Source organism: Gobius niger, assembly GCF_951799975.1.
Source record: "Gobius niger genome assembly, chromosome: 2".
In the NCBI taxonomy this organism is placed as follows: Eukaryota; Metazoa; Chordata; class Actinopteri; order Gobiiformes; family Gobiidae; genus Gobius; species Gobius niger.
The window spans coordinates 1,097,358-1,241,536 of NC_136853.1; the positions used below are offsets into that span (position 1 = coordinate 1,097,358).

Here is a 144,179-nt window from a genome sequence, read left to right on the forward strand (position 1 = left end):
CTAAGGTCAACTTTTTAAAACTTGCAAAAGTGGTGGAAAAGAGGCTGTACCACTCTCATCCATGCCAAAAGTGGGCTGCTCAGACCTTTTTAGATGCTGCTCGGTGCTCTCGTTAAACAACACATTACCATTCTCATCTGGCTATTGTTCTTTTAACATTTCTTTCAACCCATCATCCTCCTGCACTCCACTTCTGTCTTTTTCTACATGACCACACTATCACTCAATCTCTAAGCTTGCCTGCCTCTGAAACATTTTTAGGCTTGTAGTTATTAACACTTTTCCCACTACCAGCAATGTAACTTTTGTTAATTCATTTCAGGTACTCCTAGGCCTGATCATTTGGCCAACTGCAAATGCAGATGACGAAGGGTCAAGTGATGACCAATGCCCAAGTGAAGACCAAATCCGTGTCTGTGGTTTTCTTCAACACTTCATTGCAGATGGTAATTAATAATCCTTTATCATTGTTTTGAACAATGTAATAGCACAACTATCTTCTAATTTCTACTCCACAGCAACACCTGGAGAGCTGTGCGAACTGTTAAAGTTCTGGACTGGGTGGGAAGTTCTTCCAGAAGAGCTGCAAGTTGAAGTAATATCTGGAAAGTTTCCCACATCCTCCACTTGCTTTGCAACCATCCGCATTCCAGGGCATTATACGGAGTATTCTGTCTTCAAGTCTGCTTTGATTAATGCGATTAGTAGTTGCGACACTGGCTTTGGTCTGGCCTGAGTTTGTATGTCGATATGCGTCAAGTTTACTGTTTTTTGGATTCATGTTCAATTGCTAACAAAAAGGAAAGTTCACCTTTTTAGAAATGTTTACTTTATCAAAGTAACAAAGCAACAAATCTCTTGGCTTTGGTCTGGCCTGAGTTTGTATGTGAATATGCGTCAAGTATGTTTTTTGGATTAATGTTCAATTGCAAACAAAAAGGAAAGTTCACCTTTTAGAAATGTTTATTGTATGAAGGTAACAAAGCAACAAATCTTTCATTACAATTTTAATCTGATACTTAGGTAAAAGTATGCACTGTCAAATGTAATAAAAAAGAAAGCAAACGACATTGTGTAACATCCTTACGCTATTGCAAGAGCTATATGCACTGCAAGAATATTGCTGGATGGTGGTGTTTGGCTTTGTTTCTGAAGTGAAGGGCTGCAGCTTCAGATTCACTGAGGTCACAAAGAGGTCATTATGAAAATACATGGGTACACTATTCTAAAACACGTTTAATCAAAGTCACAAGTAGAAAGAGCAGATACTCCTAAAATGTAGTGAAATAAGTTTTTTTTTTAATTCATTATAAAATTTACTTAAAAGTACAGACTTACATTTTGATAGCAAACCAACCCATCTGTACATATGAATGTAGGGATGCACGCTAATGAAAACTTGGACCGATAACTGCTACAGACACTTGAAATGTATGTACATAATAACAGTTGTGCTCAAAAGGTTCCATACCCTGGCAGAATTTGACTCTTATTCATAGAATATGAAAGTACTTTTTCACCACTCAGTTGTTTTGCCATAAATGGCTTTATACAAACAGTTTACTATTTTTAAATCATAAAGAAGAAAAAAACAAATGACCCTGATGATGGCCTGACAATATGCACACAAGTTGACACAATTGGGTTTGAATGGCTATGAAAGGTAAAGCATCCTCATCTGTGACCTGTGTTTGTAATTATTGTGTGTATAAAAGGTTTTTGGGCTACTGACAGACCCTTGCATCTTTCATCCAGTGCTGCACTAACGTTTCTGGTTCTTGAGTCATGAGGAAAGCAAAAGAATGGCTAAAGGATCTTAAAGTAAAAGTAGTTGAACTGTAAAAAATGGGTAAGGGTTATAAAAAAGATATCCAAAGGTACTGAGAGTATCAATCAGCCGTGTTAATTGAGTGGAAAATGCAGGATTCTGTTGAAACTAAACCACGGTCAGGTCGACCAACAAACATTTCAGCAACAACTGGCAGGAAAAAAAGTAGATGAAAAACCAAGAGATAACGTCAGCTGAAAGACAGGACTACACGGAAATAAAAAGTTGTTTAATAAGTAGCCTCTTGATGAACAATGGGCTGCATGGCCAAGTTGCCATAAGAAAGCCATTACTTTGCTAATGCCACAAAGTATCCGCTTACAAAATGCCAAATAGCATAGAGACATTTCTGAAAAAATGTCATTTGGAAAAACCAATAACCATTAGTGTTACATTTGAAGGTGTCAACAAGGCCTGTGATGAAGGTGCCCCACTCCTACAGTGAAACACGGAAGTGGATCACTGATGTTTCGGGGATGTGTGAGCTTCAGGGAACTTGGTCAAAATTGAATTCAGAATGAATGCAGCATGTTAATAAAATATTACTGAAGGACAGGTGTCAATCATCAGCCTGGAAGCTGCACATGGGATGCTCTTAGATGTTCCTACATGACATCATTCCAAAGCACAAGGCCATGTCTGGCTACAGCAGAATACATTTTTCATCAAAAATACCACATTTTCATGTCATTTTTGCTCTATTTGAGTCTGTGTGAACCAGAAAATGATTAATCGATTACTAAAATAGTTGTCGACTATTTCAATAATTGATTAGTCGTCGATTAATTGATTAGTCGTTTCAGCCCTAAAAAAAATGCATTATCGCCTTATTGGTGATAACATCAAAAAGTCAGTTATTGGCTGTCAATATTGTCGGTCATCCCTACATGGATATAAATAAATTTACAACAATTAATGCTATATTTAAGTCTGAAACATCTTTTCCTGACTATTGAACATTTTGAACCACTTGAAGGACCTGTAAGTAGATGTCACGTCCAAAACACGAAGATTCTCCCAAGGGGTTAACCTGCTGAACTGCAGCAAGACCCTCTGTTGTCAGAGGGCATGGAACTTCTTCCACTGTCACACCATAATGGACAGTTCTGTCTAGTTGAGCATCTTCCGTTTGTTGCATCTATGAAAAAAAGAAAGACACCATTTTGTGTCAGTATTTAGGGAAATTTGACATTTATGTAAGCAGGAGACATAGTCAATAGTCAAAAAAAGGTTTTATTATTTCTGTTTCCCAAATTATCTGTAGTGATGTAAATAATAAATGTGGAAAAAAAGATAACTTGGATACAGAGAAGTTTCAAAGAAGGAATTCTATAGGGATGCACCAATACGGATACCAGTATCATTACCACACTCTTGTACTCATACTCGCCCCGATAACAGAAACCGATACCACTTGACGTGTGGCTGGCGCTCCTACAGGACGCACCTCTCCACTGAGGAGAGAAAATAGCAACAAACTGGACAATACTTAAGTGGAAATACAACATTTCACTTCACTCCCTAAATCTGCGTCTGTGCTGGATTTAACCAGAGCTAAATGTTGCTAGTGCTAACAGCTCTGGAGATTCTTAAGCCACTTTATGCACAGGGGCTCTATTCATCTGTCAAACGAACCCAGCAACTAAAAAGAACTCAGAAAATGCAAATAAAGAGACACAGCATGTCCATAAACAATGAAAATGCTGGAGGCTACTTGCTAAGTTGCTATGAACACACGGGAAAATCTACACGGTGCCGTAGTAATAATGCACAGGCATTTAAGAGCTTTTGGACATAAGCTGTTCTGTAAGAATGTGATATAACGTCTCTTAAAAGTGTAGCCTTCTTTACTCAAGGAAATGTAAATGAGTAAATAAATTAATCAATCTTCTGTGAAAATGTCAGTCTATAAACCGTCTATTCACTTGAAGAAAACCCTGTACTCGAATTGGTATTCGGTATTGGCAAGTACTGAAAGCAAAGTACTCATACTTATATCGGTTTCAGAAAAAGTATTGGCGCATCTCTAGAATTCAACTATTGAATGAACCTAGAATATGGACAATAAAATGTCTGTATGTATTGCAATGGGTATAAGAGGGAATACTGGCCCCAAACATCCTACTTGATGAAAATGCCTACAGTGTCTGCCATTTTGTGTTGTTGCCATTAATAAATAAATACAAAACATGACATGGATTAAAACCCACTAGTGAAAAATCTGGTTCTGCCACTGGAACTTGGAGCTTTCCAATTGTCCAAAGTTGGTAGGGAGTCATATTCCCCTCACTGCTGAGTGGGTGGCAGTCCCATGTATGGGCAAAATGCTGGAGGTCAACTCGTAGACGTGGGATGTACACATAATGCATGCAGAACACATGAAGATCCCATGTCAGATCCAGAAGGCCTTCTTCCTCTAGAATGTGGAGTTCATTATAGTACCGGGAGGTGACCCCCGTCCAGACATCTCTCCAAAGACGCTCCACTCTAAAAAGAAAGTTCCGTATGTAACTACGGCTCTATGAATTCCAAATGACCGCCTAGAAGTTACATGTGTTCTATTTCATCTCCTCTGACTGTCAGAGGTTCCATCTAAGTACCCAATAAGAATGGGGTACTGAAATGATGACGCTATTGATGAGTCGAACAAGACACAGATCAGAGCTGGGGCAAAAAACAGGTGGCGCCACAGCAAACCTGAACATGAAAGGACCACAGAGCAGCCAGTCGTCAAGACATGACCGGGGCGATAATCCCCAGCATAAAAAATGTGCAGAGGTAAAATCCCACCCCAGTAATACACTGGAGGGAAAAATATTGTTGACTGGCGCATGCATGAAGGCGATCATACAGTGCTTAAAGGAACAGGCCGTTTTTACATTCTGACATATGTTTTTACCTTAGCTTAGTCGAGCTCATGTGTACCGGTCTGGTCTTTGTGTGTGCTTTGTGTGTAGTTGGATCGTGTAAAGGCTCACGTAAATGTATTTAAATAGGGAAAATGTGGAACAGCATGGAAGCTTCTGCTATATACATATCTCGGTATGTAAAAACGGTGGCCTGTTCCTTTAAAGAACCGCCTCTGGTGGTCAGAAGGGATGAAATAGAACAATTTATCATAATGCTAATGACACTATAACAAGTGTGAAACATGTGGCTCTTACCGTTGATTGTGGACGCTTCTCCCCTGCCACGGCCAGTCCCACGTACTTCAAACATGTATCTGGCAATGTCCACATTTTCTACTCCTCTATCTGCCCGGACTCTGAAAAGAAGAGCAGTATATATTTCTTGGATATTGAAACTATGAACAAATTTAAAAAATAATATGGCCTGGTAGCAGTGCTGGGCAACTTACTTTAAAATTGTAATATGTTCTATATTAGTAGTTGCAGTTTTAAAGATGTAGTATATTTGTATTACATATTGCTGTTTAGAAAATGGAAACCACAGTTACCTGACGTAACTATAGTTCTGTAAATGCATACAAAGCCCTTTAGGTATTTCGCTGATGCATAATGCCTTGAGAGATAAATTGATCTAACTGCTCCAATCACCATGGGGGAAACATCCACCCTGTGGCACTACAAAAGGGGTATCTTCAGAATGCTTGTCTCCCTTGAACTCAGCCCTTGGAGGTAGAGCCCTGCACTCCCGCGGGACTCGCGGGACCCAACGCAAAACAGTGCGGCGCGGGACACATTTTTAAAGCTCATTGCGGGCGCGGGAGGGGGGCGGGACGGCAGAGTGCGGGAGCGGGCGGGTGGGACGATAAACTCCTGTCCCGCAAACTAAATAATTTTTCATTTCATTTGTTCATTCTATTTGATAACGAGAGCATGAGTGCCGCAGAATCACTGTGTTCATGCTCAACATTGATACAGTTATTGGCTCCAGTCACTGCGTAACTCGGACAAACACAGGCTGGATCTATCAAGTCACATAACAACAAACGCACGTGCAATGAGTCAGTGCAACATGGCATTCAGCCAGACTTTACTGCACAGAATAAGCATAAAACACTCACTGTGCACTCCATCTTCTGGGATCCGTCGTAGAACTCGCTGCTCTTAAACCTCTTTATCCAATGATTCTCTGTCGTCGTGTCGTCATTAGGGCCATTTGGAAAAACTTCTTTTGCATAATCCACAACAACAGGCCTGTGTTCACCTGCCCCGCGCCCATCACCGCCTGTTTTACATGTTAAAAGTTGTAAATAAGCCTTATTATCCATGGTGTGGCTGCTGTAACCACGCGTTGTTGTTGTTGTTGTTGTTGTTGTTGTTGTTGTTGTTGTTGTTGTTGTGGTGCGAGGCAGCGTGAGAGATGCATTCATGGACCGTAAGAAGTGCGCACTTCTGCCGCCCTCCTCAGGTGCTGAAGTTGCTCCGCCGGCTTTTCCTCCTCCTGCGCTCGTTCCTCCTGATGTTTGGGAGCCAGTTCCTGCCACCCCTATTGCCCCCCCCGCTGGAGAACCCCACTGTTATATATTTGTCCACATTTTCCACACGTTTGTGGATAAAAGGGACAGTAAGAAGTGCGCCTTTCCCGCACTTCTCACGGTCCCTGAATGCATCTCCCACGCTGCCTCCACTGACCAAAACAACAGCGCGTGGCTCCAGCAGCTTCATCATGGATAAGTTAAGGCTTATTACATGTGAAGCAAGCGGCGGTGGGCGCGGGGCAGGTGAAGACAGGCCTTTTTCGTGGATTATAAAGTTTTTCCATCTGGAGCTGAGGACTGACCCAGAAGATCGAGTGCACAGTGAGTGTAGTGTTTTTATGTTTATTCTGTGGAGTAAAGTCGGCCCTTAATGTGAGGCTGTTACACTGACTTATCTGACATGAAGCGCGTGCGTTTGTTGATAGTTTCAGTCTGTGTTTGATGCTACGCAGTGACAGGAGCATAGCTTAGTTTGGGGTTGAACTGGTGTGACTGTCCCAAACACCGTGACAAACCTATGTTATACACAAGGCTATATGGACAGGCCTGAGCTGGTCTATGCTTTTTGTGTAACCGGATTTGGCAAGAGCCCAATGAGTCAGGGGAGAGCAGGGCGGAGCAAGACGTCTCTGCTCTGCCCCGTGTGCGCGGCCCGAGGTCTGTCCACACGTCTTCCTGCACTGGTCATGACTCCTGCAGGGCAAACGTCCCATTTTGCATATTGCGGGATTTTTGCGGGCGGGAGCGGGACAAAACAACACAGATGCGGGCGGGAGCGGGAATAAAAATTACAATCCTTTGCGGGAGCGGTACTGCACCATGCGGGGGCCGGCGGGAGCGGTACTGCACCATGCGGGGGCCGGCGGGAGCGGTACTGCACCATGCGGGGGCCGGCGGGAGCGGTACTGCACCATGCGGGGGCGGGCGCGGGACTGAAAAATCGGTACCGCGCAGACCTCTACTTGGAGGAAAGAATGTGCCTGCTGGGCCCGAAGCTAAAGGGTTTTGCATACATTCACAGAACTATAGTTATATTAGGAAAGTGTGGTTTGTGTGTCATGCATGCTTCAACCCTTTAAGGTGCTCAAAGCCGCCTCTCCCATTCCTCCATAACCTGGCCCCGCCCCTACCTCACCAAGCTCCTGCAACAACATCAACCCACCGACCACCTCCGCTCAGCCAACACTAACCACCTCACTCCCATCACCCTTACTAACCGCCGTACTTTGAAGGCCTTCGCAATCACCACCCTCACTCCCACTGCCCATTAGACTGCCCTCTGACTCACTACCAAACTACATGCATGCATGTATGCATGTGTGTATGTAACCCCAACACTGGTGGTACTTAGAATGTGTTTTTCTTTCATGCATGCGTTTTGCATAGGCCTATGCATGCAAGCCAATTAAAAATGTGATCAACTCTACATTTACATAAGTTCTCCAAATATCAATATAGCCAACTCATTTCATATACAAATGCCATATATATACATTTGATTATGTAAACATTGTTCTCAATGATATGCTGCTCAAAATAAAAATAAATACAGTATTTACCTTGATGGACAACCATGCTTCCTCACACCTTCCATGAAGAAGCCCAATGCCGTCTCGGCTTGATTGTTAGCAGCCGCGTTCAGATACATTATCTTACATGAAATTAAGCAAATCATTAGAGAAACAGTAGATGGCCAATTAGGGTGAAGAAAAATAATAACATACCTTTCTGGAGAAACCATCAATTCCTCCAAATATAACAATAATAATAATAATAATACATTTTATTTGTATAGCGCTTTTCAAGACACTCAAAGACTCTTTACAGAAAACAAGAATAAAATCACACATAAAATTAGCACATTAAAATAGAGGGCATTGTACCTTCATAAAAAGATAAAATAAAATCAGACAAAGTTTGTTAACAGATATTAAGATTGTGTATACCTGATTAATTTGTGACAGGGACACTATATGTCCGCCTGGCCACACATGTAAGCTGCACCATCCTGGAGATGACATCTGCGCTGTCCACCCGCTGCACAGACCCTTTCACTCTGGCCCACGTCAGCCGGTGGCCCATGGCTTGTAAAGCCCCCTTCACAGTTCTGTAGCCTGCGTCTGGCATTCTAGACGTAATCGATCGCACTTCCACATCGAGAGCATCATCGGAGATGTCTGAATATGTCGCTCTAACAGACAGGTCATGTTCCCGCATCCTCTTGCAAAGAGTTGACCTCGAAATACCATGAATCTCGACCATAGCTGCCATCGGCGATCTCAGGGCGAGAATGCTCTCCAAAGTTTCCCTGTTGATCCCGAGTCTTGGTCGGCCAACTCCCCCGTTCAACTCCACAACTCCAACATTCTCAAATAGAGGCGCAAGTCTTTCACTGGACAAGCTAGACTCGAGCATTTCACAAATACGACTCAAGCTATCCAGGACAACTCGTGGGATGTCAACATAGACCGAGGCAGCGCGACAGAACTGTAACTCCTGATTAACTACAGAATGTAAATACACCATATCCACCGGCTCCCGTTCTATCACTGAGGCAATTCTCTCTCTTGTCCTTTCTAAAGATTGGTGTCTTATTGATACCTAAGGGATAACAAAGCAGTTACATTAACATAAAACAGACCGTTTAACTTTAAAACAGGCTAACAACTTACCAGCGAAGGAGTGGACGCTGCCATGTTTGTTGTGTTCTTGCCGCGCTGCACTCTGGCTTCTGAGTGTCACGCGACTAGAAGCAATCTGATTGGGTGTTCGTCAATGAGTTTGAAGCAGCGAAAAAAAATACACAGAATTTTTTTTTTCACTGAATTTTTTTCTATACGGTAGTGAAATACGGATGCAAAAAATTCAGATACATAAATTCAGTGTATAAAAAACACCTTGATAATAAAAACACAAATTAACCTTCATACTATGGGCTCTTTAGAATGTTGTGATGTCACGTGAACGCAGCTTATTAATAATAAATTGTACAATACTTAATGTCATGGTGGCGCAGCGGTTAGCTACTTCACAGCAAGAAGTCCCAGGTTTGATTCCCACCTGGACCAAGCCTTTTTGTGGGGGGTTAACATGTTTTCCATGTGTCACCACCACTAAAGAAACGTACAATCGTTTTCCCTCTGGGGCCCGGACTCCCCTGAAAAAGACGTTTTAATGTCAGTGGGACTGTCCTGTGTAAATAAAGGAAACAAAACATTTGTGCTGATGATGGGTCCCACAACACAGGTTTAGAAACACTTGTTTAGCAAATAACACCTTGAAGAAAGAAGAAGAAGACTGTACTGTGTTAGGTGACATTGGTCGTCATGGAACAGGTCCAGCCTACAGGCATTTTAGTAAAAAGTACAAAAAAGTTAAGTTAAAAATGGTGAAGTATGTTTCATGTATTTTTTCTTTCTTTACGTAAATACAATAATATGTTGGCAGAACTTCACTGAAAACAACAGAACCCAGGGCATTATGGAGAAGTCCCAGTGGGATCTGAAAAACAGAAGATTCCAGCGGAAGCGACTAACCCGTCTGGATGACTTCGTGATGCGTTACAAGAAAATGCACGATGCTCTTCTCAGTGAATACTCTGACTCAAAAGTAACATCAAAGAAGGTATGCTCAATGTACATACTGTATTTGAACTAATACTACATGCATTGCATTTCTTTTTAACTCTGGTCTTGTTGGGACCGTTAGAAAAACTTAAACGTGTTGTGTAAAAATAACATATTTCAGAATGGGTTAATTCTAATAAATAGAAATTGGGTTAGGCTTAAATAATCAAGCTAAAAGTCCACATTTGAACAGAGCATGCTTAGATAAACCGTGAAAGTGCTTTACATAAATGGAACCACCCATACACTAACACTGTAGACAAGGTGGGTAAAGTGTATTGCCTAATGACACAATGTCAGCGGACGTCTGCGGGCCGGGGTTTGCACAAAACCTGCCCCACCTTACTCACCACATCAGGTAAGATTGTTCTAGTTTCCTTACTCAGTTGTCATCATTCATGAACATCTGTTATCTAAGTCAGTGCGTCCTAACATTACTTCCCTGAAGCCCCTCTGTCAGGCCACGCCCCCTGTATTAAAGACTGCCTCTAAAAAGGTTGAGTTCTGCATAGTTTAGTTATCTTCACGTAATATTGGGTTGCGCCACTAGGGGTGCGCTAGCGCGTTATCTAAAGGCAGCAGCACGGTTCAGATGCAGCTAACGCATCGGCTCTGCCACGGACTTCTCTTTTGTGTGTACAATCCCTGTGTGCGTCTATGAACGTGAGTAACCTTGTTTGCATCATATTGTAGTAATGTTTTCTGCCTTAAGTTGTAGTTTCATCGTGTTTTGTGCAGTTTTAGTTGTGTCCAGTGTACTTTTCCTTTGCCTGTAAAACCTGCCACTCGCCTCGTGGTGTCAATTAAGGCTCGTTAAATATGTTCCAAACTTAGAACACAGTTTATACTGCTATCTTTCAGTTTGTATCATTTCCTAATTACATTGTGTATATTAAAGTTGGGTGCATTATTTAGTTCTTAGTTTAACAGGTAAATTACACTGCATGTAGGCCTATCAGCCAGGCGGCAGGCTGGTGCCTTTCATGACTATTATTGTGGTAATTCTCATCTGTATAATTGAGCCCACTTGTAATATATGTTTGTATCTTTTTCTGTGTGTCTTGTAGGAAACCACACACGTACACACACTCTCAAGCCTACCAACTTATACCAAATAATGGAAGTCTAAATAAACGGGACCGTTCAAATACCTTTGCTGTAGACATTGGCCTCTCTCTCTACTCACCTGAACATATAAATTCAAGTTCTAACCCGACCCCTGTATTGATTGCCAACGATCACACGAACCTCCATACAGTCCTTCCTACAATTTTTGGTCCTTCGAGCCGGATATACGCAACCACTGCAGTCAATATGTTCAGGCCATATGAGAGAGAACCCAGAGAGGCGGACCGCCAACAGAGAAGCAGGAAGCCGCCATCATATCTACGTGACTACGAGGTCAGTTACCCCGAGAGGCACCACGTACCCTATGATGACCAGACCAGGCGTCTGTCTTCTCCAGAGATTATCAGGTCCATTCATAGCATGAGAGAGGAAAATCACAAGCTGTCTAGAGAAGTCGAACGCCTTGTTGACATGATCCAAAGTATTCCTGCAGCATCCTCACACCCCCTGTCACTGCCTGAGCGCCAAAGGGAAACGTCTACATCAGCACCCACCAGTAAGCAGATGGCAGCAAGTGGTTTCTGGGACCCACGTCCGCCTACTCAAAGTGCCCTTCCGGTGATCAGAGAAGTTTCTCCTGCTCGATCAGGCAATGGAAATGACATAGTGGATAACTTCAGAAGGAGGTTGCAGGAGTCAGCATTAAAGGATGAGGAAGATGAACAAGATGATGGCAAAGTGAGTCCAAGGCGTTCACCCACACCAGATCAATCACGTCGCCATGGTGACAGAGGCTCCCCATCACCCACTAGAGATAGCCACAAGTACGGTGATAGCCCACCTCGCCGTAAAACTGATTGGGCTGATGTCAAGTCACGGTACAAAGAGGAGGACTACGATCGTTATGACGACCGCGCCTATCGCCGTGATGACAAGTACCGCACTTCTCCACCTCGTCCAAGTTATTCAAAGTACAGTCGCGAGTACAGTTATCCTGCTCCATCCTATCGGCCCAGTAGTCCCAGAGCTCGTCCTGACAGCCGCTATGGATATGAGAGGGGATACTCACCAGGTTATCGAGACCGGCCAGATGACTATTACAGCTCTTCATATGGACATGAAAGGAGATCAAGGGACGACAGATACTTACCTGATCCTCCACCTCGATCACCACGCCGCTCAGGGTCTTATCGCGGGCCCAAGCCAACCATCCCAGACTTTAAGTCAGAAGATCCACGTGAGTTTGCAAGACTGAAACTGGCCCTGGACAACTTACTCCCGTATGATGCCTCGGAGCACTTTAAGTTTCAAATACTAACAGATCATCTCAAATGTGAGGAGGCACTACTTATCGCTGACTCCTACAGCAACAGTCCGTACCCATTCACGGATACCATGAGGGCACTCAACGAGATGTATGGCCAACCTCAGCAGCTAGCTCTGAAGAGGATTTCCAATCTAATGGATGGGCCCAACATAAAGACTGGAGACATTAGAGCTTTCAAGTCATTTGCTCTTCAAGTTCGTGCACTAGTTGGGATGCTACACCAGCTAGGAATTGAAGGTTACTCGGAGCTGAGATGCGGCTCACATGTCTCTCGCCTCTTAGCTAAGTTGCCACACGACCTAAGAGCCAACTTCCACAGATATGTGAATCCCATCAACACTCCTATTCCCACACTTCTTGACCTGGCTGACTGGCTTGAATATGAAGTGAGAGTTCAAGTCAGCGGTGACCAGCACAGCAGTTACCCTCCCAGAGAGAGACAATCTCCACCAAAGAGTCGACGTCCCGACTACAAGTCACAGAAGTCCACCACCATTCTCCTCGGCAGTGAGTCTGTAGAGTCAAAGGAGAAAACAGCTAGAGCTCCATTTCCTGCCAAAGAGGGAACAAATGAAAAGCCCAAGAAATACTGTCCGTTCTGCGATTCAGTGCAACACTATATGAACCAGTGTAGCAACTTCAAACTCATGTCAGTGGAACAAAAGACACAGTGGATTAAAACGCATTATAGATGCTGGAGATGTGGACGTGAGCACCAGGCAGCTAAATGCAATCTTAAAGCTAAGTGCAAACAGTGTGAGAGGAAGCACCTGGACGTTCTCCATGATGTGAACACCAGCCAAAGTTCCACAGCAACTGCTAACAACAAAGCACCAGAGGCAAGCACCTGCCTTGTGAGCTCTGTGTCAGAGACCCTGTACCTTGATCGTCCAGCCAGTAGCCGCCAAGTTTTACTCAAGTTGAGTCGAGTTGTCCTCCATAGCGGCAACAAGGTACTCGAGACCTACGCAATATTGGATGATGGGTCGGAGCGCACAATACTACTGAATGATGCTGCTGTCAGCTTGGGCCTTCATGGTCAACCGGAGGACCTCACGCTCCGCACAGTCCGGCAGGAAGTCTGTACCATCCACGGAGCCACTGTTTCCTTCTCTGTAGCCCCTGCTTCCGAACCAGGGAAGGTTTTCAAGATCAACAAAGCCTTCACTGCCAGAGAATTGAACCTCGCTGGCCACACCTATCCAGTCCAAGCTCTGCAGGAGAAATACCGCCACCTGAGAGACATCCCACTGCCTACTATCAAGGATGCCCAGCCGCTACTGCTGATTGGGTCAGATTATCCGCATTTGATAACACCAGTGGAACCAGTACGTCTTGGCCCCCCCGGTGGACCTGCAGCAGTACATACTAGACTTGGATGGACTTTGCAAGGCCCCACAAGTCTCTTATACCACCAACTGTCCCCACAGCAATGCCTCTTCACCAAATGCAGCACTCCTGAGGCTGAACTCCTCACTAATGTCGAGAAACTTTGGCAGCTGGATATCTTGCCATACAGAAGTGAGCGATTAATCACCAGATCGAGGCAAGATGCAGAGGCAGTCTGTATGCTGGAGGAGAAGACCACACGAGTCCTGGTCGGCAGTGTGAACAGGTATGCCACTCCATTACTTTGGAAGCAGAACCTCCCCCCACTCCAAGCATCCAAGGAAGCAGTTATGCCTCAGTTGCGTGGCACAGAGAGACGGCTTATGAGAGACCTGGAGAAAGCTGCCCTTTACTCTAAGGAGATCCACAAGCTCATTGACGCTGGCTACATCAAAGCCATCACCTCCGCTGAAGCTGAAGAGAGCGACTATTCATGGTTCATCCCCCACCACATTGTGGAGCACAATCATAAATTCCGAATAGTTTTCAACTGCTCCGTCACATTTGATGGACAGAGCCTGAATGACAACCTCCTTCCTGGACCTACGCTCGGAGCCAGCCTCCTGGGAGTCCTGCTCAGGTTCAGAGAACACCCAGTGGCCATCAGCAGTGATGTGAAAGGAATGTTTCACCAGGTGCGCCTGCTGGAGGAGGACAAACCTTTCCTTCGCTTCCTGTGGCGAGATGTCAAAGTGGACCAGGATCCGACCATCTTTGAGTGGCAAGTTCTCCCTTTTGGCACAACATGCAGCCCATGTTGTGCCACCTTCGCCCTGCAGACTCATGTTCAGAGACACACTGAACCAGAGGAGGATGCTCGCCTGTCAGTAGAGCGTTGCTTTTACGTCGATAACTGTTTGCAGAGCCTTCAGTCAGAAGCACAAGCCAAGCAGCTGGTGAATCGACTGCACACTCTACTGATGGAAGGTGGATTTGAGCTTAGAGAATGGGCCAGCAATGTTCCTGCAGTTATTCAACATCTGCCAAGGGAATCCAAGTCAGAGAACAGCACACTCTGGTTCACACAGCAGACAGAAGACCCACAAGAACGCACTCTTGGTCTCCTGTGGCAGTGCAAGTCGGACATCCTACGCTACAAGCAGCACCCAAGTGAGTCCACTGAACTAACTATGCGTAACATTTACCGCCTTCTCGCCCAACAGTACGATCCTCTGGGATACATTGTTCCTTACACAACCAGAGCTAAGGTCATTGTGCAGCGACTATGGGACAAAAAGAGAGGATGGGACGACCCGAATCTCCCTGAAGAGCTCGTCCAGGTTTGGAGACTGTGGGAAGAAGAGCTTCCAATGTTGCCACAAGTTACATTACCCAGATGCTACACCGACCGTCACATGGACTTTAGTAACAGTAACCGGACCATACATGTCTTCACGGATGCATCTGATCGTGCGTATGGCTCAGTGGCATACCTGCGCACAGACAATGGGGAAGGACAAGTTCAAGTGGCATTCCTAGCTGCGAGGTCCAGAGTCGCACCAAAGAAACAACTCTCCATACCCCGTCTTGAGCTCTGTGGAGCCCTTACCGGAGCACAGCTAGCTTCAGTCCTCAAAAAAGAGCTCACAGTTAAGGTCCAAACAGTGACTTATTGGACTGATTCTACCACAGTCCTCAACTGGCTCCAGTCGGACTCGTGCAGATATAAAGTGTTTGTGGGCACGAGGGTTGCGGAGATTCAGGAGCTGACGGATGTTAAGGCCTGGCGCTACGTTGACTCTGCTTCAAACCCCGCCGACGATATCACAAGAGGGAGAACACTTGCTCAGCTTGCTGTTGAGAGCAGATGGAGTAACGGACCCTGCTTTCTCCGACAGCCACCTGCTCAATGGCCAGAGAGTCCAACTATTCCAGTCACAGAAGAAGTAGAAGAGCTAAGAAACACTGTGTTTTGTGGCTTAGCGACCAGCTCCTCAGATCCAACTGTACCTGATGCCCAGCAGTATACAACCTTCCAAGAACTTCTGGAAGCCACCATCCAGAAGTTGCACGGGGCGGCTGACAGTACACCTCCTACTGCTGACGACTACCGGGAGGCGGAGCTGGATCTCCTGAGACAAGCACAAACTGAAAGCTTCCCCGATGAAGTGGCTCTTCTCAAAGCCGGTAAGCCACTTTCCTCTAGTAGTAGATTACTAACTTTGTCTCCTGAGTACGACAGGTCCTCCAGGCTGATCCGAGTTGGGGGAAGACTCCGAAGATGTGACGCTCTGAGCCAGGACGTGCTGCATCCCATTCTCCTGTCCTCCTCCCATCCGGTCTCCAAGCTGCTGATTCAGCATTACGACAGCCAGCTGCACCACCCTGGAGCTGAACGCGTGTTCGCAGAGCTGCGCAGGAAGTACTGGTTACTCAGAGGCCGAGAAGCAGTTAAGAAGTACCAGCACAACTGTGTGGACTGCCAGAAATGGAGAGGCACGCCCCAAGTCCCGAAAATGGCGGATCTACCCCCCTCCAGGCTGAGACTCTTCCGACCTGCCTTCTACTCCACAGGTGTGGACTGCTTCGGCCCCATGCTTGTTAAAGTGGGGCGCCGCACTGAGAAGAGATGGGGCATTCTGTTCAAGTGCCTTACTACTCGAGCCATCCACTTGGATCTACTGCCCAACATGGACAGCGACTCGTTTCTGATGTCACTCAGGCGCTTCATCTCACGTAGAGGCAAGCCCTATGAACTCCTCTCGGACCAGGGCACCAATTTCAAAGGAGGAAGTAAGGAGCTTCATGACGCCTTCCTTGCTTTGGAACCTGCAGTGAAAGAACAGCTTGCAGCCCAGCAGATCCGCTTTCGTTTTAACCCTCCTAACGCTCCACACTTTGGAGGCTCGTGGGAACGTGAAGTGAGATCTGTGAAGACCGCCCTCCGCACCACTCTGGGAGCTCAAACTGTACCAGAGGAAGTGCTGATGACAGTCCTCATCGAAGTAGAGGGCATTCTCAACTCTCGACCCTTGGGTTATGTTTCGTCTGACCTCGCTGACCCTGACCCAGTTACGCCCAACTGCCTGTTGATGGGGCGGCCGGACTGTTCCCTTCCTCAGGTGGTTTACCCGGAGTCAGAGTTACTGAGTCGAAAAAGGTGGCGGCACACACAAGTTTTAGCTGACCACTTCTGGAAACACTTCATTCAGCACTTTCTGCCCACTTTACAAGCCCGGCAGAAATGGCAAACGGAGAAAGAAGATATCACCATGGGAAGCGTTGTGCTCGTTGTGGATCAGCAAACGCCCAGAGCCATGTGGCAGGTAGGGACAGTGAAAACCGTGATACCCGGAGCAGACGGCAGAGTGAGGACAGCGGTCGTCCAAGTCAAGGACCGGACCTACACTCGCCCGGTGGTCCGTCTCATCAGGCTGCCATCATTGCCCCAGGACCATACCGACACCTAGTTGTCAAATTTACATAGTAAATTTGGGGGCGGCTGTATTAAAGACTGCCTCTAAAAAGGTTGAGTTCTGCATAGTTTAGTTATCTGCACGTAATATTGGGTTGCGCCACTAGGGGTGCGCTAGCGCGTTATCTAAAGGCAGCAGCACGGTTCAGATGCAGCTAACGCATCGGCTCTGCCACGGACTTCTCTTTTGTGTGTACAATCCCTGTGTGCGTCTATGAACGTGAGTAACCTTGTTTGCATCATATTGTAGTAATGTTTTCTGCCTTAAGTTGTAGTTTCATCGTGTTTTGTGCAGTTTTAGTTGTGTCCAGTGTACTTTTCCTTTGCCTGTAAAACCTGCCACTCGCCTCGTGGTGTCAATTAAGGCTCGTTAAATATGTTCCAAACTTAGAACACAGTTTATACTGCTATCTTTCAGTTTGTATCATTTCCTAATTACATTGTGTATATTAAAGTTGGGTGCATTATTTAGTTCTTAGTTTAACAGGTAAATTACACTGCATGTAGGCCTATCAGCCAGGCGGCAGGCTGGTGCCTTTCATGACTATTATTGTGGTAATTCTCATCTGTATAATTGAGCCCACTTGTAATATATGTTTGTATCTTTTTCTGTGTGTCTTGTAGGAAACCACACACGTACACACACTCTCAAGCCTACCAACTTATACCAAATAATGGAAGTCTAAATAAACGGGACCGTTCAAATACCTTTGCTGTAGACATTGGCCTCTCTCTCTACTCACCTGAACATATAAATTCAAGTTCTAACCCGACCCCTGTATTGATTGCCAACGATCACACGAACCTCCATACAGTCCTTCCTACACCCCCCAATACCAAACTGTGGCCCCCCAAATGTTTCAAAACATGAAGATAATTGGTAATAAGTATTTAAGACAACTAAATGATAATATTTCATTATTTTAGACCACTTATGTTGCTCAAATAATATCATTTATGACCTGACCCTCTGACCAGGCAAAGCTCTGGATGACATAGATTGGTGGTTCGCAACCTGTGGGACGGGCACCCGAAGGGAAGGCGCCACAGGTTGTGAACCACCAATCTATGTCATCAAGTTATCTATGCACAATCTTTTGATGTATAGTGATATATATATATTTTGTATTTTTATTAGGTCATTTTAGAGCTATTAAAGCCCTCGTTTCTCTTTGTAAATCTACAAAACATACAAAACATAGATAATGCAATATATTCTAAATGAGAAGTCTCAAGTGAACATTTTTTTCATTTTTTATTGAGACTTCTGAATATAATTAATTTATAAAAAATATAGGTATCTTTTTGTTGCTTTATAGTGTGTAGAAGTGTTTTTTATTTAAATGGTACCATTGACTTCCATCCATTGTGATCCTGTGAAATCCAGTCAGATTTCAAAACTTGACATTCATGCTGAGCCTCTTATTAATACTTTTCAGATATTTAGTCATTTCTATTAGTATTTCATTTGAGTAACTTTAAATGTTTGTATTTTAATGTATCACAATCAAAAGTAGTACTGATGCGTTGACATGAAGATCAGCTGCAGATATTTTTAGGTTTATTTGGGGTTTTATAGGAGTTTATTTTGATCCTGTAATTACACAGGTTTATTAAGACTCAATATCTCATTTACAAGCCAGACCTGTGTCCGTGTATCTGTCCACAGCATAAACGGTCAAACTGAGACTGGACGGAGGGAACGAGGCTTCCCCAATACATCGGGAGCTGACAGTCGTACATGCGGCAATTGTACTGCATTTTGGGAGCCACCTCTACGAGGCAGAGGGCGGGGGAGAAAAGAACCAGTAGTGAAAGGATCAAACTAGGATCATGTAGCGCGTGTGAATATTATTGTAATTGACCTTTATTTAACCAAGTCCCTTTGAGATGAAGAATGAGGTAAGAATGACAGGCCTGTTTTCAAAAGTTAAAAACGTGTCAGTGGAACATCGTTAGGAGACATGAACTTACAGAGTCCGCTGTCATTTCCTTATGGAAACAGGAAGAAGTTTTATTTTATAGTCTATGGTCCACATTTAAGTCTACAATTTTACTGGTTGTCTTCCGTGTTCATTTGTGACATCATTATTAATGCCAGAATGTTAAAAAACATCATCCGGAAGTGCTTTCAGTCTCTCTATTGTGACTTCTTTGTAAAAAACTAAAAACAAAACTTATGGTAAGTTATCAAGGTGATGACCTCAATCGTTGTCTTGAAAGCAGGACGTGCCCTTCTGTCTCCATTCATTCAACAGAATAGCTTTATAGAAGAGTGTTGTTATGATTTAAAACCTAAGAACAGGTGATTAACATTAAATTATCACCACATAAAATATTTGAAATATGATGTACTGTTAGGCCTCTATTCATATAAAATCCAAAATAAGCCACACATACACAGGGTGTAACATGCTTTTGGGTTGTGTGTGAGAGGACAATAGGCCAGGATGAATGTTGTGTGTGTGAATGAATGGTAGTGGGCGGGGGGGGGGGGGGGGGGCAGCTACATGCATAAACTGTGTAAAGCCTTCTGTGATTCATGTCATGTGAAAAGAGCTGTACTTTCCTTCATGATATTACTATTTAATGTTTGTATTTTTCCAGCGCTATCGTGTTGACTCTGAGAAATGGAAGAAGAAATCCAAGACTCGCAAAGGGGTTTATGTTGGACCGATACAGCCAGGCATGCTCCTGATAAAAGCAAGACTGCGCTGCATATCGCTCTGTCTGTGCTGCAAGTGTGAAGCTGGTTTAAGATGGTGATGTAGATTTGAATGTTTGTTTCACCAGAGTTACTTTTTAAATACTGCTGGCTATGGAGTTCACTGAGCTTTAGAGGTCACGAGGGATCTGGTCTTCCATGACATCACCAATCTTAGGATGTTTGAGACTTTGTGCTTCTTCAACCTCTGTTTGTGAAGACCCACAGATGCTCCATAGGGTTTAGATCCAGACACATGCTTGGTCGATCCTTTACCTACTAACAGAAAAATGTACACATTTTATGTGACACCGAGAGAAAGTTGTGTGGTCAAAATTAGAACCTCTTGTAAGTGCATTGTGATCTTGACTGCATTGGCCAAGCTTGTACAGGCCCATGATGAAACTCTTCTATTACTGATATAGGCTGCGTTCTCATTATAGGACTGACTATGTTCATAAGTCATGTCAAATGGACTTCAGGGAACAATATATGAATCATTACCTAAACTAGTCTTAAAATAGTGTAAGATTAAAGTCAAACCATTCCAAATATGAATGAAAACAATGAATATAACATTTCCTTTACACATAATTGACATTATTTATATAGTAAGTTGTTATATATACATGAGACTTTACTTGTGCTTTTCATGAAACCTCGAAGACGTCCTTGATGCAAAATGATGAAGTTCCTGAAGCAACATCAGACGCTTCTGCTCAGGACATTCCTGATGTATCACAGGTAAACAGTTTGCCCTATAAAAGTGTGTGTGCACACACTATCGTAGAGTTTAAGTATGAGTCAAAGTTGTAGTACAAATGTTATAAATGGCGACATAAGTTTAAATTGTTTGACTTTTTAAAGGTTAAAAGTTATAGTGCCTGATGTTGTGTTTCTCAATGCAGACTAAAGCCTTTTAGCCTGTCATTGTACGGTTTGTAGGACCAAATAGTGGAGGTGGGTTGGACTGTGTGTGTAGGGCGAGCTCTGAGGGTTTAACGGTTTGGAAGACGGTGCTTCGGTCAGAATGCAGGAGACTGGAGTCAAGGTTCACGTTCCAGCAGGGTTTGTTCTGCTGAAGTGAAGGTGTTTTAAAGCAGTCTGTAACAACAGGACCATGTGGAAATGAGGTTTAACAAGATTACGAGAACAATCACAAAAGTAAATAATAAATATACATCTAGGTGATTATCTGATCTACTTGAAAATACTAATACCCTGAAAAGATAATAATCAGCTGAAATGTGCCCAAACAAGGCCGTTCTCAATGACAGAAACGCACTCACAATGAAGGCAGAATAATACTCATAATACTAATGGTGAAACAGCAATGGCGCCATCGAGTGGCGAACATAAATACAGCAACTGAAGTTACATAAATACTGGCTGGTTTACCTGTAGCAGCCCGTTGGCAACAGTTTAAAAGCCTCTGAGCGCGGCAGTGAAAACGCTAATCAAAGGTAACGGCTGCCAGTATGTGGGGGTGTGAACTATGGTAGAGTTTGTAACAAAGAAACACAGATATGAAAGGACACTCACATATCATCAGTGACTACAAATACTTCATCAGCGGCTGGAGTCGTCTAAAGGGGGCTGTTCAACTCAATAAAATCATTAGACTTATCTGAACAAAACAGTAACTCGCTTCTCTCTTTGCTATTCACCTGATTCCAGAAGTTCGCGTGGGCGTCGCCATGAATTGTGCCCGCCCCTTTTCTCCTATCAGTTAACATGGGACTGGAGGAGTCCAGTTAAAATCAGTTACTACACGAGAGGCCGCACAGAGAAACGCTGCCGAGGTGCAGAAGGTGAATGTGGCTTGCGCAGCTGCGTAAGTGCTATAAGGGGCTGAGCCTTATTAACATTTGTGGTGGAGAAACAACCATGACCCATTGGCGGTGCCATGCACAACAGCCCATCTCCTCCAACCAGACTCCGTGGATGGGAAGGGGGAGGGAGAGGGCTTGTGGGGGAGTGGGAAGTGAACGTGTGCATTTGTTTTGGTGGTTATTATGGCCGCCGATCCGCTTCCCAGCAGGACCGGCACAGGCTATCTCTTTCTCTCTCCAGACACCGTTCAGCTCACGTTGGGGCCAAAAAGTTTCCAACTCGACCTGTGAGAGGTCACAATTCCCAAGGGAGAACACAAGGCAGCGCGATACAAACGGGTACATGAACATCAACACAGCCTCCGCGGACTGACACGAAAGCTCCGCGCTGCTTGGCAGTTTGCCAAAGCCGTCCGCCTGAAAACGGGGCGGAGTTACCAGAACAACTACACACGCTGTTGCTTAGTGTGCGAGTGAGTGTTTGGGCCGCGGAAAAATCTTTTGGGCCGACACGTGGGCCGTTTACATAGAAGATTTTGACCCCCTGCTCACCACGAGTGCTCGGACTCGGCATGAGCGAGGAGGAAGAGGCGGTGTGACCCCCTGCTCACCACGAGTGCTCGGACTCGGCATGAGCGAGGAGGAAGAGGCGGTGTGACCCCCTGGCTCACCACGAGTGCTCGGACTCGGCATGAGCGAGGAGGAAGAGGCGGTGTGACCCCCTGCTCACCACGAGTGCTCGGACTCGGCATGAGCGAGGAGGAAGAGGCGGTGTGACCCCCTGGCTCACCACGAGTGCTCGGACTCGGCATGAGCGAGGAGGAAGAGGCGGTGTGACCCCCTGCTCACCACGAGTGCTCGGACTCGGCATGAGCGAGGAGGAAGAGGCGGTGTGACCCCCTGGCTCACCACGAGTGCTCGGACTCGGCATGAGCGAGGAGGAAGAGGCGGTGTGACCCCCTGGCTCACCACGAGTGCTCGGACTCGGCATGAGCGAGGAGGAAGAGGCGGTGTGACCCCCTGCTCACCACGAGTGCTCGGACTCGGCATGAGCGAGGAGGAAGAGGCGGTGTGACCCCCTGCTCACCACGAGTGCTCGGACTCGGCATGAGCGAGGAGGAAGAGGCGGTGTGACCCCCTGCTCACCACGAGTGCTCGGACTCGGCATGAGCGAGGAGGAAGAGGCGGTGTGACCCCCTGCTCACCACGAGTGCTCGGACTCGGCATGAGCGAGGAGGAAGAGGCGGTGTGACCCCCTGCTCACCACGAGTGCTCGGACTCGGCATGAGCGAGGAGGAAGAGGCGGTGTGACCCCCTGCTCACCACGAGTGCTCGGACTCGGCATGAGCGAGGAGGAAGAGGCGGTGTGACCCCCTGCTCACCACGAGTGCTCGGACTCGGCATGAGCGAGGAGGAAGAGGCGGTGTGACCCCCTGCTCACCACGAGTGCTCGGACTCGGCATGAGCGAGGAGGAAGAGGCGGTGTGACCCCCTGGCTCACCACGAGTGCTCGGACTCGGCATGAGCGAGGAGGAAGAGGCGGTGTGACCCCCTGGCTCACCACGAGTGCTCGGAGAAGCCGTGGTCTCCACGTTGTGTCTGCGCTTCACTCACGCGTGGTAGTGGGCAGCCCAGGTCCGGGAACTCGCTCGAGAGAGGAGGTGGTGATCTGTTCTTGTAGCCAGGAGCTGGGGACCGCGGTAATGTGGTCCGCATTTTGGAGATCCATGGTAATGTGGACTGCACGGGAAAAGATGCTGCGCGTTTTTTCTGTCACTTACGGTAATAGCACAACACAGTATTGAAAACGCTTTCACAAGAACATCTGGGGCTCGAGCGCCCAAGAAAACTTTCCCTAAAAAAAAAATAGAGAAAATAGGTGTAAGATGTAACGCAGGGGTGTCAAACTCAAAGACACAGTGGGCCAAAATGTAAAACTTGAACAAAGTCGCGGGCCAGCATTGAACAAATGAACCTTTTAATATGGACCCAAACAAGATTTGCTTGGGTCAATATTGTACTTATTACTATACAATATATAACTTAATAGTCCAGATATGCAAAATCAAATTTCAAATAAAAAAAACAAACATAAATGACTCATTTATTTAAAAAAAATAATTAATAATAATAAATAATAATAATTAAAAAAAATAAAATAACAATAATAAATCAATCAACCATTCAAGCCCATGTCTTGGAGTAGCAAGAAAAAGTGCAGAAAATGTTTAATTATTGCTCAGTTTGCTACACACTGATCTAATCTGATGTGCCCAAGCCAGACACCTGCATCTCTTCTTGGATGATGGTTCATCAATGTCTGGGCTCAGGCTTTGAGCTGAGGCAATCCTCAGTGAGCAAGGCATTATGGGATTTGTAGTATTAGCGATGAATGAATGCGCTGTATAATACCAGTGGGCCAGCTCGAGTAGTCATTTGGTATAGCCTCGCGGGCCGAATATAATTACATTGCGGGACAAATTTGGCCCACGGGCCAGAGTTTGACACCTATGATATAACGTGTAAAGCACGAAAGCTGTATGAACCAGTACTGGGCCAGAACACAATCTAACTTCATTAGATTTGAAGTGTATGAACCAGTACTGGGCCAGAACACAATCTAACTTCATTAGATTTGAAGTGTATGAACCAGTACTGGGCCAGAACACATTCTAACTTCATTAGATTTGAAGTGTTTGAACCAGTACTGGGCCAGAACACATTCTAACCTCATTAGATTTGAAGTGTATGAACCAGTACTGGGCCAGAACACATTCTAACTTCATTAGATTTGAAGTGTATGAACCAGTACTGGGCCAGAACACATTCTAACTTCATTAGATTTGAAGTGTATGAACCAGTACTGGGCCAGAACACATTCTAACTTCATTAGATTTGAAGTGCATGAACCAGTACTGGGCCAGATTTGAAGTGTATGAACCAGTAACGGGCCAGAAGAGAACTCTCGCTCGTCATGACTTTACGGAGCGTGTGGCCCACTAGTGCGCCGGCAGCTGTGAATCGATAAGACACACAGCCTATGGCCCAGCAAAGGGCCATGGAAAAAGCCAACTGTCAGCCAGAAGAAACGTAAGGTTGTAGGCCGGTTCTGGCCCGAGATAAATTTGCTAGCTGGGAGGTTTGACCAACATGAGATGTTTTTGCTTCTGGTGCCGTGGATCCGAGCTGCTGAGAGCTCCAGCCGGACATGTCTTTACATGATGAGCCATTGCTCCACTCAGGGTCTAAGTTTCCATTGACATACTGTCAACTTTTACATGATGTTTAGGTCTGAAAGTCCTTCATACCGACGTTCAAATGTGCGGACAGAGGAGACGATGAACTTTCACACAGTTTTTGTTTCATGTGGATCAGTTTCCACAGTGACCACAGGTACCACGGTTACCATCTCTTTACATTGTTGCGATGTCACATGAACATGATGTTCCTTTGAGCGAGAAAAGGGAACTTTCTTCTGAAACTCCAGATTCTTCCTGCTCTGAGAAACAAAGGTGTTTAAATAAACAGCCTGTTCACCTGCAGCTCCTTCACCTCCAATGCTTTTATTCGGCGGAATCATAAACGCTCTGCTGTTAATGATTAAACTGGAGTGAAAAGCGTCAGATCCTCCTCATAGATTCCAGATAAGATAAACGGAGGATAAAGCATCGAGCAGACTGGTTCAGCTCTTTGAAGGTCCTGGATCTGAAATGGCCGCTCTCCGTCAGCGGTACGTGGTGTCCAGGCCCGTCTACTCAGAAGACTCTTTTGAAGAAAACTATGAAAGAATCGAGCGAATCCGCAAAAGCACGAAGGATCATGTGAGGGAGTATTTCAGGTGAGTCTGTTCATCGCAACAATGAAAACTCTACCAGGACCAAAGTGACTGTGAGTCTGAGGACACAGAAGTTAGTCTGAGGACACAGAAGTTAGTCTGAGGACACAGAAGTTAGTCTGAGGGACACAGAAGTTAGTCTGAGGGACACAGAAGTTAGTCTGAGGGACACAGAAGTTACTCTGAGGGACACAGAAGTTAGTCATCCTAATGAAGCCTCATCCTGATGAAGCCTCATCCTGATGAAGCCTCATCCTAATGAAGCCTCATTAGATTGACAGTAGATACAGCAGATTGATGTTTCATCATATGATTTGTCAGAAACATCTGGCTCCCTTTTGGTGGATCCCACTCCAGTCGAAGTCGACCAAGTGGACTCAGAGTCCAAATCTGGTTCTTCTGGGGGTCTGACTGAAGGAGGGGAGAGACTCCTGTCTCTGCTCTGGCTCATGTAGAATCCGGAGTTTTGGATTCTCCGATGACTGAAGTGATTATCGGGTTGTCTGATTACTCCACTGATCTGATTATTCAGACCATGTAAACGTAGCCACAGATTTACCACCACGAGGGACTGACAGATGTAAATGTGTGAAACTTTCAGTGTGTGTTTCATTTTATAAAATATCACAGACATTTTCCCATTAATGTCGGCCATTTCTCTGGCAAATATTTATCATTACCTTCGAAATGTTTGACCAGAAATAAGAAGGAAATGTTCCAATGAAGAGAGTAAAGTGTGAATGGTTCTTTTCCAGCTGCAGCTCCGAGCGGCTGAAGAAGACGGCCCTGTCGCTGCTGCCCGTCATTGGCTGGATGAAGAACTATCGGCTGAAGCAGTGGCTTGTGGGAGATGTAGTTTCTGGAGTCAGCACTGGGCTGGTGGCCATTATGCAAGGTACACGCAGTGTGTGGTCAGTGTGTGGTCAGTGTGTGGTCAGTGTGTGGTCAGTGTGTGGTCAGTGTGTGGTCAGTGTGTGGTCAGCGTGTGGTCAGTGTGTGGTCAGCGTGTGGTCTGTGTGTGGTCTGTGTGTGGTCAGCGTGTGGTCAGCGTGTGGTCAGCGTGTGGTCTGTGTGTGGTCAGTGTGTGGTCAGTGTGTGGTCAGTGTGTGGTCAGTGTGTGGTCAGTGTGTGGTCAGCGTGTGGTCAGTGTGTGGTCAGCGTGTGGTCTGTGTGTGGTCTGTGTGTGGTCAGCGTGTGGTCAGTGTGTGGTCAGCGTGTGGTCTGTGTGTGGTCAGTGTGTGGTCAGTGTGTGGTCAGTGTGTGGTCAGCGTGTGGTCAGCGTGTGGTCTGTGTGTGGTCTGTGTGTGGTCAGCGTGTGGTCAGTGTGTGGTCAGCGTGTGGTCTGTGTGTGGTCAGTGTGTGGTCAGTGTGTGGTCAGTGTGTGGTCAGCGTGTGGTCTGTGTGTGGTCAGTGTGTGGTCAGTGTGTGGTCTGTGTGTGGTCAGTGTGTGGTCTGCGTGTGGTCAGTGTGTGGTCTGTGTGTGGTCTGTGTGTGGTCATAACATGTAACATGTAAATGTTTAGTATTGTGATGAACATTGGATTAAATTTGTAAAAAAAAAAAAAAGGGTTTTATGAAGGTTTTATAGTAAAACATTATTCCAGTCGCCTGTTGGCTTTGATGACGGCTTCCTAGCTCAAATCACTGTTATTCGGTTGTATAGTGTGACGTCACAGCTCTACTTCTGGGTCCGTACCAGTCGGCAAATATGCAAGACAAAACTCTTCAAAACCACAAGAAATATTTCTGAAACTCAGCGGAGAGTTACTGAACCTTCTTATTTCTCAGACTCATTAGCCAAAAATGCTACACCTACTGCTACAAAAGTAATATTAAAGTCGCTACTTCTGGGGTTAGCGTAGCTGCTGCGCCACCTCGGACGTTAGCATTTTTCTGTGCTAAACCCGGATGTAGCGATTCCGGTAAATATGACTTTTATAGCAGTAGGTTCAGCATTTTTGGCTCATGGGCCTGAGAAATAGGCCTGTTCAGTAACTCTCTGTTGAGTTTCACAAATATTGATTGTGGTGTTGAAGTTTTTGTGTAGTTTCTCGCACATCTGCCGGTCTATGTGGATCCGGAAGTAGAGCTGGAACGTCACTCCGCTACATCATAACCATAGCAACGCATAACAGCTTCAGCAAAATAAGAAAGGCATAGCTTTGAAGCCAGGTGAATGAGAGAAACACAAGCTTCCTAGCATTCTTGGGATATACTTAGCATTTCACGATTTTATTTCACTACTGTATTATATTTTATTGTTGTTATTATTATTTTTGGTTAAGAAAAGGGCTTCATTGTTACTGAAGAAAATAGGAACTTTGCTGCTGCTTACATGTTCAAATGTGTTTGGCTTTTATTGTGTAAAAAAATGTTTGTTTAAACATTTGATTCTTAATAAATGTTCAACGTTGCAGAAAAAATAACTTTGTTTTTGGTATTACGTTTAAGTTATAGTTAATTAATGGTCAATGATATAAAATGAAGATGCATTAATCACAAAAAAAATGTTTGAACACAAAGATATGAGCCAAATTGATTATCATGAAGTTGTTTGTACTTAATCAGAATATAAAACCGGGTGGTACATTATTACATTTTTAAAGTTGTTTTGCTTTGTGAGAACACAAAAATCTTTAGTAAATCATTCATGTCTAAGTTATAGTTTTGCTTTTGTGAGAACACAAAAATCTTTAGTAAATCATTCAGGTCTAAGTTATAGTTTTGCTTTTGTGAGAACACAAAAATCTTTAGTAAATCATTCAGGTCTAAGTTATAGTTTTGCTTTTGTGAGAACACAAAAATCTTTAGTAAATCATTCAGGTCTAAGTTATAGTTTTGCTTTTGTGAGAACACAAAAATCTTTAGTAAATAAGATAAGATAAGATAAACCTTTATTGATCTCACAAAGGAGAAATTCACTTGTTACAGTCGGCGTTACTTCACAGTCTTATTGCACAGTCTGACAGCAGTGGGGATGAAGGCTTTGCGGTAGCGCTCCGTCCTGCACTGAGGGTGTCTCAGTCTGCCACTGAGAGAGCTGCTCAGCTCTTCTACAGTCCCGTGCAGTGTGTGGGAGGTGAGCTTGGCTAAGACCCTCCTGTCCCTCACCTCCTCCACAGAGTCCAGGGGGCAGCCCAGGACGGAGCTGACCCTCCTGACCAGCTTGTTCAGTCTGTTCTTGTCCCGCTCTGTGCGGCCCGGGGCCCAGCACACGGCAGCGTAGTGGAGAGCAGAGGCCACCACAGAGTCATAAAAAGTCCTGACTCCGAACGACCTCAGTCTCCTCAGAAGGACCTCAGTCTCCTCAGAAGGACCTCAGTCTCCTCAGAAGGACCTCAGTCTCCTCAGAAGGACCTCAGTCTCCTCAGAACGACCTCAGTCTCCTCAGAACGACCTCAGTCTCCTCAGAAGGTGGAGGCGACTTTGGCCCTTCTTGTACAGGGCGTTGGTGTTGTAGGACCAGTCCAGTTTATTGTTGAGGTGAACACCCAGGTACTTGAAACTGTCCACCTCCTCAATGTCCTCCCCCTGGATGTTCAGCGGTGTGTGCGGTAGTGGCTTCCTCGTGAAGTCCATCACCATCTCCTTCGTCTTACTGATGTTCAAGCACAGGTGGTTGCCTCACACCAGTCCACAAAGTCTAGGATGACTGACCGGTTCTCCAGGTCGTTCCCCTTAGACACCCAGCCCCAGTCCGATGTGTAGATGGTGAAGAGAAACGGTGAGAGGACGGTGCCCTGAGGGGCCCCGGTGCTGCAGACGACCACCTCAGACTCACAGCTGCGCAGCCGCACATACTGTGGTCGGTCCGTGAGGTAGTCGATGGTCCATGCGATGAGATGTTCATCCACTCCCGCGTCCTCCAGCTTCCCCCGCAGCCGCGCCGGCCTGATGGTGTTGAAGGCACTGGAGAAGTCAAAGAACATGACCCTCACAGCGTTCCCGGCGAGCTCCAGGTGCGTGAGCGCCCGCTCCCACAGGTAGATGACAGCATCCTCCACTCCGATGTTGGGTCTGTAAGCAAACTGCAGCGGGTCAAGGGTGGGGCTTACCACAGAGCGGAGGTGGGTGAGGATGAGCCGCTCCATCGTCTTCATCAGGTGGGAGGTCAGGGCGACGTCTAAGTTATAGTTTTGCTTTCTGTCAAACTCAATTTAATATCTTTTATTATACGGCTCTTCACAACGTAAGTAGAACGCTCCGTTGATTTGAATGGGATTTCCCAACGTTCTACCGGTCATTATTTTCTGATAAAGGACCTCTGAAAAAAATAATGACCGCTGCCCATGGCAACGGAGTTCGTGCTTTCATATCACTCCGCGCGTACGTAGTAGCGACACTCTCTCTGTCCCCGTCACTGAGAGAGAAGAATCGCTCGTGAAGTTAGCGTGAGTCTGACTTTCAATTTACCCAAAGATTCACCACCATTCCTCCAACTGCGCCTTCAACTAAGTAGCTAGGCTAGCTGCTAGCCTTGCTGCTTCTAGCCTAGCCAAACGCTGCAGCGCAACGCGCAAACTTTTGGGAACTATTTGTCGCGGATGTCATTAAATAAACTTTTCGACCTTCATAAAAGCGTACGAAGTTAATGTTGTGTGTTCAGTTGGCAAATGGCCGTATAATAAGCGGGATAATGTATAGAACGCTGGTCATTATCGGGAAAATAAGCACCTTCAGGGCGAAACAAGACCCCTCCGCTTCGCGTCGGGGTCCGGTTCGCCCTGTCGGTGCTTATTTTCCCGATAATGACCAGCGTTCTATACATTATCCCTTACTTAATACTTAAAGGGGGGGTATTATGCAAAATCAACTTTTTCCAGCTTTACATCATGTTATTAAGTCATTCCCTCATTAAAACCATGGCTGAAGTGTTGCCTTGGCACATTCACTTATTTTCGAGTAGTCTGTAAAAACTCTGATGGCGGCCATTTTAGGGATAAAACGCCTGAGTCCTTCAGGGAACGACTCGACCTCCAGGATACGCCTCCGACCTTTCGTCACCAGCCGAGTAACCAACCACTGCTCCTCAGCAGAACCCCCTCCCCGCAGTGTCTAGCCCTAAGATGTAAACAGAGTCATCATGGAGGATTAGCTTCATGTGTTGTGAACCGGAGCCACAGCAGCTCTGAGACTTTTACAAAGACACACATCAGTGTTTCTGTTACCGAAACACCCAGGATTAAAACCGGTGACAAGAACACTTATTTCAGTGTCTGGTTCTGCGCTGGGCCTTGATGATGCACAGAGCCTCCGGAGAAAGCTAATGCTAAGCTAAACCTCGAGTCATCACGTGAAAACGAGAAATATGCACAAATAAAGTCAATAAAACCACCACACACATAAAGAACCGTTTAACAATGATCACACACGGAGTCTGGCTTGTTGATTTGGAAGTTTATTGCTCACATTTCATCTACAATGGGTCATAGACGAGTGGTTTTCTCCCGGAGCTAACAAGCTAGCCGCGACAAGCTAACGGGAAAATTCACTGAATACAAGCAGCATATTATGCATTGAAAACGTCACTAAAACAGGCAACTGCTTGAAGCAGCCTTTATGATGATCACACACGGAGCCTGGCTTGTTGATTGTGTAGTTTATTGCTCACATTTCATCTACAGTGAGTCGTAGCCGAGTGGTTTTCTCCCGGAGCTAAGGCACTATTAGCCGCGACAAGCTAACAACCTTCACCTTCACAACATTCATTGAAAACAGGCAGCATATTATGCACAAATAACGTCAACAAAGCAGCAACTACTCGAAGCAGCCTTTACGATGATGACACAATGAGCCTGGCTTTACACATTTGTGGTTTATTACAGACTTTTCATCAACAATGAGCTGTAGTCATTATAACAAGCTAACGGGGTAACCTCGAAAAACCATTGTCCACCTGCACAGATAATGTCCGTCTTTTGAATGGTATGGGCTCCTGCAGATCCTGGTGTCGTCCATGGGGGTATAGTTAGAGATCCATAGGGCATGGCAGATGCAAAGAGAAGCCTCCAAACAGCAGTTATTTTTCAGGCAAGAGCCCCTTCCAAGCGTCCGGTGTGGAAGGTTCGTCTCCAAAAAATATCCTGTGTGGCCATTATGGATGGGCGGATCGATACCAAAGTATCGATATATCAATACCAAACGGCTACTTTTTAAGTATCGATATTGGGCAAAAAGTATCGATACTAATTCGCATATGTAAAAAGAAGTTGGGGCAGCAATTGTCAACCCAAAAGGATGATTTATTTCTTTGTTCTGAGCCAAAACAGTTCACAACAGCAAAGGATTGAACTGAACCGGGGCTGATCACTCTGGTTTAGGTTCTGTTTGTCATTTAAGTATTAATTTAAAATTGTGCTTATGTATTTAATTTCACATTAGTATTGTTTAATTAACCAGTTAAAGTAATATAATTTTAATTGACCAGTTAATTATATAAAATAACCAGTTTTAGAAATGTATATTGATTGAAATACATTCACACATATGAAATGACCAGTATCGGTATCGGTATCGGTATCGACAAAAATGACCCCAAAAGTATCGGTGTCGTATCGATTCCAAAAAATGAGGTATCGCCCATCCCTAGTGGCCATTGTTCACAAAGTGATAAACAGTAGCTCCTTTCCAACAATAAAAATTAAAATGCACCGATCGTAGTTTCAATACTGTGGAGAAAGTGTTGTGATGCCACAGACAGCGTGTGGAGGGGGCGTGTCGGAAAGGGTCAGGGAGCGTCTTAAAGAGACAGGGGCCTATTTCAAGACGTTTAGGGCAGCCATTTTAAAAGAGCAATTTTATACAAGGCAGTTATTTTAATTTACTGCATTGACAGACCAACAGAAGGTTTCGTCATCATTGTAGTGTGATATAGACTGGTGCTATGGGACTGAAAAAAGCAGAACACCCCCTCTTTAATAAAGAGCTGAAGCTGACAGTACACAAAATGTCCGATGGAACCGCTCACCATTTTTTTTATTTCTCATGAAAGCAACACTTTTTACAGTGTATGGCGGGAGGTATAGGTCTGAATGGAGCGTATGGCGGGAGGTATAGGTCTGAATGGACCGTATGGTGGGAGGTATAGGTCTGAATGGACCGTATGGCGGGAGGTATAGGTCTGAATGGACCGTATGGCGGGAGGTATAGGTCTGAATGGAGCGTATGGCGGGAGGTATAGGTCTGAATGGACCGTATGGCGGGAGGTATAGGTCTGAATGGACCGTATGGCGGGAGGTATAGGTCTGAATGGAGCGTATGGCGGGAGGTATAGGTCTGAATGGACCGTATGGCGGGAGGTATAGGTCTGAATGGACCGTATGGCGGGAGGTATAGGTCTGAGTGGAGCGTATGGCAGGAGGTATAGGTCTGAATGGACCGTATGGCGGGAGGTATAGGTCTGAATGGACCGTATGGCGGGAGGTATAGGTCTGAATGGAGCGTATGGCGGGAGGTATAGGTCTGAATGGACCATATGGTGGGAGGTATAGGTCTGAATGGACCGTATGGCGGGAGGTATAGGTCTGAATGGACCGTATGGCGGGAGGTATAGGTCTGAATGGACCGTATGGCGGGAGGTATAGGTCTGAATGGACCGTATGGCGGGAGGTATAGGTCTGAATGGACCGTATGGCGGGAGGTATAGGTCTGAATGGACCGTATGGCGGGAGGTATAGGTCTGAATGGAGCGTATGGCGGGAGGTATAGGTCTGAGTGGACCGTGTGGTGGGAGGTATAGGTCTGAATGGACCGTATGGCGGGAGGTATAGGTCTGAGTGGACCGTATGGTGGGAGGTATAGGTCTGAGTGGACCGTGTGGTGGGAGGTATAGGTCTGAATGGACCGTATGGTGGGAGGTATAGGTCTGACTGGACCGTATGGTGGGAGGTATAGGTCTGAGTGGACCGTGTGGTGGGAGGTATAGGTCTGAATGGACCGTATGGTGGGAGGTATAGACTGCACTGCTGTCTCTGTCCTGTAGAGGCAGTCAACAGTCATTACACCAGGATTGGCTGTCCGTTAAAAAGTGATCATGTACACCTACTCCGGCAACAGTTAAATAAAGTACTTTAAATAAAGTAAAGATTTTTTCCATAGTAACGATAAATAATTAAGCTGGAACTAGCTTTAGGGAAAACTGTTGAAAATCGAGGACGTCTCTGTGTTTGAGGCTAACGCTAACATTAGCATGGAAGACGTCTCTGTGTTTGAGGCTAACGCTAACATTAGCATGGAGGACGTCTCTGTGTTTGAGGCTAACGCTAACATTAACATGGAGGATGTCTCTGTGTTTGAGGCTAACGCTAACATTAGCATGGAGGATGTCTCTGTGTTTGAGGCTAACGCTAACATTAGCATGGAGGATGTCTCTGTGTTTGAGGCTAACGCTAACATTAGCATGGAGGATGTCTCTGTGTTTGAGGCTAACGCTAACATTAGCATGGAGGACGTCTCTGTGTTTGAGGCTAACGCTAACATTAGCATGGAGGACGTCTCTGTGTTTGAGGCTAACGCTAACATTAGCATGGAGGATGTCTCTGTGTTTGAGGCTAACGCTAACATTAGCATGGAGGACGTCTCTGTGTTTGAGGCTAACGCTAACATTAGCATGGAGGACGTCTCTGTGTTTGAGGCTAACGCTAACATTAGCATGGAGGATGTCTCTGTGTTTGAGGCTAATGCTAACATTAGCATGGAGGACGTCTCTGTGTTTGAGGCTAACGCTAACATTAGCATGGAGGACGTCTCTGTGTTTGAGGCTAATGCTAACATTAGCATGGAGGACGTCTCTGTGTTTGAGGCTAACGCTAACATTAGCATGGAGGATGTCTCTGTGTTTGAGGCTAATGCTAACATTAGCATGGAGGATGTCTCTGTGTTTGAGGCTAACGCTAACATTAGCATGGAGGACGTCTCTGTGTTTGAGGCTAACGCTAACATTAGCATGGAGGACGTCTCTGTGTTTGAGGCTAACGCTAACATTAGCATGGAGGACGTCTTTGTGTTTGAGGCTAACGCTAACATTAGCATGGAGGACGTCTCTGTGTTTGAGGCTAACGCTAACATTAGCATGGAGGACGTCTCTGTGTTTGAGGCTAATGCTAACATTAGCATGGAGGACGTCTCTGTGTTTGAGGCTAACGCTAACATTATCATGGAGGACGTCTATGTGTTTGAGGCTAACGCTAACATTAGCATGGAGGACGTCTCTGTGTTTGAGGCTAACGCTAATATTAGCATGGAGGACATCTCTGTGTTTGAGGCTAACGCTAACATTAGCATGGAGGACGTCTCTGTGTTTGAGGCTAATGCTAACATTAGCATGGAGGACGTCTGTGTTTGAGGTTAACGATAACATTAGCATGGAGGACGTCTCTGAGTTTGAGGCTAACGCTAACACTAGCATGGAGGACGTCTCTGTGTTTGAGGCTAACGCTAACATTAGCATCGAGGACGTCTCTGTGTTTGAGGCTAACGCTAACATTAGCATGGAGGACGTCTCTGTGTTTGAGGCTAACGCTAACATTAGCATGGAGGACGTCTCTGAGTTTGAGGCTAACGCTAACACTAGCATGGAGGATGTCTGTGTTTGAGGCTAACGCTAACATTAGCATCGAGGACGTCTCTGTGTTTGAGGCTAACGCTAACATTAGCATGGAGGACGTCTCTGAGTTTGAGGCTAACGCTAACATTAACATGGAGGACGTCTCTGTGTTTGAGGCTAACGCTAACATTAGCATGGAGGACGTCTCTGTGTTTGAGGCTAACGCGAACATTAGCATCGAGGACGTCTCTGTGTTTGAGGCTAACGCTAACATTAGCATGGAGGACGTCTCTGTGTTTGAGGCTAACATTAGCATGGAGGACGTCTCTGTGTTTGAGGCTAACGCTAACATTAGCATGGAAGACGTCTCTGTGTTTGAGGCTAACGCTAACATTAGCATGGAGGACGTTATACCCATGGGTGTTTTAAAAAGTGAATCCAATTTTTACCCAAACTAATTTTCATATTGAAATGAGCCCTTTTGTGATGATTTAATTATATAAAATCTATCATCTATAAAATAACTACATATTTTGATGTTTTTTTCAAACTTTAGTTGTTTTTTTGCAGAACGGAAGTGGATTAACAAACAAAAGGGTTCATTTACAATGTTTTTACAGCAGTGGATAAAAGTTAGTGTTTAACTGAACATAAGGGTTAACTTTATGAATGAAAGACTTGTAAAGCTGCCTGTTAGAAAGCCAAGCCGGGCAGTGCTCCCCCTGGTGTTCGGTTTTTATATCTTCATGCTGTGGCACCAGGCATGGAGGAGCCTCGTGCTGGACACCTCTCCTCTGGATTACTTCACCGTACGGTCACCGCGCTCAGCCAGTGAAACGACCATCGAGGGCCAGCCATCGTCTGGTCCTGTCCCTCCCAAACAAACTGATTTGGTTTCATCCATTTTCTAATCTAGATTTTCTCATTTTTTATTTTTTTTGTTAGGGCTGGCGTTGTCTCTCTTGGCGTCTCTTCCTGCCAGTTATGGTCTGTACACGGCCTTCTTCCCGGTGCTCACCTACTTCCTCCTGGGAACCTCCCGCCACATCTCTGTCGGTACGTTCCAGAACTCAAAAGTACAGGATCAGGCTCCTCCCCCTTCTCTCCTGATTGGACCTGACAGAGGTCCCGGGGTCACGTGTCTGAAATCAGTCAAAGAATATTATTGTGTTTTCCTCCTGGTTTCCAGTTGTTGAAAACCTCTCTCCTTTAGGCTCGTTCGCGGTGCTGAGCCTCATGGTGGGGGCGGTGGTGACTCGTCTTGTCCCGGACCAGGGAGATCCGGCCCCGATCCCGGCCTTCAGGAATCTGACCCAGGATCAGCAGAGGGTCCTCGTGGCCTCCTCCGTCACCTTCCTCATGGGAATCCTGCAGGTGTGCACGTCCATCATGTCCTGTGTTTCCTGTATGTTTCACAGATGTGTGTTCGTCTATAATGTCCTGTGTTTCCTGTATGTTTCACAGACGTGTGTTCGTCTATAATGTCCTGTGTTTCCTGTATGTTTCACAGATGTGTGTTCGTCTATAATGTCCTGTGTTTCCTGTATGTTTCACAGATGTGTGTTTGTCTATAATGTCCTGTGTTTCCTGTATGTTTCACAGATGTGTGCTCGTCTATAATGTCCTGTGTTTCCTGTATGTTTCACAGATGTGTGCTCGTCTATAATGTCCTGTGTTTCCTGTATGTTTCACAGATGTGTGTTCGTCTATAATGTCCTGTGTTTCCTGTATGTTTCACAGATGTGTGTTTGTCTATAATGTCCTGTGTTTCCTGTATGTTTCACAGATGTGTGTTCGTCTATAATGTCCTGTGTTTCACAGATGTGTGCTCGTCTATAATGTCCTGTGTTTCCTGTATGTTTCACAGATGTGTGCTCGTCTATAATGTCCTGTGTTTCCTGTATGTTTCACAGATGTGTGTTCGTCTATAATGTCCTGTGTTTCCTGTATGTTTCACAGATGTGTGCTCGTCTATAATGTCCTGTGTTTCCTGTATGTTTCACAGATGTGTGTTTGTCTATAATGTCCTGTGTTTCCTGTATGTTTCACAGATGTGTGTTCGTCTATAATGTCCTGTGTTTCCTGTATGTTTCACAGATGTGTGTTCGTCTGTAGTGACCTGTGTTTCTGGTATGTTTCAGTTGGGGATGGGCCTGCTTCAGTTCGGGTTCATCGTGCTGTACCTGTCGGACACGCTGGTCTCCGGCTTCACCACGGCCGCCGCCGTCCACATCCTGGTCTCTCAGCTCAAGTTCGTCCTGGGTTTAACGGTGCCCGGCATCAACGGCCCCCTGGCCATCATATACGTGAGTCAGGGGGGGTCAGTGGGGGGGTCGGGGGGGTCAGGGGGGGGTCAGTGGGGGGTCAGGGGGGGAGACAGAGCCACTGCAGCCTCTCTCCTCCACTGCCAGGACCACGGGAAGACCCCAGACTGGCCACATTCATTCCATACATTTCACATTCTCTCCACAATGAAACGAGAAATCAATGAATTTCTTTGAATTTGAACAGAAGTAACTTCTTAAACATAGTCCTGGTTTAGACCTGGTTTAGACTTGGTTTAGTCCTGGTTTAGTCCTTGTTTAGTCCTTGTTTAGTGCCGGTTTAGTCCTTGTTTAGTCCTGGTTTAGACTTGGTTTAGACTTGGTTTAGTCCTGGTTTAGTCCTGGTTTAGTCCCGGTTTAGACCTGCTTTAGTCCTGGCTTTGTTCTGGTTTAGTCCTTGTTTAGTCCCGGTTTAGACCTGGTTTAGTCCTGGTTTAGACCTGCTTTAGTCCTGGCTTTGTTCTGGTTTAGACCTGGTTTAGTCCCGGTTTAGTCCTTGTTTAGTCCTGGTTTAGACTTGGTTTAGACTTGGTTTAGACTTGGTTTAGTCCCGGTTTAGACCTGCTTTAGACCTGGTTTAGTCCCGGTTTAGTCCTTGTTTAGTCCTGGTTTAGACTTGGTTTAGACTTGGTTTAGACCTGGTTTAGACCTGGTTTAGACCTGGTTTAGTCCCGGTTTAGTCCTGGTTTAGTCCCGGTTTAGACTTGGTTTAGTCCTGGTTTAGTCCTTGTTTAGTCCTTGTTTAGTGCCGGTTTAGTCCTTGTTTAGTCCTGGTTTAGACTTGGTTTAGACTTGGTTTAGTCCTGGTTTAGTCCTGGTTTAGTCCCGGTTTAGACCTGCTTTAGTCCTGGCTTTGTTCTGGTTTAGTCCTTGTTTAGTCCCGGTTTAGACCTGGTTTAGTCCTGGTTTAGACCTGCTTTAGTCCTGGCTTTGTTCTGGTTTAGACCTGGTTTAGTTCCGGTTTAGACCTGCTTTAGTCCTGGCTTTGTTCTGGTTTAGACCTGGTTTAGTCCCGGTTTAGTCCTTGTTTAGTCCTGGTTTAGACTTGGTTTAGACTTGGTTTAGACTTGGTTTAGTCCCGGTTTAGACCTTGTTTAGTCCTGGTTTAGACCTGGTTTAGACCTGGTTTAGACCTGGTTTAGACCTGGTTTAGTCCCGGTTTAGTCCCGGTTTAGTCCTTGTTTAGTCCTGGTTTAGACCTGGTTTAGACCTTGTTTAGTCCTGGTTTAGACTTGGTTTAGACCTGGTTTAGACCTGGTTTAGACCTGGTTTAGTCCTTGTTTAGTCCCGGTTTAGTCCTTGTTTAGTCCTGGTTTAGACCTGGTTTAGACCTGGTTTAGACCTGGTTTAGTCCCGGTTTAGACCTGCTTTAGTCCTGGTTTAGTCCCGGTTTAGACCTGGTTTATTCTCGGGTAAATAATCCTCTGATAATGTGAGGGAGTCTGCAAAGAGAGGGAACTCGTTTACAGGGGCCCCTCAACCTGCTGGGCCCCTGGGCTGAGCCCCTTAAGCCCCTTCATGAATCCGGCCTTGGCTTAGAGCGTTTTTGGCTCTTCTTTATTGCGTTTTCATAGATTATTGTCACATATTTGTTGCTTTTTGTCATCTTTTCGAGAGTTTTTTACCCGATTTGTTTGAAATGTTAATGTTTTTTTCTTGTGTTGTCGTCATGACTGAGAGTGAATGGGTGACTGGGTCCTCACTGTAAAGCGCTTTGGGCCTGATAAAGGGAGAAAAGTGCTTTATAATTTGAGTCCATTTACCATTTATTTTTTATTTTCATGTTATTGCAGCTTTTTTGCCGCCTTTTTTATCCCTTTTTTTTCACAGTCTTAGTGTTTCGTTCCCAGACCCTGGAGGAGGTGTTTGTCCAGATCACCTCCACCAACATCTGTGACCTGGTGATGTCTCTGATCATCATGGTCATCGTGTTCATCGTGAAGGAGCTCAACGACAGGTTCAAAGCCAAGCTGCCGGTGCCCATCCCTATAGAGGTCATCATGGTGAGTCTGTGCCCGTCCCTATAGAGGTCATCATGGTGAGTCAGTGCCCGTCCCTATAGAGGTCATCATGGTGAGTCAGTGCCCATCCCTATAGAGGTCATCATGGTGAGTCAGTGCCCTATAGAGGTCATCATGGTGAGTCTGTGCCCGTCCCTATAGAGGTCATCATGGTGAGTCAGTGCCCTATAGAGGTCATCATGGTGAGTCTGTGCCCGTCCCTATAGAGGTCATCATGGTGAGTCAGTGCCCGTCCCTATAGAGGTCATCATGTTGAGTCAGTGCCCGTCCCTATAGAGGTCATCATGGTGAGTCTGTGCCCTATAGAGGTCATCATGGTGAGTCTGTGCCCTATAGAGGTCATCATGGTGAGTCTGTGCCCATCCCTATAGAGGTCATCATGGTGAGTCTGTGCCCTATAGAGGTCATCATGGTGAGTCTGTGCCCATCCCTATAGAGGTCATCATGGTGAGTCAGTGCCCGTCCCTATAGAGGTCATCATGGTGAGTCTGTGCCCGTCCCTATAGAGGTCATCATGGTGAGTCAGTGCCCGTCCCTATAGAGGTCATCATGGTGAGTCTGTGCCCGTCCCTATAGAGGTCATCATGGTGAGTCAGTGCCCGTCCCTATAGAGGTCATCATGGTGAGTCTGTGCCCTATAGAGGTCATCATGGTGAGTCTGTGCCCGTCCCTATAGAGGTCATCATGGTGAGTCAGTGCCCTATAGAGGTCATCATGGTGAGTCTGTGCCCTATAGAGGTCATCATGGTGAGTCTGTGCCCGTCCCTATAGAGGTCATCATGGTGAGTCAGTGCCCTATAGAGGTCATCATGGTGAGTCTGTGCCCATCCCTATAGAGGTCATCATGGTGAGTCTGTGCCCTATAGAGGTCATCATGGTGAGTCAGTGCCCGTCCCTATAGAAGTCATCATGGTGAGTCAGTGCCCGTCCCTATAGAGGTCATCATGGTGAGTCTGTGCCCGTCCCTATAGAGGTCATCATGGTGAGTCTGTGCCCGTCCCTATAGAGGTCATCATGGTGAGTCTGTGCCCGTCCCTATAGAAGTCATCATGGTGAGTCTGTGCCCGTCCCTATAGAGGTCATCATGGTGAGTCTGTGCCCGTCCCTATAGAAGTCATCATGGTGAGTCAGTGCCCGTCCCTATAGAGGTCATCATAGTGAGTCAGTGCCCGTCCCTATAGAGGTCATCATGGTGAGTCTGTGCCCGTCCCTATAGAGGTCGTCATGGTGAGTCAGTGCCCGTCCCTATAGAGGTCATCATGGTGAGTCAGTGCCCGTCCCTATAGAGGTCATCATGGTGAGTCTGTGCCCGTCCCTATAGAGGTCGTCATGGTGAGTCAGTGCCCGTCCCTATAGAGGTCATCATGGTGAGTCAGTGCCCTATAGAGGTCATCATGGTGAGTCTGTGCCCGTCCCTATAGAGGTCATCATGGTGAGTCTGTGCCCTATAGAGGTCATCATGGTGAGTCAGTGCCCTATAGAGGTCATCATGGTGAGTCTGTGCCCGTCCCTATAGAGGTCATCATGGTGAGTCAGTGCCCGTCCCTATAGAGGTCATCATGGTGAGTCTGTGACCGTCCCTATAGAGGTCATCATGGTGAGTCAGTGCCCTATAGAGGTCATCATGGTGAGTCTGTGCCCGTCCCTATAGAGGTCATCATGGTGAGTCCGTGACCGTCCCTATAGAGGTCATCATGGTGAGTCAGTGCCCGTCCCTATAGAGGTCATCATGGTGAGTCAGTGCCCTATAGAGGTCATCATGGTGAGTCAGTGCCCGTCCCTATAGAGGTCATCATGGTGAGTCAGTGCACGTCCCTATAGAGGTCATCATGGTGAGTCAGTGCACGTCCCTATAGAGGTCATCATGGTGAGTCAGTGCCCATCCCTATAGAGGTCATCATGGTGAGTCAGTGCCCGTCCCTATAGAGGTCATCATGGTGAGTCAGTGCCCTATAGAGGTCATCATGGTGAGTCTGTGCCCTATAGAGGTCATCATGGTGAGTCTGTGCCCGTCCCTATAGAGGTCGTCATGGTGAGTCTGTGCCCGTCCCTATAGAGGTCATCATGGTGAGTCTGTGCCCGTCCCTATAGAGGTCATCATGGTGAGTCTGTGCCCGTCCCTATAGAGGTCGTCATGGTGAGTCTGTGCCCGTCCCTATAGAGGTCATCATGGTGAGTCTGTGCCCGTCCCTATAGAGGTCATCATGGTGAGTCTGTGCCCGTCCCTATAGAGGTCGTCATGGTGAGTCTGTGCCCGTCCCTATAGAGGTCATCATGGTGAGTCTGTGCCCATCCCTATAGAGGTCATCATGGTGAGTCTGTGCCCGTCCCTATAGAGGTCATCATGGTGAGTCTGTGCCCATCCCTATAGAGGTCATCATGGTGAGTCTGTGCCCGTCCCTATAGAGGTCATCATGGTGAGTCTGTGCCCGTCCCTATAGAGGTCGTCATGGTGATGCTTTTGCACATCCAGACTCTGATTCTGATTCGTTCACAGACGGTCATCGCTTGTGGAATCTCATACGGCTTCAACTTTGAGAAGAAGTTCAAAGTGCAGGTCGTTGGTGAGATGGTCAGTGGGTGAGTCCGAACCCCCCGATAAACTTTAGCACCAGCCTGTGCCATATGCACGAGGTCAGATGAAGTGACTGTTCTCCTCCAGATACGAGTCTCCTGTGGCTCCAGACCTGCAGATCATGAAGGAAGGCGCCGCCGAGGCCTTCCCCATCGCCGTGGTCGGGTTCACCGTGGCCTTCTCTGTGGCCAAGGTTTATTCAATCAAACACGACTACACCATCGACGGCAACCAGGCGAGTCCCCCACACCCCAAAACCCCACAACACCCCCCTCACACTGACCCACTGTTTCACCTCTAACAGGAGCTGATCCTCACACTGACCCACTGTTTGACCTCTAACAGGAGCTGATCCTCACACTGACCCACTGTTTGACCTCTAACAGGAGCTGATCCTCACACTGACCCACTGTTTGACCTCTAACAGGAGCTGATCCTCACACTGACCCACTGTTTGACCTCTAACAGGAGCTGATCCTCACACTGACCACTGTTTGACCTCTAACAGGAGCTGATCCTCACACTGACCACTGTTTGACCTCTAACAGGAGCTGATTCTCACACTTACCCACTGTTTGACCTCTAACAGGAGCTGATCCTCACACTGACCACTGTTTGACCTCTAACAGGAGCTGATCCTCACACTGACCACTGTTTGACCTCTAACAGGAGCTGATCCTCACACTGACCCACTGTTTGACCTCTAACAGGAGCTGATCCTCACACTGACCCACTGTTTGACCTCTAACAGGAGCTGATCCTCACACTGACCCACTGTTTGACCTCTAACAGGAGCTGATCCTCACACTGACCCACTGTTTGACCTCTAACAGGAGCTGATCCTCACGCTGACCCACTGTTTGACCTCTAACAGGAGCTGATCCTCACACTGACCCACTGTTTGACCTCTAACAGGAGCTGATCCTCACACTGACCCACTGTTTGACCTCTAACAGGAGCTGATCCTCACACTGACCCACTGTTTGACCTCTAACAGGAGCTGATCCTCACACTGACCCACTGTTTGACCTCTAACAGGAGCTGATCCTCACACTGACAACTGTTTGACCTCTAACAGGAGCTGATCCTCACACTGACCACTGTTTGACCTCTAACAGGAGCTGATCCTCACACTGACCACTGTTTGACCTCTAACAGGAGCTGATCCTCACACTGACCACTGTTTGACCTCTAACAGGAGCTGATCCTCACACTGACCACTGTTTGACCTCTAACAGGAGCTGATCCTCACACTGACCCACTGTTTCACCTCTAACAGGAGCTGCTGATCCTCACACTGACCCACTGTTTGACCTCTAACAGGAGCTGATCCTTACACTTACCCACTGTTTGACCTCTAACAGGAGCTGATCCTCACACTGACCACTGTTTGACCTCTAACAGGAGCTGATCCTCACACTGACCACTGTTTGACCTCTAACAGGAGCTGATCCTCACACTGACCCACTGTTTGACCTCTAACAGGAGCTGATCCTCACACTGACCCACTGTTTCACCTCTAACAGGAGCTGCTGATCCTCACACTGACCCACTGTTTGACCTCTAACAGGAGCTGATCCTTACACTTACCCACTGTTTGACCTCTAACAGGAGCTGATCCTCACACTGACCACTGTTTCACCTCTAACAGGAGCTGATCCTCACACTGACCCACTGTTTCACCTCTAACAGGAGCTGCTGATCCTCACACTGACCCACTGTTTGACCTCTAACAGGAGCTGATCCTTACACTTACCCACTGTTTGACCTCTAACAGGAGCTGATCCTCACACTGACCCACTGTTTGACCTCTAACAGGAGCTGATCCTCACGCTGACCCACTGTTTGACCTCTAACAGGAGCTGATCCTCACACTGACCCACTGTTTCACCTCTAACAGGAGCTGATCCTCACGCTGACCCACTGTTTGACCTCTAACAGGAGCTGATCCTCACACTGACCCACTGTTTGACCTCTAACAGGAGCTGATCCTCACACTGACCACTGTTTGACCTCTAACAGGAGCTGATCCTCACACTGACCACTGTTTGACCTCTAACAGGAGCTGATCCTCACGCTGATCCACTGTTTGACCTTTAACAGGAGCTGATCCTCACACTGACCCACTGTTTGACCTCTAACAGGAGCTGATCCTCACACTGACCCACTGTTTGACCTCTAACAGGAGCTGATCCTCACGCTGATCCACTGTTTGACCTCTAACAGGAGCTGATCCTCACACTGACCACTGTTTGACCTCTAACAGGAGCTGATCCTCACACTGACCCACTGTTTGACCTCTAACAGTAGCTGATCCTCACGCTGACCCACTGTTTGACCTCTAACAGGAGCTGCTGATCCTCACACTGACCCACTGTTTGACCTCTAACAGGAGCTGATCCTCACACTGACCACTGTTTGACCTCTAACAGTAGCTGATCCTCACGCTGACCCACTGTTTGACCTCTAACAGGAGCTGATCCTCACACTGACCCACTGTTTGACCTCTAACAGGAGCTGATCCTCACGCTGACCCACTGTTTGACCTCTAACAGGAGCTGCTGATCCTCACACTGACCACTGTTTGACCTCTAACAGGAGCTGATCCTCACGCTGACCCACTGTTTGACCTCTAACAGGAGCTGATCCTCACACTGACCACTGTTTGACCTCTAACAGGAGCTGCTGATCCTCACACTGACCCACTGTTTGACCTCTAACAGGAGCTGATCCTCACACTGACCACTGTTTGACCTCTAACAGGAGCTGATCCTCACACTGACCACTGTTTGACCTCTAACAGGAGCTGATCCTCACACTGACCACTGTTTGACCTCTAACAGGAGCTGATCCTCACACTGACCCACTGTTTGACCTCTAACAGGAGCTGATCCTCACACTGACCCACTGTTTGACCTCTAACAGGAGCTGATCCTCACACTGACCACTGTTTGACCTCTAACAGGAGCTGCTGATCCTCACACTGACCACTGTTTGACCTCTAACAGGAGCTGATCCTCACACTGACCACTGTTTGACCTCTAACAGGAGCTGATCGCGTTTGGAGTCAGCAACATGTTTGGCGCCACCTTCAGGTCGTTTGCGGCGAGCACGGCTCTGTCCCGTACGGCTGTGCAGGAGAGCTCTGGAGGAAAGACTCAGGTCAGACGTCCACCATCATTCAGAGGATGTTCGTACAGAGAGAGAGTCGATACAGCCTTAGGGGCGACAAATATACGAGGGGTTTGTTTATAGAACGACTTGGACGATAAAATAAAATCTAAAACATTTTAAACATTTAAAAGGCGGCTTCAATTTTCTATTGCTGAAAATGAACAAGCTTAAGTTTAGTCGACCACAAAGGGCAAGAAATTTAAGTCTCCTGTGTCAATGTTCCATTTCTTACACGTGGTCATGAATGTTCCGTTTCTTACACGTGGTCATGAATGTTCCGTTTCTTACACGTGGTCATGAATGTTCCGTTTCTTACACGTGGTCATGAATGTTCCGTTTCTGACACGTGGTCATGAATGTTCCGTTTCTGACACGTGGTCATGAATGTTCCGTTTCTTACACGTGGTCATGAATGTTCCGTTTCTGACACGTGGTCATGAATGTTCCGTTTCTTACACGTGGTCATGAATGTTCCGTTTCTTGTTCGTGGTCATGAATGTTCCGTTTCTTACACGTGGTCATGAATGTTCCGTTTCTTACACGTGGTCATGAATGTTCCGTTTCTGACACGTGGTCATGAATGTTCCGTTTCTGACACGTGGTCATGAATGTTCCGTTTCTGACACGTGGTCATGAATGTTCCGTTTCTTACACGTGGTCATGAATGTTCCGTTTCTTACACGTGGTCATGAATGTTCCGTTTCTTACACGTGGTCATGAATGTTCCGTCTGGGTCCAGATCGCGGGGCTGATCTCGGCTCTGATGGCGATGATCGTCACTCTGGCTCTGGGCTTCCTGCTCGCGCCTCTGCCCAAGGTAAGATCCCGTCACAAACTGCATTATTACAATGGACTCTGATGTTAGTGCGTGTTTGACCTTTCAGTGACCCTGCAGCTGGTCGGGGGGTTCAGCTTCGCGCCTTTGCTTTCCATCCCGGTGACTCCTGTGCAGCCTCAGGATCAATCTTATGTTCTTTTTTTTGTTATGATTTCTGGTGGCTTTTCGGAATAGAACGCATGCGTAACCATGGATACTAGGGCTGGGATAAAACATCGGATCGGACTTTCAAGTATCTCAATCCTTAAATACTTGTGTTTGGAGGCGTTTTGATCATCACTCCGTTGTGACAGTTACACAGCACTTTGTTACATTTAGGGTTGATGCACTTTTCAAGCTTCAATAATGCCTGTTTTCTTTTTAATGTAAACATTTTTCTTATAATTGTTACTTACCTTATCGCCATATTGGATCAGCCCCTGAGTATCGCGCATTGTTGATTTTGACGACATATTTAGGCCCGAGCAACGGACACGCAGTGTCCCGCGAGGGACTAATTAAAATCGATAACGGGGGACGAAAACGCAAGAATTCACGTAGCAAACGTGAACCGATTCGCAAGTAACAGGGGTCAAAACGTAGTGCTCCGCAAGCTCTAATTTTGGGTGGGGTTCGCGAGAGAAAATAATAAAAGTTGACTCTGTGGCGCCCCCTCAAACAGGCGGTTTACATTGACCCAATGGAGGAGCGGTCGCAAAAAAAATCATCGTACAAACGTGACATTGGCCAGGGACATAGACCACGTCAGGACATGTCAAAAATGATATTATGACCCCGCCCTAAATGCTACAGGAAGTCGGCCATCTTGGCCCGAACCTCAAACCTTCAAAATCGTACCTCTTGAACTTCTGGCCCCTGATCCCCGAGTTTTCAATGCAAAGCCTCCAATTTTGGCCAACATGTCCCCAACCCATGTGGCTTTCTAAATCATCATTTCAATTTTTTTTAAATTATTGGGCGTGGTCATGACAAGGCCGCAACTGAGAGGCCATTTTTAGCAAATTTCAAAGCCTCATATCTTTCACAGACTTGGCCGGATTGGAACGGACCCAATCCGGCGCGCGTGCACATTCCACACCTGGACCTAATGCTGTGCACACGCAGCCGCTATTGCCAAAAATGACTCACTGGCGCCCCCTCAAAGGTTTTGTCTTTAAAAATTCGTATAAAAAAAACGGGATGGTATGGAGGTGTGGAAAAAATCATACAGACCTTGTCAGTGATGGGGAACAACATATCAAAGCCACGTCACTCTGAGTAATGTCTTTGTGGGAGAAAAATAATGGCCGAAAAATCGTTTCCATTATTATTATTATTATTATTATTATTATTATTACGTCTTTGATCTCAATTTTGACCCCCTGAACATTAACGAAAAGTCAATTTTATTTGACCAACGGTTCAAGGTTGGTGTAAAATTAACTATTTTGATATTCGCAAGACAACACTTTGAACAATGCCTCAGTGGCGCCCCCACATGCATGCCCCCCATTCATTTGGAAGCATGCATTTTTTGGCCTAAACCTTTGTCTTTGAGTACAGTGATAGAGCACATCAAGACAAACTTAAAACATCATTATAACTCCGCCCTCTGACAAACAGGAAGTCGGCCATATTGGATTGAAAATTGTAACCTGAATTTCTTCACCTGATATTTTGTCAAGTCACTCGAAGGGTTTTGGACCAAATGACATCCAACTTGGTGAGTGTAATCTAGAGGCGTAGAGCTACAATAATCGAGCTCTTTTGTTCGGATATCTGTTACGGTTTGTCTCTACCGCTCTGCTAAAAAACATGCTTTTTCCCCGCCTCTTTGGTGACAACTCACAGGGGCACGCAAATTCAGATCACACTCATATTTGGATCACATAAGCCCCTCTATGGATCGTACTGATTACCCTTGATAATTGTACAATTTTCCCAAAAATAGCGCCCCCTACCTATACCTTCAAAATTACACTTGCACGAAAGTGAAAACAAAGGTGATATCCTGATTCGGCACGTCGCACTGATCAAAAAAGTCTATTACAACATGCCTCTATCTCGCTTAATTTTCTGTATAATTAGGCCCGAGCAACGGACACGCAGTGTCCCGCGAGGGACTAATTAAAATCGATAACGGGGGACGAAAACGCAAGAATTCACGTAGCAAACGTGAACCGATTCGCAAGTAACAGGGGTCAAAACGTAGTGCTCCGCAAGCTCTAATTTTGGGTGGGGTTCGCGAGAGAAAATAATAAACGTTGACTCTGTGGCGCCCCCTCAAACAGGCGGTTTACATTGACCCAATGGAGGAGCGGTCGCAAAAAAAATCATCGTACAAACGTGACATTGGCCAGGGACATAGACCACGTCAGGACATGTCAAAAATGATATTATGACCCCGCCCTAAATGCTACAGGAAGTCGGCCATCTTGGCCCGAACCTCAAACCTTCAAAATCGTACCTCTTGAACTTCTGGCCCCTGATCCCCGAGTTTTCAATGCAAAGCCTCCAATTTTGGCCAACATGTCCCAAACCCATGTGGCTTTCTAAATCATCATTTCAATTTTTTTTAAATTATTGGGCGTGGTCATGACAAGGCCGCAACTGAGAGGCCATTTTTAGCAAATTTCAAAGCCTCATATCTTTCACAGACTTGGCCGGATTGGAACGGACCCAATCCGGCGCGCGTGCACATTCCACACCTGGACCTAATGCTGTGCACACGCAGCCGCTATTGCCAAAAATGACTCACTGGCGCCCCCTCAAAGGTTTTGTCTTTAAAAATTCGTATAAAAAAAACGGGATGGTATGGAGGTGTGGAAAAAATCATACAGACCTTGTCAGTGATGGGGAACAACATATCAAAGCCACGTCACTCTGAGTAATGTCTTTGTGGGAGAAAAATAATGGCCGAAAAATCGTTTCCATTATTATTATTATTATTATTATTATTATTATTACGTCTTTGATCTCAATTTTGACCCCCTGAACATTAACGAAAAGTCAATTTTATTTGACCAACGGTTCAAGGTTGGTGTAAAATTAACTATTTTGATATTCGCAAGACAACACTTTGAACAATGCCTCAGTGGCGCCCCCACAAGCATGCCCCCCATTCATTTGGAAGCATGCATTTTTTGGCCTAAACCTTTGTCTTTGAGTACAGTGATAGAGCACATCAAGACAAACTTAAAACATCATTATAACTCCGCCCTCTGACAAACAGGAAGTCGGCCATATTGGATTGAAAATTGTAACCTGAATTTCTTCACCTGATATTTTGTCAAGTCACTCGAAGGGTTTTGGACCAAATGACATCCAACTTGGTGAGTGTAATCTAGAGGCGTAGAGCTACAATAATCAAGCTCTTTTGTTCAGATATCTGTTACGGTTTGTCTCTACCGCTCTGCTAAAAAACATGCTTTTTCCCCGCCTCTTTGGTGACAACTCACAGGGGCACGCAAATTCAGATCACACTCATATTTGGATCACATAAGCCCCTCTATGGATCGTACTGATTACCCTTGATAATTGTACAATTTTCCCAAAAATAGCGCCCCCTACCTATACCTTCAAAATTACACTTGCACGAAAGTGAAAACAAAGGTGATATCCTGATTCGGCACGTCGCACTGATCAAAAAAGTCTATTACAACATGCCTCTATCTCGCTTAATTTTCTGTATAATTAGGCCCGAGCAACGGACACGCAGTGTCCCGCGAGGGACTAATTAAAATCGATAACGGGGGACGAAAACGCAAGAATTCACGTAGCAAACGTGAACCGATTCGCAAGTAACAGGGGTCAAAACGTAGTGCTCCGCAAGCTCTAATTTTGGGTGGGGTTCGCGAGAGAAAATAATAAAAGTTGACTCTGTGGCGCCCCCTCAAACAGGCGGTTTACATTGACCCAATGGAGGAGCGGTCGCAAAAAAAATCATCGTACAAACGTGACATTGGCCAGGGACATAGACCACGTCAGGACATGTCAAAAATGATATTATGACCCCGCCCTAAATGCTACAGGAAGTCGGCCATCTTGGCCCGAACCTCAAACCTTCAAAATCGTACCTCTTGAACTTCTGGCCCCTGATCCCCGAGTTTTCAATGCAAAGCCTCCAATTTTGGCCAACATGTCCCAAACCCATGTGGCTTTCTAAATCATCATTTCAATTTTTTTTAAATTATTGGGCGTGGTCATGACAAGGCCGCAACTGAGAGGCCATTTTTAGCAAATTTCAAAGCCTCATATCTTTCACAGACTTGGCCGGATTGGAACGGACCCAATCCGGCGCGCGTGCACATTCCACACCTGGACCTAATGCTGTGCACACGCAGCCGCTATTGCCAAAAATGACTCACTGGCGCCCCCTCAAAGGTTTTGTCTTTAAAAATTCGTATAAAAAAAACGGGATGGTATGGAGGTGTGGAAAAAATCATACAGACCTTGTCAGTGATGGGGAACAACATATCAAAGCCACGTCACTCTGAGTAATGTCTTTGTGGGAGAAAAATAATGGCCGAAAAATCGTTTCCATTATTATTAGGCCCGAGCAACGGACACGCAGTGTCCCGCGAGGGACTAATTAAAACCGTTAACGGGGGACGAAAACGCAAGAATTCACGTAGCAAACGTGAACCGATTCGCAAGTAACAGGGGTCAAAACGTAGTGCTCCGCAAGCTCTAATTTTGGGTGGGGTTCGCGAGAGAAAATAATAAAATATGGCTCAGTGGCGCCCCCTCAAGCACGCAGTTTACATTGAGTCAATGAGAGCCCGGTGGCAAAAAAAATCATCGTACAAAAGTGACATTGGCCAGGGACATAGACCACGTCAAGACATGTCAAAAATGATATTACGACCCCGCCCTAAATGCTACAGGAAGTCGGCCATCTTGGCCCGAACCTCAAACCTTCAAAATCGTACCTCTTGAACTTCTGGTCCCTGATCCTCGAGTTTTCTATGGAAAGCCTCCAATTTTGGCCAACATGTCCCCAACCCATGTGGCTTTCAAAATCATCAATTCAAATTTTGTTCCATTATTGGGCGTGGTCATGACAAGGCCGCAACTGAGAGGCCATTTTCAGCAAATTTCAAAGCCTCATATCTTTCACAGACTCGGCCGGATTGGAAAGGACCCAATCCGGCGCGCGTGCACATTCCCCACCTGGACCTAATGGTGTGCACACGCAGCCGCTATCGCCAAAAATGACCCACTGGCGCCCCCTCAAAGTTTTGACTTTAAAAATTTGTATAAAAAAAACGGGATGGCATGGAGGTGTGGAAAAAATCATACAGACCTTGTCAGTGATGGGGAACAACATATCAAAGCCACGGCTCTCTGAGTAATGTCTTTGTGGGAGAGAAAAAATAGCCGAAAAATCATTTCCATTATTATTATTATTATTATTTTGGTGCGCCTTTGACCCCAATTTTGACCCCCTGAATATTAACGAAAACTCAATTTTATTTGACTAAATGATCAAAGTTGGTGAAAAATTCAATATTTTGAAGTCTGCAAAATCACACTGTGCATAATGCCTCAGTGGCGCCCCCTCAAGTCTGACCCCTATTCAAATGGAGGCATGAGTTTTTGGCCTAAACCTATGTTATTCGGTACAGTGATAGAGCACATCAAGACAAACGTAAAACGTCACTATAGCTACTTCCTCTGACAAACCGGAAGTCGGCCATATTGGATTGAAAATTTTACCCAGCATTTCTTCGCCTGACATTTTTTCAAGTCACTCCCAGGATTTTGGACCAAATGACATTTAACGTGGTGAGTGCAATCTAGAGGCGTAGAGCTACAATAATCAAGCTCTTTTGTTCAAATATCTGTTACGGTGTGTCTCTACCGCTCTGCTAAAAAACATGCTTTTTCCGCGCCTCTTTGACGACAACTCACAAGGGCATGCAAATTCAGATCACACTCATCTTTGGATCACATAAGCCCCTCTGTGGATCGTACTGATTACCCTTGATAATTGTACAATTTTCACAAAAATAGCGCCCCCTACCTATACCTTCAAAATTACACTTGCACGAAAGTGAAAACAAAGGTGATATCCTGATTCAGCACGTCGCACTGATCAAAAAAGTCTATTACAACATGCCTCTATCTCGCTTAATTTTCTGTATAATTAGGCCCGAGCAACGGACACGCAGTGTCCCGCGAGGGACTAATTAAAACCGTTAACGGGGGACGAAAACGCAAGAATTCACGTAGCAAACGTGAACCGATTCGCAAGTAACAGGGGTCAAAACGTAGTGCTCCGCAAGCTCTAATTTTGGGTGGGGTTCGCGAGAGAAAATAATAAAATATGGCTCAGTGGCGCCCCCTCAAGCACGCAGTTTACATTGAGTCAATGAGAGCCCGGTGGCAAAAAAAATCATCGTACAAAAGTGACATTGGCCAGGGACATAGACCACGTCAAGACATGTCAAAAATGATATTACGACCCCGCCCTAAATGCTACAGGAAGTCGGCCATCTTGGCCCGAACCTCAAACCTTCAAAATCGTACCTCTTGAACTTCTGGTCCCTGATCCTCGAGTTTTCTATGGAAAGCCTCCAATTTTGGCCAACATGTCCCCAACCCATGTGGCTTTCAAAATCATCAATTCAAATTTTGTTCCATTATTGGGCGTGGTCATGACAAGGCCGCAACTGAGAGGCCATTTTCAGCAAATTTCAAAGCCTCATATCTTTCACAGACTCGGCCGGATTGGAAAGGACCCAATCCGGCGCGCGTGCACATTCCCCACCTGGACCTAATGGTGTGCACACGCAGCCGCTATCGCCAAAAATGCCTTTAATTGGCTTTTAAGTGGCTTGTAAGTGGCCCGTCCATCCTCCGTGAAAATCGCCAGAGGTCTTAGCCTGGCAGTATGCTGGCTTCTGTCAGAGGTTTCTCCTGAAATTCGCCAGTTTTCCAAAATGTCCCCCTTTCTTCACAAAAACTACACTTTTGGACTCGTATATACTTATACTACCCCTCTGTCACAGACATCAGCTTTAATTTGGACATTTTTGCCTCCAAATTCACGTTTCTCTCAACTGTACAATCACAGGAAGTTCAATTCGACTGTTTCCTGTCCGTCTCTCTGTGTGTTCCTCATACTATATGGGTCTTACCAAATAATTGCTTCAATATCGAGGGTGCTGCAGGGCTGAAACCCCCTCTCAACGATTCTTTGGGCAACCAGGAATGTACCCCAATTACAAAATGATACAATATATTATTTTCTAAACTGTTAATCCGTTTCCTGCAAACACACAAGTGCGGAGTCTCTCATGAAATTTATTTCACATCCGCTGTTTTTTTTTTCAGCCGAAGTAGCTCCGTTGGTAGAGAGCTGGGTTAGTGTACAGGAGGTTGCTGGATCAAATCCTGACTTTGACTCTTTTTCATTTTTTTTTTCTTTTGGACTCAGCACTTTCTGGTTAGAACATGCATCGTCGCCGATGGTTCCACACTCATTAAAAACAGGGAAATGACCCCTCCAGTGTGTTGCTGGGATCAAATTTCAGCCTGTGAATTTAGAAAACCCAAGCAGTCATCAGGCCCATGTTTGCATGGAATTACAGCTCAGTGATAGCATGGTTGTCTCAAGTGAAGGAGGTAGCTAGTCCAAACACAACCTTGACACTTTAACATTGTCTTCACCTTTTCCATTGCCCGCTGCACACATTGTCACAGTTTAAAACACATGATTGCGGGACGTTTCCCAGAAGTTCCTGTGCCTGTGTGGCATTGTAGCTTTAGTGTTGGATTCCCAACCATTAGGTTGCTGGATCAAATCTGACTTAACTGTTTTTTTGTTTTTTTTACCGCGCTTATGGTCCCACCCTCATGAAGAACGCTGTCAAAATATGCGTCACTAAAGAGAAAGAAATGTGGGGATAGTAGGGAGACAATTGAGGCAACACTGGGGAAAATGTCGAAAACAATTGGGGAAGTGTCGGGGGGTGTGAGGTGGGGGGTTGGCGGTGGGGGGGGGGGACATGACCTGAAGAATTCTAAACTGTAAATCCGTTTCTTGCAAGCACTCAAGTACGGGATCTCTCATGACATTAACTTTACATCTGCTGATTTATTCACTCAACCTGAGTAGCTCCATTGGTAGAGTGCTGAGCTAGTGTGCAGGAGGATGCTGGATCAATTCCCAACCTAAACTGTTTTTTATTTCCTTTTTCTTTTGGACTCAGCACCTTCCGGTAAGAACATGAATCATTGCCTATGGTCCCACACTCATTAAAAACGGAAAAAAACCTCTCCTCCAGTGTGTTGCTGGTACAAAATTGCATTCTGGGAATTTAAATAAGCCAAGCTGTCATCAGGCCCATGTTTCAAGTGAAGGAGGTTGCTAGTCCAAACACAGCCTTGACACTTTTCTATTGCTTTCACCTTTTACATGGGCCACTGCACACATTGTCACATGAGTACAGCACGTTTCATAAGATTTGCTGTGCCTGTGTAGCGTTATTGCTTGTGCATTGGGTTTCCAACCATGAGATTGCTGGGTCAATTTTGACCTTTGCTCTTTTTTTTTTTTTTTTTAACCGCACCTACGGTCCCATTCTCATGAAAAACGCTTTCATATGCGTCACTAAAGAGCTAGAAATGGGGGGATCGTAGGAAAACAATTGAGGCAACACTAGGGAAAATGTCGAAAACAATCGAGGAAATGTATGGGGGGGGGGCATGACTTGAAGCTACCTCTCTCCTCCCGTGGGATGCTGGGAACTAACTTCTGCTCGATAACTTAGACAAAAGTAGCCCACATCACAGTCCAAGTACCATGGAGCTGCAGCTCAGTGATAGTGTGCTTGTCTTTGGTGTAGGAGGTTGCTGGTTCAAATATGGCTGTGACACTTTTCTAATGCTTTCTCTTTTCTTGCCGGCATTTTAATAGGATTATGATACAGTGAAGTCTGTCTGTGATTTTAGCAGTTTATACAGTGTTAAGAGTTTCTGCAATTTCAACAGTTCTTACAGTTTCTGCAACAAAATAGGGATTTTTGCAATTACAACACAATTATGCCACTACATAGGGATTTTCACAATAGCACTATAACGCAATTAAAGGGACTTTCGCATATAATGCACTGTAATGCAACTTAAAGGGACTTTGCATATAATGCACTGTAATGCAACTTAAAGGGACTTTCGCATATAATGCACTGTAATGCAACTTAAAGGCACTTTCGCATATAATGCACTGTAATGAAACTTAAAGGGACTTTCGCATATAATAAACTGTAATGAAACTTAAAGGGACTTTCGCATATAATGCACTGTAATGCAACTTAAAGGGACTTTCGCATATAATAAACTGTAATGCAACTTAAAGGCACTTTCGCATATAATGCACTGTAATGCAACTTAAAGGGACTTTCGCATATAATGCACTGTAATGCAACTTAAAGGTACTTTCGCATATAATGCACTGTAATGCAACTTAAAGGGACTTTTGCATATAATGCACTGTAATGAAACTTAATAGGGATTTTCGCGTCAAAATGAGCGAGTTCAATCATGGAGCTCGCAAGGACCTAGTGTGATGAAGAGTGGTCGCAAGGGACGAGAGCGAGCGGGGAGTGCGCCAGGGGCGAGGGCCTTTATCGCCGCGCGCGGCTTTAATTTTATTTGGTTTTAGTCTTAGTTTTTTAACTAAATCTGGACTAAAATTTAATTACATTATCGTCAACAGACTATCTTCAATTTGAGTCTAGTTTTAGTCTACTATAGTTAAGACACATTTAGTGGACTTTACAGTGATAATATTCGTTATTATCATACTTAGTCAGGTCCTCTGCTTCATGGAGCTGCTCCACATGAACACAGCTCTTTCAGACTGACAATAGAAGTTTGGATGATTTTAGTCTCTCCTTTTCATTTTTATTTAATCTTTAATTAAAATATCTGGACATTGTAGTCATAGTTTTAGTCTCATGAAAAACGTTTAATTAAATTTGATGATAAAGGTTCTTTATGCTTCCAGTCGGTGCTCGGAGCTCTGGTCATCGTGAACCTCAAAGGGATGTTGATGCAGTTCAGGGAAGTGCCTTTTCTGCTGAGGCGGGACCGGACTGAGTGTGTGAGTCACTTTATATCACTGTAACACTGACCTGAAGTAAATAAAGGTCATTTACATCACTGTAGCACTGACCTGAAGTAAATACAAGTCATTTACATCACTGTAACACTGACCTGAAGTAAATACAAGTCATTTACATCACTGTAGCACTGACCTGAAGTAAATACATGTCATTTACATCACTGTAACACTGACCTGAAGTAAATACAGGTCATTTACATCACTGTAACACTGACCTGAAGTAAATACAAGTCATTTACATCACTGTAACACTGACCTGAAGTAAATACAAGTCATTTACATCACTGTAGCACTGACCTGAAGTAAATACATGTCATTTACATCACTGTAACACTGACCTGAAGTAAATACATGTCATTTACATCACTGTAGCACTGACCTGAAGTAAATACATGTCATTTACATCACTGTAACACTGACCTGAAGTAAATACAGGTCATTTACATCACTGTAACACTGACCTGAAGTAAATACAGGTCATTTACATCACTGTAGCACTGACCTGAAGTAAATACAAGTCATTTACATCACTGTAACACTGACCTGAAGTAAATACAAGTCATTTACATCACTGTAACACTGACCTGAAGTAAACACAGGTCATTTACATCACTGTAACACTGACCTGAAGTAAATACAAGTCATTTACATCACTGTAACACTGACCTGAAGTAAATACAGGTCATTTACATCACTGTAGCACTGACCTGAAGTGAATACAGGTCATTTTACATCACTGTAACACTGACTTGAAGTAAATACAAGTCATTTACATCACTGTAACACTGACCTGAAGTAAATACAAGTCATTTACATCACTGTAGCACTGACCTGAAGTAAATACAGGTCATTTACATCACTGTAACACTGACCTGAAGTAAATACAAGTCATTTACATCACTGTAACACTGACCTGAAGTAAATACAGGTCATTTACATCACTGTAACACTGACCTGAAGTAAATACAGGTCATTTACATCACTGTAGCACTGACCTGAAGTAAATACAAGTCATTTACATCACTGTAGCACTGACCTGAAGTAAATAAAAAGTCATTTACATCACTGTAACTCTGACCTCCGCTCGGTGCAGGTGGTGTGGGTGGGGACCTGCATCGCGGCCATTTTCCTGGGTCTGGACCTGGGTTTGGCGGTGGGCCTCGGGATCGAGCTGCTCACCGTGGTTTTCCGAGCGCAGTTGTGAGTTTTTGGATGGAGTTTTGTGCTGTTTGTGTTTGCGTTTGTCAAAGTGAAGCGTCTCTTGTTTCTTCAGCCCTCGCTGTGCCGTCCTGGCAAACATCCCCGGCACCGACCTGTACAAGGACCGGAAGGACTACCTGCAGGTCTGTGGACACGCCTCCGTCTGCTCATGAGGGGCGGGGCTCCGCTCACGCGTGTTCCAGACCGATACATGAACGATATTTAGTTCATGATACCGATACTTTAACGATACTTGGGTTATGATACCAATACCTTTCACAATACTTATACAATATCGGGTTCATCAAATCAGATTTATTTATACAACACATTTAAAACAACTGTTAATCTCCAATGTCAAGAAATATGGGAAAAATTGGGGAATAAATTAGGGAAAAATTTGATCAAAAAAAGAAAAAAATGGGCAACAAAATTGGGGGAAATTTAGAATAAATTAAGTTAAAATGGGAATAAATTGGGGGAAAATGTGGAATAAATTTGTTTGGTTAAACAAAAATGGAAGACTGGAATAAAATGGATAAAAATGGGAATAAAATAGGGAATAAATTGGGGGGGAAATGGGAATAAGTTGTGTAATATATTACAGAAAAAATGAGCAAAACATTTGGAATCAATTGGGGACAAAATGTGGAACAAATCTGTTCCTGCTTTCGACCCTTTCATTTTTCCGATACCGGCAGAACCGATACCGGCAGAACCGATACCAGGTAGAACCGATACCAGTAGAACCGATACAAGGTAGAACCGATACCAGATAGAACCGACACCGGCAGAACCGATACCAGGTAGAACCGATACCGGCAGAACCGATACCAGGTAGAACCGATACCAGGTAGAACCGATACTAGTAGAACCGATACCAGATAGAACCGATACCAGGTAGAACCGATACCAGATAGAACCGATACCAGATAGAACCGATACCGGACTGGTTTGTTTAACGTCATGTGCTCATGTTTTAATCACGGGAGTAAATCCTTCCTCCGCTCAGATTTATGAACCGTCCGGAGTGAAGATCTTCCGCATCCCGTCGCCCATTTTCTTCGCCAACGTGGACTTCTTCAGGAACAAGCTCATCGAGGCGGTGAGTTGGATGGATGGACTGGCTACAGCGGGTCTTTGTTCCCACACTGTCTGAAGCACTGGTGGGAGTAAAGTACAGAATCACTCTTTCTTTACTCTTTAACCTTTATTTTGAAATCCGCTCGATGAGCTGACGCTGTGAGTCTTTCACAGGTCGGGTTTAACCCCATGAGAGTTTTGAAGAAGAGGAACAAAGCTCTGAAGAAAATCAAGAAACTTCTACGACAAAGAGATTTTCAAGTGACTGAGGTGAGTCCGTTTTCTCACATGGTTACACAGTATATAAGTAAGTTACACAGTATATAAGTAAGTTACACAGTATATAAGTAATACTTTCTATAGTTACACAGTATATAAGTAAGTTACACAGTATATAAGTAAGTTACACAGTATTTAAGTAATACTTTCTATAGTTACACAGTATATAAGTAAGTTACACAGTATATAAGTAATACTTTCTATAGTTACACAGTATATAAGTAAGTTACACAGTATATAAGTAAGTTACACAGTATATAAGTAATACTTTCTATAGTTACACAGTATATAAGTAAGTTACACAGTATATAAGTAAGTTACACAGTATATAAGTAATACTTTCTATAGTTACACAGTATATAAGTAATACTTTCTATAGTTACACAGTATATAAGTAATACTTTCTATAGTTACACAGTATATAAGTAATACCCTCTATAGTTACACAGTATATAAGTAATACTTTCTATAGTTACACAGTATATAAGTAATACCCTCTATAGTTACACAGTATATAAGTAATACTTTCTATAGTTACACAGTATATAAGTAATACTTTCTATAGTTACACAGTATATAAGTAATACTTTCTATAGTTACACAGTATATAAGTAATACTTTCTATAGTTACACAGTATATAAGTAATACTTTCTATAGTTACACAGTATATAAGTAATACTTCTATAGTTACACAGTATATAAGTAATACTTTCTATAGTTACACAGTATATAAGTAATACTTCTATAGTTACACAGTATATAAGTAATACTTTCTATAGTTACACAGTATATAAGTAATACTTTCTATAGTTACACAGTATATAAGTAATACTTTCTATAGTTACACAGTATATAAGTAATACTTTCTATAGTTACACAGTATATAAGTAATACTTTCTATAGTTACACAGTATATAAGTAATACTTCTATAGTTACACAGTATATAAGTAATACTTTCTATAGTTACACAGTATATAAGTAATACTTTCTATAGTTACACAGTATATAAGTAATACTTTCTATAGTTACACAGTATATAAGTAATACTTTCTATATGGAGCATTACAAATGACAGCAGCGTCTCACTATCGGCTCACGAGACGTCAGCACCTTCTAAAGAGCTGTTTGACACAGACGCATCTCTGGACTCGCCCATATATGGTCATGTTTGAAAACAGTTCAGGGGGAAAACAATTTGGAAAAAATCTAAACTTTCTCTAATTATAGATAGATACATTAATAACAGAGAATGCTAACATGATGCTACATGTTAGCGTCATGCTAAAACTGCTGTTTTTTCACTTCTACTGAATAATCTGCTGTGAGAAAATATCCTTATGGGCCCGATTTACACCTGACTTCATTTATGTCATAAATAAGTTCATATTCCACCAGAAAATGGCTGAATAGAGTGAAAAATTGTGTTTCCCAAAAGATTCTATTTTCCCCCTCGGCAAAGCCACGCCCACTTCTATAGAACCCGCTGTCCATCTCAGGCGCCCCTTTGGAAACGCTGCTTTATAGAAGGTGAAATGGAAACAAAGTGTAAACAGTGGATTGGATTATGGACAAAGTCATCAGATACAGGGTTTCTGCCCAAGCCAAAAATGAAGCCATTAAATCCACATTTCTGATCATTTCTTCTCATCCGTCGTCACAACAACGACGCTCGACTATTTTCACTCAGACATTTGTCAAAAACACAAAAATGATGAATATGGTAGACATTTTGTTTCCACATTTCCCCTCATTCTCCCCTGATTTTTTGCATTTGTGGCGTAAAAAATGTGGTGTTTAGGCCTTAAAACGGCCTTAAAACGACCTTAAAAACGGCCTTAAAAACGACCTTAAAAACGGCCTTAAAAACGACCTTAAAAACTACCTTAAAAACGACCTTAAAAACGACCTTAAAAACGGCCTTAAAAACGACCTTAAAAACGACCTTAAAAACGACCTTAAAAACGACCTTAAAAACGGCCTTAAAACGACCTTAAAAACGGCCTTAAAAACGACCTTAAAAACGACCTTAAAAACGACCTTAAAACGCCTTTGAGTGTGTTTGAGTTTGATACATCAGCATAAGCTTCACAATGAGCAGCTGCACTTCACATTATACACATTATAGTACTATATTATATATATGTAAAAATAATCTGCATAACCTCTGTGGACATGACTTTGTCTGACCTCTGACCTCTGACCCTTGAGTGACCGGTGTCTGTGTGTCTTCCACCCCCTGCAGAAAGGCCTCGTGGACCTGACAGACCAACACGCTTTACACCTGCAGGAGCTGGACTCTCCGGTTAAGGTGGACTCTCTGGTTAAGGTGGACTCTCTGGTTAAGGTGGACTCTCTGGTTAAGGTGGACTCTCTGGATAAGGTGGACTCTCCGGTTAAGGTGGACTGTCCGGTTAAGGTGGACTGGCGCTCCGAGCAGGCCGAGCGTCTGGGAGTACCCGCGGTGGAGCTGCACAGTCTGCTGCTGGACTTCTCCGCCGTTTCCTTCGTCGACATCTCCGCCTTAAAGGGGCTCAAAGCTGTAAGAGCTCTGACGTTCACGTAGATCTGAGACTCCCCCCTCGCCTTCGGGCCTGTGGGAGATGGAACCATAATGGTTCACGGATCATTTTTGTTGCTCTTTTGACACTTTTCCATTTTATTTTTGGTGGTTTTCCTTCACTTTTTGTTGCCTTGGTTAACCTCCAGTTCGGCTTTACCCGAATCAAAAAGCTTCTTGGGAAAAAAGCACCAAAACAGCCACAAAAAATGACAAGAAAACAAGGATGTAAATGCAACAAAAAATGACAAAAACTTAACAAATATTTGACAAAAATTCAACAAAAATGTGACAAAAATTAAAAAAAAACTGTGAGAAAAACTCAACAAAAATATGACATAAAAGGTGACACAACACAGAAACAACACGAGGAAAAATATCAATTTTGTGGGTCTTAGCTTTCAAATGAGGTGTTACACAGGCCTATAGCCACAGAGGGCAGCATGCATTGGGTTTGGGCGGGTGGTCAGAGTGCTTGTTACTGAAGGTGATTAAGGAGGTCATTGGGTTTGGGCGGGTGGTCAGAGTGCTTGTTAGTGAAGGTGATTAAGGAGGTCTTTGGGTTTGGGCGGGTGGTCAGAGTGCTTGTTACTGAAGGTGATTCAGGAGGTCTTTGGGTTTGGGCGGGTGGTCAGAGTGCTTGTTACTGAAGGTGATTCAGGAGGTCTTTGGGTTTGGGCGGGTGGTCAGAGTGCTTGTTACTGAAGGTGATTAAGGAGGTCATTGGGTTTGGGCGGGTGGTCAGAGTGCTTGTTACTGAAGGTGATTCAGGAGGTCTTTGGGTTTGGGCGGGTGGTCAGAGTGCTTGTTACTGAAGGTGATTAAGGAGGTCATTGGGTTTGGGCGGGTGGTCAGAGTGCTTGTTACTGAAGGTGATTAAGGAGGTCTTTGGGTTTGGGCGGGTGGTCAGAGTGCTTGTTACTGAAGGTGATTAAGGAGGTCTTTGGGTTTGGGCGGGTGGTCAGAGTGCTTGTTACTGAAGGTGATTAAGGAGGTCATTGGGTTTGGGCGGGTGGTCAGAGTGCTTGTTACTGAAGGTGATTAAGGAGGTCATTGGGTTTGGGCGGGTGGTCAGAGTGCTTGTTACTGAAGGTGATTAAGGAGGTCTTTGGGTTTGGGCGGGTGGTCAGAGTGCTTGTTACTGAAGGTGATTAAGGAGGTCTTTGGTTTGGGCGGGTGGTCAGAGTGCTTGTTACTGAAGGTGATTAAGGAGGTCATTGGGTTTGGGCGGGTGGTCAGAGTGCTTGTTACTGAAGGTTATTAAGGAGGTCTTTGGGTTTGGGCGGGTGGTCAGAGTGCTTGTTACTGAAGGTGATTAAGGAGGTCTTTGGGTTTGGGCGGGTGGTCAGAGTGCTTGTTACTGAAGGTGATTAAGGAGGTCTTTGGGTTTGGGCGGGTGGTCAGAGTGCTCGTTACTGAAGGTGATTAAGGAGTTCTTTGGGTTTGGGCGGGTGGTCAGAGTGCTTGTTACTGAAGGTGATTAAGGAGTTCTTTGGGTTTGAGCGGGTGGTCAGAGTGCTTGTTACTGAAGGTGATTAAGGAGGTCATTGGGTTTGGGCGGGTGGTCAGAGTGCTTGTTACTGAAGGTGATTAAGGAGGTCATTGGGTTTGGGCGGGTGGTCAGAGTGCTTGTTACTGAAGGTGATTAAGGAGGTCTTTGGGTTTGGGCGGGTGGTCAGAGTGCTTGTTACTGAAGGTGATTAAGGAGGTCTTTGGGTTTGGGCGGGTGGTCAGAGTGCTTGTTACTGAAGGTGATTAAGGAGGTCATTGGGTTTGGGCGGGTGGTCAGAGTGCTTGTTACTGAAGGTGATTAAGGAGGTCTTTGGGTTTGGGCGGGTGGTCAGAGTGCTTGTTACTGAAGGTGATTAAGGAGGTCTTTGGTTTGGGCGGGTGGTCAGAGTGCTTGTTACTGAAGGTGATTAAGGAGGTCATTGGGTTTGGGCGGGTGGTCAGAGTGCTTGTTACTGAAGGTTATTAAGGAGGTCTTTGGGTTTGGGCGGGTGGTCAGAGTGCTTGTTACTGAAGGTGATTAAGGAGGTCTTTGGGTTTGGGCGGGTGGTCAGAGTGCTTGTTACTGAAGGTGATTAAGGAGGTCTTTGGGTTTGGGCGGGTGGTCAGAGTGCTCGTTACTGAAGGTGATTAAGGAGTTCTTTGGGTTTGGGCGGGTGGTCAGAGTGCTTGTTACTGAAGGTGATTAAGGAGTTCTTTGGGTTTGAGCGGGTGGTCAGAGTGCTTGTTACTGAAGGTGATTAAGGAGGTCATTGGGTTTGGGCGGGTGGTCAGAGTGCTTGTTACTGAAGGTGATTAAGGAGGTCATTGGGTTTGGGCGGGTGGTCAGAGTGCTTGTTACTGAAGGTGATTAAGGAGGTCTTTGGGTTTGGGCGGGTGGTCAGAGTGCTTGTTACTGAAGGTGATTAAGGAGGTCATTGGGTTTGGGCGGGTGGTCAGAGTGCTTGTTACTGAAGGTGATTAAGGAGGTCTTTGGGTTTGGGCGGGTGGTCAGAGTGCTTGTTACTGAAGGTGATTAAGGAGGTCTTTGGGTTTGGGCGGGTGGTCAGAGTGCTTGTTACTGAAGGTGATTAAGGAGGTCTTTGGGTTTGGGCGGGTGGTCAGAGTGCTTGTTACTGAAGGTGATTAAGGAGGTCTTTGGGTTTGGGCGGGTGGTCAGAGTGCTTGTTAGTGAAGGTGATTCAGGAGGTCATTGGGTTTGGGCGGGTGGTCAGAGTGCTTGTTACTGAAGGTGATTAAGGAGGTCTTTGGGTTTGGGCGGGTGGTCAGAGTGCTTGTTACTGAAGGTGATTCAGGAGGTCATTGGGTTTGGGCGGGTGGTCAGAGTGCTTGTTACTGACAGTGATTAAGGAGGTCTTTGGGTTTGGGCGGGTGGTCAGAGTGCTTGTTAGTGAAGGTGATTAAGGAGGTCTTTGGGTTTGGGCGGGTGGTCAGAGTGCTTGTTACTGAAGGTGATTCAGGAGGTCATTGGGTTTGGGCGGGTGGTCAGAGTGCTTGTTACTGACGGTGATTAAGGAGGTCATTGGGTTTGGGCGGGTGGTCAGAGTGCTTGTTACTGAAGGTGATTAAGGAGGTCTTTGGGTTTGGGCGGGTGGTCAGAGTGCTTGTTAGTGAAGGTGATTCAGGAGGTCATTGGGTTTGGGCGGGTGGTCAGAGTGCTTGTTACTGAAGGTGATTAAGGAGGTCTTTGGGTTTGGGCGGGTGGTCAGAGTGCTTGTTACTGAAGGTGATTAAGGAGGTCATTGGGTTTGGGCGGGTGGTCAGAGTGCTTGTTACTGACGGTGATTAAGGAGGTCATTAGGTTTGGGCGGGTGGTCAGAGTGCTTGTACTGACGGTGATTTCCGGTGCACAGGTGATTAAGGAGTTCCTCCGCCTGGACGTGCAGGTCTACATCGTGTCCTGTGACGGTGAGTGAACCCGCCCTCACACCTCCCTCAACCGCCGCTCATGTCCTTTGGTTCTGCAGCCTATGTTCTGGAGAAGTTCCACCACTTTGCCTTTTTCGACGCCGACGTCGGGACCTCCATGTTTTACCCGACTCTTCACGACGCCGTGCTGCGAACAGCGGAGACACGGCGCTCCGACGGCGGGCCGGTGGTGAGGCTCAGGCGCTTTGGTAAAATAACAGAGAAAACACTTTGGATTAAAGTCTCTCTCCTCTTTGTCCTCAGCTCAAAGCCACACAGCTCTGACACGGCCCGGATCAGCTCTGACACGGATCAGCTCTGACACGGATCAGCTCTGACACGGATCAGCTCTGACACGGATCAGCTCTGACACGGATCAGCTCTGACACGGATCAGCTCTGACACGGATCAGCTCTGACCCGGATCAGCTCTGACACGGATCAGCTCTGACACGGATCAGCTCTGACACGGATCAGCTCTGACACGGATCAGCTCTGACACGGATCAGCTCTGACACGGATCAGCTCTGACACGGCCCGGATCAGCTCTGACACGGATCAGCTCTGACACGGCCCGGATCAGCTCTGACACGGATCAGCTCTGACACGGATCAGCTCTGACCCGGATCAGCTCTGACACGGCCCGGATCAGCTCTGACACGGATCAGCTCTGACACGGCCCGGATCAGCTCTGACACGGATCAGCTCTGACACGGCCCGGATCAGCTCTGACACGGATCAGCTCTGACACGGATCAGCTCTGACACGGATCAGCTCTGACCCGGATCAGCTCTGACCCGGATCAGCTCTGACACGGATCAGCTCTGACACGGATCAGCTCTGACACGGATCAGCTCTGACCCGGATCAGCTCTGACCCGGATCAGCTCTGACACGGATCAGCTCTGACACGGCCCGGATCAGACCAGGAACCATCTGCCAGAACATCTCCAGGTCCCCCCATGTCCAGGCCTCGTCCAGGGGGAAGAAGAAACGGTTCACTTTTATTCTTCTGTGTGACACCTGGGCCCAGGCCACGCCCTCACAGGCCACGCCCCCACAGGCCACGCCCTCACAGGCCACGCCCTCACACTTCAAACACGTCAGGTCATTTTCCAATCAAAGTATGAAGATTTGTTCCGTGTTTACAGGAGCGTTTTTAGGATGAAACCTCAGGTGTGATTTTGGCAGCTCTGTGATGAACAGAAGTGAAATAAATGACGATCGAAAACATTGTATATATTATTACGTTTCATTTCTTCTTTTTTAGTCTGAAGGAGACTAAAAGCAGATGGCGCTATAATCAATAGTATAAAAGCCCACCCTGGTTCACAGCACTTCCTCAGTCTCCTCACGGTGTCTCCAGCCTGTCGGGCTGTGGGGAGGGTGTGTGGGGGGTTATTAACCTATGGAAGCACCGGGCCGGCCGAGGGGGGGCACGTTGAATTGATCTATATTTAGATGGAGCTGTTCTCACTCAGAGAGGGGAGAACAGCTCAGAGGTTCAGAGGTCCATTCCTCTCTTCCTAAAGTCAACTCTCCACATCTGTCCCGCTCACAGGGCCCCAAACCCGGTGATGTCCCCCCGCTCTCCTGATGGGTCACAGATGTTTAATTTAGCCAAAACCATGACCACTCGTCACAAAAGCCTGTGAGGGGACCCTGACCCCCGCCCCGCCCTGCAGGAGGAGGTCTGTACAGGATCTAAGGAACCTGGGGCCTTCTCTTATAGTGAGAGATGATGCTCCAGATGTTCCAGCCTCTGCCTGAAAGAACAGCTGTATTATGTATGTTTATTAAAATATATACATGCCCAAAGTGTCCTCAGAAACGGTGGAGCATGTCTTAATGATGTGTAGGAAAGAACAGGTTTTAATGAGACGGTGGGAAAGGTTTATCTTCAAAGACATTTTATCTGAGACGTCAGATCATAAAATAATAAAATGTTTGTCTGACTTTTGTAAACACACCGGACTCATTGGACTCATTGATAGAGTAGTTTGTTTTCTCTCTGTAGCTCACAGGCTACAGCAGGGGCGGACCGGCCATATGTCCATCCTGGAAGAGCACAGAAGGGCCACCAGTCCCGCCTTCACCGAGCTTTACCCAAATCTAAAAGCTGAAAAGAAAAGCATCAAAATAGCGACAAAAAAAGAGGATGAACAAAAATGTCCCGGAAAAAGCATTAAAAAAAGTGACAAAAAATGTGATGAAAAGTCAACAAAAGCACGACAACAAAGCAACGAAAAGGCCACAAAGACGTGACAGAACCACAACCAAAAAATGTGACAAAAACTCAACAAAATTCAACAAAAAAATGACAAAAATTCAAAAAAAACGTGACAAAAGTTCAACAAAAAGCCACAAAAAGTATTGAAGAAACAACAAAGCTATGACAAAAAATGCAGCGACTTGACAAAAAGTTTCCATCACTTTGTAGGTCTCAGCTTTCAAATGAGGCGTTACACTGTTGCTCTCCAGCCGAGAAACTTTTAGATTTGGGTAAAGCCGAACTGGAGAAAATGCGCTCCGTTTAGGCGGGTGGTAAGTGTCACATTTACACTTATTTGGGCCAAGCTGGTCAGAGTCCAGGGCTGTTTTTCAGTCCCAGTCCGGCCCTGGCTACAATATTCCTAAAGCTGTCAGCCATGACGACGGTAATGCACTGTTTATCCAGAGGGTGGCGGTAATGCACTGTTTATCCAGAGGGCGGCGGTAATGCACCGTCAGTCCGCCGTTAAGCAGCTGAAGAAGAAGCCTCCTGACAGTGAACAGCAGCTGCGGTCTATGGTCTCATCCTCCTGCAACAAACACACAGTAAGTTTGGTCATTTTAATCTGAGCTTCGTAAATCTGTATCAAACGTTTATTAAAGCTAACGTTAGCTGCGCCCCAGTGTTTCCACAGGAGCCTGTGTTCTGAGAGCTAGCTACAGGCTAAAGGCTACAGGCTAAAGGCTACAGGCTACAGGCTACAGGCTAAAGGCTACAGGCTAAATGGGCTAAAGGCTATGGTTCACTTTCTTTTTCTCCTCCAAACTTGAATCTTCTCATGTGTTTCAGCTCCAGGTGAATAAACTGTGTAACAAACGGCTAATGCTACAACAGTTAGCTCGCTGTGGCTAAGGTTAGCTCCATATTCACAGACTGGGACTCCCGTGGTCAGTAGCTCCTAAACAAAGCTGTTTAAATGATAAAAGTCTTATATTCCTCACAGTCACGAAGGGAAACAAATATAAAGCTTCAGTTTTGAGTTGATCTGAGCTCATGAGGCTGAGCCTCCTCACATGACAGTCTCTGACTCTGCAGGAGGATGTAAATAATGCAGCTTGTGCCACATTTCAGGTCTTCATTATGATCAGTGTATGTCCTATATTATATAGTATATTATAGTATATGTCCTCTGTCCAAACAAGAGCGTCCTGCTGCGCTCACAATGTGGAGCTCATGTTAAAGGAATAGGCCACCGTGTTTACATACTGAGATATGTTCTTACCTTTAACGTTCAGTGACTGTGACACTCAGGTGTGGAGGAGACACAGCTGCTCAGGTTAAAGGTCAGATGAACTCGGACACCGAGACGAGCGTTTGTTCTGCAGAGCTAATCATCCTGCTGTTCAGATCAGGGCTGTGCAATTAATGGAAATTCGATTTGATTATTACACTAAACAGTTACAAAATTGGCATAATCGGAGAAAAAAAGATAAAAATCCCTCCATCCCTGTGAGCCCTTGATAAAGAAAGTGTCTGACGCCGTGTCTCCTTCTCTTTTCCACAGCTTTGAGTCGTCCAGACACAGTCACAAAGGGGCTGAAATGGTAAGACTTGTTTTTCCTTCTGTGTCCCTGACTCTCACACAAGGTGGCGCTGTTTCTCTCCCTGACTCTCACATGTTTCTCAGTAAGTCTGTGCGTGTTTGGTAAAGTTCTCCCAAACCCAGTCCGGGCTGGTTTGGTCTCTCCCCACGTTAAAGCATGGTCTCCTCAGAGTCCTGCATCTGTCTGAACTTCCGGGTGTCTCTGGGGCTGATCTGATGAGCGTTTTTGCTCCGTTCAGGGTTCGCACAGTCCTGGAAATCCTGGAAGAGTCATGGAATTTAAAATCACATTTCCAGGCCCTCGAAAAGGTTTGGAATGTTTAGAAACTTATTTCAGAATCCTAAAATATAGTAGAAGATGTAATGTGTAAATCAGAAGTAAATGGGGAGTCACATTTTGATTCAGGCAGTGGTTTGTCCTGGAGCGGTGACAGGGCCCCCCGTGTGTGGGCTCTGAAGGACCCGGGGCCCCTGAACTGCTAATGCTAAAACAGTGACCATAATGGAGGAAACGATCTTCATAATTACAGGAGCACAAGACCAGAGGAAGCAAAAGTTTAGCTTCTCCTGCAGAGTGTGAGGTCAGAGCTGGACTCTCCTCAGGACCTGGTTTCTCGTGTGGAAGTGTTTAAATTGGCTCCATTGGATCAATCCTGGATAAAAACAGTAAAGAGTAAAAATGTGAATCCTCAGAGTTCCACAACATTACCCATAATACCCTCGTGTACCGTCATATTCAGCAGAAAGCTGCTTTTATTTATCACTGCAGTGCAAGTCAATGACTGAACTTTAGGATAAACTGTACAATCGACGGTACTTCTGCCCCCCCTCGTCACATCTGTCACACACACAAGTCTAGAGAAGCACGTTATAGAAGCTGATGATAATAATACATTTCATTTCTTAGGCGTCTTTCTAGACACTCAAGGAGGCCTCACATCCACCAGTGTAATTACACAACAATGAAAAACGGCCTGAATTAAAGGACGGTGCAGCTGTGGTCAAGATATATCAGATATTTGACAAGAAACCTCTGAGATGCATCATTGTGAGATCACACTAAAGCACAAGCTTTTTACTTTTGAAAACTTTGTTAACTTTAGTAAAACTGACTTGACTTTTAAATGTCTGAACAATTGTGTGTCACCTCTGTCCTCTGGCCTCATGGTGAGGTGTCACATGTGTAGATGTGCCTGATCTAGTTTAATAATCTGTTTTATTGTAGCTGTGTTAAATAATGTGTTTTATCTTTGAAACCTAAAAGCCCCTGTGGACAGACACATGTGCTATAACACTTTAAACTATGCATCTGGTTTTAAACAATGTAACTGCTATGTCCATATTAAATAAATAAATAAATGAAATGGTCACAGTGAGGAGGCGTGTCTAAACAGATGAGTTCTGAGGATGGATTAGAAGTGTGGGAGGGAGTCGCTGTTAGTGAGTGATTATGATTCATTCTAGAAACGTACATGAGTAAATGAACTCATTACAAAACAATCTGCTGTGAAAACAGTCAGAATGAAGAAAATGCCTTGTACTCGTATCGGTGTTCGGTATCGGTGCCTCCCTTATTCCTTCATTCATTCTGATTCATAATGATGTATCAGACTGTAGTGTGTGACAGTCAGGGATGCTCTGTCTCGTGCACACGCCTGTAACCTGACACCTTTTTCCAAATGTCCGAGTCGTGTCTCAGCATCATTGGTCTGTCTCTAGTTTGGTGGTCCCGACCACATAACCACCTGTCACTGACTCTGATCTCTCTGTTCCCACAGGACGACTCCGCCCCCAAAGCTAAAGGAGCGTCTGCAGAGAAACGCCACCACTGCGACCAGTGTGGGAAGAGTTTTCAAATAAAACACAATCTCATCCGCCACATGAGGATCCACACCGGAGAGCGTCCGTTTCCGTGTGACCAGTGTGGGAAGTCCTTCAAACTGAAAAGAGCATTAAAGCAACACTCCGTCGTTCACAGCAAAGAGCGAAACCACCGCTGTGACCAGTGTGGGAAGACGTTTGGCCTGTTGTCGTATTTACAAAGGCACAGACGCACTCACAGCGACAGCAGATTCCCCTGTGACGAGTGTGGGAAGAGCTTCAGCTGTAAGTTCCGGCTGCAGCTGCACCAGCGTCTGCACTCGGGCCACGACCTGTGCCGCTGCGAGACGTGCGGGAAACGCTTCACGACCCGACACCACTTAGAAATACACGAGAGCTCCCACTCCACGGACCGGCCGCACCGCTGTGACCAGTGTGGGAAGGCATTCAAAGGCAGGGACACACTGACGCAGCACCAGCGGCTCCACACCGGGGAGAAGCTGCTCTGCTGTGACCAGTGTGGGAAGAGGTTCACCACAAAAGCCCAGCTCACCGACCACATGAGGGTTCACACGGGGGAGAGGCCGTTCTCCTGTGAGCAGTGCGGGATGTCGTTTAAACTGAAGGGAGGACTGAACACACACGCGGCCATCCACACGGGGAGACGAGACCACCGCTGCGACCAGTGTGGGAAGACATTCACACGTCTGTCCAACTTAAAATCACACAAACTCTCTCACAGCGACAGGAGGTTCCCCTGTGACGAGTGCGAGAAAAGCTTCCGTCTTAAAGCCAGTTTGGAGCAACACCGGCGCCTGCACTCGGGACAGGACCTGTGCTGCTGTGAGACGTGCGGGAAAGTGTTCGCCACGCTCAGCAGGTTAGAGCGACACGAGACCCGGCACTCCACAGAGCGCCCTCACGTCTGCGGCCAGTGTGGGACCACGTTCAAATGGAAGAGTCAGCTCAAGAAGCACGTTCAGGTCAGCCATGAGAAGTAGAGGCACGGCTGTGAAATATGGCAATCGTTTGTCCTGTTATTGTTTGTGATGTTGATGTTTTTTGCATGCGTGTGTTGCTCTAAGGCAGGGGGAGGCGAGTGTTCTTGGCGGAGGCTGATTTTCTCTATTGTAAACAGACCGAGGGCTGAAGCCGCTGATTATTCGCCCAAAGTAAAGCACTTAAATGAGATAAATGACTTAAAATTGCTTGAATTAAAGTTCTATGTTGAAAAACAGAAAAAAGTGAGTGCATCTTCTTCTTCTATGTTGAATTTGAGTCAGTTTGAAGAAGAAAACCCACTTGAAATCATGTGAAATGAGGCGAGACCCTTTAGGTGAAAGTATTGATGTTTCCCGCAGTGGTGGAAGTGGAGATTTGTATCTGTTTTCCTCCCTTTACATCTTAGTTTTCATGTCAGATATAAAAATGATGATGTTTATTTGATGATGTTTTGTCTGCGAGGTGGGGGCGACCCGGAAGTAGAAAGGCCGTCTTTCCCGCGGGTTTTCATTCCTAAATATTGACAGATTTGACATCCACGTGTCCTGCTAAGGGGCCCCGTGATGACGCTTTCACCCAAATATGGTGTTTTTCCTCCTACGAGACGCTGGAGCGGAAAAGTGGAAGAACGGGCCGAGCATGCGCACTCGCTACAAAACTTCAGGGCTGGTTTTCTCTGAATGAGAGAAGCCGCACTCGGGCAGAGCCTGAGCCCTTATAGAAGCTCCCACAGACTCCACACTTTACAGGCTGAGACACAACAACATTCTGAAGGTTTTTTCAGAGGGATTTTTTAATATCTAATTCCTAGCCTGATTTATTCAGCTTTGAAACCAAAAAAAACAGGCGGAATTTGAGTTTTTACAGATTTTTTCACTGATGATTAGTTTATTGAAAAACTAAACAAAATATCCCAAATCCCCTCTGAAAAAACCTGAGTTACTAATATGTCAATAAAATAAAACCATAACATTTAATCTGGCTCAATTTATTATTCTGATTTCGTTGCCCAAAATATAGGCAATTTTGGCCATTTTAATGCTCAAAATGCCTTATTTTTATGTGAAAACATAAAATGACAGAAAAAATGCAACACGTTTTTTCCTCATATTTATATATGTGATGTTCAGCAAAAGCTTCACATTCACATCTCTACATTTATTTATTTTCCCCTGTTCACCTGCAGTGTCTCTCCTGACAATGAGAAAAATGACTTAAAATTGCTTGAATTAAAGTTCTGCTATGTTGAAAAACAGAAAAAAGTGAGTTTATCTTCTTCTATGTTGAATTTGAGTCGGTTTGAATTAATCCAAGATACAAATCCTATAGCGCCAACGGAACCCACTTGAAATCATGTGAAATGACAGAAAATCATCTGCATTGAAAGAATAACTAGAGGTTTTATCTGGTCTCAAACGACCACATCTACTCAAACCTTAGATTTAATCTCTTAATTCAAGTCGATTCATGTCATTTGTTCCTTAAAACGATTATTCTTTCTCCAGTGTTGTACATAATGCATGAGCTCAGTGGGTGTATTTGCAGTATTTCTACCTTTTTTCCTCCCATTTAACTCTAATAATGTTCAAAGTACTTTCTGATTTGTGTGATAATGTTTCTTAAAATCATCATCTCGAGTGCCTGACGTTGCCTCCCCCTAAAACACAACCAGCACAAACAGCACAGATGTAGAGGAAGCGGTGACACCATTTTTACCCGTTTTGGAGCTTTATAACGATAAATAATAACCAATAAAACAATCATTAATATCTCAGAAACGATAACAGCACAAACTATTGCCATATTTATTATTCAAGGGGAGACACTACAGGCAAAACTCAATTTTTTCAGTTTTCAGGTTTTGGGCCAAATTGGTCTCTGAACATATAAGCTTCACCCGGAAACAGAAAATATCCCTAATCTTCACAATAACATGTTTAAATATTGCGCTGATTCAATGTTCCTCCATAGACTTATATGGGAGAACACAATTTCAAGGGCCTTTTTCTCCAAACACATGTTTCTGTCATTGTGGCGACACTATGTCCACGTCAGTCGGACCTAAAGACTTCACATTTTCCAGCCTCGGACTGAACAATATTTGGAAGATTTTTTCAGAGGGATTTTTTATTATTTAATCCCTTAAGCCCCATTTATTGAGTTTTGAATGTCAAAAAATAAGGCCAAAATTAAATTTTTCCACTAAAAAACAGCTTATTTTAAAACTAAAAAAGAAATCCTAAATCCCCTCTGAGAAAGTCTTGGCAACTCATTCATCAATAAAATGAAACCATACATTTGAATGTAGCTCTATCCATTATTCAGATTTCGTCGCCGAAAAGATGTGAAATTTGGGGCATTTTTAGGCATAAAACACCTTGTTCTTATATGAAAAGATAAAGTGACAGAAAACTTGCCATGTATTTTTTTCTCACATTTATGCCAGTGATCGACAGCAAAAGTTTCAAATTGATGTCTGTGAATATACATTTTTTCCCCTATTCACCTGCAGTGTCTCGTCTTAAACTTGAGCATAACAGGGGCCTAAGTTCACAGTAGTACCAGAACCTCCACACTAACATACGCTTTAAGACGATGGATGATTGTTTTTAATTGTTTTGACCTTAATTGTGGTCTTTATTCATCTTTATTTTGAACAGGGCAACACGAACACTCCTTTTACAGAGGGGGTGTTATGGTTTTTACCTCACTACAATGATGATGAACCGTCTGTTGGTCTGTAAACGCAGTCAGTTACTTCAGGACTTCACATCTTGAAATGGGCCTCTGTCTCTTTAAGAAGCCCTGACCCTTTGACCCGACACGCCCCCTGAACACGGAGCCTGTGGTACCGTCACAACACTACTCTGAGTCTGACCCGGACCTTCCACACCGCACGCTTGGAAGGAGCTGAGAAGGAGCTGCTGTTTGGAGGCTCTCGTCGCTCTTTGCTTCTGCCGTGCCCTGTGCTCTTAACGGAGGCCAGTTTTCAGTGTAAGAACACCGAGGGCCAAAGTAAAGCACAGCACTGGAAAATGAGCGTCTTAAATGAGATAAATGACTTAAATTTGCTTGAATAAAGGTTCTTTATGTTGAATTTGAGTCTGTTTGGACGAATCTAAGACAAAGATACAAAGGCTAATGCCAATGGAACAAGTGTAAAACCCACTTTGAAATCAGACAAATGAACTTTACTTTTAAAAGACTTTTATTTATTTATTTATTTATTTATTTCAGTCATGTTAGTTACATGTTTTCACATTTCAACAACTATACATGCTTTTTTTTATACATGATTGAAAAGGAGCACGATGAAGACAACGCTTATGCTAAGTGCCCCTTTCTTCAAATACAAAAAGTAGACAAAAAAAACAAAACATAAATGGTCTGATTCGCAGGTATTATACAAAAGCTAGAATGAACAACACAGGTACTACTGTTTTTAAAATTAAAATCTAATATTTACAGTAGTGTGTAAGAGTTGATATTTGTTATTTTGAACTGTTTTTTAAATCGGTGCACTGTGGAGGAGTTCTTTAAATTCAAGGGCAGGGTGTTCCACAGTTTGACTCCGCCTCTGGGTTGTTCTGGCAAAAGGGAGAGTAAAGTTAAGTTTTCTACTATGCATCGGCGTTGAACACAAACATCAATTGTACAGATTGAGGCAATTGAAAAAATCTTGCTTTATACATTATTATCAATGTTTGTGATTTAATGAGATCTTGTCATTTTAATAGTTTTGATTTTATAAACAGTGGATTTGTATGTTCTCTACTATGCGTTTTATTTATTATTCTTATAGCTTTTTTTTTTATTTTTATCAGCGGTTGAATTGTAGTTTTGTATGTGTTTCCCCAAACTTCTGAGCAATAAGTGAGGCAGTATTAAAGTGCCTTAAAGATTCACGATTTAAAAAATATTTTACTTTGTGAAGAACAGCAATGTTTCTACATGATTTATTTCTAATACTGTGGACATGAGATTTCCAATTTAATTTTTCATCCAGTGTCACACCCAAAAACTTGAGTTCAGACACTCTTTCAATATTTCTTCCATTTAAAGACAGCTGGATATCCACGTTTAATTCACAATTTGAAAACACCATCAATTTTGTTTTAGCCACATTTAGTGACAATTTATTTGCATCAAACCAATCCTTTATTTTCATCATTTCTTTTTCAATTATTTTACTCATGTTCTTTAAATTATTTCCAGAGAAGAGGAAATGTGTGTCATCAGCAAATTACACAGACTGTAATATTTCTGATGCTTCACATAGATCATTTATGTATAAAATAAAAAGTTTGGGCCCAACAATGGAACCTTGGGGTATTCCACAAGAATGACACAATATAATCTGAGTTAAGAGAATAATGACTTGTTCCATTGGTGATAAGCAGGGCCGGACTGGGACTGACAAACGGCCCTGGACTCTGGCCCAAGTGAGTGTAGATGCAGCACTTCCACAGAGACATATATTAACCTCCCGTCTTAACCGAGGGCCTTTTCTAAAAACTTCTCAACTGGAAAGCAACGGTGTAACGGTTCATTTGAACGCTAAGCCTACAAAAGTGATCGCTGCATTTTTGTCACATGTTATGTTGTTTTTTGTTGCTTTTTCATAACTTTTTTTGTGGCTCTCTGGCGTCATTTTGTCACTCTTTATTCCTTTTCCATGGATTTTTTCATTGCTCTGTCGTCATGTTTTCGTCACGTTTTTGTCACTTTTTTGTTGCTTTTCCGGCACTTTTTTGTTGCTTTTCACCCTCGTTTTCGTCGCTATTTCAATGCTTCTCTTTTAAACTTTTAGATTTGGGTAAAGCTCGGTTAAGGTGGGGGGTAAGAGAGAAAATGAAGAGGCCAGACCGGTGGCCCGAGAGCCGGTGGCCCTTCTGTGCTCTTCCAGAATGGACACGTGGCCAGTCCGCCCCTGGTGATGAGATGTTTAATCTGATCTAAGACCAAATCTACTCAGACTTTAGATGGAATCTCTTCATTCATGTAGGTTTCTGTCATTTCTTCCTTAAAATTATTATTTTTCCAGTGCACTTTCTACAAATGCCAGAGTTGTTCATGACCTCATTGGGTGCATTGACAGTATTTCTCCCATTTAACCCTAAATATGTTAAAGTACTTTCTGATTTGTGGGGCAGAGGTTCTGAGCTGGAGGGCCGGGTTTGGCCCCCGGGCCTGACGTTGCCGACCCCTGATGTAAAGGCTGCTACAAGTCTGTTTTATTGACGTTATCAGTGCATAAAATGCTGCTTGACCGTGTGATAGACCGAGCCAACTACACCCCTCGCTCTGAACCTCTGAAGACCGACTCCAGAACAAGACCTTCTCACCGTGTGTGTTTCTCCACAGAGGGTGGTCATTGTGCTTCAGAGAGAAATACTCACACACTGGTTTGTGCTTCGAGCAGAGCCATCTTTGGAAGACATGTGTAAAACCCACCAACATCTGCATGAAGAAAAGCACACACCTCGGGCCTGTCAACATCTGGGACGCACAGATGTGGTCATCGTGCTGCGACAACACGACCAACACAACATCCTTTAACCGTCCACACACTGGAAGAAAGTTTACAATGAGTCAGTTCATCACCTGTAAGTCCGTCCAGTCATTTCTGCTTCTCTGTCCAAAGACCATTCAGACAAAGGATCAGAACGTCAGACTGAGGTCAGGACAGGCCGTGTGGACGATGCCAAACTTTACAAAGGTCACTGTGTCCACAAGAGGGGGCAACATCCTGAAAAGGTTCTACCAAAGAGAGGGTTTGGATTCACACTTTGAACACTGTGGCCCCACGACAGGGTTCATTTCGTCGACTAGAATATTGAGTCTTAATTTTAGTCAAAGTGATATTTTTGTGACTAAAATTGGACTAAAACTAAATTAAAAGTTTCTCATGAGACTAAAACTGTGAGATCATGTTTAAAGGATCAGCTCTGAGCTTTGTTCATGTGGAGCAGAAACATGAAGCAGAGGAACAACATTAAACATGATTAGAATCAATATTAACCCACTAAATGTGTCTTAAATTTAGTCAACTTACATGTACCTGCAATTTGAGTCGACTAAAACTAGACTACAATAGAATCACATTTTTGTCAAAAGACTAAAACTAAATTAAAATATGTCAAAATGAACCCTGCCCCACGGACTGAATGATTTTAGTTTGAAATGTTTTCTTGGTTAAACCTGCAGGCTCTCACTGTCCACGTGGAGCCCTGTGAGTCGACCTGCTCTTGGGTCCCATGTGCACCTGGTGAAGACTCTGAGGAACACGCTATGTTGTAACCGAATAAAGGAATATGTGAGTACTTCTGTCTGTACATGAACTACTGAAGTACTTCCCTTTACATTCTTTCTACAATTTATCATTTTTGAGGCTTTCGCACTCGGAACATTTGAAGACGAGCAACTTCCCTTCCTGGATATTATTATTATTGTTTATTATTATTATTATTGTTTATTATTATTATTATTGTTTATTATTATTATTATTGTTTATTATTATTATTGTTTATTATTATTGTTTATTATTATTATTATTGTTTATTATTATTGTTTATTATTATTATTGTTTATTATTATTGTTTATTATTATTATTATTGCCCAAACTGGAGGAGTCTGAAAGTCCAGTCGATGGTTTATCCTTTTCTGCGGACACTCCCTGGATGACTGAGAGCCTTCACATATACATTAATATTATCGAGATCATTTACTGTAAATGATTGTTTTGATCTTTTTACATAATAAAAGCCTATATTTGTATAAAACTATATTAGAGTCACAGCCTCGTGCTGATTGGCCACAGAGAGTCATGTGATCTGTCTTAAACACGCCTGTTATAACTGTTTTACCTCCAGTCCTGTGTCTCTGAGCTACATTTCCATCTGTTTCCGTCAGTCTTTGGTTCCCACGTTTGTTTCTCTCTAAAGTAATGCCTGAACCCAGAGAGACTGAGGCCGCCCTCTCCACTGATCTGAGGCCGCCCTCTCCACTGGTCTGAGGCCGCCCTCTCCACTGCTCTGAGGCCGCCCTCTCCACTGGTCTGAGGCCGCCCTCTCCACTGGTCTGAGGCCGCCCTCTCCACTGGACTGAGGCCGCCCTCTCCACTGGTCTGAGGCCGCCCTCTCCACTGGTCTGAGGCCGCCCTCTCCACTGCTCTGAGGCCGCCCTCTCCACTGGTCTGAGGCCGCCCTCTCCACTGGACTGAGGCCGCCCTCTCCACTGGTCTGAGGCCGCCCTCTCCACTGGTCTGAGGCCGCCCTCTCCACTGGACTGAGGCCACTGGTCTGAGGCCGCCCTCTCCACTGGACTGAGGCCGCCCTCTCCACTGGACTGAGGCCGCCCTCTCCACTGGACTGAGGCCGCCCTCTCCACTGGTCTGAGGCCGCCCTCTCCACTGGTCTGAGGCCGCCCTCTCCACTGCTCTGAGGCCGCCCTCTCCACTGGTCTGAGGCCGCCCTCTCCACTGGTCTGAGGCCGCCCTCTCCACTGGTCTGAGGCCGCCCTCTGCACTGGTCTGAGGCCGCCCTCTCCACTGGTCTGAGGCCGCCCTCTGCACTGGTCTGAGGCCGCCCTCTCCACTGGTCTGAGGCCGCCCTCTCCACTGGTCTGAGGCCGCCCTCTCCACTGGCCTGAGGCCGCCCTCTCCTCTGCTCTGAGGCCGCCCTCTGCACTGGTCTGAGGCCGCCCTCTCCACTGGTCTGAGGCCGCCCTCTCCACTGGACTGAGGCCACTGGTCTGAGGCCGCCCTCTCCACTGGTCTGAGGCCGCCCTCTCCACTGGTCTGAGGCCGCCCTCTGCACTGGTCTGAGGCCGCCCTCTGCACTGGTCTGAGGCCGCCCTCTCCACTGGTCTGAGGCCGCCCTCTCCACTGGACTGAGGCCACTGGTCTGAGGCCGCCCTCTGCACTGGTCTGAGGCCGCCCTCTCCACTGGTCTGAGGCCGCCCTCTCCACTGGACTGAGGCCACTGGTCTGAGGCCGCCCTCTGCACTGGTCTGAGGCCGCCCTCTCCACTGGTCTGAGGCCGCCCTCTGCACTGGTCTGAGGCCGCCCTCTCCACTGGTCTGAGGCCGCCCTCTCCACTGGACTGAGGCCACTGGTCTGAGGCCGCCCTCTCCACTGGACTGAGGCCGCCCTCTCCACTGGACTGAGGCCGCCCTCTCCACTGGTCTGAGGCCGCCCTTTCCACTGGTCTGAGGCCGCCCTCTCCACTGGTCTGAGGCCGCCCTCTCCACTGGTCTGAGGCCGCCCTCTCCACTGGTCTGAGGCCGCCCTCTCCACTGGACTGAGGCCACTGGTCTGAGGCCGCCCTCTCCACTGGACTGAGGCCGCCCTCTCCACTGGACTGAGGCCGCCCTCTCCACTGGTCTGAGGCCGCCCTCTCCACTGGTCTGAGGCCGCCCTCTCCACTGCTCTGAGGCCGCCCTCTCCACTGCTCTGAGGCCGCCCTCTCCACTGGACTGAGGCCGCCCTCTCCACTGGTCTGAGGCCGCCCTCTCCACTGGACTGAGGCCGCCCTCTCCACTGGTCTGAGGCCGCCCTCTCCACTGGTCTGAGTCTGAGGCCGCCCTCTCCACTGGTCTGAGGCCGCCCTCTCCACTGCTCTGAGGCCGCCCTCTGCACTGGTCTGAGGCCGCCCTCTCCACTGGACTGAGGCCGCCCTCTCCACTGGACTGAGGCCGCCCTCTCCACTGCTCTGAGGCCGCCTTCTCCACTGGTCTGAGGCCGCCCTCTCCACTGCTCTGAGGCCGCCTTCTCCACTGGTCTGAGGCCGCCCTCTCCACTGGTCTGAGTCTGAGGCCGCCCTCTCCACTGGTCTGAGGCCGCCCTCTCCACTGCTCTGAGGCCGCCCTCTCCACTGGACTGAGGCCGCCCTCTCCACTGCTCTGAGGCCGCCTTCTCCACTGGACTGAGGCCGCCCTCTCCACTGGTCTGAGGCCGCCCTCTCCACTGCTCTGAGGCCGCCCTCTCCACTGGACTGAGGCCGCCCTCTCCACTGGACTGAGGCCGCCCTCTCCACTGGACTGAGGCCGCCCTCTCCACTGGTCTGAGTCTGAGGCCGCCCTCTCCACTGCTCTGAGGCCGCCCTCTCCACTGGACTGAGGCCGCCCTCTCCACTGGACTGAGGCCGCCCTCTCCACTGCTCTGAGGCCGCCCTCTCCACTGGACTGAGGCCGCCCTCTCCACTGCTCTGAGGCCGCCCTCTCCACTGGTCTGAGGCCACTGGTCTGAGGCCGCCCTCTCCACTGCTCTGAGGCCGCCCTCTCCACTGGTCTGAGGCCGCCCTCTCCACTGCTCTGAGGCCGCCCTCTCCACTGGACTGAGGCCGCCCTCTCCACTGGTCTGAGTCTGAGGCCGCCCTCTCCACTGGCCTGAGGCCGCCCTCTCCACTGGTCTGAGTCTGAGGCCGCCCTCTCCACTGGCCTGAGGCCGCCCTCTCCACTGGTCTGAGGCCGCCCTCTCCACTGGTCTGAGGCCGCCCTCTCCACTGGTCTGAGGCCGCCCTCTCCACTGGACTGAGGCCGCCCTCTCCACTGGTCTGAGGCCGCCCTCTCCACTGCTCTGAGGCCGCCCTCTCCACTGGACTGAGGCCGCCCTCTCCACTGGACTGAGGCCGCCCTCTCCACTGGTCTGAGTCTGAGGCCGCCCTCTCCACTGGTCTGAGGCCGCCCTCTCCACTGGTCTGAGGCCGCCCTCTCCACTGGTCTGAAGCCGCCCTCTCCACTGGTCTGAGGCCACTGGTCTGAGGCCGCCCTCTCCACTGGTCTGAGGCCGCCCTCTCCACTGGTCTGAGTCTGAGGCCGCCCTCTCCACTGGACTGAGGCCGCCCTCTCCACTGGTCTGAGGCCGCCCTCTCCACTGCTCTGAGGCCGCCCTCTCCACTGGTCTGAGGCCGCCCTCTCCACTGCTCTGAGGCCGCCCTCTCCACTGGTCTGAGGCCGCCCTCTCCACTGGACTGAGGCCGCCCTCTCCACTGGTCTGAGGCCGCCCTCTCCACTGCTCTGAGGCCGCCCTCTCCACTGGACTGAGGCCGCCCTCTCCACTGCTCTGAGGCCGCCCTCTCCACTGGTCTGAGGCCGCCCTCTCCACTGGTCTGAGGCCGCCCTCTGCACTGGTCTGAGGCCGCCCTCTCCACTGGTCTGAGGCCGCCCTCTCCACTGGTCTGAGGCCGCCCTCTCCACTGGTCTGAGGCCGCCCTCTCCACTGGTCTGAGGCCGCCCTCTGCACTGGTCTGAGGCCGCCCTCTCCACTGGTCTGAGGCCGCCCTCTCCACTGGTCTGAGGCCGCCCTCTCCACTGGTCTGAGGCCGCCCTCTCCACTGCTCTGAGGCCGCCCTCTCCACTGGTCTGAGGCCGCCCTCTCCACTGGTCTGAGGCCGCCCTCTCCACTGGCCTGAGGCCGCCCTCTCCACTGGTCTGAGTCTGAGGCCGCCCTCTCCACTGGTCTGAGTCTGAGGCCGCCCTCTCCACTGGTCTGAGGCCGCCCTCTCCACTGGTCTGAGGCCGCCCTCTCCACTGGACTGAGGCCGCCCTCTGCACTGGTCTGAGTCTGAGGCCGCCCTCTCCACTGGTCTGAGGCCGCCCTCTGCACTGGTCTGAAGCCGCCCTCTCCACTGGACTGAAGCCGCCCTCTCCACTGGTCTGAGGCCGCCCTCTCCACTGGTCTGAGGCCGCCCTCTGCACTGGTCTGAGGCCGCCCTCTGCACTGGTCTGAGTCTGAGGCCGCCCTCTCCACTGGACTGAGGCCGCCCTCTGCACTGGTCTGAGTCTGAGGCCGCCCTCTCCACTGGTCTGAGGCCGCCCTCTGCACTGGTCTGAGGCCGCCCTCTCCACTGGACTGAGGCCGCCCTCTCCACTGGTCTGAGGCCGCCCTCTCCACTGGTCTGAGGCCGCCCTCTCCACTGCTCTGAGGCCGCCCTCTCCACTGGACTGAGGCCGCCCTCTCCACTGGTCTGAGGCCGCCCTCTGCACTGGTCTGAGGCCGCCCTCTCCACTGGTCTGAGGCCGCCCTCTCCACTGGTCTGAGGCCGCCCTCTCCACTGGTCTGAGTCTGAGGCCGCCCTCTCCACTGCTCTGAGGCCGCCCTCTCCACTGGACTGAGGCCGCCCTCTCCACTGGTCTGAGGCCGCCCTCTCCACTGCTCTGAGGCCGCCCTCTCCACTGGTCTGAGGCCGCCCTCTCCACTGCTCTGAGGCCGCCCTCTCCACTGGTCTGAGTCTGAGGCCGCCCTCTCCACTGGACTGAGGCCGCCCTCTCCACTGGTCTGAGGCCGCCCTCTCCACTGCTCTGAGGCCGCCCTCTCCACTGGTCTGAGGCCGCCCTCTCCACTGCTCTGAGGCCGCCCTCTCCACTGGTCTGAGGCCGCCCTCTCCACTGCTCTGAGGCCGCCCTCTCCACTGGTCTGAGGCCGCCCTCTCCACTGGTCTGAGGCCGCCCTCTCCACTGGACTGAGGCCGCCCTCTCCACTGGTCTGAGGCCGCCCTCTCCACTGGTCTGAGGCCGCCCTCTCCACTGGACTGAGGCCGCCCTCTCCACTGGTCTGAGTCTGAGGCCGCCCTCTCCACTGGTCTGAGGCCGCCCTCTCCACTGCTCTGAGGCCGCCCTCTCCACTGGTCTGAGGCCGCCCTCTCCACTGGACTGAGGCCTCCCTCTCCACTGCTCTGAGGCCGCCCTCTCCACTGCTCTGAGGCCGCCCTCTCCACTGGACTGAGGCCTCCCTCTCCACTGCTCTGAGGCCGCCCTCTCCACTGCTCTGAGGCCGCCCTCTCCACTGGTCTGAGGCCGCCCTCTCCACTGGACTGAGGCCTCCCTCTCCACTGCTCTGAGGCCGCCCTCTCCACTGCTCTGAGGCCGCCCTCTCCACTGGACTGAGGCCTCCCTCTCCACTGGTCTGAGGCCGCCCTCTCCACTGCTCTGAGGCCGCCCTCTCCACTGCTCTGAGGCCGCCCTCTCCACTGCTCTGAGGCCGCCCTCTCCACTGGTCTGAGGCCGCCCTCTCCACTGGTCTGAGGCCGCCCTCTCCACTGGACTGAGGCCGCCCTCTCCACTGGTCTGAGGCCGCCCTCTGCACTGGTCTGAGTCTGAGGCCGCCCTCTCCACTGGTCTGAGGCCGCCCTCTCCACTGGTCTGAGGCCGCCCTCTGCACTGCTCTGAGGCCGCCCTCTCCACTGCTCTGAGGCCACCCTCTCCACTGGACTGAGGCCGCCCTCTGCACTGGTCTGAGGCCGCCCTCTCCACTGGTCTGAGTCTGAGGCCGCCCTCTCCACTGGACTGAGTCTGAGGCCGCCCTCTCCACTGCTCTGAGGCCGCCCTCTCCACTGGTCTGAGTCTGAGGCCGCCCTCTCCACTGGTCTGAGGCCGCCCTCTCCACTGGTCTGAGGCCGCCCTCTCCACTGGTCTGAGTCTGAGGCCGCCCTCTCCACTGGTCTGAGGCCGCCCTCTCCACTGGTCTGAGGCCGCCCTCTCCACTGCTCTGAGGCCGCCCTCTCCACTGGTCTGAGGCCGCCCTCTCCACTGGACTGAGGCCGCCCTCTCCACTGCTCTGAGGCCGCCCTCTCCACTGCTCTGAGGCCGCCCTCTCCACTGGTCTGAGGCCGCCCTCTCCACTGCTCTGAGGCCGCCCTCTCCACTGGACTGAGGCCGCCCTCTCCACTGGTCTGAGTCTGAGGCCGCCCTCTCCACTGGTCTGAGTCTGAGGCCGCCCTCTCCACTGCTCTGAGGCCGCCCTCTCCACTGGACTGAGGCCGCCCTCTCCACTGGACTGAGGCCGCCCTCTCCACTGCTCTGAGGCCGCCCTCTCCACTGGTCTGAAGCCGCCCTCTCCACTGGTCTGAGGCCGCCCTCTCCACCCGTCTGAGGCCGCCCTCTCCACTGGTCTGAGGCCGCCTTCTCCACTGGTCTGAGGCCGCCCTCTCCACTGGTCTGAGGCCGCCCTCTCCACTGGTCTGAGGCCGCCCTCTCCTCTGGTCTGAAGCCGCCCTCTCCACTGGTCTGAGGCCGCCCTCTGCACTGGCCTGAGGCCGCCCTCTCCACTGCTCTGAGGCCGCCCTCTCCACTGGACTGAGGCCGCCCTCTGCACTGGTCTGAGTCTGAGGCCGCCCTCTCCACTGGACTGAGGCCGCCCTCTCCACTGGTCTGAAGCCGCCCTCTCCACTGGACTGAGGCCGCCCTCTCCACTGGTCTGAGGCCGCCCTCTCCACTGGTCTGAGGCCGCCCTCTCCACTGGTCTGAGGCCGCCCTCTCCACTGGTCTGAGGCCGCCCTCTCCACTGGTCTGAGGCCGCCCTCTCCACTGGACTGAGGCCGCCCTCTCCACTGGACTGAGGCCGCCCTCTCCACTGGTCTGAGGCCGCCCTCTCCACTGGTCTGAGGCCGCCCTCTCCACTGGTCTGAGGCCGCCCTCTCCACTGGTCTGAGGCCTCCCTCTCCACTGGACTGAGGCCGCCCTCTCCACTGGACTGAGGCCGCCCTCTCCACTGGACTGAGGCCGCCCTCTCCACTGGTCTGAGGCCGCCCTCTCCACTGGTCTGAGGCCGCCCTCTCCACTGCTCTGAGGCCGCCCTCTCCACTGGTCTGAGGCCGCCCTCTCCACTGGTCTGAGGCCGCCCTCTCCACTGGTCTGAGGCCGCCCTCTCCACTGGTCTGAGGCCGCCCTCTCCACTGGTCTGAAGCCGCCCTCTCCACTGGTCTGAGTCTGAGGCCGCCCTCTCCACTGCTCTGAGGCCGCCCTCTCCACTGGACTGAGGCCTCCCTCTCCACTGGTCTGAGGCCGCCCTCTCCACTGCTCTGAGGCCGCCCTCTCCACTGGTCTTAGGCCGCCCTCTCCACTGGTCTGAGGCCGCCCTCTCCACTGGTCTGAGTCTGAGGCCGCCCTCTCCACTGGTCTGAGGCCGCCCTCTCCACTGGTCTGAGGCCGCCCTCTCCACTGGTCTGAGGCCGCCCTCTCCACTGGTCTGAGGCCGCCCTCTGCACTGGTCTGAGGCCGCCCTCTCCACTGGACTGAGGCCGCCCTCTCCACTGGTCTGAGTCTGAGGCCGCCCTCTCCACTGGTCTGAGGCCGCCCTCTCCACTGGTCTGAGGCCGCCCTCTCCACTGGTCTGAGGCCGCCCTCTCCACTGGACTGAGGCCGCCCTCTCCACTGGTCTGAGGCCGCCCTCTCCACTGGTCTGAGGCCGCCCTCTGCACTGGTCTGAGGCCGCCCTCTCCACTGGACTGAAGCCGCCCTCTCCACTGGTCTGAGTCTGAGGCCGCCCTCTCCACTGGTCTGAGGCCGCCCTCTCCACTGGTCTGAGGCCGCCCTCTCCACTGGTCTGAGGCCGCCCTCTCCACTGGTCTGAGGCCGCCCTCTCCACTGGTCTGAGGCCGCCCTCTCCACTGGTCTGAGGCCGCCCTCTCCACTGGACTGAGGCCGCCCTCTCCACTGGTCTGAGGCCGCCCTCTCCACTGGTCTGAGGCCGCCCTCTCCACTGGTCTGAGGCCGCCCTCTCCACTGGTCTGAGGCCGCCCTCTCCACTGGACTGAGGCCGCCCTCTCCACTGGTCTGAGGCCGCCCTCTCCACTGGTCTGAGGCCGCCCTCTCCACTGGTCTGAGGCCGCCCTCTCCACTGGTCTGAGGCCGCCCTCTCCACTGGACTGAGGCCGCCCTCTCCACTGGACTGAGGCCGCCCTCTCCACTGGTCTGAGGCCGCCCTCTCCACTGGTCTGAGGCCGCCCTCTCCACTGGTCTGAGTCTGAGGCCGCCCTCTCCACTGGTCTGAGGCCGCCCTCTCCACTGGTCTGAGGCCGCCCTCTCCACTGGACTGAGTCTGAGGCCGCCCTCTCCACTGGTCTGAGGCCGCCCTCTCCACTGGACTGAGTCTGAGGCCGCCCTCTGCACTGGTCTGAGGCCGCCCTCTCCACTGGTCTGAGGCCGCCCTCTCCACTGGTCTGAGGCCGCCCTCTCCACTGGTCTGAGTCTGAGGCCGCCCTCTCCGCTGGTCTGAGGCCGCCCTCTCCACTGGTCTGAGTCTGAGGCCGCCCTCTCCACTGGTCTGAGGCCGCCCTCTCCACTGGTCTGAGTCTGAGGCCGCCCTCTCCACTGGACTGAAGCCGCCCTCTCCACTGGTCTGAGTCTGAGGCCGCCCTCTCCGCTGGTCTGAGGCCGCCCTCTCCACTGGTCTGAGGCCGCCCTCTCCACTGGTCTGAAGCCGCCCTCTCCACTGGTCTGAGTCTGAGGCCGCCCTCTCCACTGGACTGAAGCCGCCCTCTCCACTGGTCTGAGTCTGAGGCCGCCCTCTCCGCTGGTCTGAGGCCGCCCTCTCCACTGGTCTGAGGCCGCCCTCTCCACTGGTCTGAGGCCGCCCTCTCCACTGGTCTGAGGCCGCCCTCTCCACTGGTCTGAGGCCGCCCTCTCCACTGGTCTGAGGCCGCCCTCTCCACTGGTCTGAGGCCGCCCTCTGCACTGGTCTGAGGCCGCCCTCTCCACTGCTCTGAGGCCGCCCTCTCCACTGCTCTGAGGCCGCCCTCTCCACTGGTCTGAGGCCGCCCTCTCCACTGGTCTGAGGCCGCCCTCTCCACTGGACTGAGGCCGCCCTCTCCACTGGTCTGAGGCCGCCCTCTCCACTGGTCTGAGGCCGCCCTCTCCACTGGTCTGAGGCCGCCCTCTCCACTGGTCTGAGGCCGCCCTCTCCACTGGACTGAGGCCGCCCTCTCCACTGGACTGAGGCCGCCCTCTGCACTGGTCTGAGGCCGCCCTCTCCACTGGTCTGAGGCCGCCCTCTCCACTGGTCTGAGGCCGCCCTCTCCACTGGTCTGAGTCTGAGGCCGCCCTCTCCGCTGGTCTGAGGCCGCCCTCTCCACTGGTCTGAGTCTGAGGCCGCCCTCTCCACTGGTCTGAGGCCGCCCTCTCCACTGGTCTGAGTCTGAGGCCGCCCTCTCCGCTGGTCTGAGGCCGCCCTCTCCACTGGACTGAGTCTGAGGCCGCCCTCTCCACTGGTCTGAGGCCGCCCTCTCCACTGGTCTGAGTCTGAGGCCGCCCTCTCCACTGGTCTGAGGCCGCCCTCTCCACTGGTCTGAGTCTGAGGCCGCCCTCTCCACTGGTCTGAGGCCGCCCTCTCCACTGGTCTGAGGCCGCCCTCTCCACTGGTCTGAGGCCGCCCTCTCCACTGGTCTGAGGCCGCCCTCTCCACTGGTCTGAGTCTGAGGCCGCCCTCTCCACTGGACTGAAGCCGCCCTCTCCACTGGTCTGAGTCTGAGGCCGCCCTCTCCACTGGTCTGAGGCCGCCCTCTCCACTGGTCTGAGGCCGCCCTCTCCACTGGTCTGAGGCCGCCCTCTCCACTGCTCTGAGGCCGCCCTCTCCACTGGTCTGAGGCCGCCCTCTCCACTGCTCTGAGGCCGCCCTCTCCACTGGTCTGAGGCCGCCCTCTCCACTGGTCTGAGGCCGCCCTCTCCACTGGTCTGAGGCCGCCCTCTCCACTGGTCTGAGGCCGCCCTCTCCACTGCTCTGAGGCCGCCCTCTCCACTGGTCTGAGGCCGCCCTCTCCACTGGTCTGAGGCCGCCCTCTCCACTGCTCTGAGGCCGCCCTCTCCACTGGACTGAGGCCGCCCTCTCCACTGGTCTGAGTCTGAGGCCGCCCTCTCCACTGGTCTGAGGCCGCCCTCTCCACTGGTCTGAGTCTGAGGCCGCCCTCTCCACTGCTCTGAGTCTGAGGCCGCCCTCTCCACTGGACTGAGGCCGCCCTCTCCACTGCTCTGAGGCCGCCCTCTCCACTGGACTGAGGCCGCCCTCTCCACTGCTCTGAGTCTGAGGCCGCCCTCTCCACTGGTCTGAGTCTGAGGCCGCCCTCTGCACTGCTCTGAGGCCGCCCTCTCCACTGGACTGAGGCCGCCCTCTGCACTGGTCTGAGGCCGCCCTCTCCACTGGTCTGAGGCCGCCCTCTCCACTGGTCTGAGGCCGCCCTCTCCACTGGACTGAGGCCGCCCTCTCCACTGGACTGAGGCCGCCCTCTCCACTGGTCTGAGGCCGCCCTCTCCACTGCTCTGAGGCCGCCCTCTCCACTGGTCTGAGGCCGCCCTCTCCACTGGTCTGAGGCCGCCCTCTCCACTGGACTGAGGCCGCCCTCTCCACTGCTCTGAGGCCGCCCTCTCCACTGGTCTGAGGCCGCCCTCTGCACTGGTCTGAGGCCGCCCTCTCCACTGGTCTGAGGCCGCCCTCTCCACTGGTCTGAGGCCGCCCTCTCCACTGCTCTGAGGCCGCCCTCTGCACTGGTCTGAGGCCGCCCTCTCCACTGGTCTGAGGCCGCCCTCTCCACTGCTCTGAGGCCGCCCTCTCCACTGGTCTGAGGCCGCCCTCTGCACTGGTCTGAGGCCGCCCTCTCCACTGGACTGAGGCCGCCCTCTCCACTGCTCTGAGGCCGCCCTCTCCACTGGTCTGAGGCCGCCCTCTGCACTGGTCTGAGGCCGCCCTCTCCACTGGTCTGAGGCCGCCCTCTCCACTGGTCTGAGGCCGCCCTCTCCACTGCTCTGAGGCCGCCCTCTCCACTGGTCTGAGGCCGCCCTCTGCACTGGTCTGAGGCCGCCCTCTCCACTGGTCTGAGGCCGCCCTCTCCACTGGTCTGAGTCTGAGGCCGCCCTCTCCACTGGTCTGAGGCCGCCCTCTCCACTGCTCTGAGGCCGCCCTCTCCACTGGTCTGAAGCCGCCCTCTCCACTGGACTGAAGCCGCCCTCTCCACTGGTCTGAGTCTGAGGCCGCCCTCTCCACTGGTCTGAGGCCGCCCTCTCCACTGCTCTGAGGCCGCCCTCTCCACTGGACTGAAGCCGCCCTCTCCACTGGTCTGAGTCTGAGGCCGCCCTCTCCACTGGTCTGAGTCTGAGGCCGCCCTCTCCACTGGACTGAAGCCGCCCTCTCCACTGGTCTGAGTCTGAGGCCGCCCTCTCCACTGCTCTGAGGCCGCCCTCTCCACTGGTCTGAGTCTGAGGCCGCCCTCTCCACTGCTCTGAGGCCGCCCTCTCCACTGGACTGAGTCTGAGGCCGCCCTCTCCACTGGTCTGAGGCCGCCCTCTCCACTGGACTGAGTCTGAGGCCGCCCTCTCCACTGGTCTGAGGCCGCCCTCTCCACTGGTCTGAGTCTGAGGCCGCCCTCTCCACTGGTCTGAGGCCGCCCTCTCCACTGGTCTGAGTCTGAGGCCGCCCTCTCCACTGGTCTGAGGCCGCCCTCTCCACTGGTCTGAGTCTGAGGCCGCCCTCTCCACTGGACTGAAGCCGCCCTCTCCACTGGTCTGAGTCTGAGGCCGCCCTCTCCACTGGTCTGAGTCTGAGGCCGCCCTCTCCACTGGTCTGAGTCTGAGGCCGCCCTCTCCACTGGTCTGAGGCCGCCCTCTCCACTGGTCTGAGGCCGCCCTCTCCACTGGTCTGAGGCCGCCCTCTCCACTGCTCTGAGGCCGCCCTCTCCACTGGTCTGAGGCCGCCCTCTCCACTGGTCTGAGGCCGCCCTCTCCACTGGTCTGAGGCCGCCCTCTCCACTGGTCTGAGGCCGCCCTCTCCACTGCTCTGAGGCCGCCCTCTCCACTGGTCTGAGGCCGCCCTCTCCACTGGTCTGAGGCCGCCCTCTCCACTGCTCTGAGGCCGCCCTCTCCACTGGACTGAGGCCGCCCTCTCCACTGGTCTGAGGCCGCCCTCTCCACTGGTCTGAGTCTGAGGCCGCCCTCTCCACTGCTCTGAGTCTGAGGCCGCCCTCTCCACTGGACTGAGGCCGCCCTCTCCACTGCTCTGAGGCCGCCCTCTCCACTGGACTGAGGCCGCCCTCTCCACTGGTCTGAGTCTGAGGCCGCCCTCTCCACTGGTCTGAGTCTGAGGCCGCCCTCTGCACTGCTCTGAGGCCGCCCTCTCCACTGGTCTGAGGCCGCCCTCTCCACTGGTCTGAGGCCGCCCTCTCCACTGGTCTGAGGCCGCCCTCTCCACTGGACTGAGGCCGCCCTCTGCACTGCTCTGAGGCCGCCCTCTCCACTGGTCTGAGGCCGCCCTCTCCACTGGTCTGAGGCCGCCCTCTCCACTGGTCTGAGGCCGCCCTCTCCACTGGACTGAGGCCGCCCTCTCCACTGGACTGAGGCCGCCCTCTCCACTGGTCTGAGGCCGCCCTCTCCACTGCTCTGAGGCCGCCCTCTCCACTGGTCTGAGGCCGCCCTCTCCACTGGTCTGAGGCCGCCCTCTCCACTGGACTGAGGCCGCCCTCTCCACTGCTCTGAGGCCGCCCTCTCCACTGGTCTGAGTCTGAGGCCGCCCTCTCCACTGGTCTGAGGCCGCCCTCTGCACTGGTCTGAGGCCGCCCTCTCCACTGGTCTGAGGCCGCCCTCTCCACTGGTCTGAGTCTGAGGCCGCCCTCTCCACTGGTCTGAGTCTGAGGCCGCCCTCTCCACTGGTCTGAAGCCGCCCTCTCCACTGGTCTGAGGCCGCCCTCTCCACTGGTCTGAGTCTGAGGCCGCCCTCTCCACTGGTCTGAGGCCGCCCTCTCCACTGCTCTGAGGCCGCCCTCTCCACTGGACTGAAGCCGCCCTCTCCACTGGTCTGAGTCTGAGGCCGCCCTCTCCACTGGTCTGAGGCCGCCCTCTCCACTGCTCTGAGGCCGCCCTCTCCACTGGACTGAAGCCGCCCTCTCCACTGGTCTGAGTCTGAGGCCGCCCTCTCCACTGGTCTGAGGCCGCCCTCTCCACTGCTCTGAGGCCGCCCTCTCCACTGGACTGAAGCCGCCCTCTCCACTGGTCTGAGTCTGAGGCCGCCCTCTCCACTGGTCTGAGTCTGAGGCCGCCCTCTCCACTGGACTGAAGCCGCCCTCTCCACTGGTCTGAGTCTGAGGCCGCCCTCTCCACTGCTCTGAGGCCGCCCTCTCCACTGCTCTGAGGCCGCCCTCTCCACTGGTCTGAGTCTGAGGCCGCCCTCTCCACTGCTCTGAGGCCGCCCTCTCCACTGCTCTGAGTCTGAGGCCGCCCTCTCCACTGCTCTGAGGCCGCCCTCTCCACTGCTCTGAGGCCGCCCTCTCCACTGGTCTGAGGCCGCCCTCTCCACTGGACTGAGGCCGCCCTCTCCACTGCTCTGAGTCTGAGGCCGCCCTCTCCACTGGACTGAGGCCGCCCTCTCCACTGCTCTGAGTCTGAGGCCGCCCTCTCCACTGCTCTGAGTCTGAGGCCGCCCTCTCCACTGGTCTGAGGCCGCCCTCTCCACTGGTCTGAGTCTGAGGCCGCCCTCTCCACTGGTCTGAGGCCGCCCTCTCCACTGGTCTGAGGCCGCCCTCTCCACTGGTCTGTTTACGTTTTATCAACTTACTGCCTTTTTCAACTTGAGGTAACTTGATTTTCTCAACAGTAAAACCTTATAATGAAGACACTCAATAAATACATGCATTGATTTACTTATTTCAGTTGCTTCCATTGATATTGTACAAGTTTAACCCATTTTAAAATGTTAATTGTTTGTTATTTACAATATTTTTAAGTTGGCTTAACATACATTTATCTGCATTCCAACATTTTTAGTTGCATTTTACAAATAAATGATCACAAACAAACGTATGATTAGACAAACTGCATTTATTGTGTCCTTGAGCATCACTGATATGGCACTGAAAAAGTCAGAATCAGATGAAAAGTATATTTAAAATACAAACCCTGCAGGGCCGGACTGGGACTGAAAAAGGGCCCTGGACTCTGACCAGCCCGGCCTTTTTGTTTTCGTCAGTTTTTTGCCGGTTTTTCACTGCTTATTTCGTTGCTTTGTTGTCACATTTTTGTTGCTTTTCTGGCTCACTCGTTGCTATTTTGATGCTTTGCTTTTTAGCTTTTAGATTTGGGTAAAGCTCGGTTGAGGCGGGACCGGTGGCCCTAGAGCCAGTGGCCCCTCTGTGCTCCTCCAGAATGGACATAAGGCCAGTCCGCCCCTGGTCATACCTGAAAATGTGAGTCTTTAATTTTCCTTATTTTCTCCAAACCGTGATCCCAGTTCCAACAAAGATCCAGCTGTGCCATAAATGTGGACTTTTTTTCTTTATTCATTCAGCTAAACAAACAAACACAAAAAATGATCACAGTTAAAAAGGCAGAAAAAATCACTAAAGGTAATGTATTGCAATATGCAAGACTTGAACAATACATCCTGCACTGCAAAAAGTGTAGATTTTGCATGATATAGGACCTTGAAAATAGGACATTATGTCTTGTTTTAAGGAAATAATTCTGCATGTTTTTCTTGCTAAGAATTCTTATTTCTAGAATATTTTTATCATCATAAAACAAGAAACACCAAATTTAAGCAAATAAAAAACTAGAATTAAGCAAAATGTCCTCAGAAAATTGAATAATTTAAGGAAAACATTCTTATTTTGTGAAAAATTGTGGATATTTTACTTAAATGTTGCTTGATTTAAGTAAAATGTTGTTAATAAATACTAATATTTAAGGAAAGTATTGCTGCGCCCGGAGACCCGTCTCCATGATGTGGAGCCAGGCTGATGGCCAGAATCACCTGCTGGAGGATTCTCCTATTGTACATGTTTTTAGTGGTAGACACAGGGAGAACATGCTCCACACAGAAAGGCCCCGTCCTGGTGGGAATCGAACCCGGGACCTTTGAGCTGTGAAGCTGAGGCTCTAACCGCTGTGCCACCGAGCCGCCCATGAGAATGGAATGTTTTATCTGTGAGAATCAGTTCCTACATTACACGCAAGAGTCCTGGCCCAGATAACATCTGTGGTAATGTGCTGAAACATTGTGCCGAACAACTGTCCCCTGTCTTCACTGATTTGTTTCAGTCTTCACTGGACCAGCACATTGTACCACGTCTGTGGAAGACATCAACTATTACGCCCGTGCCGAAAATTACAAAACCTTGTGACTTGAACCACTTTCGCCCTATAGCTTTAACCCCACTGGTGATGAAATGTCTTGAAAGGATCATAAAAAACACATAATCGAGCAAACGCAACACAAACTAGATCCGTTTCAGTTTGCCTATCAACACAATAAGGGTGTTGATGATGCCATAGCAACATTATTGCACTTAGTTCTCTCCCACTTGGACACATCAAAAAATTACGCTAAAATATATATATATTTTTTTTTCATCAGCATTCAACACTGTTCTGCCAAATATCTTGGCTCAGAGACTAGACAGGGACTTTTCACTTGAAGGAGGACTCATTTTATGGGTTCTGGACTTCCTCAGCCAACGAGTGCAGCAGGTCCGGATGGGGTCTGTGTTTTCAGACAGGATTGTCACTAACATCGGCTCTCCCCAAGGGTGCGTATTATCGCCATTGCTTTACATTCTTTACACCAATGGCTGCACCAGCTCCCACTCTGGCAGGCACTTGGTAAAGTTCGCTGATGATGCAGCCCTGATCAGCCTGAACACGGCCCTGTCCTGAACGAGTTCATCTCCTGGTGTGACGACTCCCATCTCCTACTGAACACAACAAAGACGAGGGAGCTGGAGTTCAGGCGGGAGTCCACACACAGCCCGACCATCGTCAAAGGAGAAGTCATTGATTCTGTCTCTGAGCACAAGTATCTGGGTGTGATCTTAGACGACAAATTAAAGTGGGATAAAAACACAGATCACGTCACAAAAAAGGGTCAACAGAGACTATATTTTATGAAGAAATTGGTGTCCTTTCAGGTGGATAGAAACATGCTGAAAATGACAGTGCTTTTGTGGAGAGTGTACTGACTTTCTGGATCATCTGCTGGTTCGGGGCCATGACTGAGGCACAAAAGAACTCCCTCAGGAAAATATGTACAGTCAAAGCAAAATCCTGGGTGTTCCTCTGAAGGGTCTGCAGGACATTTATTTTACTCGAGCTCGGAATAAAGCAGACATAATATTATCGGACTCAAAACATCCTCTGTTCAGAGAGTTTGAGCTGCTCCCCTCAGGTGGAAGGTACAGGAGCCCCGCCCTGACTAAACAGCTGGTCTGTCAGAGAAGGTTTTTAATGAATGTAGATAATGATTTAACATCATTTAAACCGAGGTTGCCGGGCCGTGGTTTGTTCTTTGTATGTTGTCAGTGTTTGGATCTGTCTGCTGTGGTCACTGTTGTATTTGTGTACTCACTGCAAATGAATTTCCCCACGGGGACAATAAATGTTCTACTACTACTACATTAAGAGTTGTTGATCTTAGTTTTTCTTAAAATAAGTAAAAATATTCTTTGTCTAAAACTGAAGAAGATTCAAAAAGTTTTTCTTTCTTGTTACAAGAAAAATGAGCACGGTTTTTTTATATAAATTTATCTGAACAAGAAATGGCTGGATTTTATTTCCTAAAATAAGATTTTTTTTCTCAAGAAAACTTTGCTCAGTGAAACATTATGACTTTATAGGGAAAAATAAGAACTTATTTCTTAAAGTAACAATAAATGATATTTTTTACTTGCTTAGAATCCACTTTTTGCAGTGTAATAAATACAAAGTGACATGAAATATATAAACAAATGTGTAAAGAAAAAAGTGAAAAAATCTAAATGAATGACCTGTGATGGACTGAATAGTGCAGGATTTCACAGCAGACTTTGCAGATCCATTTAGAAAAATGTTATCGCAGAATGTTACAAACAGCGTTGGTTTCCTTCCTTAGACAGGCCCAAAAAATCTACTTGAGCAAAGATAGAGAAAAATGTTTTAATAAACAAGTGTGAAATGACTTGTGCAGTAGAACAGGTTTTAATGGAACACCGACGTGCTGCTCATATCACTAGTTCAAAACTATGTTTTTGTGTTAAATAATGGATACGTACCTTAAAACCTCCTTTGTGAAGAGCCAGAGGTGAAGGAGTGTCCAGTGGGCGGAGCCAGGTGCCCACCCAAAAAAGGGAGTTGTGGGAGTGTTTTTTGTATGTATTTGAATGTATTTCAACCTAATCCAACATCTTGAGTTTTTGAGTGAAACTAAAGATTAAAATCACAACTAAAGCACAAAACATTGAGCTGCAACAAACAATGCACATGTTCGACTTCCATGAACACAATAGTTAAAGTCATTGCAACAGAGTTCATGGATGACTTTTTAGAGTGTTGTTTGTTTGTTTGTTTGTTTTGTTTGTTTGTTTGTTTTTAAATAACCAGCGCTGACATAATTATGGGTTTTTTCAACATAAATTGTTCCAAACTGTACTGTAACAAACAGAACCAGACAAACTCATGGAGAAAGATTCAACAAAAGGTCAAAACAAAACAAACAAAGAAGAGAATAAATAAAAGCAAGATGACGACACAGACAATGGCAACAAGAGGAGGAAGGCATTAAATAATAGTTCACTCTCCTGACATGACCGTGGTCAGTGTGCAGCTAAAGAGAGTGTATGACATAGAGCTGGGGAAGGCAAGTTTATTTGTGAGGCACATTTCATGTACATGGCAACTCAATGTGCCTCAGAGCAACACAAGCATTAAAACACCATAAATGACATTAAAGATGAAGCATGGCCTGGACTTACAGGTGCTCAGAGTGAGGCCTGTCTCACGTCCTCGCTCAGGCTGTTTAGTCCTGACTCTGGGAACCACCAGGAGGCCCCTCCCTGGAGTCCTCAGGGCCCGGGACGGTTCAGACGCACCAGGAGTTCTCTCAGGTGCAGATGTTGAGGAGAATCAAAGAAACAGCATCGCACACTCCAGATGTTCCAGACCGGAGCACTGGACTAATATGGTGGTGTTTCCTGGCTCTGGATGTTCTGCAGCTCTGACAGCTGGTTCAGAGGCCAGTGAGCAGCCGGTACAATGATCTAACACAAGAGTCTGGTTTAGACGCGAGGTTTGGCATCAGTACATCACAGACGTCGGCTCTTCCTGTTTTAGATCAGGAAATATTAAAACAACGTGGATAAAAGCTCAGAAAAGTTGATTTTGCAGGATACAGGACCTGTAAAATCATTCTTTCATTGATTTCATGTAATATTTCATTTTGGGTTTTTTACAATCTGTCACTTTGCATGTCATGAGTCGATATATATTAGTTTCACATTTTAAGCTGAATTACAGAAATAAATGAACTTTTTCACGATATTCAAATTTCAGACACACATGTGTGTATTTGTGCTGTTGTGATGTTAGTTCAGAATAAAAATAATGCACATTGTCTAAGCTGCAACTGTGGGTTTTAAAGCGGTGACACTCAGGCAATTTGAGCCTTTATTCATTTTACACATACCGTAAATTCTCTAATACTGGCCTGTATTCCATTAGCGGCCGGGTCTCCGACAGAGGCGGGGTCTAACAGAGGCGGGGTCTAACAGAGGCCGGGTCTGTGACAGAGGCCGGGTCTAACAGGGGCCGGGTCTCTGACAGAGGCCGGGTCTATAACAGAGGCCGGGTCTGTGACAGAGGCCGGGTCTAACAGGGGCCGGGTCTATGACAGGGGCCGGGTCTCCGACAGAGGCCGGGTCTATGACAGAGGCCGGGTCTGACAGAGGCCGGGTCTCCGACAGGGGCCGGGTTCGAGGCTGGTGGAGGCAAATTAAAGCCGGTCTCTAAAACAGGCCGGGGCTTTTATTAGAAACTATAGCAGTAGAAATATTCCCCATGTTAGGAGTTTGTCTCATACTGGTGTAAATGAAAACTCACGTGCAGGAAGTAACAAACGGGACCCGGGCCGAGGGGGGGACGCTGCGGAGGAGCTGTGTTTTTTCTTACGGTTTACACCAGGGGGCGGCAGGTTTGCTCGGTGGAGCCGGTTTTCTTCATCGTCAAAAGACCAACGGCCAATTGAAGTAAAGCATCACTTTCTACGTATGTCAGTGTTTGTAACTTTTACTGTAAAAAATATTTATTTTTCACTTGAAATGATATAAAATGATCTGAATAGGCTGCGTTCACGTGACATCACCACATTCTAAAGGGTTGCTGCGAGATGGTCGGGAGGGACGGTCTACGCTGAGTGACAGCTGGCAGTGGCACCAAAGACAACATAATTGATCGAACAGCGGGGAAACAGAAATGATAAAAATGTGTTGTTTTGGGAACGAAAAAGAATTGGTTTCTTTTGTTGAAGAAGTGATGGAAGAATCTAAGACAAGATTTGTTACTGTCGATGTGGACAGTAATTATACCAATGAAGGTAAACATAGGTGAACTTGTAGGGATACTATAAGGTGTATGTGACAGTCGGAATAAAAGCCTTATTAGTGTCACTGAGTCAAGTAATACGTCTATTTTATTCATTTTTATTCATTTATAGTCTTTCTATTTTCACAGGTTGGCAACCTCTATCCCTGAATCGTGTGTACTTTGAGTGGGCTGGTGGCTCTGGAAAGCCTGGTATAAAATATACAGGCACACCTTTTATGTTTATTGGGTATAAATCACTGGGTTGTCATCAGGGAAAGGACAGGGTTTGCGCTTGGATTCCAAGGGCATGACGGCCTCCCTCTCCCTGGAAAGGCAGTCGGTGATTCTGGATCTGGGTCTACGGGTGTTGGATGGTCCGCGGATTGTACCACGGCGAATCCGCTCCCTGCTCGGCATGATGGCATCAGCCCACCCGGTGGTTCAACTGGGTCTGCTGCATATGAGAGGTCTCCAACGCTGGTTTTCACGCCTCGAGTCCCGCCGTGTGAGGGACTTGACGCGGGTGCAGTTGTCCCCCGCCGCAAGGTCCGACGTGGAATTCTGGTTGGACCCCGAGCGCCTCCATCGGGGGGTCCAAAGGGGCTACGTGCTCCATTACACGGAGGTGTTCACAGACGCCTCCCTGACCGGTTGGGGCGGAGTACTGGGCCATCTCACAGCGAGCGGTGTTTGGCCCCCGTCTCCGAGACACATCAACCTCCTAGAGATGGAGGCAGTGCAGAAAGTCCTCCTACACTTTGCCACCCATCTGCAGGGTCGCCACGTGTTAGTTCGGTCGGACAACACCATAGTGGTGGCCTACCTGAACAGACAGGGGGGGACCAGGTCCCCCGCTCTCCACAGGCTGGCAGCGGAGGTGCTCAACTGGGCGAGCATCTGCCTGGCCTCTCTGAAAGCGCGCCACATCTCGCAATGTCGGCACGGACAGGATGTCCAGAGGGGGCGCCCTACGGGACAAATGTGGCCTGGAACTGGAGGTCACGGCGGGTGTGTGGCACCGGTTCGGCAGACCAATGGCCGACCTTTTCGCCAATGCAGAGAACGCACAGTGCCCACTCTGGTTCTCGCTCAGGTCAACAGACGGGCCTCCTCTCGGCGTGGATGCCATGGCCCATCGACCATGGCCGTCCGGCCTGCTTTACGCGTTTGCGCCCCTGCGCCTCATTGCACCTCTTCTTCACAGAGTGAGGACAGAGGGCACATTCATCCTGCTCATAGCCCCAGACAGTCCGAGTGCCAGGTGGTACCCCGACGTGGTATCAATGGCACAAGGGGATCCGTGGCCCCTCCCGGACAGACCGGACGCTCTGACTCAGGCAGGGGGGGGCCCTCCTGTCCCGTCCGGTACTGGGGCGCAGACTGATGGTCTGGAGGCTGAACGGGGGAAGTTGCTAAACCTTGGCCTCCCCTCTTCAGTTGTTGCCACAATCCAGGGTGCTCGGGCCCCGTCTACGACCAGGGCTTACAGGGTCCGTTGGCGTCTTTTCTCTGATTGGTGTTCAGAGAAGGACCTGGACCCTACATCCTGTTCTATACAGGATGTACTGAGTGAAAGGCAGGGCCGCCGCAACCCTAGGGGTTTTTGCGGCAGCCATCGTTGCCGGGCATGTGGGGTTCGGAGTCCACACTGCTCGCAGTCACCCCTTGGTGAAGTGGTTTCTTCAGGGCGTTCGTAGGCTTAGACCGCCCGTGCGCCGGTCGGTTCCGACCTGGCACCTTCAGACAGTACTGGAGGGCCTCTCGGGGCCCCCGTTTGAACCCATTCGCCAGGCAGGGATGGACTGTCTGTCCTACAAGACTGCGATCCTCTTAGCGCTAACGTCGGCTAAGAGGATGGGTGATCTCTGTGCACTCTCTGTGCACTCTTCCTGCATGTCACTCCCTGAGGGTGATGGGTTGATGGAACTCTGGCCCAACCCAGCCTTTCAGCCGAAGGTCATTACGTCCACCTTCAGGTCCAGGGTGATCAGAATTAGGCCCTTCTTTCTCCTCTGCACGCGTTGACGGAGGACGAGCGGCGAAACCGCCTTTGCCCGATCAGAGCGGTACGCCACTATCTTGAGCGGACCACCAGCTTCAGACGCTCAGATCAATTGTTCGTGGGCTTTGGGGTCAGGAACAAGGATGCCCCACTGTCCTCCCAAAGATTGGCCCACTGGATTTGCCTTGCCATCTGCGCTGCATATAAGGCTCAAGGACTCCCTCCGCCGGCAGTGGTCAGAGCACACTCCACACGTGGGGTTGCAGCTTCTACGGCACTGCTCCAACCATGCGAGACCATGCCTGCTGGGAGTACATGGGTCGGCCACGGCTGCGCGTTGCTTTATGCAATAGCGCAGCTTAAGGGCAAGCACACATTTCGTAGAACTATAGCTACATAGGTAACTTAGATTTTCCTTTGGTATACAAAGGACTTTAAGCGGATCACTCCACCTCCCCCCGAAAAAGTGGTTGGTCGTTTCTATTTTTAAAAAAGCCAATAATAAACACTGTGTTTTATGTTTAGATGAAAGTGTTTATTTATTCTTATAACACAGTCTGTGAGAACTCCAAGTCTAACTGTCGTGCATTATGTTATACCTGCACACGTGGTCCGGGAACGAATGACATGGATTTTGTTCTTTCATTTCAACATTTTGGGCCAAAACAAAACTTGATGAATGGGACGTAGAGGAGAGTGAGCAGCTAGCTTAGCCTACTGTTAATAAAATATGAGTTACATTAAATGATCCCTGCACATCAGCACATATACACAGCCTTGATTTTAGAGAGCCATGTGAATAACCTTGAACTTCTGTGTTCAGCCTCACTGTAGTTTCCAGTGTGTCCAGTGGGAGGCGCTGTGCTCACACTGATCACACGGAGCTGCTCCTGTTTCATTTGCATGTTTTACACTCAAGTTTGTTTCATTCCCAGGGTTTGGCTCATTCTGTGGGCGGGAAATATCGATCCATCGTGGGTCAAAGGTCAAGGAATCTGCTGCAACCCTGGCTGCGGCCCTGGCTGCTGCCCTGGCTGCTGCCCTGGCTGCGGCCCTGGCTGCGGCCCTGGCGGCGGCCCTGGCTGCGGCCCTGGCTGCGGCCCTGGCTGCTGCCCTGGCTGCGGCCCTGGCTGCTGTAGGAATGATGCTGAAGCGAGTGGACGACGTTTAGCATCGACTCCATGGAAACGGCATCAAATATCAGCTCTTTCTCTGACGACCCAAACATCAGGAGCTCATCAGCATTTAGATCTGAGGTTTAAGATCAATCAATCTATCAAATTTTATTAGTATAGTGCCTTACAACAGCCGCAGGTGCCCAGGGAGCTTTCCAGATAGAGGAGGACAGGGTGATGTAGAAAGAAACAAGTGAAACAAGTCCTGACCCGACATGGCCTGAGAGGGAACTCTGCAGGGTGAAGGTCTGACTCCAAAACACACACCAGGAGAAAGACTTTAATTTTTGTCCGGAATGACCATGAGAACACCATCCATACTGTTGAATACGGGGGGCAGCATCATGCTGTGGGGCTGTACGACATCATGAGGAAAGAACTCTATGTGGAAATATTGGAACAACATCTCCAGAGAAGGAAGTTAAAGCTCGGGGCAGATGTTTCTTCAAACGGACAATGACCCAAAGCCAAACGGTTACAAAGTGACTTAAGGAAGTGTCGTCACAAAGTCCTGAGCTCAGTCCAGTTTAAATGTATGGGCAGAGCTGAAAAGGCATAGGCACACAAGGCGGCTACACATGTGTCTCAGTTACACCAGTTCTGTTTGGACGAATGGACCAAAACTCATCCAACTAATGTGAGAACCTTGTGAAGGAAATCCAAAACGTTTGACCCACAGTTTAAAGGCAACGCTACCAAATAATGACATGTATGTGAACTTTTAGTTTTCTAAAAAGTAAAAAAAAAACATGTAGACAAATTATATCTGTAATTCTTCTGGCAGAAAAGTTAATTCAGACAGTGAGAGAAAAAAGACCTTTTGACTTAAGAGCATCGGACGATTACAAATGTGTGTCAGTGTTTGAGAGGATCCATGTGTCCACGTGTGCCCGGACAGACGTGTGCCCGGACAGACGTGTGCCCGGACAGACGTGCGTTCAGGCAGACGTGTGCTCGGACAGACGTGTGCTCGGACAGACGTGTGCTCGGGCAGACGTGTGCTCGGACAGACGTGTGCTCGGGCAGACGTGTGCTCGGACAGACGTGTGCTCGGACAGACGTGTGCTCGGACAGACGTGTGCCCGGACAGACGTTCGCCCGGACAGACGTGCGCTCGGGCAGACGTGCGCTCCGCTTCGCACAGGAGCGTGTGAGTGCGTGTTTGAGGCGGAGACACTCGTACAACAGTTTTTCATTGGTTTTTATTTTCCATCCAGCAGAGAAAGCCATGAGCCCAGAGATATGTTTCGCAGCTCGTATCAAAACTGCCGCATTTGGTCCTTAAGCATTTCATTTGATATTCACCACCACTTTTGCATCACACGCTCAGCATCCAAAAATAGAGCTATCACAAAGTCACTTCTTTATTTCTTTTTTTCCTGCTGGTGGTAGCACAGCTAAGACGTAAAGTACATCTATATATTTTTGACATTAAGTGAATGCTAGAGTTGGAAAATTGATACTTGTGCCTCATATAGCTGGATTTTGGCTCACTTTTGCATGTGCTTTTATATAGACAATTTGAATTGAAGCCATCGCCTCCCATTGACGCCCGTTCTTACCGCGATTCCCCCAAACTCCAGCACTTCAGTAATACTAAGAAACACTTGCTTGGCTTGCCGTTATTGCCAGCTATGATGAGCCAATACTCTGAGAAAACCAAGCCGCGTCGCCTTCAACACCTGAGATGGCTTATGTTTGTTTTTAATACAGACTCTTTTTTAATCTTTCAATACAAACAGACACACTCCCGATAAACAGTTTGGCATCTTTGGATTAACATGATGAAGCCAGACAGAAACATTTAGAGTGCGAGAATTTTACCCCAAACACATTTTCCTCTTCAAAAATACATTTCATAATAGACGGGAGAGCCCGCTGGTTGATTATTTCTAGGTTGACGGTAAATGGAGGGAGTGACACGGGCCGTTTTTATTCTGCGGCGTCTCCGAAAATGTCCTTCTTTCCGCGCTCCATTTCGGCGAAGTCGAACTCTTGGCCCGTCATACGTTGGTAGATGTCCTTAATGTCGTCGCAGGTCGTCTCGAAGTGGGTGGTGGCGTCGTACGTACGGGACAGGAAGATCTACAAATGTACAGAAAGTAAGTTATGTATGTAGTAAGTATGTTTCGTAGTAGGTCATGGTGTAGTAAGTATGTTTCGTAGTAAGTTATGGTGTAGTAAGTATGTTTCGTAGTAGGTCATGGTGTAGTAAGTATGTTTCGTAGTAAGTTATGGTGTAGTAAGTGTGTTTCGTAGTAGGTTATGGTGTAGTAAGTATGTTTCGTAGTAGGTTATGGTGTAGTAAGTATGTTTCGTAGTAGGTTATGGTGTAATAAGTATGTTTCGTAGTAAGTTGTATGTTTCGTAGTAGGCTATGGTGTAATAAGTGTGTTTCGTAGTAGGTTATAGTGTAGTAAGTATGTTTCGTAGTAGGTCATGGTGTAGTAAGTATGTTTCGTAGTAGGTTATAGTGTAATAAGTATGTTTTGTAGTAGGTTATGGTGTAATAAGTGTGTTTCGTAGTAGGTTATAGTGTAGTAAGTATGTTTCGTAGTAGGTCATGGTGTAGTAAGTATGTTTCGTAGTGAGTTATGGTGTAATAAGTATGTTTCGTAGTAGGTTATGGTGTAATAAGTATGTTTCGTAGTAGGTTATAGTGTAGTAAGTATGTTTCGTAGTGAGTTATGGTGTAATAAGTATGTTTCGTAGTAGGTTATGGTGTAATAAGTATGTTTCGTAGTAGGTTATAGTGTAGTAAGTATGTTTCGTAGTAAGTCATGGTGTAGTAAGTATGTTTCGTAGTAGGTTATGGTGTAATAAGTATGTTTCGTAGTAGGTTATAGTGTAGTAAGTATGTTTCGTAGTAAGTCATGGTGTAGTAAGTATGTTTCGTAGTAGGTTATGGTGTAATAAGTATGTTTCGTAGTAGGTTATAGTGTAGTAAGTATGTTTCGTAGTAAGTCATGGTGTAGTAAGTATGTTTCGTAGTAGGTTATAGTGTAGTAAGTATGTTTCGTAGTGAGTTATGGTGTAATAAGTATGTTTCGTAGTAGGTTATGGTGTCATAAGTATGTTTCGTAGTAGGTTATAGTGTAGTAAGTATGTTTCGTAGTGAGTTATGGTGTAATAAGTATGTTTCGTAGTAGGTTATGGTGTAATAAGTATGTTTCGTAGTAGGTTATAGTGTAGTAAGTATGTTTCGTAGTAAGTCATGGTGTAGTAAGTATGTTTCGTAGTAGGTTATGGTGTAGTAAGTATGTTTCGTAGTAAGTCATGGTGTAGTAAGTATGTTTCGTAGTAGGTCATGGTGTAGTAAGTATGTTTCGTAGTAAGTCATGGTGTAATAAGTATGTTTCGTAGTAGGTTATGGTGTAGTAAGTATGTTTCGTAGTAGGTTATGGTGTAGTAAGTATGTTTCGTAGTAAGTCATGGTGTAGTAAGTATGTTTCGTAGTAGGTTATAGTGTAGTAAGTATGTTTCGTAGTAGGTTATAGTGTAATAAGTATGTTTTGTAGTAGGTCATGGTGTAGTACGTATGTTTCGTAGTAGGTTATAGTGTAGTAAGTATGTTTCGTAGTAGGTCATGGTGTAATAAGTATGTTTCGTAGTAGGTTATAGTGTAGTAAGTATGTTTCGTAGTAGGTTATGGTGTAGTAAGTATGTTTCGTAGTAGGTTATGGTGTAATAAGTATGTTTCGTAGTAGGTTATAGTGTAGTAAGTATGTTTCGTAGTAGGTCATGGTGTATTAAGTATGTTTCGTAGTAGGTTATGGTGTAATAAGTATGTTTCGTAGTAGGTTATAGTGTAGTAAGTATGTTTCGTAGTAAGTCATGGTGTAGTAAGTATGTTTCGTAGTAGGTTATAGTGTAATAAGTATGTTTCGTAGTAAGTCATGGTGTAGTAAGTATGTTTCGTAGTAGGTTATAGTGTAATAAGTATGTTTTGTAGTAGGTTATGGTGTAGTAAGTATGTTTCGTAGTAGGTTATGGTGTAATAAGTATGTTTCGTAGTAGGTTATAGTGTAGTAAGTATGTTTCGTAGTAAGTCATGGTGTAGTAAGTATGTTTCGTAGTAGGTTATGGTGTAATAAGTATGTTTCGTAGTAAGTCATGGTGTAGTAAGTATGTTTCGTAGTAGGTTATAGTGTAATAAGTATGTTTTGTAGTAGGTTATGGTGTAGTAAGTATGTTTCGTAGTAGGTTATGGTGTAATAAGTATGTTTCGTAGTAGGTTATAGTGTAGTAAGTATGTTTCGTAGTAGGTCATGGTGTAGTAAGTATGTTTTGTAGTAGGTTATGGTGTAGTAAGTATGTTTCGTAGTAGGTTATAGTGTAGTAAGTATGTTTTGTAGTAGGTTATGGTGTAGTAAGTATGTTTCGTAGTAGGTCATGGTGTATTAAGTATGTTTCGTAGTGAGTTATGGTGTAATAAGTATGTTTCGTAGTAGGTTATGGTGTAATAAGTATGTTTCGTAGTAGGTTATGGTGTAATAAGTATGTTTCGTAATAGGTTATAGTGTAGTAAGTATGTTTCGTAGTAGGTCATGGTGTATTAAGTATGTTTCGTAGTGAGTTATGGTGTAATAAGTATGTTTCGTAGTAGGTTATGGTGTAATAAGTATGTTTCGTAATAGGTTATAGTGTAGTAAGTATGTTTCGTAGTAGGTTATGGTGTAGTAAGTATGTTTCGTAGTAAGTCATGGTGTAGTAAGTATGTTTCGTAGTAGGTTATGGTGTAGAAAGTATGTTTCGTAGTAAGTCATGGTGTAGTAAGCATGTTTCGTAGTAGGTCATGGTGTAATAAGTATGTTTTGTAGTAGGTCATGGTGTAGTACGTATGTTTCGTAGTAGGTTATGGTGTAGTAAGTATGTTTTGTAGTAGGTTATGGTGTAGTAAGTATGTTTCGTAGTAGGTTATGGTGTAGTAAGTATGTTTCGTAGTAGGTTATGGTGTAATAAGTATGTTTCGTAGTAGGTTATAGTGTAGTAAGTATGTTTCGTAGTAGGTCATGGTGTATTAAGTATGTTTCGTAGTGAGTTATGGTGTAATAAGTATGTTTCGTAGTAGGTTATGGTGTAATAAGTATGTTTCGTAGTAGGTTATAGTGTAGTAAGTATGTTTCGTAGTAAGTCATGGTGTAGTAAGTATGTTTCGTAGTAGGTTATGGTGTAGTAAGTATGTTTCGTAGTAGGTCATGGTGTAATAAGTATGTTTTGTAGTAGGTTATGGTGTAGTAAGTATGTTTCGTAGTAGGTCATGGTGTAGTAAGTATGTTTCGTAGTAAGTCATGGTGTAGTAAGTATGTTTCGTAGTAGGTTATGGTGTAATAAGTATGTTTCGTAGTAAGTCATGGTGTAGTAAGTATGTTTCGTAGTAGGTTATGGTGTAGTAAGTATGTTTCGTAGTAGGTTATAGTGTAATAAGTATGTTTTGTAGTAGGTCATGGTGTAGTACGTATGTTTCGTAGTAGGTCATGGTGTAGTAAGTATGTTTCGTAGTAGGTTATGGTGTAGTAAGTATGTTTCGTAGTAGGTCATGGTGTAGTAAGTATGTTTCGTAGTGAGTTATGGTGTAATAAGTATGTTTCGTAGTAGGTTATGGTGTAATAAGTATGTTTCGTAGTAGGTTATAGTGTAGTAAGTATGTTTCGTAGTAAGTCATGGTGTAGTAAGTATGTTTCGTAGTAGGTTATGGTGTAGTAAGTATGTTTCGTAGTAGGTCATGGTGTAATAAGTATGTTTTGTAGTAGGTTATGGTGTAGTAAGTATGTTTCGTAGTAGGTCATGGTGTAGTAAGTATGTTTCGTAGTAAGTCATGGTGTAGTAAGTATGTTTCGTAGTAGGTTATGGTGTAATAAGTATGTTTCGTAGTAAGTCATGGTGTAGTAAGTATGTTTCGTAGTAGGTTATGGTGTAGTAAGTATGTTTCGTAGTAGGTTATAGTGTAATAAGTATGTTTTGTAGTAGGTCATGGTGTAGTACGTATGTTTCGTAGTAGGTCATGGTGTAGTAAGTATGTTTCGTAGTAGGTTATGGTGTAGTAAGTATGTTTCGTAGTAGGTCATGGTGTAGTAAGTATGTTTTGTAGTAGGTTATGGTGTAGTAAGTATGTTTCGTAGTAAGTCATGGTGTAGTAAGTATGTTTCGTAGTAGGTCATGGTGTAGTAAGTATGTTTCGTAGTAGGTTATAGTGTAATAAGTATGTTTTGTAGTAGGTTATGGTGTAGTAAGTATGTTTCGTAGTAGGTCATGGTGTAGTAAGTATGTTTCGTAGTAGGTCATGGTGTAGTAAGTATGTTTCGTAATAGGTCAAGGTGTAGTAAGTATGTTTCGTAGTAGGTCATGGTGTAGTAAGTATGTTTCGTAGTAGGTTATGGTGTAATAAGTATGTTTCGTAGTAGGTTATGGTGTAATAAGTATGTTTCGTAGTAAGTCATGGTGTAGTAAGTATGTTTCGTAGTAGGTTATAGTGTAATAAGTATGTTTTGTAGTAGGTTATGGTGTAGTAAGTATGTTTCGTAGTAGGTCATGGTGTAGTAAGTATGTTTCGTAGTAGGTCATGGTGTAGTAAGTATGTTTCGTAGTAGGTTATGGTGTAATAAGTATGTTTCGTAGTAGGTTATAGTGTAATAAGTATGTTTTGTAGTAGGTCATGGTGTAGTAAGTATGTTTCGTAGTAGGTTATAGTGTAGTAAGTATGTTTCGTAGTAGGTTATGGTGTAGTAAGTATGTTTCGTAATAGGTCATGGTGTAGTAAGTATGTTTTGTAGTAGGTCATGGTGTAGTAAGTATGTTTTGTAGTAGGTCATGGTGTAGTAAGTATGTTTCGTAGTAGGTTATGGTGTAGTAAGTATGTTTCGCAGTAGGTTATGGTGTAGTAAGTATGTTTCGTAATAGGTCATGGTGTAGTAAGTATGTTTCGTAGTGAGTTATGGTGTAATAAGTATGTTTTGTAGTAGGTCATGGTGTAGTACGTATGTTTCGTAGTAGGTCATGGTGTAGTAAGTATGTTTTGTAGTAGGTCATGGTGTAGTAAGTATGTTTCGCAGTAGGTTATGGTGTAGTAAGTATGTTTCGTAATAGGTCATGGTGTAGTAAGTATGTTTCGTAGTAGGTTATGGTGTAGTAAGTATGTTTTGCAGTAGGTTATGGTGTAATAAGTATGTTTTGTAGTAGGTCATGGTGTAGTAAGTATGTTTTGTAGTAGGTTATGGTGTAGTAAGTATGTTTCGCAGTAGGTTATGGTGTAATAAGTATGTTTTGTTGTAGGTCATGGTGTAGTAAGTATGTTTTGTAGTAGGTTATGGTGTAGTAAGTATGCTTTGTAGTAGGTTATGGTGTAGTAAGTATGTTTTGTAGTAAGTTATGGTGTAGTAAGTATGTTTCGTAGTAGGTTATGGTGTAGTAAGTATGTTTCGTAGTAGGTTATGGTGTAGTAAGTATGTTTCGTAGTAGGTTATGGTGTAATAAGTATGTTTTGTAGCAGGTTATGGTGTAATAAGTATGTTTTGTAGTAAGTTATGGTGTAGTAAGTATGTTTCGTAGTAGGTTATGGTGTAGTAAGTATGTTTCGTAGTAGGTTATGGTGTAGTAAGTATGTTTCGTAGTAGGTTTTAGTGTAATAAGTATGTTTTTTAGTAGGTCATGGTGTAGTAAGTATGTTTTGTAGTAGGTTATGGTGTAGTAAGTATGTTTCGTAGTAGGTTATGGTGTAATAAGTATGTTTTGTAGCAGGTTATGGTGTAATAAGTATGTTTTGTAGTAAGTTATGGTGTAGTAAGTATGTTTTGTAGTAAGTCATGGTGTAGTAAGTATGTTTCGCAGTAGGTTATGGTGTAGTAAGTATGTTTCGTAGTAGGTTTTAGTGTAATAAGTATGTTTCGTAGTAGGTCATGGTGTAGTAAGTATGTTTCGTAGTAGGTTATGGTGTAGTAAGTATGTTTTGCAGTAGGTTATGGTGTAATAAGTATGTTTCGTAGTAGGTCATGGTGTAGTAAGTATGTTTCGTAGTAGGTTATGGTGTAATAAGTATGTTTCGTAGTAGGTTATGGTGTAATAAGTATGTTTCGTAGTAAGTCATGGTGTAGTAAGTATGTTTCGTAGTAGGTTATGGTGTAATAAGTATGTTTCGTAGTAGGTTATGGTGTAATAAGTATGTTTCGTAGTAAGTCATGGTGTAGTAAGTATGTTTCGTAGTAGGTTATAGTGTAATAAGTATGTTTTGTAGTAGGTTATGGTGTAGTAAGTATGTTTCGTAGTAGGTCATGGTGTAGTAAGTATGTTTCGTAGTAGGTCATGGTGTAGTAAGTATGTTTCGTAATAGGTCATGGTGTAGTAAGTATGTTTCGTAGTAGGTCATGGTGTAGTAAGTATGTTTCGTAGTAGGTTATGGTGTAATAAGTATGTTTCGTAGTAGGTTATGGTGTAATAAGTATGTTTCGTAGTAAGTCATGGTGTAGTAAGTATGTTTCGTAGTAGGTTATAGTGTAATAAGTATGTTTTGTAGTAGGTTATGGTGTAGTAAGTATGTTTCGTAGTAGGTCATGGTGTAGTAAGTATGTTTCGTAGTAGGTCATGGTGTAGTAAGTATGTTTCGTAATAGGTCATGGTGTAGTAAGTATGTTTCGTAGTAGGTTATGGTGTAATAAGTATGTTTCGTAGTAGGTTATGGTGTAGTAAGTATGTTTCGTAGTAGGTTATAGTGTAATAAGTATGTTTTGTAGTAGGTCATGGTGTAGTACGTATGTTTCGTAGTAGGTCATGGTGTAGTAAGTATGTTTCGTAGTAGGTTATAGTGTAGTAAGTATGTTTCGTAGTAGGTTATGGTGTAGTAAGTATGTTTCGTAGTAGGTCATGGTGTAGTAAGTATGTTTCGTAATAGGTCATGGTGTAGTAAGTATGTTTTGTAGTAGGTCATGGTGTAGTAAGTATGTTTCGCAGTAGGTTATGGTGTAGTAAGTATGTTTCGTAATAGGTCATGGTGTAGTAAGTATGTTTTGTAGTAGGTCATGGTGTAGTACGTATGTTTCGTAGTAGGTTATGGTGTAGTAAGTATGTTTTGCAGTAGGTTATGGTGTAATAAGTATGTTTCGTAGTAGGTCATGGTGTAGTAAGTATGTTTCGTAGTAGGTTATGGTGTAATAAGTATGTTTCGTAGTAGGTTATGGTGTAATAAGTATGTTTCGTAGTAAGTCATGGTGTAGTAAGTATGTTTCGTAGTAGGTTATGGTGTAATAAGTATGTTTCGTAGTAGGTTATGGTGTAATAAGTATGTTTCGTAGTAAGTCATGGTGTAGTAAGTATGTTTCGTAGTAGGTTATAGTGTAATAAGTATGTTTTGTAGTAGGTTATGGTGTAGTAAGTATGTTTCGTAGTAGGTCATGGTGTAGTAAGTATGTTTCGTAGTAGGTCATGGTGTAGTAAGTATGTTTCGTAATAGGTCATGGTGTAGTAAGTATGTTTCGTAGTAGGTCATGGTGTAGTAAGTATGTTTCGTAGTAGGTTATGGTGTAATAAGTATGTTTCGTAGTAGGTTATGGTGTAATAAGTATGTTTCGTAGTAAGTCATGGTGTAGTAAGTATGTTTCGTAGTAGGTTATAGTGTAATAAGTATGTTTTGTAGTAGGTTATGGTGTAGTAAGTATGTTTCGTAGTAGGTCATGGTGTAGTAAGTATGTTTCGTAGTAGGTCATGGTGTAGTAAGTATGTTTCGTAATAGGTCATGGTGTAGTAAGTATGTTTCGTAGTAGGTTATGGTGTAATAAGTATGTTTCGTAGTAGGTTATGGTGTAGTAAGTATGTTTCGTAGTAGGTTATAGTGTAATAAGTATGTTTTGTAGTAGGTCATGGTGTAGTACGTATGTTTCGTAGTAGGTCATGGTGTAGTAAGTATGTTTCGTAGTAGGTTATAGTGTAGTAAGTATGTTTCGTAGTAGGTTATGGTGTAGTAAGTATGTTTCGTAATAGGTCATGGTGTAGTAAGTATGTTTCGTAGTAGGTTATGGTGTAGTAAGTATGTTTCGTAATAGGTCATGGTGTAGTAAGTATGTTTTGTAGTAGGTCATGGTGTAGTAAGTATGTTTCGCAGTAGGTTATGGTGTAGTAAGTATGTTTCGTAATAGGTCATGGTGTAGTAAGTATGTTTTGTAGTAGGTCATGGTGTAGTACGTATGTTTCGTAGTAGGTCATGGTGTAGTAAGTATGTTTTGTAGTAGGTCATGGTGTAGTAAGTATGTTTCGCAGTAGGTTATGGTGTAGTAAGTATGTTTCGTAATAGGTCATGGTGTAGTAAGTATGTTTCGTAGTAGGTTATGGTGTAGTAAGTATGTTTTGCAGTAGGTTATGGTGTAATAAGTATGTTTTGTAGTAGGTCATGGTGTAGTAAGTATGTTTTGTAGTAGGTTATGGTGTAGTAAGTATGTTTCGCAGTAGGTTATGGTGTAATAAGTATGTTTTGTTGTAGGTCATGGTGTAGTAAGTATGTTTTGTAGTAGGTTATGGTGTAGTAAGTATGTTTCGTAGTAGGTCATGGTGTAGTAAGTATGTTTCGTAGTAAGTTATCGTGTAATAAGTATGTTTTGTAGTAGGTTATGGTGTAGTAAGTATGTTTTGTAGTAAGTTATGGTGTAGTAAGTATGTTTTGTAGCAGGTTATGGTGTAGTAAGTATGTTTTGTAGTAGGTCATGGTGTAGTAAGTATGTTTTGTAGTAAGTTATGGTGTAGTAAGTATGTTTCGTACCTGGCTCTCGGTACCCATGTCCGTCGGCTCGTACTGGTCGCTGAAGCTGACGAACTTCTGCTCGATGGGCTCGAGCAGATCCAGCGCAGGCTTGACCTCGCCCTCAGGATTGCTGGTCTCCACAGTGGTGCTGACGATGGCGACGTATTTCCCCTTCGCGGCCACGTTATGAGCAGACGAGATCATGCAAACGTAGATGTCTGAAGAACAGAGGGGAGATGTTGAGTCCTGGGGCCTCTGTTTAGGCGGTGGGTAATTCATCATTAGTGCTGCTGCTACGACAGAGAAATGAAGATGGTGACTGTGTTTCTGAGTCTGTTCCGCTCGTCATCGCCATCGTCATGTTTGATTTACTGCAATTACGAGAGGCACGAACGCCACAGAGAATGAGGAAAATGGGATAAAAATGGTGCAGCGTGTGCTTATCAGCGTGAACATTCCACAGTGTTCTAGATTAGGACGGGACAACTCCCTCAAAAGAGGGATCATCATGTGTAAATATGCTGTTCAATGATACCATTCTGGCATCCTTGAACAGCACCCATACTTGAAAGCGAATTTGAAATAGAAAAATAAAGAAACAAAAATAAATGGGAAAATATGGAGCGAAAATGGGAGAAAAAAAAGGGGACAAAAGAAAAAGAAAAAGTTTGGAGAAAAAAAACACATGGAAAATTTTGAAAAAATAAATTGGATGGGGGATAATGATCCTCACCGTGTTACCGGTTGTTCTGAGGGATAATGATCCTCACCGTGTTCCCGGTTGTTCTGGGGGATAATGATCCTCACCGTGTTCCCGGTTGTTCTGGGGGATAATGATCCTCACCGTGTTACCGGTTGTTCTGGGGGATAATGATCCTCACCGTGTTCCCGGTTGTTCTGGGGGATAATGATCCTCACTGTGTTCCTGGTTGTTCTGAGGGATAATGATCCTCACTGTGTTACCGGTTGTTCTGAGGGATAATGATCCTCACCGTGTTCCCGGTTGTTCTGAGGGATAATGATCCTCACCGTGTTACCGGTTGTTCTGAGGGATAATGATCCTCACCGTGTTCCCGGTTGTTCTGGGGGATAATGATCCTCACCGTGTTCCCGGTTGTTCTGGGGGATAATGATCCTCACCGTGTTACCGGTTGTTCTGAGGGATAATGACCCTCACTGTGTTACCGGTTGTTCTGAGGGATAATGACCCTCACCGTGTTTCCGGTCAGAGGTTCCGCTAGACTTTTTTTTTGTCGGCCACTTTGGCCGGCTGGATCGTAAAATGTCGGCCATTCGCAAGAATTACCGGCCATTAAAAAATATATACATTATAAATGTGGCATATTATCAACAACAATCTACATTTAGACAGAGCTACACAAGTGCTTTAGTTTAGTTGGTCCCAAAACACAGCTATTTCTAATTAATGACTGACGTGAGAAAAATGTAGCAACAGCGAAAATCCAAACATGAAGTTGTGCGCGTGGAGACGGTGGAGCAGCAGGTGTCACGCGGATAAACACCACTCATATGCACTTCAACTCAGACAGAAAGTAGTCGATATCTACGACCCTCACGCTGTCCTTATCCAGGTCTGACCAGCTGCTCAGCGAGGGCGGGGCTGTAGATGCCCTTCCACGCTTTTACGTGGCTTCAGGTGTAAAATAGTGATTAAGTCCCTCAGCACGGAAATATTGTGTAGACAAATCAACAGCACTAAAGTCACAACAGTCAGTCTCGAGTGATTCAAAACGGACCCAGCTCTGCCGCGCTTTAGAGCGGCTCCAACACCGGTAACTGAGCCGAGGCGTCTGCGCAGACTGACCGAGGGAAACGCCTCTAAACCCGGCCACTCTGAGCGGCTCCAACACCGGTAACTGAGCCGAGGCGTCTGCGCAGACTGACCGAGGGAAGCGCCTCTAAACCCGGCCACTCTGAGCGGCTCCAACACCGGTAACTGAGCCGAGGCGTCTGCGCAGACCGACCGAGGGAAGCGCCTCTAAACCCGGCCACTCTGAGCGGCTCCAACACCGGTAACTGAGCCGAGGCGTCTGCGCAGACTGACCGAGGGAAGCGCCTCTAAACCCGGCCACTCTCTGAGCGGCTCCAACACCGGTAACTGAGCCGAGGCGTCTGCGCAGACTGACCGAGGGAAGCGCCTCTAAACCCGGCCACTCTCTGAGCGGCTCCAACACCGGTAACTGAGCCGAGGCGTCTGCGCAGACTGACCGAGGGAAGCGCCTCTAAACCCGGCCACTCTCTGAGCAGCTCCAACACCTGTAACTGAGCCGAGGCGTCTGCGCAGACTGACCGAGGGAAGCTCCTCTAAACCCGGCCACTCTCTGAGCGGCTCCAACACCGGTAACTGAGCCGAGGCGTCTGCGCAGACTGACCGAGGGAAGCTCCTCTAAACCCGGCCACTCTCTGAGCGGCTCCAACACCGGTAACTGAGCCGAGGCGTCTGCGCAGACTGACCGAGGGAAGCGCCTCTAAACCCGGCCACTCTGAGCGGCTCCAACACCGGTAACTGAGCCGAGGCGTCTGCGCAGACTGACCGAGGGAAGCGCCTCTAAACCCGGCCTCTCTGAGCGGCTCCAAACACCGGTAACTGAGCCGAGGCGTCTGCGCAGACTGACCGAGGGAAGCGCCTCTAAACCCGGCCTCTCTGAGCGGCTCCAACACCGGTAACTGAGCCGAGGCGTCTGCGCAGACTGACCGAGGGAAGCTCCTCTAAACCCGGCCACTCTGAGCAGCTCTAACACCGGTAACTGAGCCGAGGCGTCTGCGCAGACTGACCGAGGGAAGCGCCTCTAAACCCGGCCACTCTGAGCGGCTCCAACACCGGTAACTGAGCCGAGGCGTCTGCGCAGACCGACCGAGGGAAGCGCCTCCAAACCCGGCCACTCTGAGCGGCTCCAACACCGGTAACTGAGCCGAGGCATCTGCGCAGACTGACCGGGGGAAGCGCCTCTAAACCCGGCCACTCTGAGCGGCTCCAACACCGGTAACTGAGCCGAGGCATCTGCGCAGACTGACCGGGGGAAGCGCCTCTAAACCCGGCCACTCTGAGCGGCTCTAACACCGGTAACTGAGCCGAGGCGTCTGCGCAGACTGACCGGGGGAAGCGCCTCTAAACCCGGCCACTCTGAGCGGCTCCAACACCGGTAACTGAGCCGAGGCGTCTGCGCAGACTGACCGAGGGAAGCGCCTCTAAACCCGGCCACTCTCTGAGCGGCTCCAACACCGGTAACTGAGCCGAGGCGTCTGCGCAGACTGACCGAGGGAAGCGCCTCCAAACCCGGCCACTCTGAGCGGCTCCAAACACCGGTAACTGAACCGAGGCGTCTGCGCAGACTGACCGAGGGAAGCGCCTCCAAACCCGGCCACTCTGAGCGGCTCCAACACCGGTAACTGAGCCGAGGCGTCTGCGCAGACTGACCGAGGGAAGCGCCTCTAAACCCGGCCACTCTGAGCGGCTCCAACACCGGTAACTGAGCCGAGGCGTCTGCGCAGACTGACCGAGGGAAGCGCCTCCAAACCCGGCCACTCTCTGAGCGGCTCCAACACCGGTAACTGAGCCGAGGCGTCTGCGCAGACTGACCGAGGGAAGCGCCTCCAAACCCGGCCACTCTGAGCGGCTCCAAACACCGGTAACTGAACCGAGGCGTCTGCGCAGACTGACCGAGGGAAGCGCCTCCAAACCCGGCCACTCTGAGCGGCTCCAACACCGGTAACTGAGCCGAGGCGTCTGCGCAGACTGACCGAGGGAAGCGCCTCCAAACCCGGCCACTCTGAGCGGCTCCAAACACCGGTAACTGAACCGAGGCGTCTGCGCAGACCGACCGAGGGAAGCGCCTCTAAACCCGGCCACTCTGAGCGGCTCCAACACCGGTAACTGAGCCGAGGCATCTGCGCAGACTGACCGAGGGAAGCGCCTCTAAACCCGGCCACTCTGAGCGGCTCCAACACCGGTAACTGAGCCGAGGCGTCTGCGCAGACTGACCGAGGGAAGCGCCTCTAAACCCGGCCTCTCTCTGACCTGCTCCAACACCGGTAACTGAGCCGAGGCGTCTGCGCAGACCGACCGAGGGAAGCGCCTCTAAACCCGGCCACTCTGAGCGGCTCCAACACCGGTAACTGAGCCGAGGCGTCTGCGCAGACCGACCGAGGGAAGCGCCTCTAAACCCGGCCACTCTGAGCGGCTCCAACACCGGTAACTGAGCCGAGGCGTCTGCGCAGACCGACCGAGGGAAGCGCCTCTAAACCCGGCCACTCTCTGAGCGGCTCCAACACCGGTAACTGAGCCGAGGCGTCTGCGCAGACTGACCGAGGGAAGCTCCTCTAAACCCGGCCACTCTCTGAGCGGCTCCAACACCGGTAACTGAGCCGAGGCGTCTGCGCAGACTGACCGAGGGAAGCGCCTCTAAACCCGGCCACTCTCTGAGCGGCTCCAACACCGGTAACTGAGCCGAGGCGTCTGCGCAGACTGACTGAGGGAAGCGCCTCTAAACCCGGCCACTCTCTGAGCGGCTCTAACACCGGTAACTGAGCCGAGGCGTCTGCGCAGACTGACCGGGGGAAGCGCCTCTAAACCCGGCCACTCTCTGAGCGGCTCTAACACCGGTAACTGAGCCGAGGCGTCTGCGCAGACTGACCGAGGGAAGCGCCTCTAAACCCGGCCACTCTCTGAGCGGCTCTAACACCGGTAACTGAGCCGAGGCGTCTGCGCAGACTGACCGGGGGAAGCGCCTCTAAACCCGGCCACTCTGAGCGGCTCCAACACCGGTAACTGAGCCGAGGCGTCTGCGCAGACTGACCGAGGGAAGCGCCTCCAAACCCGGCCACTCTCTGAGCGGCTCCAACACCGGTAACTGAGCCGAGGCGTCTGCGCAGACCGACCGAGGGAAGCGCCTCTAAACCCGGCCACTCTGAGCGGCTCCAACACCGGTAACTGAGCCGAGGCGTCTGCGCAGACCGACCGAGGGAAGCGCCTCTAAACCCGGCCACTCTGAGCGGCTCCAACACCGGTAACTGAGCCGAGGCGTCTGCGCAGACTGACCGAGGGAAGCGCCTCTAAACCCGGCCACTCTCTGAGCGGCTCCAACACCGGTAACTGAGCCGAGGCGTCTGCGCAGACCGACCGAGGGAACGCCTCTAAACCCGGCCACTCTGAGCGGCTCCAACACCGGTAACTGAGCCGAGGCGTCTGCGCAGACTGACCGAGGGAAGCGCCTCTAAACCCGGCCACTCTCTGAGCGGCTCCAACACCGGTAACTGAGCCGAGGCGTCTGCGCAGACCGACCGAGGGAACGCCTCTAAACCCGGCCACTCTGAGCGGCTCCAACACCGGTAACTGAGCCGAGGCGTCTGCGCAGACTGACCGAGGGAAGCGCCTCCAAACCCGGCCTCCCCCAGGAAGAGCCGCAGCGGGACAGCGCGTCAGTCTGACTCAACACATGCGCGTTTCAAGAATATCCTAATCAAACGTATTAGCTGCTGAGTTATTAACACACTTATATAAAAGTAAATGTTGTAGTTCACCGTTTTCTTGGAAAATGTGACGAAGCACAAAGAAAGAGCGTTACATATCCAGACAGCGATGATGGCGCTTCGACTGCGCTTTGTAAAACGGGCTAAGGGCGTAAATCAAAACTTTTTTGATAGAACTATTGAACCTTTTTTAATATTTAGGCCTGTCTCGAAAACACTTTGTTATGTTAGTCACTGACTTAGGTGACATGTTTAATATATTTTTCTATATTCTCTCTTTTTTACTGTCGGCCAATTTGGCCGATGGACATAATTTTTACCGGCCATTTGCTTTTTAAACCGGCCAAAAGCCGGCTACAGCCGGATAACGGAAACCCTGTTTCCGGTTGACCTGGTTCTGAGAGATAATGATCCTCACCGTGTTTCCGGTTGACCTGGTTCTGGGGGATGATGATCTGGCAGGAGTTGACGTCGCCGGTGCTGGCGATGGGGTGGCTGAGGATGCAGATGATCCGGATCACCTGGCCCACCTTTTGCGCTCGGTCCATGATGTAACTGGGGTCACAGATCAGCTGCTTGCACCGGGCGATCTGAGGAGAAGCAGCAACACTAAAACATCTTATCCTGTCTCTTGCTCCACCCAGACATATCTATATCGCGGCGTCTAGAGTTGGACGGGTATGGGGTTAAGGCTTCTCACCTCTCCTTCAGACTTGACCCCCACCACTTTCCCATCCTCAATGACGATCTCTTCTATGGGCTTGTTGAGCATGTACGTCCCTCCGTAAATGGCGCTCAATCTGAAAGCAGACCAGACCAGCAGTGAAGGAGGTGGAAGTGCTTTGGCGTGGATGTTCCTGCTGAGGCGTTTACCTGGCGAATCCCTGGGGCAGCTCTCCCAGTCCGTACAGTGGATAGAGATATGGGCTTTTTCCGTATCGAGCCAGACTTTCACTGTAGAGCTTTATTCTGTTTATGGTTTCAATACACGGCTCCTCCAGGTAACTGAAAACAAAAACACAAAAGACGATCATGAGCATTTCATTTGAATAGAATTATAATATAATTACAAATAATAGATCACGACCAGAAGGCCGACACCAGGACTTGGAAAACCTTTCTCTCACGGTCGTAAGCGCATCTCACAGACCTGGCTCAATAAGACTCACAGAACTGCTACGCAAACCACCTTACTGACTTTCAGATACAATTTTAGAACATTTTATCTGATTATTAATCCTGTTAGCCTTCTAGGTTATCCTGTTTGCACTTTAATATTTAATGCCGTCTGTTAATTGATTTTGATCATTAAACCTCCATAAACCACAGTTTGCTTTGGTAATGTCTGTGTTTATTATTCCAGACTTAGAGTCCATGTGTACGTTAAATACCACTTCCTTCAGATAAATCTGTAGTTTAGCCTCTTATTCTTACTTTTATTTTGTTCGCTTTACGAACTGGTGCCCCGTTAAATTTTAAGGGTAATCTACAACCTATTAATTAATAAACAAATTAATTGATTAATAAACCCTCATACCCTACACATCTATCTATCTACATATCTATCTATCTACATATCTATCTACATATCAATAACCCGCATTCAGTAAAGCCTTTTATTTTTGCGGGTCCACTTCCTGCACCACCCCAAACTTCCAACTTCCTAAAAGTTACGGTCACGCGGGTTCACTTCCTCTCCGTCTCCACTGTGGCTGTAGCATGATCTTTAGGTGTCCCCAAACGAAACGCTCCAATCTTAGTGATTCAAGCTCTGAATCCTAGGTCTTTTGCCGTCCGCTTCTCAACTATATCATGTCACGTTCTGCGTGTGATTCTCACTGAAGCGTTACTTTGACTATAGTTGCTGCCGTTCCTCAACCAGAGCCCCTGTCTGGTTCCGCTGTGTTTAGACGTCGGGCCGCGCCTGGAGACTCCGCGCTAAACATTCCAAACTCAAAGGTAAATTTTACCGTTCTATCGTGAAAGCCGAATTGTAGGCATTGATTTAAACTATTAGCTTGTTCGCTAATCTAGAGAATTATTGCTGTTTTGAGCGGTTTTTGTCACTTCCGTGACTACCGCTGAAATGGTTACATGTCTGGTGGCCATTGAAGCCCATTGATTTTAACGTAGCTACGTATTTCCCCTCATGAATATTGCGCAATACTATTTCGAATACCAAACTCTGCATTCGTGTTTGGATTATTCGACCACTGAATTTAAAGGTGCTTTGTATTATTATTTTTCTCAATGTTGACTGAGTTATGTTTTGATTCTGAGCACAACTATACATTCAGATCAGATGCACTTTAAACTATGGTGTAACATCATAGCACATGATGATTGTTATATGCATTCGCATTCAGCATGTATGTAGGTTACTTAACTTGTGCTTTTGGCCTTTTAGGTCAGGTTTTTTTGTATGGGACCAACCAAGCCCTTTCCTTCCCGCATAAACTCTTGAACTCTCGATGGTCCCAACTCGAGGACCCCTAACGAGATGGCGAGCTACGAACCCTCGGACCTATACGTGGTAGGATAAGCAAAACACACATCCATCCATCACGTCTGAACTCTACCCTAACTGGAATAATTATCGCTCAACTCGGACTCTATTCCGGCCGTGGAACATATCAGGACGGGTTTTTTCCCTTTCCCCTTTTATTTGGGTTTTCCTTTCCCTTCGCATTCGTTGGCAGCGCGTTGCTCCGCCATCGAACTGTCCTAAAGCAATTTTTATTCCTGTACTCGTGTTGTTTTGTCATGTGTGCTCGATGAATACAGACACTTAAACTGAAATCTATGACTCCGGTATCTTCATTCACAACCCAGGCTCCGTGACGAACTCTCTTCTGTGCATTTTAGCTTTCGCAGCCAGCCGCCCAGCTTTTACATGTGACATATCTATTCGAGACGCCGCTATAAATATTTCCCCCAAAAAAGATATTTAAACATCGATACAGGGATTTTTGGATCGATGCGAAAATCGCGCGATATATCGGCAGATCGATATTTTTCAACACCCCTAGTCACAACTTTAATGGCCGTAAGAATTTTGATGATGCTTTCAAATAATGGCTGCTACAGGTGAAACTCGAGCAACATATGCAGGGCTTGAAGTGAAAAAAAAACCTGAGCCTGAACAATCTGTGGCTCAACCAGGACTTTTATCGATATTCCTTATCGATCCGGGACTTTAACGGTCTCTTAGCGGTACTTTAAAAGAAAAAAGAAAAGCGTTAGATAGAGGCTACTGTATATAGGCAATGTAGCCTAGGCCAATATTTTTTTATTAAACTTTTTTATTACACATTTACTCTGCATTTGGACTAGGGGCGTTCCGATCAGGTTTTTTTGCCCCCGAGTCCGAGTCATTTGATTTTGAGAATTGCCCGATACCGAGTCCCAATCCGATACCTAATACATTGTTTTAAAAATTAAGAAAAAAATAAATATATTATTCAACTTGTTTTCATTCATGGTTTTGGATATAGAGAGTAACTCTACTAAGTCTGTTTTTTCTCAAGTAAGCAAGACCAGTCTTTACAGTGTAGGAGGCAGTGGTTAAGAGAGGAGGCAGTGGTTAAGAGAGGAGGCCGTGGTTAAGAGAGGAGGCCGTGGTTAAGAGAGGAGGCAGTGGTTAAGAGAGGAGGCAGTGGTTAAGAGAGGAGGCAGTGGTTAAGAGAGGAGACAGTGGTTAAGAGAGGAGGCAGTGGTTAAGAGAGGAGGCCGTGGTTAAGAGAGGAGGCCGTGGTTAAGAGAGGAGGCAGTGGTTAAGAGAGGAGGCCGTGGTTAAGAGAGGAGGCCGTGGTTAAGAGAGGAGGCAGTGGTTAAGAGAGGAGGCAGTGGTTAAGAGAGGAGGCAGTGGTTAAGAGAGGAGGCAGTGGTTAAGAGAGGAGGCAGTGGTTAAGAGAGGAGGCAGTGGTTAAGAGAGGAGGCAGTGGTTAAGAGAGGAGGCGGTGGTTAAGAGAGGAGGCGGTGGTTAAGAGAGGAGGCCGTGGTGAAGAGAGGAGGCAGTGGTTAAGAGAGGAGGCAGTGGTTAAGAGAGAGACAGTGGTTAAGAGAGGAGGCAGCTGTTAAGAGAGGAGACAGTGGTTAAGAGAGGAGGCAGTGGTTAAGAGAGGAGGCAGTGGTTAAGAGAGGAGGCGGTGGTTAAGAGAGGAGGCAGTGGTTAAGAGAGGAGGCAGTGGTTAAGAGAGGAGACAGTGGTTAAGAGAGGAGGCAGTGGTTAAGAGAGGAGGCCGTGGTGAAGACAGGACGCAGTGGTTAAGAGAGGAGGCAGTGGTTAAGAGAGGAGACAGTGGTTAAGAGAGGAGGCAGTGGTTAAGAGAGGAGGCCGTGGTGAAGAGAGGAGGCAGTGGTTAAGAGAGGAGGCGGTGGTTAAGAGAGGAGGCAGTGGTTAAGAGAGGAGACAGTGGTTAAGAGAGGAGGCCGTGGTGAAGAGAGGAGGCAGTGGTTAAGAGAGGAGACAGTGGTTAAGAGAGGAGGCAGTGGTTAAGAGAGGAGGCAGTGGTTAAGAGAGGAGGCCGTGGTGAAGAGAGGAGGCAGTGGTTAAGAGAGGAGGCAGTGGTTAAGAGAGGAGACAGTGGTTAAGAGAGGAGGCCGTGGTGAAGAGAGGAGGCAGTGGTTAAGAGAGGAGGCAGTGGTTAAGAGAGGAGGCAGTGGTTAAGAGAGGAGGCCGTGGTGAAGAGAGGAGGCAGTGGTTAAGAGAGGAGGCAGTGGTTAAGAGAGGAGGCAGTGGTTAAGAGAGGAGGCAGTGGTTAAGAGAGGAGGCAGTGGTTAAGAGAGGAGGCAGTGGTTAAGAGAGGAGACAGTGGTTAAGAGAGGAGGCAGTGGTTAAGAGAGGAGGCAGTGGTTAAGAGAGGAGGCAGTGGTTAAGAGAGGAGGCAGTGGTTAAGAGAGGAGGCAGTGGTTAAGAGAGGAGGCAGTGGTTAAGAGAGGAGGCAGTGGTTAAGAGAGGAGGCAGTGGTTAAGAGAGGAGGCAGTGGTTAAGAGAGGAGGCAGTGGTTAAGAGAGGAGGCAGTGGTTAAGAGAGGAGGCAGTGGTTAAGAGAGGAGGCAGTGGTTAAGAGAGGAGACAGTGGTTAAGAGAGGAGGCAGTGGTGAAGAGAGGAGGCAGTGGTTAAGAGAGGAGGCAGTGGTTAAGAGAGGAGGCAGTGGTTAAGAGAGGAGGCAGTGGTTAAGAGAGGAGGCCGTGGTGAAGAGAGGAGGCCGTGGTGAAGAGAGGAGGCAGTGGTTAAGAGAGGAGGCAGTGGTTAAGAGAGGAGACAGTGGTTAAGAGAGGAGGCAGTGGTTAAGAGAGGAGACAGTGGTTAAGAGAGGAGGCAGTGGTTAAGAGAGGAGGCCGTGGTGAAGAGAGGAGGCAGTGGTTAAGAGAGGAGGCAGTGGTTAAGAGAGGAGGCAGTGGTTAAGAGAGGAGGCAGTGGTTAAGAGAGGAGGCAGTGGTTAAGAGAGGAGACAGTGGTTAAGAGAGGAGGCAGTGGTTAAGAGAGGAGGCAGTGGTTAAGAGAGGAGGCAGTGGTTAAGAGAGGAGGCAGTGGTTAAGAGAGGAGGCAGTGGTTAAGAGAGGAGGCAGTGGTTAAGAGAGGAGGCAGTGGTTAAGAGAGGAGGCAGTGGTTAAGAGAGGAGGCAGTGGTTAAGAGAGGAGGCAGTGGTGAAGAGAGGAGGCAGTGGTGAAGAGAGGAGGCAGTGGTTAAGAGAGGAGGCAGTGGTTAAGAGAGGAGGCAGTGGTTAAGAGAGGAGGCAGTGGTAAAGAGAGGAGGCAGTGGTTAAGAGAGGAGGCAGTGGTTAAGAGAGGAGGCGGTGGTTAAGAGAGGAGGCAGTGGTTAAGAGAGGAGGCAGTGGTTAAGAGAGGAGGCAGTGGTTAAGAGAGGAGGCAGTGGTTAAGAGAGGAGGCAGTGGTTAAGAGAGGAGGCAGTGGTAAAGAGAGGAGGCAGTGGTTAAGAGAGGAGGCAGTGGTTAAGAGAGGAGGCAGTGGTTAAGAGAGGAGGCAGTGGTTAAGAGAGGAGGCAGTGGTAAAGAGAGGAGGCAGTGGTTAAGAGAGGAGGCGGTGGTTAAGAGAGGAGGCAGTGGTTAAGAGAGGAGGCAGTGGTTAAGAGAGGAGGCAGTGGTTAAGAGAGGAGGCAGTGGTAAAGAGAGGAGGCAGTGGTTAAGAGAGGAGGCAGTGGTTAAGAGAGGAGGCAGTGGTTAAGAGAGGAGGCAGTGGTTAAGAGAGGAGGCCGTGGTGAAGAGAGGAGGCAGTGGTTAAGAGAGGAGGCAGTGGTTAAGAGAGGAGGCAGTGGTTAAGAGAGGAGGCAGTGGTTAAGAGAGGAGGCAGTGGTTAAGAGAGGAGGCAGTGGTTAAGAGAGGAGGCGGTGGTTAAGAGAGGAGGCGGTGGTTAAGAGAGGAGGCGGTGGTTAAGAGAGGAGGCAGTGGTTAAGAGAGGAGGCAGTGGTTAAGAGAGGAGGCAGTGGTTAAGAGAGGAGGCAGTGGTTAAGAGAGGAGGCAGTGGTTAAGAGAGGAGGCAGTGGTTAAGAGAGGAGGCAGTGGTTAAGAGAGGAGGCAGTGGTTAAGAGAGGAGGCAGTGGTTAAGAGAGGAGGCAGTGGTTAAGAGAGGAGGCAGTGGTTAAGAGAGGAGGCAGTGGTTAAGAGAGGAGGCAGTGGTTAAGAGAGGAGGCAGTGGTTAAGAGAGGAGGCAGTGGTTAAGAGAGGAGACAGTGGTTAAGAGAGGAGGCAGTGGTTAAGAGAGGAGGCAGTGGTTAAGAGAGGAGGCAGTGGTTAAGAGAGGAGGCAGTGGTTAAGAGAGGAGGCAGTGGTTAAGAGAGAGAAAGAGGCGCTGGGCCAGGTGAGTGACAGAGGCGCTGGGCCAGGGGGAGGGGACAGAAAGTGGTTCGTGGTAGCTCGAAATCTGATCAAAAGTTACGAGAATAGACACGCATAAATATCCGAGTCCTGATCGGGAGGTATTGTCCGATTCCGATCGAGTCTGTAACCACGTGATCGGGCCCGATTTCCAATCACGTGATGGGAAATCGGGACATCCCTAATTTGGACCTAATGTATTTCCAATTTGTGCAAACACTTAATATATGGGAGGTAAAATACAAGTATAGACCAAAATGTAAAGTGTAATATTTTTGAAAATAATCTAGTAAGTAAAGGATTAAGTGTCATAGTTTGTTAATCAGGCTGTTGGTTAGATTTGGCTGGAGCTCGTGGGACTGAGCCTAAAAGAAAACTGCTGTAAAATAATGACCTGGAGCCACTTTCTCACCGCACGCACATGTCTCACCGCACGCACCTGTCTCACCGCACGCACATGTCTCACCGCACACCTGTCTCACCGCACGCACCTGTCTCACCGCACGCACCTGTCTCACCGCACGCACATGTCTCACCGCACGCACCTGTCTCACCGCACGCACATGTCTCACCGCACGCACCTGTCTCACCGCACGCACATGTCTCACCGCACACCTGTCTCACCGCACGCACCTGTCTCACCGCACGCACCTGTCTCACCGCACGCACCTGTCTCACCGCACGCACATGTCTCACCGCACGCACCTGTCTCACCGCACGCACATGTCTCACCGCACGCACCTGTCTCACCGCACGCACATGTCTCACCGCACACCTGTCTCACCGCACGCACCTGTCTCACCGCACGCACATGTCTCACCGCACGCACCTGTCTCACCGCACGCACATGTCTCACCGCACACCTGTCTCACCGCACGCACATGTCTCACCGCACACCTGTCTCACCGCGCACACCTGTCTCACCGCACGCACCTGTCTCACCGCACGCACATGTCTCACCGCACGCACCTGTCTCACCGCACGCACATGTCTCACCGCACGCACCTGTCTCACCGCACGCACATGTCTCACCGCACACCTGTCTCACCGCACGCACCTGTCTCACCGCACGCACATGTCTCACCGCACGCACCTGTCTCACCGCACGCACATGTCTCACCGCACACCTGTCTCACCGCACGCACATGTCTCACCGCACACCTGTCTCACCGCGCACACCTGTCTCACCGCACGCACCTGTCTCACCGCGCACACCTGTCTCACCGCACGCACCTGTCTCACCGCGCACACCTGTCTCACCGCACGCACATGTCTCACCGCACGCACCTGTCTCACCGCGCGCACCTCTCTCACCGCACGCACCTGTCTCACCGCGCGCACCTCTCTCACCGCACGCACCTGTCTCACCGCACGCACATGTCTCACCGCACGCACATGTCTCACCGCGCACACCTGTCTCACCGCACGCACATGTCTCACCGCACGCACCTGTCTCACCGCGCACACCTGTCTCACCGCACGCACATGTCTCACCGCACGCACCTGTCTCACCGCACGCACCTGTCTCACCGCGCACACCTGTCTCACCGCACGCACCTGTCTCACCGCACGCACATGTCTCACCGCACGCACCTGTCTCACCGCGCACACCTGTCTCACCGCACGCACCTGTCTCACCGCACGCACCTGTCTCACCGCACGCACCTGTCTCACCGCACGCACCTGTCTCACCGCACGCACCTGTCTCACCGCACGCACATGTCTCACCGCACGCACATGTCTCACCGCGCGCACCTGTCTCACCGTGCGCACCTGTCTCACCGCACGCACCTGTCTCACCGCACGCACCTGTCTCACCGCACGCACATGTCTCACCGCACGCACATGTCTCACCGCACGCACATGTCTCACCGCACGCACCTGTCTCACCGCGCGCACCTGTCTCACCGCACACCTGTCTCACCGCACGCACCTGTCTCACCGCGCGCACCTCTCTCACCGCGCGCACCTGTCTCACCGCGCGCACCTGTCTCACCGCACACCTGTCTCACCGCACGCACATGTCTCACCGCACGCACCTGTCTCACCGCACGCACATGTCTCACCGCACGCACCTGTCTCACCGCGCGCACCTGTCTCACCGCACACCTGTCTCACCGCACGCACATGTCTCACCGCACGCACCTGTCTCACCGCGCGCACCTGTCTCACCGCGCGCACCTGTCTCACCGTGCACACCTGTCTCACCGTGCGCACCTGTCTCACCGTGCGCACCTGTCTCACCGCACGCACCTGTCTCACCGCACGCACCTGTCTCACCGCACGCACATGTCTCACCGCACGCACATGTCTCACCGCACGCACCTGTCTCACCGCACGCACCTGTCTCACCGCACGCACATGTCTCACCGCACGCACATGTCTCACCGCACGCACCTGTCTCACCGCACGCACATGTCTCACCGCACGCACCTGTCTCACCGCACGCACCTGTCTCACCGCACACCTGTCTCACCGCACGCACATGTCTCACCGCACGCACCTGTCTCACCGCGCGCACCTGTCTCACCGCGCGCACCTGTCTCACCGTGCACACCTGTCTCACCGTGCGCACCTGTCTCACCGTGCGCACCTGTCTCACCGCACGCACCTGTCTCACCGCACGCACCTGTCTCACCGCACGCACATGTCTCACCGCACGCACATGTCTCACCGCACGCACCTGTCTCACCGCACGCACCTGTCTCACCGTGCACACCTGTCTCACCGTGCGCACCTGTCTCACCGTGCGCACCTGTCTCACCGCACGCACCTGTCTCACCGCACGCACCTGTCTCACCGCACGCACATGTCTCACCGCACGCACCTGTCTCACCGCACGCACCTGTCTCACCGCACGCACATGTCTCACCGCACGCACATGTCTCACCGCACACCTGTCTCACCGCACGCACCTGTCTCACCGCGCGCACCTGTCTCACCGCACGCACCTGTCTCACCGCACGCACCTGTCTCACCGCGCACACCTGTCTCACCGCACGCACCTGTCTCACCGCACGCACCTGTCTCACCGCGCACACCTGTCTCACCGCACGCACATGTCTCACCGCACGCACCTGTCTCACCGCACGCACCTGTCTCACCGCACGCACATGTCTCACCGCACGCACCTGTCTCACCGCACGCACATGTCTCACCGCACACCTGTCTCACCGCACGCACCTGTCTCACCGCGCGCACCTGTCTCACCGCACGCACCTGTCTCACCGTGCACACCTGTCTCACCGTGCACACCTGTCTCACCGCACGCACCTGTCTCACCGCGCGCACATGTCTCACCGCACGCACCTGTCTCACCGCACGCACCTGTCTCACCGCACGCACCTGTCTCACCGCACGCACCTGTCTCACCGCACGCACCTGTCTCACCGCGCACACCTGTCTCACCGCACGCACATGTCTCACCGCACGCACCTGTCTCACCGCGCGCACCTGTCTCACCGCACGCACCTGTCTCACCGCACGCACCTGTCTCACCGCACGCACCTGTCTCACCGCGCGCACATGTCTCACCGCGCGCACCTCTCTCACCGCACGCACCTGTCTCACCGCACGCACCTGTCTCACCGCACGCACCTGTCTCACCGCACGCACCTGTCTCACCGCACGCACCTGTCTCACCGCACGCACATGTCTCACCGCACGCACCTGTCTCACCGCGCACACCTGTCTCACCGCGCGCACCTGTCTCACCGCACGCACCTGTCTCACCGCACGCACATGTCTCACCGCGCACACCTGTCTCACCGCGCACACCTGTCTCACCGCGCACACATGTCTCACCGCACGCACCTGTCTCACCGCACGCACCTGTCTCACCGCGCACACCTGTCTCACCGCACGCACCTGTCTCACCGCACGCACATGTCTCACCGCGCACACCTGTCTCACCGCACGCACCTGTCTCACCGCGCGCACCTGTCTCACCGCGCGCACCTGTCTCACCGTGCGCACCTGTCTCACCGCACACCTGTCTCACCGCGCACACATGTCTCACCGCACGCACCTGTCTCACCGCACGCACATGTCTCACCGCGCACACCTGTCTCACCGCACGCACCTGTCTCACCGCGCACACATGTCTCACCGCACGCACCTGTCTCACCGCACGCACCTGTCTCACCGCGCACACATGTCTCACCGCACGCACCTGTCTCACCGCACGCACCTGTCTCACCGCACGCACCTGTCTCACCGCGCACACATGTCTCACCGCACGCACCTGTCTCACCGCACGCACCTGTCTCACCGCGCACACATGTCTCACCGCACGCACCTGTCTCACCGCGCGCACCTGTCTCACCGCACGCACCTGTCTCACCGCACGCACATGTCTCACCGCACGCACCTGTCTCACCGCGCACACCTGTCTCACCGCGCGCACCTGTCTCACCGCGCGCACCTGTCTCACCGCACGCACCTGTCTCACCGCACGCACCTGTCTCACCGCACGCACATGTCTCACCGCGCGCACATGTCTCACCGCACGCACCTGTCTCACCGCGCGCACCTGTCTCACCGCACGCACCTGTCTCACCGCACGCACCTGTCTCACCGCGCACACCTGTCTCACCGCACGCACCTGTCTCACCGCACGCACCTGTCTCACCGCACGCACCTGTCTCACCGCACGCACCTGTCTCACCGCGCGCACCTGTCTCACCGCGCGCACCTGTCTCACCGCACGCACCTGTCTCACCGCGCACACCTGTCTCACCGCGCACACATGTCTCACCGCGCACACATGTCTCACCGCGCGCACCTGTCTCACCGCACGCACCTGTCTCACCGCGCGCACCTGTCTCACCGCACACACCTGTCTCACCGCGCACACATGTCTCACCGCACGCACCTGTCTCACCGCACGCACATGTCTCACCGCGCACACCTGTCTCACCGCACGCACCTGTCTCACCGCACGCACCTGTCTCACCGCGCACACATGTCTCACCGCACGCACCTGTCTCACCGCACGCACCTGTCTCACCGCACGCACCTGTCTCACCGCACGCACCTGTCTCACCGCACGCACATGTCTCACCGCACGCACCTGTCTCACCGCGCGCACCTGTCTCACCGCACGCACATGTCTCACCGCGCGCACATGTCTCACCGCGCGCACCTCTCTCACCGCACGCACCTGTCTCACCGCACGCACCTGTCTCACCGCACGCACCTGTCTCACCGCGCACACCTGTCTCACCGCACGCACCTGTCTCACCGCACGCACCTGTCTCACCGCACGCACCTGTCTCACCGCACGCACCTGTCTCACCGCACGCACATGTCTCACCGCACGCACCTGTCTCACCGCGCGCACCTGTCTCACCGCGCACACCTGTCTCACCGCACGCACCTGTCTCACCGCACGCACCTGTCTCACCGCACGCACATGTCTCACCGCACGCACCTGTCTCACCGCACGCACCTGTCTCACCGCACGCACCTGTCTCACCGCGCACACCTGTCTCACCGCACGCACCTGTCTCACCGCACGCACCTGTCTCACCGCACGCACCTGTCTCACCGCGCACACCTGTCTCACCGCGCACCTGTCTCACCGCACGCACCTGTCTCACCGCACGCACCTGTCTCACCGCACGCACCTGTCTCACCGCACGCACATGTCTCACCGCACGCACCTGTCTCACCGCGCGCACCTGTCTCACCGCACGCACCTGTCTCACCGCGCACACCTGTCTCACCGCACGCACCTGTCTCACCGCACGCACCTGTCTCACCGCACGCACATGTCTCACCGCACGCACCTGTCTCACCGCACGCACATGTCTCACCGCACGCACATGTCTCACCGCACACCTGTCTCACCGCACGCACCTGTCTCACCGCGCGCACCTGTCTCACCGCACGCACCTGTCTCACCGCACGCACCTGTCTCACCGCGCACACCTGTCTCACCGCACGCACCTGTCTCACCGCACGCACCTGTCTCACCGCACGCACATGTCTCACCGCACGCACCTGTCTCACCGCACGCACCTGTCTCACCGCACGCACCTGTCTCACCGCGCACACCTGTCTCACCGCACGCACCTGTCTCACCGCACGCACCTGTCTCACCGCACGCACCTGTCTCACCGCGCACACCTGTCTCACCGCACGCACCTGTCTCACCGCACGCACCTGTCTCACCGCACGCACCTGTCTCACCGCACGCACCTGTCTCACCGCACGCACCTGTCTCACCGCACGCACCTGTCTCACCGCACGCACCTGTCTCACCGCACGCACCTGTCTCACCGCACGCACATGTCTCACCGCACGCACCTGTCTCACCGCGCGCACCTGTCTCACCGCACGCACCTGTCTCACCGCGCACACCTGTCTCACCGCACGCACCTGTCTCACCGCACGCACCTGTCTCACCGCACGCACCTGTCTCACCGCACGCACCTGTCTCACCGCACGCACCTGTCTCACCGCACGCACCTGTCTCACCGCACGCACCTGTCTCACCGCACGCACCTGTCTCACCGCACGCACCTGTCTCACCGCACGCACATGTCTCACCGCACGCACCTGTCTCACCGCGCGCACCTGTCTCACCGCACGCACCTCTCTCACCGCGCGCACCTGTCTCACCGCGCGCGCCTGTCTCACCACGCGCACCTGTCTCACCGCGCGCGCCTGTCTCACCGCGCGCACCTGTCTCACCGCGCGCACCTGTCTCACCGCACGCACCTGTCTCACCGCACACACCTGTCTCACCGCGCGCGCCTGTCTCACCGCACACCTGTCTCACCGCGCACACCTGTCTCACCGCACACCTGTCTCACCGCACGCACCTGTCTCACCGCGCACACCTGTCTCACCGCGCACACCTGTCTCACCGCACGCCTGTCTCACCGCACACCTGTCTCACCGCACACCTGTCTCACCGCACGCACCTGTCTCACCGCACGCACCTGTCTCACCGCGCGCACCTGTCTCACCGCACGCACCTGTCTCACCGCACGCACATGTCTCACCGCACGCACCTGTCTCACCGCGCGCACCTGTCTCACCGCGCGCACCTGTCTCACCGCACGCACCTGTCTCACCGCACACACCTGTCTCACCGCACGCACCTGTCTCACCGCACGCACCTGTCTCACCGCACGCACCTGTCTCACCGCACACCTGTCTCACCGCACGCACCTGTCTCACCGCGCACACCTGTCTCACCGCGCACACCTGTCTCACCGCACGCACCTGTCTCACCGCACGCACCTGTCTCACCGCACGCACCTGTCTCACCGCACGCACCTGTCTCACCGCACGCACCTGTCTCACCGCACACCTGTCTCACCGCGCACACCTGTCTCACCGCACACCTGTCTCACCGCACGCACCTGTCTCACCGCGCACACCTGTCTCACCGCGCACACCTGTCTCACCGCACGCACCTGTCTCACCGCACGCACCTGTCTCACCGCACACCTGTCTCACCGCACGCACCTGTCTCACCGCACGCACCTGTCTCACCGCGCACACCTGTCTCACCGCACGCACCTGTCTCACCGCGCGCACCTGTCTCGCCGCACGCACCTGTCTCACCGCGCGCACCTGTCTCACCGCGCACACCTGTCTCACCACCTCTCTCACCGCGCGCACCTGTCTCACCGCGCGCACATGTCTCACCGCACGCACCTGTCTCACCGCGCGCACCTGTCTCACCGCACGCACCTCTCTCACCGCGCGCACCTGTCTCACCGCGCGCGCCTGTCTCACCACGCGCACCTGTCTCACCGCGCGCGCCTGTCTCACCGCGCGCACCTGTCTCACCGCGCGCACCTGTCTCACCGCACGCACCTGTCTCACCGCACACACCTGTCTCACCGCGCGCGCCTGTCTCACCGCACACCTGTCTCACCGCGCACACCTGTCTCACCGCACACCTGTCTCACCGCACGCACCTGTCTCACCGCGCACACCTGTCTCACCGCGCACACCTGTCTCACCGCACGCCTGTCTCACCGCACACCTGTCTCACCGCACACCTGTCTCACCGCACGCACCTGTCTCACCGCACGCACCTGTCTCACCGCGCGCACCTGTCTCACCGCACGCACCTGTCTCACCGCACGCACATGTCTCACCGCACGCACCTGTCTCACCGCGCGCACCTGTCTCACCGCGCGCACCTGTCTCACCGCACGCACCTGTCTCACCGCACACACCTGTCTCACCGCACGCACCTGTCTCACCGCACGCACCTGTCTCACCGCACGCACCTGTCTCACCGCACACCTGTCTCACCGCACGCACCTGTCTCACCGCGCACACCTGTCTCACCGCGCACACCTGTCTCACCGCACGCACCTGTCTCACCGCACGCACCTGTCTCACCGCACGCACCTGTCTCACCGCACACCTGTCTCACCGCGCACACCTGTCTCACCGCACACCTGTCTCACCGCACGCACCTGTCTCACCGCGCACACCTGTCTCACCGCGCACACCTGTCTCACCGCACGCACCTGTCTCACCGCACGCACCTGTCTCACCGTGCACACCTGTCTCACCGCACGCACCTGTCTCACCGCACGCACCTGTCTCACCGCGCACACCTGTCTCACCGCACGCACCTGTCTCACCGCGCGCACCTGTCTCGCCGCACGCACCTGTCTCACCGCGCGCACCTGTCTCACCGCGCACACCTGTCTCACCACCTCTCTCACCGCGCGCACCTGTCTCACCGCGCACACCTGTCTCACCACCTCTCTCACCGTGCACACCTGTCTCACCGCACGCACATGTCTCACCGCGCGCACCTGTCTCACCGCGCGCACCTGTCTCACCGCGCGCACCTGTCTCACAGTGCGCACCTGTCTCACCGTGCGCACCTGTCTCACCGCGCGCACCTGTCTCACCGCACGCACCTGTCTCACCGCGCGCACCTGTCTCACCGCACGCACCTGTCTCACCGCACGCACCTGTCTCACCGCACGCACCTGTCTCACAGTGCGCACCTGTCTCACCGCGCGCACCTGTCTCACCGCGCGCACCTGTCTCACCGCACGCACCTGTCTCACCGCACACACCTGTCTCACCGCACGCACCTGTCTCACCGCACGCACCTGTCTCACCGCACGCACCTGTCTCACCGCACACCTGTCTCACCGCACGCACCTGTCTCACCGCACGCACCTGTCTCACCGCACGCACCTGTCTCACCGCACGCACCTGTCTCACCGCACACCTGTCTCACCGCACACCTGTCTCACCGCGCGCACCTCTCTCACCGCGCGCACCTGTCTCACCGCGCACACCTGTCTCACCGCGCGCACCTGTCTCACCGCGCGCACCTGTCTCACCGCGCGCACCTGTCTCACCGTTCGCACCTGTCTCACCGTGCGCACCTGTCTCACCGTGCGCACCTGTCTCACCGCGCGCACCTGTCTCACCGCACGCACCTGTCTCACCGCGCACACCTGTCTCACCGCACGCACCAGTCTCACCGCGCGCACCTGTCTCACCGCGCGCACCTGTCTCACCGTTCGCACCTGTCTCACCGTGCGCACCTGTCTCACCGTGCGCACCTGTCTCACCGCGCGCACATGTCTCACCGCACACCTGTCTCACCGCACACCTGTCTCACCGCACACCTGTCTCACCGCACGCACCTGTCTCACCGCGCACACCTGTCTCACCGCACGCACCTGTCTCACCGCGCGCACCTGTCTCACCGCGCGCACCTGTCTCACCGTGCGCACATGTCTCACCGCACACCTGTCTCACCGCGCGCACCTGTCTCACCGCGCGCACCTGTCTCACCGCGCGCACCTGTCTCACCGTGCGCACATGTCTCACCGCGCGCACCTCTCTCACCGCGCGCACCTGTCTCACCGCGCGCACCTCTCTCACCGCGCGCACATGTCTCACCGCGCGCACCTGTCTCACCGCGCGCACCTGTCTCACCGCGCGCACCTGTCTCACCGCACGCACCTGTCTCACCGCACGCACCTGTCTCACCGAGCGCACCTGTCTCACCACCTGTCTCACCGCGCACCTCTCTCACCGCGCGCACCTGTCTCACCGCGCGCACCTGTCTCACCGCACGCACCTGTCTCACCGCACGCACCTGTCTCACCGCACGCACCTGTCTCACCGCACGCACCTGTCTCACCGCGCGCACCTCTCTCACCGCGCGCACCTGTCTCACCGCGCGCGCCTGTCTCACCGCGCGCGCCTGTCTCACCGCGCGCGCCTGTCTCACCGCGCGCGCCTGTCTCACCACGCGCACCTCTCTCACCGCGCGCACCTGTCTCACCGCGCGCACCTGTCTCACCGCACGCACATGTCTCACCGCGCGCACCTCTCTCACCGCGCGCACCTGTCTCACCGCGCGCACCTGTCTCACCGTGCGCACATGTCTCACCGCGCGCACCTCTCTCACCGCGCGCACCTGTCTCACCGCACGCACCTGTCTCACCGCACGCACCTGTCTCACCGAGCGCACCTGTCTCACCACCTGTCTCACCGCGCACCTCTCTCACCGCGCGCACCTGTCTCACCGCGCGCACCTGTCTCACCGCACGCACCTGTCTCACCGCACGCACCTGTCTCACCGCACGCACCTGTCTCACCGCACGCACCTGTCTCACCGCGCGCACCTCTCTCACCGCGCGCACCTGTCTCACCGCGCGCGCCTGTCTCACCGCGCGCGCCTGTCTCACCGCGCGCGCCTGTCTCACCGCGCGCACCTGTCTCACCGCGCGCACCTGTCTCACCGCGCGCACCTGTCTCACCGCGCGCACCTGTCTCACCGCGCGCACCTGTCTCACCGCGCGCACCTGTCTCACCGCGCACACCTGTCTCACCGTGCACACCTGTCTCACCGCGCGCACCTGTCTCACCGCGCGCACCTGTCTCACCGCGCGCACCTGTCTCACCGCGCGCACCTGTCTCACCGCGCGCACCTGTCTCACCGCGCGCACCTGTCTCACCGCGCGCACCTGTCTCACCGCGCGCACCTGTCTCACCGCGCGCACCTGTCTCACCGCGCGCACCTGTCTCACCGCGCGCACCTGTCTCACCGCGCACACCTGTCTCACCGTGCGCACCTGTCTCACCGCGCGCACCTGTCTCACCGCGCGCACCTGTCTCACCGCGCGCACCTGTCTCACCGCGCGCACCTGTCTCACCGCGCGCACCTGTCTCACAGTGCGCACCTGTCTCACCGCGCGCACCTGTCTCACCGCACGCACCTGTCTCACCGCACGCACCTGTCTCACCGCGCGCACCTGTCTCACAGTGCGCACCTGTCTCACCGCGCGCACCTGTCTCACCGCGCGCACCTGTCTCACCGCACGCACCTGTCTCACCGCACGCACCTGTCTCACCGCACGCACCTGTCTCACCGCACGCACCTGTCTCACCGCACGCACCTGTCTCACCGCACACCTGTCTCACCGCACGCACCTGTCTCACCGCGCGCACCTGTCTCACCGCACGCACCTGTCTCACCGCACGCACCTGTCTCACCGCACGCACCTGTCTCACCGCACGCACCTGTCTCACCGCACGCACCTGTCTCACCGCACGCACCTGTCTCACCGCACACCTGTCTCACCGCACGCACCTGTCTCACCGCGCGCACCTGTCTCACCGCACGCACCTGTCTCACCGCACGCACCTGTCTCACCGCACGCACCTGTCTCACAGTGCGCACCTGTCTCACCGCACGCACCTGTCTCACCGCACACCTGTCTCACCGCACGCACCTGTCTCACCGCACGCACCTGTCTCACCGCACGCACCTGTCTCACCGCACGCACCTGTCTCACAGTGCGCACCTGTCTCACCGCACGCACCTGTCTCACCGCACGCACCTGTCTCACCGCACACCTGTCTCACCGCGCGCACCTGTCTCACCGCACGCACCTGTCTCACCGCACGCACCTGTCTCACCGCACGCACCTGTCTCACAGTGCGCACCTGTCTCACCGCGCGCACATGTCTCACCGCGCGCACCTGTCTCACCGCACGCACCTGTCTCACCGCACGCACCTGTCTCACCGCGCGCACCTGTCTCACCGCACGCACCTGTCTCACCGCGCGCACCTGTCTCACCGCACGCACCTGTCTCACCGCACGCACCTCTCTCACCGCACGCACCTGTCTCACCGCACGCACCTGTCTCACAGTGCGCACCTGTCTCACCGCACGCACCTGTCTCACCGCGCGCACATGTCTCACCGCGCGCACCTGTCTCACCGCACGCACCTGTCTCACCGCACGCACCTGTCTCACCGCACGCACCTGTCTCACCGCGCGCACCTGTCTCACCGCGCGCACCTGTCTCACCGCGCGCGCCTGTCTCACCGCGCGCGCCTGTCTCACCACGCGCACCTCTCTCACCGCGCGCACCTGTCTCACCGCGCGCACCTCTCTCACCGCGCGCACCTGTCTCACCGCACGCACCTGTCTCACCGCACGCACATGTCTCACCGCGCGCACATGTCTCACCGCGCGCACCTGTCTCACCGCGCGCACCTCTCTCACCGCGCGCACATGTCTCACCGCGCGCACCTGTCTCACCGCGCGCACCTCTCTCACCGCGCGCACATGTCTCACCGCACGCACCTGTCTCACCGCGCGCACCTGTCTCACCGCGCGCACCTGTCTCACCGCGCGCGCCTGTCTCACCGCGCGCGCCTGTCTCACCACGCGCACCTCTCTCACCGCGCGCACCTGTCTCACCGCGCGCGCCTGTCTCACCGCGCGCACCTGTCTCACCGCGCGCACCTCTCTCACCGCGCGCACCTGTCTCACCGCACGCACCTGTCTCACCGCACGCACATGTCTCACCGCGCGCACATGTCTCACCGCGCGCACCTCTCTCACCGCGCGCACCTCTCTCACCGCGCGCACATGTCTCACCGCGCGCACCTCTCTCACCGCGCGCACCTCTCTCACCGCGCGCACCTGTCTCACCGCGCACACCTGTCTCACCGCGCGCACCTGTCTCACCGCGCGCACCTGTCTCACCGCGCACACCTGTCTCACCGCGCGCACCTGTCTCACCGCGCGCACCTGTCTCACCGCGCGCACCTCTCTCACCGCGCGCACCTGTCTCACCGCGCGCACCTGTCTCACCGCGCACACTTGTCTCACCGCGCGCACCTGTCTCACCGCGCGCACCTGTCTCACCGCGCGCACCTCTCTCACCGCGCACACCTGTCTCACCACCTCTCTCACCGCGCGCACCTGTCTCACCGCGCGCGCCTGTCTCACCACGCGCACCTGTCTCACCGCGCACACCAGTCTCACCGCGCACACCAGTCTCGCCGCACGCACCTGTCTCACCGCGCGCACCTGTCTCACCGCGCACACCTGTCTCACCACCTCTCTCACCGCGCGCACCTGTCTCACCGCGCGCACCTGTCTCGCCGCACGCACCTGTCTCACCGCGCGCACCTGTCTCACCGCGCACACCTGTCTCACCACCTCTCTCACCGCGCGCACCTGTCTCACCGCGCGCACCTGTCTCACCGCGCGCACCTGTCTCACCGCGCGCACCTGTCTCACCGCGCGCACCTGTCTCACCGCGCGCACCTGTCTCACAGTGCGCACCTGTCTCACCACGCGCACCTGTCTCACCGCACGCACCTGTCTCACCGCACGCACCTGTCTCACCGCACGCACCTGTCTCACAGTGCGCACCTGTCTCACCGCGCGCACCTGTCTCACCGCGCGCACCTGTCTCACCGCACGCACCTGTCTCACCGCGCGCACCTGTCTCACCGCACGCACCTGTCTCACCGCACGCACCTGTCTCACCGCACGCACCTGTCTCACCGCACGCACCTGTCTCACCGCACGCACCTGTCTCACCGCACACCTGTCTCACCGCACGCACCTGTCTCACCGCGCACACCTGTCTCACCGCGCGCACCTGTCTCACCGCACGCACCAGTCTCACCGCACGCACCAGTCTCACCGCGCGCACCTGTCTCACCGAGCGCACCTGTCTCACCGCGCGCACCTCTCTCACCGCGCGCACCTGTCTCACCGCACGCACCTCTCTCACCGCACGCACCTGTCTCACCGCGCGCACATGTCTCACCGCGCGCACCTGTCTCACCGCACGCACCTGTCTCACCGCACCTGTCTCACCGCACGCACCTGTCTCACCGCACCTGTCTCCCAGCGCAGGTGCGTGCGGTGAGACAGGTGCGCACCTCACCGCACGCACCTGTCTCACCGCGCGCACATGTCTCACCGCGCGCACCTGTCTCACCGCACGCACCTGTCTCACCGCACGCACCTGTCTCACCGCACGCACCTGTCTCACCGCGCGCACCTCTCTCACCGCGCGCACCTGTCTCACCGCGCGCGCCTGTCTCACCGCGCGCGCCTGTCTCACCACGCGCACCTCTCTCACCGCGCGCACCTCTCTCACCGCGCGCACCTCTCTCACCGCGCGCACCTGTCTCACCGCACGCACCTGTCTCACCGCACGCACATGTCTCACCGCGCGCACATGTCTCACCGCACGCACATGTCTCACCGCACGCACCTGTCTCACCGCACGCACCTGTCTCACCGCGCGCACCTCTCTCACCGCGCGCACCTGTCTCACCGCACGCACCTGTCTCACCGCACGCACATGTCTCACCGCGCGCACATGTCTCACCGCGCGCACCTGTCTCACCGCGCGCACCTCTCTCACCGCGCGCACCTGTCTCACCGCGCGCGCCTGTCTCACCACGCGCACCTGTCTCACCGCGCGCACCTCTCTCACCGCGCGCACCTGTCTCACCGCACGCACCTGTCTCACCGCGCGCGCCTGTCTCACCGCGCGCGCCTGTCTCACCACGCGCACCTGTCTCACCGCGCGCGCCTGTCTCACCGCGCGCACCTGTCTCACCGCGCGCGCCTGTCTCACCGCGCGCGCCTGTCTCACCACGCGCACCTCTCTCACCGCGCGCACCTGTCTCACCGCGCGCACCTCTCTCACCGCGCGCACCTGTCTGATTTTGGTTTACAGATTGTAAAATCCCCACATTGTAAATCCCAGAAGATTAGAATATTGGTTCAGTAGAATTCAGCATCATGGGTTCAAAGCAAAAGAAGTTGGATGTTGTCAAAGTGCTGGATCAAAGCACATAATAGAAAGTGAAGTGGAAGAGAAGGTTCACGCGCTGCAGGATGAGCTCAGTCTGGAGAGGACGGTCAGGAAAAGGCCATTCAAAAGTGTGGAGTATTAAAGCAGCGTACTGCAGTAGTGGAGTACTACAGTGGAGTATTTCAGGTACTCACTCGTCTGTGCGGTAGAGGGCGAGCGAGTGTCCAGTGAAGTCGATCACATCCTTCCCCAGGCTGAACTTCTCGAAGATGGCCTTCATTTTGGTCTTCTGTGGATCCATCCCCTGCATCGTCTTCTGGTCGTTCTCGTCATAGTTGGTTATGAAGGTCAGGAAGTTCCTGAAACGGCGCTTCTCGAACAGACCCATCAGACCTGCAGGGAAACGCACAGAAGAGTTCACACTCAGTGTGGAGCTTCATCTCCTTCCTTCACGTCTCAGGTCTGAATCAGGTGGAAGATAAACGGAGGATCAGTCACTCTGCTGAACAGGGCTGGGCCCCCGAGGTTTATTATACCAGTGCTTCAACTAAAACATGTGTCATCCAGATCCAGGTGAAACAAAAATTAAAAAAAATATTTATCTATTTTATCCCATTTTTTTTAAAAGAAATTTCCCCAATTATCCCAATCTTTTCAACATTTTTTATTTTATTTTTTCCCCCAATTTTACACTGTCTTTTCACAATTTTTCTTACATTTTTTCCATCTTTTTTTCCGCCAAATTCTCTAAATTTCTTTCAATTTTTCCCTCAGTTTTTGACGCCTCAAAAGTAAAGATTCATTTTTCGGGTTCCTGCTTTCAATACTTTCATTTTTTCGACGCCAGTTGAGCCTTTTTAACAATACCAGACGGTGATGTAACGCTTGGTCATGTGTTGTTCATGTATGTACAGGTGTGTGAACAGGCGTGTGTACAGGCGTGTGTACAGGCGTGTGTACAGGCGTGTGCACTTGCTTGAAGACAGCGCCTCCGTTTCGGTGGACGGGACTTTGTGGATTTTGCCGCCTTTGTAAACGTAGCTGCCCTCGATCACCTTGAAGTCCAGGTACCGCGTGACCTGAGTGATGAGCAGCATCCGCACCAGCTGACCTGAAACCAGCCCACAAACAAACAACATCGTCATTAATGGATGCACATGTTTCCTAATCAAACCTCTAAGGGGACCGCGTGGTACCGTTTGCCATGAGGAATTTGGGGATGAGGTCCACGTTCCAGTCCCGGCCTTTTCCCATGCTTTCCGGGGGTTCCCCAGGGAGGTTGAAACGCTTGTACAGCTGTGGAACAGAGACGTGTATGTTCACAAACCGGACAAAAGAGGAGGAGCTGACTGACAGGGGGCGCTGTGGGGCTGCGCTACACAACATATTCCCTCTCTGACCCGTGTCTCAGTACTTGACAAAGAATGATGATGTGGTACAGGACTGGGCTCCATGTCCGCTGTGTGAATACCACAGTAGAATTATGCAGCACTAAAACAAGTAACAATATCTCTACTCAAGATGAAAACGACCTCATCCACAGTGGCGTTCGTAGTCATTGCTCAAGAAGAAAAGAGTAAAAACACGGCCCCAGAGACGCACGTTTATGTGTAAAAACCAGAGTCAGTGTTTAAGCTGCTCAAGACGCTAGCATGCTACCGGTTAGCATTTAGCTTCAACAGCTCAGCTCCGACCTCTCCAAGAGAAAGCTCTGAACCACAAACATCTGGCCTTGGATACAACATGTGACAGAGTTCAGAGCTGTTACTGTAGTATTTCCACAGTGTTCATAGATGTGAGACACACATCTGTTTATCCTGTTGAAGCTAAATGCTAACCGGTAGCGTGCTAACATCTTGTGCAGCTTAAAGAGGGGTATTCTGCTTTTGTCAGTCCCACAGCACCAGTCTATATCACACTACAATGATGACAAACCTTCTGTTGGTCTGTAAATGCAGTAAATTAGAATAACTGCCTTGTATAAAATGTCTCTCTCAAAATGGCTGTAGTGAATGTCTTGAAATAGGCGTCTGTCTCTTTAAGAACCTCTGAGCCTTTAGACACGCCCCCTCCACACGCTGTCTGTGGCATCAGTGGGGAGGGGGTTCTGCTGAGGAGCAGTGGTTGGTTACTCGGCTGGTGACCAAAGCTCGGAGGCGTCTCCAGGAGGTGGGGGCGTTCCTAGGAGGACTCAGGCAAACCTATCCCTAAAATGGCCGCCATCAGAGTTTTTACAGATTACTCACAAATACGTGAATGTGCCATGGCAACACTTCAGGCATGTTTTTAATGAGGGAGTGACAGAATAACATGATGGAAAGCTTGAAAAAGTCCATTTTGCATTTAACAACTCATAAACAACTCACGTCCTCCAGGGGTGTGATGGAGGCGCTCTCTGCTCCGTAGTAGGAGTTGCGGTCCATGTGCAGCACCTTCTTCCCCTTCACCGACATGATGCCCGACAGAATACACTCCTGCACAGACACGGGACACGACCGTCAGGGGAAAAACTTACAATCAAATACAGAATCCAGATGCAAAAGGAAGAAACTTTCATTATTAATCTGCTGTATGGTTCAATATGACACTTTAGTACAGGCATCGAAAACAGAAACTTCTTCTAAAACCGATACGAGTACTTTGATTTAAGTACTTGCCGATACCGAGTAAAAGGCATTTTCTTCAACAGACTGACTTTTTCACAGCACATTGGTTAGTAACTAGTTAAAGTAATCGACACTTTTAAGAGAAGATATATCAGAACTGAACAGATGACATTTATTTATTTATTCATTCAATATTATGTTTAATTTTTATCATTATTTCGATTTTCTGAGGACTTTTTAGTCGCTGGGCTAGTTTGTCAGATGAGTAAGGCCCTGGGCACAAAACGACGGAAGAATCGCTAGAACCGTAAAGTCTCTCCATTGGCTTCCTGTCGAGTTTAGAATCAAATTTAAAATCCTGCTCCTCACATTTAAATCCAAAAAGGGTTTAGCTCCGCTCTATCTCCAAGATGCTCACCCCAAATCAGCCAATCAGAGACACCGCTGTAAAACTCAGGGTTACAAGTGATGCCCCGAGTCTCCAGAGTCACGGTAGGAGGTTTAGCCTTTAGCTTCGAGCTTTACGGAACCGCCCACGTTAAAGAAGCAGAAACAGTCCCTACATTTAAGACTAGGCTCAAAACGTACCTCTGAGAATGAGCTTATAATCAGGTTAGTTTGATAAAGCTCTGACCCTCAGCCTGAAGTAAAGCTCTGACCCTCGGACCTCAGTGGGACCCTCACTGACCCAGTATCGGGACCTCATTAATGAGTCCGAGTATGAGCACAAGCATGTGGTATCGGCGCCTAATTATGACAATTTAGTAGAGGAATCATAAAAAGTATTGTGAAAGCACCGGTATCGAAATGTAACGCCTTCACAGCAGGTTTTTGATGTAAATGTGAGTTGGATTTTCAGAAAACATGAAGCTGCATTGGGACCCACATTATTTATTATTATTATTACAAGAATGTGTATTACATGACAAATAAAACCTATCATAGGCTTTACATAATTCAATCATGCAGCTCTACACGTTCTCACTCCCGGCGTTCTGACTTCACCCACTTCTCACTGAACAGTCTGCCTGGGGAAACATGTTGGTGAAAGTAGTGGAATTTCCTGAAAGCCGAAGGTCCTTAATGCGATTAGAGAGAAGTGCGCTCATCATGTGACGCTGTGGACTTTCAGACTGGTTCAGCGGCGTTTAACACAAATATGAGATACAGATTTTTTACTGTGGTATCGAGGAGCGACTTTTATCGTCAGTATCAAAATCGAGTTTGAAATTTCAGTATCGTGACGACAGTAATGCTTTCGGCCCTGGGCTCACAATGCAATTCAACACAAAAGTAGAAAAGGAAACGGTTCTAAAGAAGAAGAAAAGCAAAGGCAACAGTGCAGCGTGGGCCACCAGCTCGTTCAGGGAGAAGTTTCACGGCTGAAGCTCGGTCTTTGCGTTTGGCCTGTTCCTGGACATTATGCCTGGTCTTCAGCAGGAGAAGCTAGGGCTGTGCAATTAATTGAAATTCGATTACGATTTCGATTACAACAATAAACGATTACAAAATTAGCATAATCGCAAAAAATAGATTATACATTTTATTTTCAATGTATTTATTTTTTTTCACGTTTTTTTTCTTCTAATTTTTACATTTTGGATTTTTGTCACTTTTTTGCTGGATTTTTGTCTTTTTTTGCTGGATTTTTGTCTTTTTTTTTGCTGGATTTTTGTCATTTTTTCGTCATTTTTTTCGTCACTTTTTGCTGGATTTTTGTCTTTTTTTGCTGGATTTTTGTCTTTTTTTGCTGGATTTTTCTCATTTTTTTTGCTGGATTTTTCTCATTTTTTTTGCTGGATTTTTGTCAATTTTTTGCTGGATTTTTGTCTTTTTTTGATGGATTTTTGTCATTTTTTTGTCATTTTTTTCGTCACTTTTTGATGGATTCTTGTATTTTTTTGATGGATTTTTGTCACTTTTTTGATGGATTTTTTTAAAGGCAACAAATAATCGTTTGAATAATCGTGATTTCAATTATGACAAAAATAATCGTGATTATTATTTTTTCAATAATCGAGCAGCCCTAGGAGAAGCCTTTACAAAGACAGGCAGGCGTCACGTGTTTGTGGAGCTGTGGAGCCAGTCAGATGTTTGCTGACTGTGGAGCTCCTCCTGCACTTCATCCTTGTTGTTTTACGTGTGTGACAGTCCTGAGATCAGCTCCACCTCAATACTGTCAATTCTTTCCAAATATCCAAACAGAAAACCCCGTCACAAAACAGAACAAAGTGTGGAAGAGCTGTACGTCTACAATAAAAATGGGGAATAAATAGGGAAAATATTGGGTAAAAAATGAGGGGTGGAAATGGGTGAAAAATGTATTTATTTGAGCTTTTTTTTTTTTGAGGAACAGGCCACCGTTCTTCCAGACTGAGATCTGTTCTTACCTGAGCTTAGACGAGTTGATGTGTACCTGTCTGGTCTTTGTGCGTGCCCTCAGTCACACAAATGTTGTTAGCATTTAGCTTCTCCTAGCAAAGGTATAGCTCCAAACTGGGGTGAGTTAGAAGTGACCGAGCTGTTCCACGTTTTCCCTTTTTAAATACAGTTATGTGAGCCTTTACACAAAATTAAACATGTCCGTTGTCAAAGTGGATAAAAAGGGGAACTCTTACGGCCTATTGGCATCCGCGCAGTAAAGTGAAGATTACTGCGCGGATTTCAAACTACTCCTGGTATTATTACGCCTTACAATATAGTTCCCCCTTTTATCCGCTTAGAAAATCCACATGGTTTAATTGTGTGTAATTATACTTTGTAGTGGAACACTTCACGTAACCATATTTAAATAGGGAAAACGTGGAAGAGCTTGGTAGCTTCTATCTTGACCTGTTTTGGAGCTATAGAGGAGAGAGGGAGAGGCTAAATGCTAACGCCGACATTATGGTGCTTTACTTTGAGCTTTGTACAATGAAGAAAATAGGGCTGTGCAATTAAT

The 144,179-nt window shown here is 49.4% G+C and overlaps 2 protein-coding genes across 2 annotated transcripts in view; one reads left to right on the forward strand and one right to left on the reverse strand.

The window, feature by feature from the left end:
* Positions 1–25,343: 25,343 nt before the first annotated feature.
* On the forward strand, positions 25,344–71,225 carry LOC306959965 (chloride anion exchanger-like; the record flags this gene model as incomplete). Its single annotated transcript, XM_079552223.1, has 20 exons — positions 25,344–25,471; positions 26,224–26,363; positions 35,958–36,068; positions 36,226–36,386; positions 37,154–37,318; positions 39,187–39,339; positions 41,855–41,937; positions 42,020–42,167; positions 44,981–45,094; positions 45,846–45,923; positions 55,936–56,031; positions 57,146–57,252; positions 57,326–57,395; positions 58,265–58,357; positions 58,510–58,605; positions 60,859–61,155; positions 64,536–64,590; positions 64,650–64,799; positions 67,266–67,405; positions 70,182–71,225. 20 exons carry the CDS (start codon positions 25,344–25,346, stop codon positions 71,223–71,225), a joined length of 3,429 nt encoding a protein of 1,142 aa, XP_079408349.1.
* A 30,806-nt stretch (positions 71,226–102,031) lies between these two features.
* The window catches only part of LOC306983134 (rab GDP dissociation inhibitor beta-like), a 54,500-nt gene continuing 12,352 nt past the window's right edge, over positions 102,032–144,179 (reverse strand). The window contains exons 2-10 of the mRNA XM_079582869.1: positions 140,999–141,106; positions 139,829–139,928; positions 139,609–139,743; positions 138,827–139,025; positions 117,573–117,704; positions 117,400–117,499; positions 117,118–117,289; positions 111,228–111,427; positions 102,032–102,571 (exon numbers count right to left, since the gene is read on the reverse strand). Coding sequence (XP_079438995.1) covers positions 102,419–102,571; positions 111,228–111,427; positions 117,118–117,289; positions 117,400–117,499; positions 117,573–117,704; positions 138,827–139,025; positions 139,609–139,743; positions 139,829–139,928; positions 140,999–141,106 — 1,299 coding nt within the window. The 3' untranslated portion in view covers positions 102,032–102,418. The remainder of the gene's footprint in view (positions 102,572–111,227; positions 111,428–117,117; positions 117,290–117,399; positions 117,500–117,572; positions 117,705–138,826; positions 139,026–139,608; positions 139,744–139,828; positions 139,929–140,998; positions 141,107–144,179) is intronic.